Raw genomic sequence first — 126,411 nt, forward strand, 5'->3', positions numbered from 1 at the left:
GTGTCCCTGACAGGAATCGAACCTGGGACCCTTCAGTCCGCAGGCCAATGCTCTATCCACTGAGCCAAACCAGCTAGGGCAAAGATAAAAATTTTGATCCCACAAGGCTGAGGACCAAATCTGAACCTCGGGAAATAACCAAGGTGATCGACTCCAGACTAGCCCTCACATCCTGCTACCTCTGCTCACTTGAGCAACATCTGTAACAGGTAACCAGGATTTGGCTTCATCTTCTTGTGTCTCAACCTCTCTTTTCCTGTTCATCTCCCAGGCATACTTTTTATGCAGAAGTAGATTTAGCTCTATTTTGCTCTCCTGAAGTCAAGAATAATTGTCGTATAACAAGGAAGAGGCTCCAAGCCTTGTCCGGATTTTTTTTTTCTTTTTACTTCATACTACAGAGCAAAAGCATCTTCTTCTAGAGTGGAAACACGGGCTTCTGTTTTTCTGAGGCCAGCAGTTGGCCTGCCCCACCTCCCCACCTGCTCTTGAGGAAAACTCTTCAAGGACACAGGGAAAACCACAGTGCCAGCCGCAGATCAAAGCCGCCGCCATGCAGGGAACGTACAGGAACTGCAAACAGGCAAACCGAAGTGACTCTGGCAGACTCAGTGCCTGTTGTTCTCCTGTTGCAGGTATCAGGTTGCTCTGTGACAAACGCGAACAAACACACACAGGCAAACTGTGTTTGGAGTATGAAGTCTTGTCAACGTTTTCCAAGTGGAAATACGAACAAAAGCATTTTCAGATCTCAAAGGTGGGTGCTGGATAGAGCTGCCGGGACGTCCTCTGACTTTGGAGCAGCGCTCTACGCTAATAAAAACCTGGCCCAGCCAAAACCGGTTTGGCTCAGTGGATAGAGCGTCGGCCTGTGGACTGAAGGGTCCCAGGTTCGATTCCGGTCAAGGGCATGTACCTTGGTTGTGGGCACATCCCCGGTGGGGGGTGTGCGGGAGGCAGCTGATCGATGTTTCTCTCTCATTGATGTTTCTAACTCTCTATCCTTCTCCTTTCCTCTCTGTAAAAAATCAGTAAAATATATTTTAAAAAAACAAACAAACAAAAAAAACCTGGCCCAGTGGCATCATTACAGGGGCTGATTGTCAGGCTACGTGCCAGGGGCCTTCTATACAGGCTGCAGTGCCCTCATCCTTCCTAGTCAACATAACACAGTCCAAACATTGAAGAAAACTTTCTTTCCTATTATCACAGAGACCTCCAATTTATCAGACCATTAGAATATGTCCATCAAGCACCCAGAAAAACAATGACTTGGTCACTGCCCTCAAAGAACCCACCGAGAGCCTAAGATAAAATACCAAGTATTTTCTCCATTATATGGTTCATTAAATTCCTATAACCTAGTGGTGTTGGAGGAGGTGGGAAGGGCACCAGGTGTCTGACTGGGGGGGTCAGACCAAACCTGGGTTCAGCAACCTTGGGTACTTGGGTTCTGGCTAGGGAAGAATTCAGAGCAAGACCCAAACTGTAAGAGAAGACGTATTGGGTACATCACAGCGGCAGAAAAGGTAATTCCTGGAAGAAATGGCCTTAGGAAACACATTATGGAGGTAAAGGAGGGGCCCTTGGAACCTGGGAGTGAGGAAGCTAATGGTAACATGCCTGGGCCAGAGGAGGGGGAGGGAGAGGAGGAGGAGAAGGAGAAGAAGGGAAGGTAAGAGGAGGGGAGGGGAGAGGAGGGCAGGGCAGGGGGAGTGCTCCCCAGAGAGGAGAGCAGCACTGAGTCCTCCTTCCTAAGGCTTTTAAGGCTGGAGATTTTAGGGGCAGTACCAGGGAAAGATCTTAATAGAATATTCAGTAGCTTTCCAGGTGTGTCCATTCAGGGTTCTGGTCTCCACGGATTGATTGGCTGGCTGGGGGGGGAGGGGGGGCATTCTGTTGCTTATCTGGGCCCGGAGCTGAAATACAACTTGAGGCCTAGATGTTATCTCTAGGGAGGAAAGCTCTGGGGGTCCAAATCTCATGACCAGTGATATGCTAAGGGAGGAAGTCACCTAGGCTCCCCCCCCCCCACACACACACCTTACAATTGTCCTTTGCTAGACACCTGGGGCTTCCCACCAGGTGACCTTCTGTACCTGGCCCATCGTCCCTGCTCTGCTCAAGTCTGTCTTACTGCCTACAATTGTGGTGGGAATCGTTACTATTTCCGAAATCACAGAGCCAGTAAGTGACAGAGCCAAGAGGTTGAACCCTGGAGTCTCTAAACTTCGATGGGCACCATTAAGACCAGGGGTTCCAAACCTTAAGCTTGCTGTTCCAGTTTTTCTTGTCAAAGGAGGGGCCCCCATTTCACTCACACCATTGACTTATTTCTCCGCTGACCCAGGAGGAAGAGCCTGGTGCCTCGTGCCAGGACCAGGCTGTTACAAGTGATGGTGCACCAGTTTGGCGGAGGGACCAGGGCGCACGCCCGTGCGAGGGGGCAGGCTGCTCAGCGCCTCGAACCTGGATCCCTCCGAGGCTGGCTCTCAGCTGCCAGGCCAGAGCCCCCCCGCTGCGGCCAGAAACCCACGAGGGGCGCCAGCAGCCAGGGCCCGCACGGCCGCCGCCGACCCCGAGGCCCGGGAGGCGCTGAATGAAGGGACGCGGCTCTGACGGACCGAGGCGCGCGGGCCCCTCCGCTGGCCGCCGGGCTGCCCGCCTCCTGCCCGGCCCCGGCCCCTCGGCGCGCGGGGCTCCAGCCCGAAGGCCGCCCGGCGGGCCGCGCGCAGCCCCGAGGCCGCCGCCTCTGGCTCGGGGCCCGCGCTCGGGCCGGGCCCGCCTCTCGGCGGTTTTCGCTTTCGTTTTCCTGCCGATATAATTGAGGAAAATGAAAGCGGCCGTGGTCCGGGCTGGCGCGACGGCCACCGGGGCGAGGGGCGCGGAGCGCGGCGGCCTCCCGGAGCCCGGAGCCTGGAGCCGGGGCGCAGCCCGCGCCGGGCGAGGTAAGCGCAGCCCCTTCGAGGTCGCCTCGCGGGCTCCTCCTTGCGGACCCGACAGGCGGGGCGCCCGGCAGTCGTCGCCTGCCGCGGGCTGGGAGGGCTCGGAACTCCCAGCCGGGCTGGGAGGCTGCGGGGAGCTCCGACCCACGGGCCGAGGAGCCGGCAGCCCGGGGTCGGGGTGGGACGCGGCGAGGCAAGCCACGGCTCCCCGCACCCGCTCCGGTCTGGTAGAACCCCGAGCCCCCTTCCCCCTCCAGCCCGGGTTTCGAAAAAGGAAGCAGGAGGTGGGAGCCTGTGAAGTGCGGAGCAGAGAGCCTCACCTGAGCCCAGCGGGAGGAAGGAGCGCATCCTTGGCCCTTCTCGCCTGTCAGAGCCCCCCGCTTCCCCACGCGCTGTGTCCCTCGGCCGTTCGCTTTCTGCGCTTCTCAGATCTGGTGCACCGGGGCGTCCCTGCGGGGCCCTCCGAGGGTCTGGCAGTTACCCCCTCCTGGTCATAGGTTTGGAGAGCAGCTGGGCCAGGATGCCGCCCCTCCCCCGGGCCCTGCAGGGACCCCAAACCCAGGGCTGGCATAAATGGCCAAGGATGGAAGCACCCAGGGACCCAGTTTTTCCCAAACCAACGCAGCTTTCCACTGCGTCTGCCCGCCAGAAGGGTGAAAGACAAGTGCCCTGGTCTTTGTCCTTAGTCAAATCTACCGCTCACTCCTGATGTGAAAGAATTGGGCGCCACCTCAAGGCTGTAGAGACAGCCCCTGACCTTGGGGTGTTCCCCATCCCCTGGCAAGAGAAGGTATGTCAGCTAGCTGCGCGCTAGGCCAGTTGTGGGGGGCAGGCAGAGAGATGAGGCACTAGGTGCTGAAAGCAAAGTGACAAGTCTACAGGCACTGACTTACAAAAACGGACAAGAACCCACTTTTTGTAGCCAAGAACCCCCCCTTCTATTCTGCTTTTGTCTCAATAAAAAGGAATTCAGCTTAATTACTTGGATCTGATCATAAGACCCATTACTGAGACAAAACTGGAACGTCCTTAACTTTGAAAATAGCCATCTGAATTTGATGAGATGACTCAATGCCCTAATTTTTAAAACATGGAGTCCCACCCCAGAAGGGCGGTGTTTATTACTTTTAGAAAATACTGTCTTTATCGTGAGCCAGAAAGTCAGATCGCCGCTTTTGTGACTAACCTCCTCTGAGCTGTTCCTTTTCTTCGGAGTCTCCTAAGGCCCCTCTCTCGCTCCCTCCTATTAAACTAAAACTTAACTGTCATGGATGGTTCTCTTTCCTCTCGAGGGGAACCAAAGTGTGCCACCCTAAAATATGCCTTTTGGGATATTGATTTTCCTTTTGGAGAAACGAAAAGTTCACAAAGAGCCTTTGATCCTTTCCAGCCTACATGAATTCCGATAGAAAAGCCTGCTTCCGGAAGCGAAGCCTGGCATACTGACCTCAGTGTGTTCACCTACACATATGAGTCAGTGTGGCAGACTGGGAGAAACCCAGCAAAGCCTGTTTGTTGGACTCCCCTCTGCGTCCCATTGTTTCAGGGGTAGCCCGGCCAGAATTTGTTGACAAGTTTGCTCTTTCTCATTTACCTGTGAATTGGCTACTTTCCCTTTGAAATCCTAGACCCCTGCCTCCCTCCCCCTCGTTTAGAAGGGCATATAAGCCTCAACTGCCCAATGCATCCTCAGTCTTATATTCTTTTTTTTTTTAAAATGTTTTTATTGATTTGTTTTTTAGAGAGGAAGGGAGAGGGAGAGAGAGAACTCTCAATGATGAAAGAATCATCGATTGGCTGCCTCCTGCATGTGCCCTGACCAGGGCCTGAGCCCAGGAGGAGCCTGCGACCTAGGTACATGCCCTTGTCTGGAATTGAACCCAGAACTCTTCAGTCTGCAGGCCAATGCTTTATCCACTGAGCCAAACTGGCTAAGGCAGAAGTTTGTTCATTTTTATTGGCCAATAATGCTCCATCATATGGATTTACAGCATTTTGTTTATTCATTCATCAGTTGATGAACATTTAGGTTGTTTCTACTTTGGGGCTATTATGAATAATGCTTCTATGAGCATTTATGTATAAATTTTTGTGTGAACATATATTTTTCATTTCTCTTGGGTAAAAAATTCTTTTCTAAAAATATATTTTTTTTTATTGATTTCAGAGAGGAAGGGAGAGGGAGAGAGAGATAGAAATATCAGTGACGAGAGATAATCATTAATAGGCTGCCACTGGGGACTGAGCCTGAAACTCGGGCATGTGCCCTGACGGGGAATCAAACAACTGTGACCTCCTGGTTCATAGGTTGACACTCAACTACTGAGCCATGATGGCCAGGCTTGGGTAAAGAATTCATATATATATGAATATATATATATATATATATATATATATATATATATATATATATATAAAAGTTTCCCCCTTTCACTTTCTTTTTCTTAAAAATATATTTTATTGATTTTTTACATAGAGGAAGGGAGAGGGATAGAGAGTTAGAAACATCAATCAGCTGCCTCCTGCACACTCCCTGCTGGGTATGTGCCCCCAACCAAGGTACATGCCCTTGACTGGAATCGAACCCGGGACCCTTGTGTCCACAGGCCGACGTTCAATCCACTGAGCCAAACCAGTTAGGGCTCACTTTCTTTTTAAAAAAATATATTTTTATTGATTTCAGAAAGGAAGAGAGGGGAAGAGAGATAGAAGCATCAATGATGAGAGAGAATCATTGATTGGCTGCCTCCTGCACACCCCTCACTGGGGATAAAGCCAGCAACTTGCACCTGGTCATGTGCCCTGACCAGGAATCAAACCATGACCTCCTGGTTCATAAGTGGATACTCAACTACTGAGTCACGCCAGTCGGGCCCCCTTTCACTTTCTTGATGGTGTTCTTTGAAGCAAATTTTTTTTTTCCAATTTTGTTGAGGTCCAACTGATCAATTTTCTCTTTTTTTTAAAAAAATATTTATTTTTATTGATTTCAGAGGTGAAGGGAGAGGGAGAGAGAGATAAAAGCATCAGTGATGAGAGAGAATGATTGATTGTCTGCCTCCTATAGGCCCCATACTGGGTATTGAGCCTGAAACCTGGGCGTGTGCCCTGACCAGAAATAGAATAGTGACCTCCTAATTCATAGGTTGATGCTGAACCACTGGGTCACACTGACTGGGCTAAGAGCTTTCTAGTTTTAACTCTTACTTTTTAAAAATCCTCACATGAGGATATTTTTTATTTGTTTTTGAGAGAGAGGAAAGGAGAAAGAGAGAGAGAGAGAGAGAGAGAGAGAGAGAGAGAGACATTGATTGGTTGCCTCCTGCATGTGCCCTGACAGGGGCTGGGGAACCTGCAACCCTTCGGTGCACAGGCTGATGTTCTAGCCACTGAGCAACACCAGCCAGGGCACTCTCAGATATTCCTGATCAGTCTCCCCAGAGATTTGTCTATTTTTAAAGAAATGCTTTGGGTTTTGTCAACCCACCTTTATTTTTTTGTCCTCTGTATCCTCTCTTTAATTGGTTCTTCCCTTATATTTATTATTTCACCTTGTTTCCCTGGTTACATGCTGCTTGTAATAGATGCAAACAGTGTAGTAGACACTCATAAAGTTAGATAGGAAAGGCCACTCCTATTTTCTGTAATCCCACTCTATAGGTAACCTTAGTTACCAATTTGGTGTGTTTTTCTGGACTCTTTTTTCTATCCTTACACATTTTTCTACAACTTTCTAAACTATGTAAGGCATGAACCCCTTTCTGTGGTATTCTCACACACACACACCCATTACAATGGAATGGCATAATTTATCAATTTTTTCATTAGTGGGCATTTAGATTGAGAATCTTGTTTTTTTTAAATAGTGGAATATAATTCATTTGTGTTTATTTTGATCACTGATATGTGTGGCCTTCTTTCTACCATCTTGTTTTGCCATTTATTTATTATGGATTCTTCCTTTTTTCTTGTGATTTTTTTTCTGATTCATCAAGGCGTCTTTGTCCCCATTGCTTTTTATTTAGTGACTTTAAATTCTGTATCTTACCAGGAGCCCTCATTAAGTTCTTAAGCATAGACAAACTTATGTTTTCCTACAAATGCCCAAAATTAATCAGAATCTCGAACCTCCTTCCAAACATAAGAAACTTTTTAGCATGTTTTTAATTATCTTCTCCCCCACCTTTCTCCCACAGCCACATACACACACGGGTATCTGCCCAGAAATTATTGAAATAACCTGGAAGCTTCCCATTGTTATTAACTCTTCATGCTTCAAAATACAGTTTCCTTTTTCTATTTTTGAAATCTTTTCTTAACAGTTGCATTAATCTTTAACCGATTGGTGCAATGGCCTATCATACCAGGATAGGAGGGCTTCAACATTTCTTTTAGCGTTTTCATTGGCTTACGGAACATTTGTAGTTATCTGTGTCTCGCGAGTAATGCTTCTCCCGGCCTCTGATTTCTCAAAAGCACACAGTAGAGTCCATGCTATTCTAATCCTCACTTGACCTTTGCTGGCACAAACACGTTCTGAAATGTTTGCAAGTGCTGAAGTCACTTCCTCATATTTTACTGAGTTTCCTTTAACTAGGTTAAGAAGTGCAATGTCGGGCTGTGGAGACTTAACACTAAGTGAAGATTTGTGTCATGGCCCTGCCCCAGGGTCCGAGACTGGCTGCCGGAGTATGAGCATAGCTTTGAAAGTTCACCTGCTGAATATGTTACACTAAAAAGCTTAACATTTTAACATTGCTCTTTATCTTATTTATTAGGTGAGGGTGAAGTTAAATGGGCACTCTGATAGTAAAATAGTGGTGCCAGTAACTTGGATGGTGTTTATCAAAAGCTCTTTAAAGTGTCCATACCTTTTATCCCAGTAATGCTACTTCCAGTAGTCTATCCGAAGATGTGTTTCCCACGTGAGGTTATTTCGGATGGTGCAGAGTAGTTCTAGGTGGAACATACCGCATTGTCTAACCCTGACTCGCGTGGTGAGAAGTTATTGCCCTTTTCCATCTTCTGATCCAGGGAAGGAGAAAGGTCTCAGCTTGGTGCTGGGCTGTCTTTAAAAGCCCTCCAAACCTTCCTCATCTCCCTTTTAATATAAAAGAATGAGCAAAGGGATAGCAGTATCTTAAATGTATTTTCACCACACTGTTTTGTTTTCCTTCGTATTTATTTTTCCAGTCGCCTTCATTTACGACTATGATGCCGGTTTTCCATTTACAACAGTAAATAAGGTTTGCTTTTAAAACACATTTACTTAAGGGAGAATGAGTTGATTTTAAAGAGAAATGTTAAGTATGGTACAGATGACATGTAATTACAGTGAACTAGTAATGGTGATGTATGGATGACTGAAATGTGCCAAACGTGGCCCCAAGGAATAATTACAGCTCCAGACAGATTTTAAATGGGGTGCCCTTATGTGTGGGCTGTTCCTCCCATGTGACTTCTGCTACATAACGTTGCCACTCAGTTTTCCAGCAAGAAGGAATTGGTTAAGTGATTTTGATGCCTTTCTAGGATAGAATACTGCCAACTATTTAAAAAGTATATTTAATGGCACGGAAAGATTATATACTGCTATATAAAACAAAGCTGGTTGCAAAAGAAAATATACACAGTACCTAAAAATTTTTAAAGAAATTATAGATATATAGATACACACACTAAAATTATTGGAAAAAAAGATTGAAAGAAAATATTTCCAAATAAATTGTCTCTGGATGGTTGGGACTACAGGAAATCTTTGTGTTTTTCAATAGTAAACATATGTCACTTTTGTCACCAGAAAAACAATACATACATACATATATCTGCTTTTTAATTAACCTGTTCCAACCCTAACTGGACTACCTGGTATTTTGCAATCTGCAGGCACTCCTGGGTCTTGACATGCTCCTAGGTCCCTGAGGCCTGACTTAAAGCCACCTGGGGTTGGGGGTGGGGGTGGGGATGGGGTTAGGGGTAGGAGGAGCAGTGCCTTTAAGACTTGCCTGTCACCCCTCAGTAGACTCCAAAGTACTTGGTGGGTATATGTTTATACTTTTGCAATAAAACTGGAAGAATGTATATAAAATGCTCTGGAATCATTTGCATTGCCTTTTCTTCTCAACAGACCTATTAGGCAGGACTAAGTCAGGACGCCATGTTTTCAGTAGGTCTGGGTCATTACATAGGAGTGGAGTAGATGCTGAGAGAAGGTCTCCTAGTTTCTCATTTATTATCTTTCTTTGATTTCTGTATTATTTCACTGACCATGAAATTTCAACATGTTGGATATCATTGTGGCTATGCATCAACTGGGTTGGAGATGTGTGTATTTAAATTTGGGCACCTCGTTTCCAAGATTATGAAATCTCTTTGTTTGGAAGAAAAACATGTTCACTGCAAGGCCTAATGCTTGGCAGAAACAATTGCTACCTTTTGCCCGGTAGCAGTTCCCAGGCTGTTACTTCTGAGAGCTTGTTTCTGGAACCCCTGGACTCCTTTGTGGGGATGGGGCTGGCAGGCCCCTGGTAAGAGAGTCCTGGAGTGGTCTATAGTGGTACAGCTTCCTCCTTCTACGGAGGGCGCTGGGCTCTGCCCAGGATAAGCCAGCCATGTCCTGAGCCTGGAAGACGCCTGATATTGCACTCAGGTAGCATCTGCCAGGTTGCAGCAAGACCTTTGACTAGTTGACTCTTCCCCTCCTTCAACGCCTCTCCACTCCGACTGCCATTGCTGTGGTTCAAGCTCTCACACTGCTTGCCTGGATAACACAGTGACCTGCAACTGGTCCCGGCCTCCCCTTCTCCTTACTTATAGTGTGTTTCTTCACAGAAGACAGCGTGTATCGGTCTCTTATTGCTGCTGTAACAAATCAAGGCTTCTCCAGCTTCTAGAGGCATCCTTCGTTCTTTGGCTATGGCTACTTCCTCATCTTTTAAACCCACCAGTCTTTTTCACGTGGCATCCCTCTGGCACTCCTCCTCTGTAATCACATCTCCCTTTGCCTCCCTCTTACGAAGACCCTTGTGGTGACACGGGGCTCACCTGGACACTCCAGGATAATCCTGCCATCTCAAGATGCCTCATTTAATCTTATCTGCTACGTCCCTTTGTAAGGGAGCATATGCACCGCTTCCAGGGATTCAGACATCAACATCTTTGGTGGGGGCATTATCCAGCCAGCCTCATAGTGAATCTTTTAAAAAGACTCCCAACCCCTTCTCCACCAGCCCCCTGCTCCCTCTCTCCCCACTCCACCTCTGGCTTGCAATTCGTGGTCTAGCCTGTGCTTTTTGCCAAGAATGCTTCTCCCCACACTCCATCCCAGGCCTTCCCGAGGCTTCAGACAAGGTCAGGCCTCCCTGGGGTGCTCTCTCAGGGACCTGTGCCATTCCCCCATCACACTTACCACAGGTTAACAGCTTTGCATTTATTTAGGTGATTGTTTGATTCATATGTGCTTCTCCCATGTTATTAAGTATGCTATGCCAGCTGGGGCCAGGTCTGTTTTTGGCCCATCACTGCATCCCAGCGCAGTGCGTGGCTGTGGTAGGTGGTTAGTAAGTATTGGGGAAACCTGGGCACGAATGAATAATAGAACGAATGTCATCACTCTCTATCCCCTTTATCCTGCTTTGTCATCTGCACAGCATTTGTCACCTCTTCTGTCGCCTCCCTCCACCAGAATGGAGGCTCCAGGAGAGCAGGGGCTTTGTGTTTGAGCTCATGCCTCTACTCCCAGGTCCCAGAGTCATGCCTGGTCCAAGACAGGCACTCGACAAAAATTTAGGGAATGACTCATCAGCGGGATGCTCGGACTCTATCGCAGTTTCACATCTGAACCCTCTTTGAAGATGGTTTTATCAAGGTCTTCATTTTCATTATCTAATCTAGCTCAAGAATTGGGCAAATTGGCAGAGATCTAAAATATTCACCTGTTTTTGTGATAATTCAGTGAGTTAATAAATGCAAACCATTTGGCAGAGCCCTGTGTAAGAATTTGCTGAGCCCTGTATAAGAATTTGCTGCTGTTAAGAAATACTTGAGCTCTTCATAGCTGAGAATTTCTAGTGTGTCTGTTGCAGCGCTGAGGTGGGATCCCAAACACAGAACTGAGTGACTTCTCCTGGCTCTTGCACCAGGACGGGACGCAGTCTTGCAGTTGCTTGAGGAAGCTCCCAGGCCTCAGGTGGGCAACTTGAGCCATAACTTCTGCTTTTTCTTGTTTTGCCTGCAGATGGCAGCACGCCCTGGACTTCCCTGCACTGCAGGCAGACCTGGGGCTGGACAGCAGGGAACCGAGAAAATGGACTCCCTTCTCCTGGAGACATGAATGCCAACCACCAGCCATGGGTGAGTTTGGAGCTTGACCAGAGTTTTCCTCTTTTCTGTTCTGCGTTATTTATTTATTTTTAATTTGCACTCGGATGTCGAGTGTGACTCGACACGGTTAGCATTAGAATAAAGGAATCGAGAAAAAAAGCAAGCGAGTGCAAAGGGTTAACATAGGGGTTGGTGTAACCACGCATGTTGGATTTTGAGGTAGTTTGTTTACAAAAACAACAATAACAGTATTACCAGAAATATTACCAGAATGTTGCAGAGGGGATGAGGGGTCAGGGGTCATCCTCTGCACTGGGAGTGTGGTGTCCCGCCCCTTTGTCATCCAGGGCGGAGGGGCCCACCCAGAACAGTTCCCTTTAGTTCAACAAACGTGTGGGAGCTTGTGGTCCTTCGAAGTTCCAGCTGTTTGAAAATTAAAGGGACAATTTCTTTTTTTGTGTAGAAGCAGAATTGCACTCAAAAAGATTACCTACTATGAAGTTAAAATCAAAAGGTACCATATCTAGTTCTTCATAACACTTGAGTTTTCTCAGTTTTGTCTCTTAAAATCTTGTTTTAAAAAGCATTAGAAAGCAGTATGTGTTGGTTCTGAGGTCTCGTGTGAAACAATGTGGAATTAGTTTGGTGGAGGCTTGTGCAAGGACTTTTTTCCAGATGTACTTAGCGGGTGGGCGGGGGAAGTGGAGGCCTGGAGGAGGAACTGGGCGGGAGAGTCCGGGTCACGTGGGGCACGCATCTGCTGTGGGTTCAGCTTCCCCTTGGCCCACCCTCGTGGCCACAGGGCCCTGGCCAGTCGTGGCACGGTTATTGCTTGCTATCTGGGTGCTGTGCCTCACAGTTCAGTACCTCTGTGTCCGGTTTCACTCAGCTTCTGACTCACAAAGCTCTGGTATTGGGCTGTTGGTTTTTAGTAAAAGCAGGTGTGGAAGGACAAATCGGCCCCCGAGGGACGTTGATGGGCACACTCCTAAAAACATTTCCGGGCTGTTTGTTGTGTTTTTTTCTTAAACACCAGTTAACAGTTTTCAGTTTAACTGTGTGTTCCTTCCTGAAGTCTTTACGTGAGGCTAGTGTTTATGATTTATTCTATGCCTCATTTTTAGGGCGTTGCTCTACTTGTCAAGTCTGGGTTGGAGATAGAGATGATTTTTTTTTTTTTCCAACACAGACCAAGCACGAAGAGATAGGAATGACTTGAATTCGTCTCCAACTTATTTCTATCTTTCATTTCCTTCCCTCGGGAAATGGAGGGAATATTTGGGGGCATATTAACTTCAGTCAGCAGGGATTCGTGAGTATTATTTAGTACCTAATGAGTGGAGACACCCTCAGAGAAGAGGCTGTTGCCCTCTAGGGCCACATGTTCTGGTGGGAGAATCAGAATTTGGTTTCTGGGTGGGTCCTGGAAATTTTGGGGAAACACTTTACAAGGTATATGATTGTCTGACCACTATGCGGTACACCTGAAACTAATAGAAAATAATATTGAATGTAAACTGTAATTAAAACATAAAATTAGCCCTGGCTGGTTTGGCTCAGTGGATAGAGCGTCAGCCTGTGGACTGAAGGTTCCCGGGTTCAATTCCAGTCAAGGGCATATGCCCAGGTGTCAGGCTCGATCTCCAGGAGGGGGCATGCAGGAGGCAGCCGATCAATGATTCTCTCTCATCATTGATGTTTCTCTCTCTCTCTCTCTCTCTCTCTCTCTCTCTCTCTCTCTCTCTCCCCCTCCCTCCCTCTCCTTTCCTTTCTAAAATAAAAAATATATATATTAAAAATAAATAAATAAAATTTAACAAAGAAAAGAAATCTAAATTTAAAAAAATCAAAAAAGTGTTTTCTTCCTGTTAACATGCCACATGTGCATGGCAGAGTACCCACTTGTGAGTTCCCAGAAAAGCCCACGGCAGGGAAGACTGTGGGGCCTGCTCCTGGTGGGGCTTTAGTAACTCAGATGGGAGAAAAGAAGGTGGTGGTGGTTCCAGGCACACAGCTCGGCGGGGGGAGGCGGGGGAAGGCGGGGAGGGGTGTCAGGAGGAGGAGCCCAGAGGGATCACACTGAGTAGGTTGGGAAGACCCGGTTTTGGTTTTGGTAGTGGTAGGATATGATTATCAAGCCAAAATAATTTGACTTAAATATCATCAAGAATGGAAATAAAGACTTTTGAACAGGAGGACAAGCTTCCTGTTTAAAGTAGGGACTTTTATCTCCATTTCACACCTGAGAAAAGCAGTGCTTTTATATTGTCTTCTCAAATAATTCTCAAAGGTCACACAGCTGCTGGAGGTTGGATCCGCCAGATCCCAGAGTCCACACACACGCTCGGCCTGTGTTATCTGCGGAGCACAGGCGGGTCTTGGGATCACCAAGGCTTCACCCAGCTCTGACCTTTTGTGACCCTGAGAGTCTATCCAGGACTGCATTGTTTGTCAGCATCACGCCCCGTGCTAACCGGGCCGGGGGAGAGGGGAGACTTTGGGTAAGTCACTCCCCAGTCTCTCCGAGGCCCTGAGAAAGCAGGGCAGGAACCCAGCCAGACCTCCATGGTCTGCACAGCAACAGTCCAGACAAGTCACACACGCGGCAGAGGCTGCCGGGGAGTTTTGGAGCTACAGGTCCCTGGACAAGCCTTCCCTCCGAAGTGGAAGCCGCAGGGCTGATCGCAATCCGGGCAGGATGACAGCGCAGCTGCAGCCACCGCACAAGCTGACTCTTGTTACTGCCCTGATCTTCCAGCACAGGCAGGAGAGTGTGTGTGCTGAACTTTTCCATTCATTCCTTTGTTCATTCCTTCACCGAATATTCCGCAAATAGTTAAGCACCTGCGGGCTTACAGCAACAAACAAAACCCGAGCCCCTGCCTTCATGGAGCTTATGGTCCCATCTGGGAGACAGTGCTTAACAGTGTCAGGGAGCAGTGGGTGCTCCGAGGAGGAGCAAAGCAGGGAGAGGGCACAGAGACAGGGCAGTCCAGGAAGACTTCTCTAAGGAGGAGGTGTTTGAACAGAAACCTGGTGAAGCCAGGGAGCAAGCCATAGGAATGTCTGTTCCAGGCAGAGGGGACAGCAATTCATGGCCCCGAGATGGGGTGGTGTGGGGTGCAAGAAGGAGACCAGTGCATCAGAGAGTCAGGCAGGAGGAGAGTGGGAGGAGCAGAGGCCACAGAGGGAGGAGGCACTGGCCACCCAGCCTTGCAGGCCACCGTAGGAAGATAGGATTGTGTTCTTGCCCGGCCCTAAGGTTTATTTGAGACGTGTTCCTGGCTGCTAGGCCTCTAAATCTGCAGCCTTCCCAGAGAGCCTTTGGATCTACCCAGCGTCCTTCTATACTTAGCCTCTCTTCTGGTGCTGTTAGTCACCAGCAGTTCTGTTGTCTTCGACCAGGAGCCCCCATGCAGAGCCTCGTGGGGAGGGGAGGGGGACCAACTACATTTAGAACTGAAGGTTGACCCGCTTAGAAGTGAAGTACAGTTTGTGTTTAAGATTAGAAAAGATGTACTTGGGTATTATACTAAAATGTTAAAATGTTGGTTGGAGGGGCCCCACCTTGACCATTTTTGTCTCCCCCCTCACCTGCCAGCTGAGGGCCTAAGCTTGACCTTTCGGGTCTCACCTGTAGAATTTGGCCAGCCATGGCATTCCTGCCCGAAGGGAGGGGAAAGGAAAAAAGGACTTCTCATCTCACAGGTCTCTGGTTCTGTGGACAGAGTCTACAGAATGTTCTTAAGGGGATTAGGAATATTCTGCAAATTATGTCCAGGGGGTTGTGTTTTATATTTATATTATGCAGCCCCCCCCCCGACCCCCCCCCACCCCCATTTTTGCTTGCTCTCAAAACACTTTTACATCTGTCCTTGATGTGTATAAAGTAACTCTGGCACAGTGGTTTAGAGCTTGGGAAAACAAGAGCCGGTCCACCTTCACTAACCATGTGACTGGGGCCTGTTCCCCTGACTTCCCTGTTCTTCCAATTTCCTCATCTGCAAATGGAATGGAAACAGTACTTACCTCAAACGCCATTCTGAGGGTAAACGTGCCGATGCACCCAGCGCAGGGCCTGGCTCCGAGTAAAACTTCTTGCATTTATTCCCCTTGAACGGGAAGGAAAGCCGAGACCAGGGAGGTTAAGTGACTTGCTTAAGGTCCTGTGGAGAGTTAGAGGAAAAGCCAGAAATTGAAGCCTTGGCTCAAGGGGTCCTAGGCCAGGGTTTTCCCCCTGGAGTTCATTTTGGTCTCCAGGAGAAAAATGTCAATGTATACAGACAGTTCTATCTGAGTTGAACCCTTTGGCAGCTGCTTTTGACTTTTGTAGGGCTTGGTGGTCAGGGCTTCCTCAGCACACACGACCCTTAGTCCTAGGCAGTAGGAGGCCCCCGGGGAGGGGCTTCGGTGGGGGCTCTTCGGTTTGTGAGAGAGAGAGAGGTTGGGGGTGGGGTGCTTCCAGCACTCCCCACCTTTGCTTGGTGCTGGTCAGATCCTGTACCACCCTTCCCGCTCACCCCCGCCACGGGCCATCACAAAGCCCATACCTGGGGGGTCGGGGGGTTGGGACAGGCTTGCAGGTGGCAGGTGGGCACTCTGAAACTCTCTATCCCAGTGCCAAGCCGGGCCCTCCCTCTGGTGGCTCAGATCCTTTGGATAAAGGGACCTGACTTTTGCCCTTCGGGGCAGGAACACAGATGCCCTTTCCAGCTGCCCTGCTCACCCTGTCACCTGAGGATTGTTGCCACTGGTCTTAGATACACAGTGGTGCCCCCGCTCCTGGCAGGTTAGACTTAAGGACTCCCCCGTGGGTTTTCCCCGGAGATGGACTGCGCTTAGCATGTTGCTGCAGGCAGTACGGGCCAGCGAAGTCCACAGTCAGGTAGGCTGGGTTGGATCCCAGCTCTGCCTCTTTGTGTGTGGGTACATGGGTGGGGGTGTGCTTGAGAAATTATTCAGCCTCTTCAACTCTCAGTTTCTAAATCTGTAAAAAGGGAACAAAAATACCTGCCCCACAGATTGACAGCATGAAATAAATAAGGTGCCCTGTGCGAGCTGCTCAGCATGTGCCTGGCCCGTGGGAGCTATTTTCATCATCCTTGCCATGATTATGAAGCATATCAGTGGACCCCACCAGCGTGTGGGTGGAAACAGCTCTCACGTGCCTCTGCCGTGACGTAGGAGCCCAAATGACTGAGCCAAAGTGCTCAGGCCTCTTTGCTTTATTGCCGTTTGCAGTCATTTCTGTTGTCCAGGGTGGATGATTAAGCTGCTGTTGTGTGATGCCATGCTATTTATTTCCCGGCTTCTTTTCTTTTACTCAATGTTCTTGAAAGAAAAAACTTGTTATATGGCTAAAAGGTAGGAGGGTTTACTATACTAAGAGTTTTGCATGTATTATCTTCTTTAATTCACATAACAACCAAATGAAGAGACAGAGAGGTTAAATGATGCCCAAGGCTGCACGGCTTTCACGCTGCCGACCTGGCCTTCACAGGTCCAAGTCCAGAGCCACCCTCACCCTGTGCTGCCTCCCTCCCCGGGGCAGTGGTTGACCTGGTGGCCTTGAGGCATCAGGTAGTCTGCTCCACCCCCCAGCTCCCTCTCTGGACTGAGCTATGTCACAGAGGGGAACATCTGTCCTTCTTTCTTATTTACTTTTATTTTTTTAGGAGAAAACCACTTTAATTGAAAAATAAAGCAATACTAGTACATCTCAGATAAAACTTTTTAACAACATAAACTGTAAGTTGTTAAAGAAATCGCTTTCCTAGGTGGTACTGTGAAATTTTGGTATCAAACTATCAATACAATTTCCCTCCTTTATCCTGACTCAGAAAAGCGTAACCTATGAACCAGGAGGTCATGGTTTGATTCCCGGTCAGGACACATGCCCAGGTTGCGGGCTTGATCCCCAATAGGGGACATGCAGGAGGCAGGTGATCAATGATTCTCTTTCATCTTTGATGTTTCTATTCTCTCTCTCTCTCTTTCTCCCTTCCTTTCTGAAATCAATAAGAATGTATTTAAAAAAAATAAGAACCTTCTCATGAATTTAAACTGTAAATCTGTAAAGCCTATTCCTATTCCTATCCCTAATACACTGACAAGAGGGGGGATTTTAACATTTCCACACTGAGGAGTTCCCAGATAATAGCAGATGAAGCCAATATAGTTCCTGTCCTACTTTAGAAGCTTCCCAGAGACACCGTGGGCCTCCATGTCAGGGTCTGCAGGGACAGTGGCTTCTCCCTTGGTCTTCTGGCAGTGTCCCCTGGAGGCCAGCCGTCCACCCTCAAGAGTAGTCAGGGCCCCAGTTTCAGAGTCCTGGGGTGGGCACGAGGACAGTGAGGGTCATGTCCTACCGCAGTGTGGGTGCCAGGGCCTTCTGCCGTGCTGACTGTGGTGTCTGGCATCCAGTGCCAGTGTAGCCAGACATCATCCTGCCTGCTGTGCCGCCGAGTTGCCTGACCACAGCTGGCTCCTTCCTCACAGGTCCGCATCCACCTGGCTCTGGGAGCAGAGGAAGTGGTCTGTGGGCCACCTGCGTCCCTGGAGGGGCTGAGTGACCATGTTAGGTCTGGCCTGCAGTCCCTGGGGTGAGAGGTAGGGGTGGATCTGCTCTAGCCACTGCAGCCACTGGGGGGTTATCCAGGGTCCTCGAAGCCAGAAAACTAATATACCCTTTGGTGGTAACTTCATTCAGCAGGCATTGATTGAACACCTACTGTGTGCCTTGAGAGACCATGTGAAGGAGGCCTCAGATGTGAGGCGGAACAGGGCTGGGTCCGGCGGGCAGGGCCGCCAGTGGCCACCAGGGAGCTCCGCTGCTCTCAGGGTTCCAGGCTGGCAGAGGGGCCAGTCTGGCCGTGTTGCTGTTAATCTGAGCAGCTGCCATGACAACCAGGAGATAAATACTGAGGTTAAGCAAAGCCTGGAGCAAGATTAGGTGTCTGGATAGGGTGGGACCTGTACTGTGATTTGGAAAGCCTTAGGCCAGTGGTTGGCAAACTGCGGCTCGCGATCCACATGCGGCTCCTTGGCCCCTAGAGTGTGGCTCTTCCACAAAATATCTGTGCGATTGAAACGCACAGTGCGATTGAAACTTCGTGGCCCAGCCCTAACCGGTTTGGCTCAGTGGATAGAGCGGCGGCCTGTGGACTGAAAGGTCCCAGGTTCGATTCCGGTCAAGGACATGTACCTTGGTTGCAGGCACATCCCCAGCAAGGGGTGTGCAGGAGGCAGCTGATGGATGTTTCTCTCTCATTGATGTTTCTAACTCTCTACCTTCTCCCTTCCTCTCTGTAAAAAAGTCAATAAAATATATTAAAAGGAAGGAAGGAAGGAAGGGAGGGAGGGAGGAAGGGAGGAAGGAAGAAAAAGAAAGAAAGAAAGAAAGAAAGAAAGAAAGAAAGAAAGAAAGAAAGAAAGAAAGAAAGAAAGAAACTAACTTCGTGGCCCATGCGCAGAAGTCGGTTTTTGACTCTCAAAAGAAATTTCAATCGTTGTACTGTTGATATTTGGCTCTGTTGACTAATGAGTTTGCCGACCACTGCCTTAGGTTACCAGAATCTTGTGGGTGGCCTATTCAACATGCTTAATTAGTTTGTTAATTAATTGATTTAGGTCCCACCCTATTCCAGAAAGGATTCAAAGTGACTCCAGCTGCAGGTGTCTTAGAGGGAGGAAGGTGTCCTAAGCTTGCTCTGAGTAAAATGTTGGGGTTTAGACGCTATGTGGGTCCTTTACCAGCTGCCAGCCCAGCAGTGTGCTCCCAGGGCTGGCTGCCTGGGGACACAGCTGTTGCTGCCAAAGCTGATTTGCAGCGTTTCTGTGATCACCTCCTGGCCCCTTTGCAACAAGTGGCCCCGACACCTTCCTGCCTTGAGGCAAATCATGTGACTTAAGAGAAGCAAATTTGACCTCAATTACCAGGTGCAAATATCAGTCACTGAGAGAAACCAGGAGGCCAGTGTCAGGTCGTTTCAGCCTTTGGCGTTAAATATTAAGAGTGCAATATTCAGGGTGTGATAAAGGCTGTCTCTCTCGGTTTATGATTTCCAGTAAACCAGAGGACTTCAAGGAAGGGCCAGGGGCAGGTGAGAGACTCCAGGCCTGGCCCTGCACTGAGCTGGCAGAGCAACTTCTGCAGGAGCGGGAGGGGCAGGAGTCAGGTCAAGGCTTCTCAAGGCTAGTCCTGTTCTACAGCAGAGCCAGGAGCCACGATGCCCCGCCCGGGAGGCAGGGCCACTTTCGGCACGCAGCCAGGCAGCTACGTGTACTCTCGGGGTGGCAGTACGGGAAAAGAAAGACATCTGTCCTCTGTGCTGACCGCTTTGCCTGCTTCCTGCTGGGTGCCACGCCAGCTAGGAGCCCTGGGCACATTCCTCTGTCAGCTGGGCCCTGGGCAGCTGGAAGGGCTGTCACAGCAAGCTGGAGGGGACTTCCAGCCCTGGGGCCTGCAGACACACGGGCGAGATTCCTCAGCATCGGCCACAGGAAGCTGTAGCAGGCAGCAGAATCCACCTTGTCCCAGGAAGGGAACTGAGGTCCTCTCCCGCCCTCCAGTGCCACGAGGGAGATCCTTCTGAGTTTTTCTGAGCACCTAATCCAACAGCAAAGACAGGAGACATACATCAAGTTGAGTCAGAATGCAGCAATAACAGCGCGCATTTGTCTAACAAATATTGAATGAACACTTTGCCTGGCATACAACCGTGAAAAGACAAGGTCCCTGCTCAAATGGAGCTGACAGATAGAAAATAATCAAACAAACACATAAATCAAATGTCAATGCCAGAAAAAAGTACTGTGTAGCAAATTAAAACACACTGAAATATAAGCAAGTGACTGAGTGACCACTTCAAATTGATGGTCAGGGACGGCCTCTAAGGAAGTGGCATGTAAGAGGATATTTGAAAAAGAAGATTGAGGAAAGGGCAGATGAATACCCATAAGGTTACCTGTCCTGAAGTTGTGGCAGGAGAGCAAGGGTGACAGGAGGTAAGGGAGAATGTTCTAGAACATACAGCATGTTTAACTAGATGCTTTTGGATTTGTGACGCTTGTTTTCTTATTTTCTGAACTAGAGGCCCAGTGCATGAAATTTGTGCACAGAAGGGGGGTCTCCTCAGCCCAGCCTGCACCGTCTCCAATCCAGGACCCCTCTGGGGATGTCCGACTGCCGGTTTAGGCCCGATCCAAGGTATGGGGCCTAAACCGGCAGTCGGACATCCCTCTCACAATCCGGGACCACTTGCTCCTAACTGCTCACCTGCCTGCCTGCCTGATCGCCCCTAACTGCCTCCCCTGCCAGCCTTATCACCCCTAACTCCCCCCCCCCCATCAGCCTGGTCACCCCCCCACCAGCCTGGTCACTCCTCATTGCCCCCCCTGCCAGCCTGGTCTCCCCCAACTGTCCCCCTCCCCACCGCCGGCCTGGTTGCCCTGTGCAGCCTGCTGTTCAGTCGTTTGGTCGTCCCTCACTAACCCCCCTGCTGGCCTGGTCGCCCCACGCAGCCTGCTGTTCGGTTGTTCGTCCGGTTGTTTTTGGTCGTGACGGCCCTTGGCTTTTTATATATTAGGATTATGCCCCACACATTCATCCAGTGAGTCTTCATTGAGTGCCAGCAGACTCTGCTGCATGGGGGTGGGACCAAGATGAATATGTCAAGGTCTCTTCTCAAGAGATGTTTAATCTGTTGAGAGAGTTAGGCCAGGACATCAAGACAGTGTGGTAAGTTCTGTGGGTGAGAGAATAAAGAGGGTTAATGGGAGCATGCTGAGGGCTTCCCAACCCCTGTGAGCATTGAGGGGAGGAGACACTGTCCAGTCAGGCTCTCTAAAGGAGATGCCACCTGAAGGATCTTGAAGGATGTGGTCAGGTTAGCCAGACAAAGGAGAGAGAGAGAGGCCTGTGCAGAGGTCTGGAGGAAGGGTACGCAGATGTGATAAGGATGCTGGAGGTGGGACAGAAAGCCAAGAATGCTTTGCTCTGGAGCCTGTACCAGACACTCAGAATAGCTTGTGGAATTAAGACTGATTCCTAAGGGGTCAAGTCCGCAGCAGCCAAAGACTTGGGGAAAGGACACTGAGGTTCATGAGCTCAGAGCACTCTCAGGGCCTCCCTTCCCACCGGGAGTCACTCCATGGGAGGACCAACTCACTCCACGCAGCCATTTCCCTGACCCAGGCACCCAGGTGGGAACATGGACATATTTGAACATCCATGTGAACACATTTGACTACCTGATTTTGGAGGGAACAAGCACTGAGATAAAACCTATTCATCTAGGAGTAACGATAAGGTTTTTTTGCATACCATCTTTGCAAGTCTCACAAGACTGTGACTCGCAAAGACACTGTTATCACACCCCTGGGAATGCATAATTTGATCATAAAGTAACAATCCTGTGTTCATTCCAGCCTGATAGGGAACATACGGCTTTCTCTCATTCTTTCCTCTTAACTTCTCCCCTTCTTTTGCTTCCCTCTCTCATCCTCAACCCCAGAGTCCCTGGTTATTTATTTATTTTTTTACACACTCATTACTCCCTCAAAACTCTCCAATATAGATAACAATACTTGATTACTTGGGAGTCACCTTAACCATTCATGACCTATTAAAACCAGGAAGTAAGCAGTAAGAGTCATCCAGAAAGAGAGTTTGACAGAGGGAGAGAGAAGACCAAAGTCCAGAATTAATTAACAGTTATTGAGGACTTGTCTTGCCTTACTGTGTTGAAGGCACTGTGCTAAGCTCACCACATTCTCTGTTTTGTTTAATCTTCCCCAAAGCTTTCCTATTTGTCCCTCTAGATCTGCTGTCCACCCTCCCCACCTGCCCTGTGCCCTGGAAGGATGCCCTATGGTGCACTGCAGTACTATCTACCTGGCTTCTGGCTTCTGGCTTCTGCCTCAGTTTGGCCAATGGGGAGTACTGTCAGGAAATCAGTGGACACAGACATTTATTTCCCTGGATCCCCATCAGGTCACTTCAAGCTAAGTGCATCCTCTCCTGGAGCCCACAGATCCTTCTAGACACCCATTCCAGCAGCTGCCAACTCTGGGTTCCACTGGGTGCCTGTTTCCATCCTTCGCATCTTCAGCTAGAGGTAGTATCAGCTCCCCATTATGCCTAGCCCTACCATGTTGGTTTCCTTAAATCTTTCCAGTCTGACTATGCCATCCATTTCCTACAAGACCCCGTCAGTATGATAAACCATATGAGGTAAGCACTGTGGTATCCCCATGGTAAGACAAGGAACCTGAGGCTTAGAGAAGTTTACTCACTTGTCCAGGAGCACACAGCTAGTGAGTGGTTGAACTAGGACTGAAATCCAGTGTATGTCAAGTCATTCTATCACATTGCTTCCCACATACTCAAGACCCCTCCCCCCAGACTCCACTAAATATTCACTTGCTCTTATATTTTGTTCCCTAATCCACAACCATTTAAGTGGAGCTAAAATTAAAAGTGGATGCTAAAGGTAGGCTTTCAAGTAAGTAGTGAGAAATGACTAGTGACAGTCTGAGATGGATAAAAGGCATAGAAGCTATTAAAGATATAGACCTCAGCCATAAAAATGAATGAAATCTTACCATTTGCAACAGCATGGATGGACCTGGAGGTTGTTAAACTAAGTGGAATAAGCGAGTCAGAGAAAGACAAATACCATATGACTTCACTTATATGTGGAATCTATAGAACAGAATAAATAAACAAAATTGAAATAGACTCATAGACACAGAGAATAGACTGATGGTAGCCAGAGGGGAGGGGAGGCTGGGGAACTTGGTAAAAAAAGGTGAAGGGATTAAGAAGTACAAATTGGGTCCTGGCCAGGTGGCTCAGTTGGTTGGAGCATCATCCTGTACACCAAGTATGTCAAACTCAAAGGCTAACATGGGCCAAATAAACAAAAGCTTCAATTTTCATAGAAACGTAGGTTTATTTTGATAGAGACATGATGAATACAAAGGGCTGAAATAAATGAGAAATCGTTAACATAAAACAATAGAACAAGTTAATAAAAATTAATTTTTTTCTTGAACATTAACTTATCAGACACTGAATAACTGCACAAATTAATAAGCATAACGCAAATAAACCTATTTTTCTTATTCTCCGAAAGCGAAATATTTCCTGTTGCGCACACCAAACAAGTCAGTAGAAGACAAATGACATGGCACTTGGCTGCTAAGATATTCGCTGCTAGTATTAGTGGAGAGAAATGGTGCGCCTGCACACGTAAGGTGTCTAAGGGAAATGAATGCGACATGATTATAGTAATCAGTCATTAGCAAACGTTGTAGTTCATTATTGATAATTATGTATAACAGGATATTGTAAAAATTAAGTTAGGAAGTTTTTATTAAAACATTTCTTACATACCGTTATACTGGCTGGGTCGCAAAAATATTTGTTGTGGGCTGCATGCAGCCTGTGGTCCGCGAGTTTGACATGCTTGCTGTACACTAAAAAGTTTGCAGGTTTGATTCCATCAGGGCACACACCTAGGTTGCAGGTGTGATCCCTCGTTGGGGCACATAGGGGAACTGATCAGTGTTTCTTGCATCGCTGTTTCTCTCTCCCCCACCCACTCTCTCTTACTTCCTCTCTCTCAAATCAGTAAACGTATCCTCAGGTGAGGATTAAAAAAAAAAGAAGTACAAATTGGTAGTTACAAAATATTCATGGGATATAAAGTACAGCATAGGGAATCTATATAATAAAAGCCTAAGCAGCCGTTACAGTGGAAGGACCAGAATGACCGGTCGCTATGATGCGCACTGACCACCAGGGGCCAGACACTCAACGCAGGAGCTGCCCCTGGTGGTCAGTGCGCTCCCACAGGGGGAGCGCCGCTCAGCCAGAAGCCAGGCTCATGGCTAGCGAGCACAGTGGCGGTGGCGGGAGCCTCTCCTGCCTCTGCGGCAGTGCTAAGGAGCAGTGAGCAGGCGGGTGGTAAGGAGCAAGGGGTTCCGGACCACAGGGAGCAGGCCTAAGCCAGCAGGCGGACATCCCCCAAGAGGTCCAGGACTGCAAGAGGGTGCAGGCTGGGCTGAGGGACGCCATCCCCCGCCCCCAGTGCCAGAATTTTGTGCACTGGGCCTCTAGTATAGTTAATAATAATGTATGGTGGCAGGTGGATATTTGAAATACCAGGGAAATCACTTTCTAAAGTTTATTATTTTCTAACCACTATACTGTATACCCGAAATTAATGCAAAATAATATTGAATATAAATTGTAATGAAGATTTAAAAACATTTTTTTAATGGGCTCAAGAACTTAGAAGCCTTCAGGGTCCATGCTTGCCACGTTTCTGTGCATTCTGAGGGATGGCGGCTTTGACATGACAGTCCTCTGGAGCCTGAAGTAAAGCTCTGAATTTGCCAAAGGCGTTGATTTGGGGCTGCCTAATTCTCCCCGACACTTATCTTTATTCTAATGGCCAGTTTTCATGCTTAGTTTGTGACACCCCAAGCACAGGGAAGAGGTTCTTTTTAGTTCTGAAACTGCTGATTCAGTTTGCATGAGGATATCACTTTTTAAGGAACTTTCAAAAACACCTAAAATTTAATTGTAGCCATAGTTTAGCTAGAGAATCCCTAGGAATTTTCTCCACTTCACAGCATTTACAGAATCTGATGTCACTTGGGGTTGGAGGGAGACTGGAGAGAAGGTCCAGGAGCCACTCAGCAGGCGGAAGGGCCTTTGCCTGGGACTGTACTAAGACAGTAAGCATTTGACTGTCCTCTTGATCGCATCTCTGGCCAGCCCTTCCGTCTTAGCTGAAAGAGACCATAAGAGGGCTGCTTCACATTTGTTTGATTATTGGTAAGGTTGACCCTTTAAAAAAAAAAATTTTTTTTATTGATTTCTGAGAGGAAGAGAGATAGAAACATCAATGATGAGAGAGAATCATTGATTGGCTGCCTCCTGCATGCCCCACACTGAGGATAAACCCGCAACCCAGGCCTGTGCCCTGACCGGGAACGGAACCATGACTCCTGGTTCATAGGTCGACACTCAACCACTGAGCCACACCAGCTGGGCAAGATTGACCCTTTTAAAAATCTTTTACATTTGTATTTATCATGGTAATTCTGTTCACATGTATGTTAGAAACTGTTAGTTGCTTTCTAATATCCATTCCCCTGTCTTTCTAAGTAACAAGTCCGATTTGTAGCTGAGCCCTTTATTATTTTACTCAAAGACTATGTTTCCCAGGCTCCCTTGCAGCTAGGTATGGCCATGTAACTGAATTCTGACCAATGAGATGGAAGTAAAAATATTGTGTGGGACTTCCAAGGAGACCCCTTGAAAGGAGAGAGGTATGCCCTTCTAACCACCCTCCCTTTCTCCATCCTATGTCCTTAAATGAGGGCATGATGACTACAGCTCTAGCAACCAATATGGACCATGAGAGCTGAACCCCAGGGATGGGGCACGATGAGCTGGAAGAAACCTAAGTCCCTAATGACTCTTGGAGCCACCATATCAGCCCTGGACTGACAACCTCTGGGACTTTCTTCTTCTTCTTCTTCTTCTTCTTTTTTGCATTTTAATTTCTTTATTGGTTAAGGTATTACATATTTGTCCTCATCCCCCCATTACCTTCCCAACCCCGCCCCCCACTCATGCCCTCACCCCCCTGTTGTCTGTGTCCACTGGTTAGGCTTATATGCATGCATACAAGTCCTTTGGTTGATCTCTCCCCCTTACCCCCACCCTCCCCTACCTTCCCTCTGAGAGAGAAATACACTTCCATCTTGTTTAAGCCCTGTTGTTTTCTGTTTTATGTAACCTAACCAAATTCTAACCAATACAAAATAAATACTCTAACTGTTGTATGTGTGTTTTTCCTGGAGCTTTTTAAAAAAATTACTGATCTACGTTTTTTACGTATAAAGGTTATTTCATCTCTGTGAATGTTGTGAATATTCTCTCTATTTTTACTTGCCTTTTTGATTTTGTTTATGAGTTTTATTTTTATAGTTTTGTTTTTAAAATAAACGTATTTATTTTAAAGTTGTTAAGTATTTCCAGACTTTTAAAACACTAATTGAACCTGGCTGGCGTGGTTCAATGGTTGAGTGTGGACCTAGGAACCAGGAGGTCACAGTTCGATTCCCGGTCAGGGCACATGTCCAGGTTGCAGGCTCGATCCCCAGTTAGACAGTGCAGGAGGCAGCCAATCAATTATTGTTTCTCATCATTGATGTTTCTATCTCTCTCTCCTTCTCCCTTCCTCTGAAAGCAATAAAAAAAAAAAATACTAGTTGCTTTTGTATTTGAAGTCCTTATCTCTCTTCAGATCAGACAAATATTCACCAATATTTTGCTAGGTTGTTTTTTTTTTAATGATTTCACTGTTTGTATTTGGTGTTTTAGCTCATTGGTGAGTTTGAATCTTCTGTAGGTCATGAGTTTCTATCCCAACTACTCTCCTGAGGTGCAGGACAGGAGGCAGCGTCATCTCTCATTTACGCCACCTGTCCTGGCCTGAGCTCAGCACACATACCCGCTCTGGGGTCACCTACCTGCTACCCAGGATGGTACTCTGGGCTTCTGGAACTTCTGTCTTTGCCACCCTGTGTTCGGCTCTGCTCCAGCTCAATTCTAATTTCTGTTTCCCTAGACAGGCCATTGACCGACTTCCCAACTCTCCTGGGAGCTTTTTGTTATTTTTTTCCTCTGGGAAGGTAATATGAAAAATTTTTAGACTTTTTTTTCCCCCAAATAGACACAAAGCTTTTAAAATTAATATTTTGTTTTCTGATAAGAGAAATAAACCATGTTTATCATCTAAAAAGTTGGAAAATACAGAAAAACACCAAGCAAAAGAAAAATAAAGCCAGAATCTATTACTATCACTTTGTAAACACACATAAAAAAAGTAAAAGCCCTACCAGCCCAAGAAGTGACCTCTAGCAACAGTGGATGTATATTCTTCCCAACTTTTATTCAGAAAACCAGATACAAAAGATATACATATGCATAATTGGATCATGCTGTATACCTTGTTTAGCAACTAGCTTTTTACAAATAGCAATAACTTTGCACCTCTTTCTAACACAGAACAACACCCACTGCATTTTTAAAAGGCTGCATAGTATCCCACTGCATGGATGTACCATTATTTCATTTTCCCTCCTACAAAAGAACATGAGTTTTCTAATGTCATGCTAATACATACGAGGCTACTATAAGCATCCTCATCTTCATTCTTTTATGCATTTGTGCTAGTGTTTTTATAAGATGTTTTAAATGGAGGTTGTTGACTTCAAGAGTGCATACGTAGTAAATTATAAATGCTGCCAGTTGCCTCTTGTCAAAACCTTGTACCAATAAATGCTGTCCTTTTAAGTGGCCTTTTCACCAGCCCATTAGCTCCCCACTGGTTCATTCCTCACTCTGCCACTGAATTGCTTTTATAAATTCAGATCTGATCATGGCTTTTCATGTTTAATGGCTCCTCACTGCCAACAAGATAAGAGTTCAGACACTGAGCTTCATCTAGGATCCTTCTCAGTCATTTGGGGTTCTCTGGGAATTTGAAATGCAGGAGATTTACTGGTATAGGGCAGTAATGCCTGTGAAAGGAAAAGGGAAGGGAGCAGGAGTAGGCATGGAGGGGGCAGTCTTCAGAATGCAACTGAGGTGTAACTCCTGGGACAGGAAAGGGGGAAAGAAGGAGAATTGAGTAGGAAGATTCCCCAACTGTGACGCAGCTTCGAGAATGTCTCCACCAGTCCGATGGGGAGCTCCAGCGTAAGGATTGCCCGTTAGAGGAGTCCCACTTTGGGCAGAAATGGACAGGCCCCAGCACCCCTGCCATAATCTGCCATTGGCTAGGGGCTTCCCAGGAGGCATGTGGCCTTGCCTTGAATGGCAGGGCAGACCCAGAAGCTGAAGGCTCTCACTCCGGGCAGTGGGTTCTCTGAAGGGCACTTGTCCATGGCTAGCATAAACCGCAGTCAGCCTCTTCGTTTCTCTCTCCCTGCTCCCAGACCCTGTGCTCTGGTGCCGCTGGCCTGACTACATGCCATACCCCACACGACCAACTGTCCGTACCACCTCCCATCCCCACCCCTGACCTTTGCTCACTCCGCTGTTTCTGCCTGGAATGCTGCTCCTCCCCAGCTGTACCCATCAGAATCCTAATATGTTTTCAAAGCCCAACTCAAGTGTCACCTCCCTGGGTCACCTTCCCTGATCCCACCGTGCAGAATCAATTGCTCCTTGAGCAGGAGGTGCTATTTGTAGAGGAGTACTTCCCAGGTTGGAGTATTTTTTCCTTATATTTCCCTCAAACCTCAAAACCTACCACAGTGTAGGCACACAGTAAAGGTTGGCTGAAATATTTCCCTGCTCCTCTCAAAGCACCCAAAGGTTGCAGAACTCCAGCCCCTGGCATGGTTGGAAGCACACAGCCAGAGGTCAGCAAATGTTTCTTGAGTTGTCTGGGACCTCATACGCATGGGGCAAGGTAGGCAGAAGAGTGCTGGGGAGAGGGTGTTTACTGTTGTTGGGGATCACCTAGTTTGGTACCAAGTCAGAGTTTTAAAACTGGAGCGCGTCTTCCTGTTTATGTTTTCATCCATGACTTGGAAAGACCCCAAAGGTTTTTTAAAGTCACATTTTAATTGGCTCTGGTCAACAATGGGAACTGGGGGGTGGGGGGAGCTTCCCTTTTTCAATCACATTTTTATGATTTGGGATTTTGCAGTTCTTTATCACTTGTTCTCTTCAAGGGTGTAAGGAGCCTTTAGGATACCTGGAAGGAGCTCTCCAGGTTGGTTGAGTAATCATTTATCATTTGGGTATTCATGGAGTGGGAGGAGTTGGGAGGGATAGAAATAGTTTTTCTCTTCCTCTTTCCCACACTCACCAGTTAAAGATCTTCCCTGGGAGGGGGCCCGTGGGAAGTGGCCGAGGGTTTCCTGGGCGGGCAGAGCAGGGCTGACATCAGGGCTTGGGGTTGAGAGTGGGTGGAGAGACCCAAGAGGAAGAACCTCTGGCCCTCTCCACCCTCACTTAGATGCTTCTTGGCTGATGTCCCTCATCTGAAGGAGACGAGGACTGTGGTGGCCACACCCTCTACTGTCCCTTAGAGCCCTCCAAGCTGTTGGGCCCTTAGGGGAAACCCTGGGGTGTGAGGGCCCTGGGCCTTTGCCTTCTCCATTAGGGCGGTCAGTGCGAGTGGAAGCAGGGAGTTCCAGGCTGAGGCCTTGGCTTGGACAGTGGTTAGGAATTCTCAGAGGCTTTGTAGTGTCAGGAAATCTGCCATAGACCCTGTCACTGGTGCACAGGCTGATCTTCAGGGGCTGTGAGCCTATCCTTGCCCCTCAAGTGGTATCAAACTGCATTTGGTGGAGGCCTAGCTCCCACCAGATTTTTCTTTTACCTGAAAAGTCTGTGATCCAAACCACTGCTTTAACCCAAAGAATAGCCTTTCTAATAAAGAAGGAGATTTTTGTTTGTTTGTTTGTTTGTTTGTTTTTATTGATTTCAGAGAGAAAGGGAGAGGAAGAGAGAGATGGAAACATCAATGATGAGAGAGAATCATTGATCAGCTGCCTCTTGCACGCCCCCTACTGGGGATCGAGCCTGCAACCCTGGCATGTGCCCCTGACTGGAATCGAACCCGGACCCTTCAGTCGGCAGGCTGACGCTCTATCCACTGAGCAAAACCAGCCAGGAAGGGGATGTTTTTCTACAGGAGATGGATCCTGCTGGATTGCCAGCACTGAGTGATGGAGACCCCCAGGGGATTCTAGAAAGAAGCCCAGGTCATCATCTTCACACTGTGATTGTCCCCCAGGAACTTTGTGTTTCTCTTGTAACCAGAGCTTCTGGTTTAGGGACCACGTTGACCCAGTTGGCACAGATCCAGAGAGCTGAAACCCCTGAGAGCTGGACCAAGTAGTCTGATGCCCACTCCAAAGAGAACAACTCCGAGACAGAGCAGACCCCGCAGGTGGGTGGAGGGGTAGAAGTGAGCTGTGTTGACCCTGGTAGACATGGAATATCTATGGGAATAGAATATTCCTAGGCCTTTAAATGAGTTCCAGCATAGTCGTTCCCCTAAATACCAAGTTCTGGGTATGTTCTGGTCTCTATTTCAGGAAAACAGTTCTGATGTTTCCAGAAACTGTCAGGAGTATATGGTGCACAGCAGTGGACAACGAAGGAAAAGAAAATCAGAAAAGGGAGAAGGTGCATAAAAAGAAACTTCTCAAATTAGAGTAAAATATTGAACTTGATTACTAAAGCACTGAACTTGAATGAGACAGCCTCGGATTGTGACGACCCCTCTACTATTGTTTTAAGTGCTGGCCACGGTTTTAAGTTGGGAACCATGTCTGTTGAGACTTCCCAAGGGTTACATAAATGGTTTGAATGGTTATATCTTTTTTTTAAACAACAGTTTCTGAAAACACTAAAAAAAAGTCCCATTTATTTAACAGTCTGATGCCTGAGCCAGCCCCGGGAGTCCCTGGGAGGCCTTGCAGAATCACTTCCTCCTGCTTGCAGCGGGGGCAGGGCCCTGGCTTGGTCTGGAAGCTCAGAAAGAGTCTGGGAGGAAGAGCTGTGCGTTGGGGAGGAGCCCTCAGATGGCTCCTGCTAAGGACAGCTGCATCTCGTCACCAGCGGAGAGCAGGGCCACAGGATGCAGCAGACCTGGGTCTTCTGAGGGCTCAGCCCTCTCCGGAGGGAGTATGTGCTCCAGGCAGGCTCTTCCAATTTGAGATGAGAAGTGATAGTAAAAACAGGGCTCCTGGGCCCCAGTCATGGTGGGGATCTCCCCTCTTTCTTAAGGTCTTAGCATCCTCGGTGGCTTGAGGGTTTCTCAAACCCGAGAGGCTGGGCTTCATCGGAGATGTGCCTATATCTCTTTTGACGCATCCTAATCAGCAACCCTGGTCTCCTCTCCAGGAGCCTCAGAAAAGCCACCTGGACAGAAAAGCTGGCCTTCTGCACCAGTGGGATTGGTTTCAAGGGTAGAAAGCACGAGGGCCCTGTGGCTTCAAGGTCATCCTCCCCTCAGGTTTTAGCGGGACCTCTGTTTTGCCATTAGGAATATATTTTCAGTTAAGTGTTCTCCTTCCCCAGGTGTTATTTTGGAAATGCAGTTAGCTAAAGATGCATTACTCATCGTGTAAATAGACTTTGTCATACTGATACTCTACATTTAAAGAGGGCGCAGTCCAGTGATTCTTAGCCTTTTTGAAGTCACACACTCCTTCTAGAATCTAAAAGACTAGATGGACCCATTACCAGGAAAATGCCCAAACATCCAGAATTTGACACATGGTTTGTAGATTTCAAGGACCCCTTTGACCCTACCCTGGAGTTTGGAGTTCTTCTGGTGAGAGGATGGTCAGTGGGCAAAGGTGGTGGTGAGGGGTGGGGAACAGGGACAGACCAGGAACCTGGGTGCTGCTAGAGATCACTTTGTGGTTTTCCCCAAGGCCAGTAATGTGAACCTATCAGAAATGAATGTCTGTCACTGGCCGTAGGCGCTGCCCTCCCTAGGGAGAAGGTGTGCTGTCCGTGGTGATGCTGGGGACTTGTGCGCCACATCTCTGAGCTCCCAGGCTGTGTGCCCTGTATCTCCAGGCTGTGTGCCCTGTATCTCCAGGCTGTGTGCCCTGTATCTCCAAGAAGCTGGATGGGGAGAGAGCTGCCCTGGGCGCGCTGGAGCTGGCTTTCTGCTGGAGGAGGCAGAAGACAACGGGGGTTGGAGTCCTCTTGGCCAGGTGACAGGGCTAGCAGCCTGCCACCTCCCCGGCTCCCAGAAGAAGTGGTGGGGGCTTGGTCACTCCAAACTGCATGTTCATAACCCGGAGCCTGTGAGCTCTCATTTTCTTTGGGGAAGTCATTTTAAGAGGCAGCTGTGATTCCCTGGGTATTGTTCTGCAACTGGGGGAAACATGGGGAAAGTTTTTGGATCTAGACTTAGTCCAACAGCATCATAGGGGATTTTGGAAGCGAAGCAGCACAGTGAAACAAGCATAGTGATCCGCCGCAGTCCCGTGCTTGCTCTGTGAAGCTCCTCCCGTCAGTGGTGACTCAGGGCGGGGCGGCGGGGTTTCCCCTTTTCAGCCAGCTGGACCAGTGCAAACGCTTCTCTTTGCAGGCTCTGACACAGAGGAGCAGGAGCAGGGCCTCGACGGGGGGGAGTCTGCAGGTTTGCAGCTGGACCCAATGTAACACACATGATAAGAGGTGGTCCTTCTCTTGACCCATCAGCCAGGGCCTTTCTCCCCCACAGATCTATCCCCAGCATCTGGCACAGCACCCCATCCAAACTGGCACCAGACATGCCTGTTGAACTGATCAGAGGCTGACCTCTCACCTACATCACGTTATAGGACAAAGCCCAGGCTTTTCGTGTCACACTCAGGCAGGCATGCCGTGGTGAGCAGATGCCATCCTTCTCTGACTCACCATCAAACTTTCTCCTTCCCCTCTTTGTGCTTTTAATATGAATGGGTTTTGTTGTTATTTCTATGTTCACTAGATTACTTTTGTTGTTGTTTTTACTGATTTCAGAGAGGGAGAGAGAGAGAGAAACACCAAGGATGAGAGAGAAACATTGATTGGCTGCCTCCTGCACGGATCTAGATGTGCCCTGACCAGAATCGAATCCTGACCTCCTAGTTTATAGGTTGATGCTCAACCACTGAGCCACGCCGGCTGGGCTGTTCACTGGATTTCTTGATGTTAAAATAAAGATTTCTTAAACAGGATACAGAAGACACTAGTCATAGATGAAAATATAGGTAAGTTGACCTCTTAAACTTTTGTTCATTGAAAGTATCATTAAGAGAGTGAAAGGCGCCCTGGCCGGGTGGCTTCGTTGGTTGGAGCATTGTCCTGTGCATCAAAAAGTTCCAGGTTTAATTCCCGGTCAGGACACATCCCCAGGGTGTGTGTTTGATCCCTGGTTGAGGGTGCATACAGGAGGCAACTGAACAATGTTTTTCGCTTTAGTGTTTCTCTCCCACATCGATGTATCTCCCTCTCTCTTCCTAAAATCTAGGGGTGGAGGCGGGAATAAAAGGCAAGCCATGGGCTGAGATTGTCAGGAACATACATGACAGAGGGCTTGTATCTACAATGTTCAAAGAACTCTTACAAGTTAATGAGAAAAAGACAGACAAAATAAGCAAGTGTCTTGAACAGGAACATCCTCAAAGTGGATATCTAAATAGCCAATAAGGACATTACACCTTATGAAATGCCACCATAAACCCACCCAAAGGACTAAAACGTTCAAGATTGATAATACCAAATATTGGCAGACCCTTATACATTGCAGGTAGGAGTGTAAGTTGGTATAAACTCTTTGGAAAACTGTTTCGCAATATCTACTAAAGCTAATATTCTACCCATTGCATAAGCCATCAGTTCCACTTCTCAGCATGAACTCAAGAGGAATGAGTGCAGATGCCCACCAGTGTGTGCAGTATTTTTATTTGTAGAAGTGGAAACAGCCCAAATGTCCATCAGTAGAACAGATAAGTAAATCATGTCATATCCATGCAATGGAATATACCACAGCAGTTTTAAAGAGGAACAAAATCATGGCGACACCTAACAACATTGATGAATCTCACAGAGATGTGAAGTGAAAGAAGCCAGATGCCAAAAAAAGTACATATTATTTGATTCTATGTTCCCAGAGGATAGGACCACCCCTTTTCTCTCTGAAATCTCAGTGCCCAGCACAGTTCCTACCGCGCTCAGCGGGCCCCCAGTTGATGTTTGTTGACAGACTGAGTGAAGTAAGACATGGCCTTGACTCCTCAAGGTGTTTTCAGAGTAACGCTCGTGTGTGCTAGAATGGAATCAGCCTGGGAGACAGCTAACAAAGGATCCCAGTTCACTGTGAAACGAAGCAGAAAATGCATGCTGTAAAGAGAAGCAGAAGCGAAGCCCTTTTACCAGAAAGGGGCTGCGGGTTCCAGAAGAGGCATTCGCAGGTCTTGGGGATGAGGAGGGCTTCCTGAAAGGGATCCTATTGAGCTGAACTTTGAAAGGTGGTTGAGATGACAACAGGCAGAAAAGGCCTGAGAAGGTCGTCCCAGGCTCAGGCAATGGCATAACCAGGTGATTCTCAAGCTTTGGTGCATGCCTGAATCACCTGGTGAGAACACAGGTGGCTGGGCCCCACCCCAGGGCCTCTGCCTGATTCAGTGGGTCTGGGGTAGGGCCTGAGGATCTACATTTCTAACAAGTCCCAGGTGGTGCTATGCTGCTGATCTGGGGACCACACTTTGAGAGCCACTGGCTTAAGCCAACACCAGCTGGTCCAGGCAGTGGCATCTCATCTGGAGCCATAATGTAAGATAAGAGAAGTGCAAGATGGGATCAGGGTGGACAGATAGAGTGGGCCATGGCCTGGAGGCCTTTGGCTGCTGCCTGAGGGGTGTACACCTAATTCCGTATACTTCATTTAGGGCCACATGTGTAATAACTGGTCTCTGGATGCCTCACTCCAGCGTTTGGGCACCCTCAGCCTGAAGCGTCAGGCTATGCCGATGTGCTGGTGATAAACGCATGCTGAGTTTGGTCTTGTACAGACAAGTCCTGCACGCAGCACACCTGCAGAGGAAGACACGGTTTCCCCTGAAAGACCTTATTTTAACAGGACATCAGGATGATTGTAGCCATACGACTCGTGCGCACCGTGGGCATGGCAGGGGGAAGAAGACTCCTGATCAACCGTTCAGGCAAAAGCAGCAGTTTTACTCCCAATAAGAGGTAATTGCTCTGAATTCTTCTGTCTTGCCGCCAGAGCCCTCCGATTCCCCAGGACAAGGAAGTTATACCACACGCCCAGTCCATTGCTGTCGCCAGGGAGACACCTAGGTCCAGGAGATTTCCCCGAATGGTCTCTGTTTGGCTAAGGAAGGGAGTTTGTCACCTGGGTGTGCTTTGGGAGGGAGGCACAGTGTGACTGCTGCAGGCGTAGAGTCCCACCCCTCCCCTGGCCCAGTCTGGTCAGGACACTGGCCCTTTCCCTCATGACACAGACACAAAAGGCAGATCCATCTGCCATCCTGCAGACTGCCTTCCAGGGACACCCCCAGTAAGCTACGCTTACTAAATACCTACTCTCTGCAAAATAAGCTGCTGGGTGGGGTAGAGACACAGCTGAACCAGCCACGGGCCTGCCCTCTAGAAACCTGAAAGTCAGGATGGAGGAGGGTGGACAGAGGCCATTCTTGGTCATCCAAACGCTCCTTCATGATCCCTTGTTCCCTCCTCTGCAGCCCTGGCTTAGGTCTAGCTGCCTCCTCTCCCTCACTCGGCAATGCTGGCAGCTAGAGGCTCTCACTCAGCAGGATCTTAGGGTGACAGATGAGGAAGTCAGGATGCTTGTGGTCTGGTGAAGAGCCTTCCTGTCCCTTAGCTGCAGATAGGTCAGTCCTGAGCAGGCACCCTCAGCCCACTACGTCTGCTGCTGGGACCGTGACCATCAATTCCGGGCTGAAGAAACCCAAGTCCACTCGCTGGCTGGGCTCCACATTGGTAGAGGGAGCCAGGGCCCAGCCTTTGCATCAGCCTGTCCCAGACCAGCCGATCCACAGGCCTTGGGGGTGGGGGGCCACACCCGCTGCATGCATGATGGTCCCCAGAAGATGACGTGGGCTCAGGAGGCTGCTGGTCTCTTGGAGTTCTGCCTGCCTTTTTTTTTTTTAATGGTATGTAAGAAAAGTTTTAATAAAAATTTCATAACTTAATTTTTACAATATTCTGTTATACATAATTTTTTTATTTTCTTTATTGATTAAGGTATTACATATGTGTTCTTATCCCCCTCTTGTCCCCACACCCCCCTCTGCCTGCCTTTCTCTTAGAGACATGGGAACTGGCTTACTACCCCCCCCCCCCCCCCCCCCCCCGCCTCCCGTACGTATTTGCAAGAGAATCACCTAGAAGAGAGCAGGGGGGAAGAAATCAGAACCGGGTTTAGACCTTGCTCTGCCACGCCTCATCTGTGGACTTAGGGCAAGGTACCTAGCCTTTCTGTTTCCTCATCTGTAGAATGGAGATAAGGACCTTGCTTACTTCATACACTAGTATTGTCCAGAGGCACAGAGGGTAGTAGACAAAATTCCTGTCTCTTAACTGCCCTGAAGCCTAGCAGGGGCGCTGGACAAGCACCCACACAGTGTGATGTGTATCATATCAGAGGCGTGTTTGGGTGCAGTAGTGAGAAGAGTGGAGGCAAACTAACTATCTAACAAGGGGAAACTGCAGGGCTTCCTGCCCGGGCTGTGGGGCGTGTGGCCAGGCAAAAGCAGCTATTCAGAGCTTTGGACTCTGCTGTTTGCTGAACACCGGACACTGTGTTAAGTATTTTACTCATGTTTTATTTAGTCCTCACAACAAGCCCGTGAGATAAGTGTTATCATCCCCATTTCACAGATAAGCAAACTAAGGCTCAGAAAGGGTCGTGCATTGACCTGGCATAGTATTTATTGAGCACCTACTATGTGCTAAGTGTTGCAGATATAACAGTAAACAAAACAGACCCAAGTCCCTCCCTCGTGGAGCTTACATTCCATGAAGTCACTTGCCCAAGATGAGTCTGGAATGTTCCAGAGATGAGATTCAAACCCAAGTCTGGTGGCCTCCTGGGCTTATGCTTTTCCCACCTTACCTCCGAATTCACTGCCCCTCAGGACTTTGCTCCTCTGGGGGCCATAGACTGTCTGAGAATTCAGGAGCAGCGCTGGGTCAGGGATAGGAGAGGAGCTGCTACTTCTGTACCAGTAAAGCCCTGTGTTTCCCCAAAGAAAGGCTGAATGCCGGACCACTCAGATTTTTCCCCCAGGGAGGGATGGAGGGCGGAGCTTCCTCAAGGGGATTTCAAGGGAGGATAGGGAGTGACACCCTTTTCCTGGCTGAGGTGGGGAATCCCTTTGGATTTCACTGGGTTTAGGGGAGGGGCCTACTGTTTTTCTTCTGCTCAAGCCCCCTAGGGAGGAAAACAGGACCGGGGTAAATCAAAGGATTGAATCAGCCTCTGCTTCTGAGTGACCTCTGGGCTCAGCTCTGCACTGCCCGCAGCCTCAGGCTGCCTCTTGATCTTAGGAGACCTGGGGCACTCCCACTGGGCAATGGCATTTTCTTTTAACCCAAGGAAACAATCAGAGATTTGTAAACCTCCTCCACTAAGAAAAAAAGATACAGGATTTTTTGTTTTTAGCATTTACTCATAGTAGCAGTCACTTGGAAGCAATCTATTTAGCCAATATTTAATTGAGTTTTAAATAAAGTATGGTAAAAGTATGCATTCAATGGAATACCATACAGCCATTGAAAACCACCATGCAGGAGAAAATTAAATGACATGAGAAGAATGCTCACAACAGTTTAGTCAAAATTCATGACTAAAACAATATACACAAATCACAATGTACAACAGGATCATGTTTTTAAACAATCTATAATAATAAAAGCATAATATGCTAATTAGACCAGAGGTCCTTCTGGACGAAGCCAGGGCTGCGAGGGAAGCCCGGGTCCCGGGTGTCAGAGGGAAGCCAGTGCCGGCAGCCAGGGGAAGGAAGGCCTATTCTTTCACGAATTTCGTGCACCGGGCCTCTACTATGTCTATACGTGTACATAGAGAGCGTCTAGAAGGAGCGTCTAAAAGACTTTTATCATATTTTAGACGTGTACACAGAGAGCGTCTAGAAGGGTGCATAGCAAATGTGGACAGTAGTGTTCTCTGGGCAGCAGAATTGTCAGTGACTGGTTTTCTTCTTTTTTCAATATTTTGTAGTTCTTGCAGTGAGCATGTTTTTTTTTTTTTTTTTTTTAATCATGAAGAAAAAAATCCCAATAATGTATTTTAGAGACAGAAGAGGGAGGGAATGGCATCTTTTGGCTTTGTATTTAGATGACCCCGGGCCCCACCCAGCCTGGGGAGATTCGAAAGCCCCAGAGTATTTGGGCAGGGGCCAACTTGAGGAGAATTAGCTGGGCATTGTCGTCCAGGTCTTGTCTTAATGTCATCTCCCAGAGAGACCACCAGATCATATAACCTGGCTGAAGGAGGCCCCTCCCACATTTTTTTCTCTTTCACCCCATTTTATTGTCACTTGTCTGCAGCCGAAGTGACCAGCCTACTCATCTGTTTCCTTGGTGATTATTTGTCTCCTCCACAGAAGGTAAGCTCATGAGAGCAGCGCCCTGATGTCTTACTCCCTCTGACTTACCATCTGGAGCAGGGGCCCGAGTGAGATCTTGGTTTGTAAGGAACGGAGCAGCCCCCATGTGGACATTGATCCTAAGGCTACACGTGACAGTGGGAACCTGGGGATAACTTCATGGGAGTCTAGACATAGGCCCATAGCCAGCTCATGGGGCCAGAACTGCGTGAAGCTTTGCTACCTGTAGCACCTGCTCCAGGTCGGTAACAATGGCTGCTATTTACAGGTGTTGTGGAAGTGCCAGCTTTGTGATTTACATTTTACAACTGAGTGGAGGGAATTTATCTTATCATCCATTTCCCCTTTGCTTCTGGCGCCTCTGCAGCGGCCAGCCCACTCTGTCCTCCAGCTCCTCTCTTTTGAACCCGTTCCAATCAGGTTCTCATCCCAACCATTCATTCCACTGAGTCTGCCCTTGACCAGGATCACCTGTGACTCCAAGATGCTAAATCCAATTATTAATGCTCTGTTTTTGTGTGACCTGACCTATCACAGTGGATTGCTCCGTCTCCTTGAAGCCTTTTCTCCTATTGTACTTGTTGCTCTTTCTTGGTGTCCCTGGCCGAGCGATTGAATGGGGCTCAGTCCTTGGACAGCTTCTCTGTTGACAGTCACGCCCTTGGTGACATCCTACTATAAAAAGCTACCTACTGAGCGCTTAAAAATCTTCATTTCCACCCTGGACCCTCCCCTCCCCCCTTCTGAACTCAGGACTCAAATATCTGCCTGCCTACGGGCCTCTCCACTTGAACATCAAAAAGGCATCTCATACTTAACATGTCTGAAACTAAGTTCCCTATCTTCCCCCAAACCTGCTCCACCCCGGGCTTCTGCAGTTTAGTGACGGCAACTCCATCCTCCTATTTCCTCAGGCCAAACACCTCCTGGACTCCTTTATTTCATACCCCACTCCCAATCCTGTTGGCTCTACTTTCTGGAATCTGACCCTCTCCTAGTACCTCCATGCTACCTCTCAGGTCCAAGCCGCCATCACTTCTTGCCATGATTTCTGCCTGTGTTCTACCTGTCCTCCCCAATTCATTCTTTAACAGTGTCCAGATCACTTGTTAAAATGTGAATCACATCATGTCACTTCTCTGTGTAAAACTTCCCAGTGGCACCCATCTGAGTCAAAGCTCAAGTTTATACGGGGCCTTCTTTTGATTCTCTGCACACTCTGGAACCTCTCACTACCTCTGTGATTCCCTGTCTTTCTTCCCCTTTACTCACTCACAACTCTGGCCACACCACCCTCCCCACTGAGATTTACCATGTCAGGCAGGCTCTCACCTCTGAGCATTTGCACATTCTGTTCCTTCCATCTATAAAGGCTCATTCTCAATAATTCTCAGGGTTTATGTCCTAATTTCTTTCAGGTCTTTATTCATAATCCACTTTCTCAGATGTCTGGGCTTCCCTGGCCACACTATTTAGAATGTCGGCACCTCTTCCTACCTCCTGCTCCAACGCTCCCTTTCCGCCCTCCCCTGCTTTATTTTTCCTCCAGAGCATTTACCTCTTCAGACTGCTATATAGTTTATTTATGTATGTATTTGGTTTTTGGTCTCTCCTAATAGACTGCAAGCGCCATGAGGGCAGGAGGTTTTGTCTTGTTTTGTCTACTGCTATACCCCCAGAACCCAAGGACAGTGCCTGGCATATAGTGGGTGCTCAATAAATATCTGATACATGGCTATATGAATAAAAATGTATGAAACAGCCACTTACTGTTTATACAAGGCCTCGAGACGAGATGGAAAGAGTACAGGTTCCTGCCAGTGTGGGAACATTAACAGGCTACTGAGAAAGAAATGCCCCAAGAAGAGAATACCCCTGTGTGGAAGTCCTGGTGCCTGTGTCTGCTCTGGGCCACCGTGTAGCCAGCTCAGACCTCAGTGGCTTCTGAACTCGCCACAGAGGCGCATACATCACTCACTTTCCATCCAGGCTTGCTTTGCCCAAAGGCCCACCCAGTGTTCTGCCTCAGTCATTTACTCTCCCCCTCCTTTTTTTTTTTTTTTTTTTTTGTCCAGGTGCCAGTTTGCAGCCTATTGGAGGAAAACAGCATCAAGGTAAGAGAACAATGAGACTGTGTATAGTTCGGGACTTCTCAACTTCAAAGCCTTGGAAGGGACTCAGGGAAGACCAGAGTGCTGAAGTGTTGGCAACTGGATCAAGTGAAGGTCCAGGGGACTTGTGTTGACTTCCTGAATAGAGTGTGGGCACCAGGGACGGTGAGGACAGCTCGTATGGAGGGTGAATCAGCAGGGGTGGCTGTGAGGTCGGGAGAGCCGGAAGGACAGTGCCTCCCTTGGGAAAACATGACATTTTCCACCAAACCAGGTGTGGGCCACGGCCTGGTCCTCCTGCTCTGCCTCCCTCCAGGCCTCGCCCCTCACTTGCTCTCTCTCTGGAGGGTCTGCCCTGCCTGCTGAAGTCAGGACAGGCCTGGGCAGAGTGTCTGGGGCGCGCATGCGTGTGTGTGTGTGTGTGTGTGTGTGTGTCTGTGTGTGTGTGTATGTGTATGTTTAAGCATCTTGGTTTGGTTCTAGATCTAGAGGAATATGCTAGGATGTTTCCAGTTTAGAGATTTTCTCAGTCTGTTAAATCACAGACCAAATTTCAAAAACTGAAAGTGCTCAGCAAGTAACGGATGTGAGGGAATGTGCACTGAAGGGGGGAATGTGCTGATGTGATTGGAAAGGGGCTGCTTTTAAAAATGTGTATATAGCCTTTGACCAAGCAATTTCGTTTTCTGGAGTTGACCTTGGAAAACAATCACATTTGTGCAAACGTATGTGTACAAAGATATTTATAACTGCATTGTTTGTGATAGAAAAAAAAAAAAAAGGAAACATCGGAAAGCCCAACAAAACGGAATGAATCATTTAAAATCTGGCACATTGCCCTGGCTGTGTGACCCAGTTGGTTGAGTGTCATCCTGTGCACCAAAAGGTCACTGGTTCGATTCCCAGTCAGGGCACTTGCCCAGGTTGCAGGTTCAATCCCCAGTCAGGATGCATATGGGAGGCACCCTATCAATGTTTCTCTTTCACATCAATGTTTCTCTCTCTCTCTCTCTTTCTCTCTCTCTCTCTCTCTCTCTCTCTCTCTCTCTCTCTCTCTCTCTCTCCCCCCCCCCCCCGACTCTAAAAATCAATAAAAACATTTAAAAAAAAAAATTCTGGCCCATCTACATAAGGGCATGTCATGCAGCAGGATGACCTAGGTATATATTTATTGACAAGAAGGATGTTTGCATATATTCCTAAGTAAAAAATAAAATGGGAGAAGCTTATGAAACATGTCAGGAAAGTGGCTTTGGCCTCTGCCTGGAGAGTGGCAGTCCAGAGCAGGCTCTTGAACAGCATGGGACTCGGGCCAGGGATTACTGCTCTCCCTAAGCCGCAGCTTCTTGCCTGGAAAAGGGCACAACACCTGCCTCACAGAGTTGTGAGGCTTTGACGGGATTAACAGGGCTAAAGCCCCCAGCACAGGGTCTGGGCACGCGCTGAGTGCTCCGCAGTTGGATACCCAGATGAACCTTGTCCCAATAGTATATTTACCTGTGTCTAAGCCTGGAAACATTCTGGAAATCTATGAACAAATAGTGGTTTTATTTGGCTGTCGGAGTTATGGGTGATTTTCCATATTTTCTTATTTTTCTACAAGGAATACTTACTACTTATATAATGGTGATGTAATAAAAAAAAAGGAAGTAACAATTGAAAAGGTTAAATAAATAAAAATGAAAAACTGCAGTGCTTTTGGCAGGCAGGCCAGCTGAGCAGCCCCCGGGGCAGAGCTCTGGACGACTGAGGTAGAGGCGGGAGGAGGGGAATAGGAAAGGCGGTGGGTGAAGGAAAAGAAGGAAAAACAGGGTGAGGCCTGAGGGCTGGTGCCCACGTGGTGCACCTCAGAGGTAAGGCTCAAGGCCCTGCAAGCAAGTTACTCACTTTTGTCCCTCATGGGGGAGCCCCTGGTAGGAGATATGGTGACTCAAGGCCCACCTGTCCGGTTAGATGACACAGAGCGTGTGCAGTCACCTTCCGCCGCTGTGACAGCCTGCCTCCAGCAGGTCCTGGGAGGCGCCTGAGGCTCCAGCCCTGGGCTGGGGTCCTCTCCCACCTTTAGAAACCCAGCCTCTTGCCCATGTCCAGAGTTGTTTTGGGGAGCAAAATTATGCATGTTCAGAGGCTGAGATTATCTTGGCTGAAGTTTATTTAACACAGGTTCACTGAGGGAATTACACAAACCAATAGCATACAGGTTAATGTCTCTTAATAAGCCAATAAAAATAACATACTCCAAAGCAATGATGGATTAATTGCTCTCTTGTTCCAGGCAATGGGAGATAAAAGGGGAAAAGTCTGAGTTTAATTGAGGTGTACCTTTATGCTTAGCCGACTGAGAGCTGATGTCCAGCTGCCAGAGTAAAAAGTAAAAGTCCCTCGTTGCTAGGGCATGTTGCTAGGGGATGATGGCACCAGTTTGAAGGGCAAGGCCATCTCCTCTCGTGCTGCTGCATGTTCACACTGCCAGTAAGAGTCACCTTTACAGAGGGAGGTGCTTGTGCCCCAGAGGTCTTCAGAGAGGTTTTTAAGTCAGCAGAGCGTCGCCTTGCCCAGACTGAAACTCAGATATTCCTCACAAACTCGCAGTATGTATAGTCTGAATGTCCACTTGCCATAGCAGTTCTTCCACGTGGTCTATGGGTGAGCCCCCAGGCAGGGCTTCTGAGCAGCAGAGCTACTGAGTGCTTATCAGCGACAACAAACAAGGACATCCTGACACAACTGACTTCATTCTTACATCAAAACCACTTTACTTCTAAAAGCAACTTTTTGGGGTCTTTGCCATAAACAGGTGAATTAAAACAACTTCAGTTGAGTCATAAACAAGTGGATTTGAAATTGTATGAAACAATACACACCCTTAAAAGGATGATTAGCTCCTCTCTTCTTTGGCAGCCTGGTCTCCCGTACCCAACAGCAGCATGTACAACCTGCTGACAAAGAGAGCCAGGGACCACCCAAGGGCTGCTGTGTGGGCTCCTACCCCCACCCCACCCCACCCCACCCACTGCCTTACTGGCCAGTAACGTCAGGAGAAATTCTTACACGTTAACAAGGTTTATGCCTGACTATGACGATTGAGCATTCTTGGGGCATGGATCATCCACATAAGTGAATTTTCAAAATAAATTTAATTATATCACATTCCAATTTTTGTTGTATTAATTTTAACTAATTTCTGTTTTATCAAATGTATTAAAATAATTCATGCATATGGTTTAAATATCAATAATGCAGAAAGCCCTTGCTGGTATGCTCAGTGGTTAGAGTGTTGACCTGCACACGGAAGGGTCAAGGGCTCGATTTCCAGTCAAGGGTATGTACCTGGGTTGCAGGTGTGGGAGGCAACCAATCTATGTGTCTCTCTCACATCAATGTTTCTCTCTCTCTCTCTCTTTTTCTCCCTCTCCCTCTCTTTCTCCCTCCCTCCCTCCTTCCACTCTTTCTAAAAATCAAAGAAAAAAAATCCTCCCGTGAATATTAACAAACAAAACAAGTAGTGCAGAGAGGCTCATAATTAAAATCCCCTCCCCACCTTTTTCAGTCCCACATTCTCTAGAGGTAGCCTCTTTCCACCCTCTTATTAGTTTCTATTTCTGTTTATATTGTTATTTCTTGGTTCACCAGTTTTAGACATCCGTTGACTCGTAGATGAGATGCACTTTCCTACAGAACTCCTCCAATCTCCACTCCACATCCTTCCAATAGGAATATCACATGAGTTTTGGTTAAACCAGTAGTGAATGTACATAGTCTTCACTGTCGAACTAAATAGCATGTTATGTGTGCTTGTGTTCTGGAAAAAATGTTATGTTCTTTGATAATTCTCTATTTTATCTGTTGGACCTACCGGATTAACCTTCTAATTTTGAAAAACATTTTTTCTCTTATTTACCCTCCCTTTGCCTTTTGGGTTTATTTCTTTGGGAAATCTTATTTGACTTTATCCTCCAGCCCTTCTGTTGATTTTTTTAAAAAAAATTTTTGCTTTCTTATTTGGTTTTTTAAAGAATGATTATCTTTTTTCAAAATATATTTTTATTGATTTCAGAGAGGAAAGGAGAGAAAGAGAGAGATAGAAACATCAATGATGAGAATCAATGATTGGCTGCCTCCTGCACGCCCCACACTGAGGATCAAACCTACAACCTGGTCATGTGCCCTGACAGGAATGGAACTGTGACACCTGGTTCATAGGTCGACACTCAACCACTGAGCCATGCTGGCCGGGCTGCTTTCTTATTTTTAATATGCAATGCTCATTCTTGTTTTCTAACTGTTCCTTTTCCATAATATTACATTCTTATTATATGGATATACTATTCCCCTCTTATCCCTCTGAAGATATTATTTATTTATTTTTGTCCCTTGTTTTGTTTTAATAGTCTTCTATTCTCTATATTGTCTTTGTTTCCACTTGTCTTTTTGTCTCTCACTTTCTCTCTCTCTCTCTCTCTCTCTCTCTCTCTCTCTCTCTCTCTCTTTCTCTCTCTCATTGGAAGCTTTCCTCAAACGGCAAATGTCCCGGCTGGCTGCTGATATCTATGAAAGAAGCAATAAAAAGCTGAGTTAAACTGTGTTTGTGGAAAACTTATCAACTGGGGCTTCCCTGTAGGAAGCAGGCCAGTCTTTTCATTAACAAACCTTAAATGTCAGACTCGTTTCTCTAGAGCACTATTGATATTTGAGGCCAAATAATTCCTTTGAGTCAGGGGCTCTTGTGCATTACAGAATGTTTAGCAGCATCACCAGATGCCAGTAGCAACACCCCTCCCAGAACTGTGATAATCAAGATTGTCTATAACCTTTGCCAAATGTCCCCTGGGGCGTGGGGAGGGGGGGTTGGGGGGAGGGCGGGGCGTGCAAATCTGCCCATTGAGAACTATTCTGGAGTCATTCAGGTTCTCAAGAAAAGCTTCTAACTCTTTGTTCCACTTACTAATTACTGCATGACCCCAGAACCTAGGAGCATAAACAGCCATTTCATTGTGCTGCAAGTCAGAAATTTGGAAAAGGCACCCACCCTCCTCTGCTCCACAATGTCTGGGGGCCCAGGCTGGGATGGCGGGAATGGCTGTGGGGGGCCCAGATGGCTGGGGTAGACCAGTTTGAGCTGAAGGATCCTCCTCCAGGATGGTTCTTCACTTGGCAGGGAGCGCTGGAAGGCTGGGTGTGGTGGTCAGAAAGATGACACATGGCCGCTCTAGCACACAGCCTGGCAGTTGGACCTCTTGGGTGGCAGCTCAGGGCTCCAGGGTGAACGTCGCAGCCAGCAGTGCGTGGAAGTGCATGGCCTGCTGTGGCCTGGCCTGGGAAGCCACATAGCATCGCTTCCACTGCAGTCACAAGCCTGCCCAGCTTCAGAGAGGGAGACAGAGACCCACCTTCCAATGGAAGAAATGTCCCAAAAAATGTGTGGCCGTGTTTTAAACTCACCATACTCTAGCACGGGGTGACCTATGCCTGGGCAGGGAGGGGTGTGAAGCGGGGGGGATATGGAGTCCCACTTTTCATGTTCAGACTTTGCCCCCATCCTCCTGTTTCATCCTTGTGTTCATCCGCCCCTTCTGCCTGAGTCTCTCGCTCACTGTCTTCAGTCTCCTGCTGTGTGGGGCGGAGTATGGGGGGGACCTGGGAGGATTCCTACCACTTTTCCTGGCTCCTTACCCCACCCCCGCCCATACCTGACCCCACCACCATAATACCTGATCTCCCCAAGCTCTGAGCTCTGCCAGGGTCCTGGGGTGAAGCGGCTGCCTCAGGTCAGTACTCCCCTCTGCAGGCCCATAAGAGACTCGCTTCCTCCACGTCAGACATCATTCCTCATCTGCTTTACTGAACTCTCGTCCACTGGTGTCTCCTTGGCCATTCTCTCTGCTCTGGAGGTTTGTTCCATTTTATTTCTTGACTGGCATTTAAAGGCACTTCAGGAGAGGAAGGCAATCGGGACGTGTGAATAGCCTGCCCTGTTTGCCTGGGAGCCCTGCTGTACTTCCTTTGGATGGAGGTATTTCTAAAGCGTGTCACAGTCTCCCCTGCCCTGTTAAAGCTCTGTGAAGTAGTACAGTGACCACGTTCAATCTTTTTAAAAAATAACTCAGTCATCTTTATGAACATACATGTTTGTTTACCTTGGCATTATTAAGCTGAGTAGAGCTGTTTGTCCCTCCATATGATGGGGACCCCGGTCACTGTGATAAAATTCCTTAAACCTTCTCTCGTGGTCATCTCTGTCTCTGGCTGCCCCTTGTCCTATTTATTTGTGGCGAGGGTGCTGCACCACAGAACATTAACGGCTGCATTACTCCTTTTAAATGGTTAAACCAGATGACTGTACTGGGATCCCCCCACTGCCCTGCCCCGCCCACTTTCTACCCCTCCCCACACCTCCCAGCATTTGACCTTGTGGACTGCAGCAACCAGGCTCCCTGTCCTCATGCTTCCAGCTGGGTTTGGTCAGTTGAAGACGCTGCAGGAGATTTCAGAGTAATATTGGGGTGCTTTCTTCCCCAGCTCCCTCCCTTGTCAGGCCCCAGGTCAGCAGGGTCTCACCCTAAAGCCACAACTCCTCCAGCAGCCTTCTGCCACAGCTCTCTGCAGGCTCTAGTGACCACTTCTTACCCTCCCTCAGGCCCACCGCTCCCCTCTGCTGCTGGCTCCTCCCCTTTTCTCTAATCCTCTCACCCCTGTTCCCAGTCCTTCCTAGAGCTCTCCTCTGTCACCTGTGGTGTGTGCCTGTTTTCTACTGGGCCTCTGGCCGTACTGAAACATTTTCTGATTTGCATCTAAAACAACAATAGTCCCGAGTGAGGCTGAGAGCTCCTCCTAGGAGTCCTTTGCAGGAGCTTTGTGACATTTCTGGGCTACTCCGGGTGGGGGTGGGGGGTGGGATGGTGCTTTAAGTTCACTTTCTAGTTTTTAACTATCCTATATAATAAAGAGCTAATATGTTAATTAGACCAGAAGGCCGGACAACCTTCTGGAACAACCTTCCAGAACGACCTTCTGGAATGACCAGTGGGTGGGGCCCTGAGGCAGCTGAGGCTGTGAGGGCCGAGCCCCTTGCACGAATTTCGTGCATTGGGCCTCAAGTAATACACAATAGAGGGTAATGGACTAGTGACTTCTCTGTATGGGAAATATTACTTACTGGAGTGTTTTGAGAAGGAAAAGAAGCATGTGAGTAATAGGAAACCAGGAGAGAGAATTTATGATGACTTTTAGAAAACATATAACAGACTGGAAAATATCAGCAGTTTTAATTATCCTCCCTGGATAACAGATCCTTACTGGGTCTTAAGGTAAAGTGGGTGTTTGGGGGACATCCAGGCTGTTTCTGGGTGGGACCCCCACCACCACCACCAGATGTGACAGTAGTTGTCTCTCAGGTCAGACCCACCAGCCAGGCCTATGTGCTTCCAGGTCAGCAGCTTCTTCGATGCTTTTGCTCTGAGGAGCATCGTGTGCTCGTCTGCCCACTGGGATGAGGATAAACGCGCCCAGAGAGGCCCACAGCACACCTCACACGGAGGAGCCCCGGACCCCCCGCCCTGCGGCCTCCTCTGAGCTCCGCCTGCGTGCTCCCTGCGCTCCTGCCTCTACCAGCCTCCGTGTTGCTGAATTTGTGCACCCCTTTGAAGCACATGTTGTAAACCTCTAGGGAAAAAATAGAATCAAAATTTCTTTCTGGCCACACGTTTCCTGAAGCACAGAAAGGAAATATTTCATAAACGCTTCTTAAAACAGACAACAGGAAGGGGCCGTGCCACTCTGGCTGGCAGGGGCTGCCATTGTCATATTTCACAGACAAGGGAGGTGACGTCCCCGCCAGGGCAGCCCTAGCACAGCCCTCAGGGCCCGGCCTCCCTGGCCCACTGCAGATCAACCCTCCTGTGCTGGGGGAAAGGCCTGGGGGCCCACCCCCATTTCACAGGGAGGAGACTGAAGCCAGGGAAGTGGAGGCTGGCAACTTGGGTGGAGAGGCCCTCTTACACCACTACCACCCCCCTCGCTTCCTTATTCCTGATTCTTTTATTTCCAGGGATTTTTTTTTTTGTGTGTGTGTGTGTGTGTGTGTGTGTGTGTTGTTTTATTTTTTAAATTTTATTATTATTTTTTTAATTTCAGAGAGGAAGGGAGAGGGAGAGAGAGAAACAAACATCAATGATGAAAAAGAACCATTGATCGGCTGCCTCCCGCATGTCCCCCACTGGGATCGAGCCCGCAACCCAGGCATGTGCCCTGACCGGGAATTGAACCGTGACCTCCTGGTTCATAGGTCGAAGCTCAACCACTGAGCCACGCCGGCCAGGCTGTATGTGTTTTTAATTTGGGGAATGGAGGCTGGGCAGTTGGAGACGGTGTGTTAGTTTTTAATGTGTGATGGCTTCCCTCAAGGGATGTAGGCTTTATCAGTTTAGCTTGCCTTCTTCCAGCCCACACCACTCTGTGAGCCCCGCGAGGCCCCGCTGCGTCCCTCCCAGCAGAGGTGCACGAGACCCAGACCCCGTCCTGTTCACGCTTGCCCTGTAGACGCGATGCCGGGAGGCAGACACGCAGGGACATGGCCAGAAGAGCCAGCCCGCAGCCTGCTGGTGGTGGGCCCTGGAGCGCTGGGGGAAGCTTCTGGGGCCTCTCCCAGGGCCCCTCCCACAGCAGAAAGTTCATGGACGCTGAGCTTCGGGGAGGACGGAGGGGGCCCAGGTGGGCAGAACACCTGTGTAGTGTGTAAGCCCATGTCCTGTCTTGTCCTGTCCAAGCTGCCTGTAGCTTGGCCAGACTATGCTAGAGCTTGGCCATTGCTAAGGTGGCTGCCACTAACCACACGAAGAGAAGGAATATTCTCAGCCCAGGCACTTGAGCCAAAACCAATGTGGTCCACAGCAAGCTTTCAAGTTCCTCATCTGGACCCAGAGGCCAGGGAGTTTGGGCATCATGTGGAACCCAGAGTTGGCTATTACCCACAAACATAGACACCCCGAGTGGGTCCTGCACCCGCCCCTCCCCCCAGGTGTCAGAGCCTCAGCAGCGCCTTGGCCCTAGTAGCAGTGCCTGGGAAGCCCAGCTGCCACCTCTCTGTAAATGACCCTGTAGCAGCTGCGCTGAGTGAGCCACTGCCCTGGGGCAGGTGGGGTGGGGCGGGGCCCACCTTGTTCCCATTATACACCAAACTGATGCAACCAGCTTTCAGCAGACACCGTCAGGGAAGAAACACGTAACAGCAGCATGCTACAGCGTTTCCTCTTTCCATGCAGGAGGCTTGCCCACACCAGCAAAGACGGACCTCTTACCCCATCCCCACCCCCCCAATACCTCATTCCACCGAGCTGGGCGTGCCTTCGTCAGAACCATTGCAGGTGAGTGCATCTGCTCTGCTCAAGGGCTTACACCAGTGGCTCTCAAGCCTGGCTGCACATCACAATCATCTAGTCCAGTGGTCGGCAAACTCATTAGTCAACAGGGCCAAATATCAACAGTACAACGATTGAAATTTCTTTTGAGAGCCAAATTTTTTAAACTTAAACTTCTTCTAACGCCACTTCTTCAAATTAGACTCGCCCGGGCCGTGGTATTTTGTGGAAGAGCCACACTCAAGGGGCCAAAGAGCCGCATGTGGCTCGCGAGCCACAGTTTGCCGACCACGGGTCTAGGATATTAAAAAGTACTGATGCCTGCGCCGATCCTCACCCCACAGATACTAACTGAATTGATCTGAGTTGTGTGGGTTTTTTTTTAAGTCTTTATTGAAGGATAACATACATTAAAAGAAAAAAGGAAAAAAAAAAGCACAAACCATAAGTGCGAAGCACCATGGATTTTCACAGAGTGAACTTACCTCAAGCAGCCAGCAACCGGATCAAAAACAGACCATCACCAGAATCCGCTTGTGCTCTAAAGGGTGTTTGCCATTCTCCCTCCTAATAGGGTTTAGGGCAGTGATGGGCAACCTTTTGAGCTTGGTGTGTCAAACTTCGCCAAAAAACTGAGCATAACTCGGGGAGTGTGTCACTTTGAGGAAAAAACATTATTTCGCAAATGTTTCATCCTCGGCATGTCGGCCGCGTGTCATCAGAAATGGCTACGCGTGTCAGTGCTGACATGCGTATCATAGGTTCGCCATCACTGGTTTAGGGTATAAGTTAGTTTCACCTGCTTTTGAGCTTTCCATTCTATGAATGGAATCATACAGTGTATATGCGTTTGTGCCTCTGTCTTCTTCCACTCAACAGTGTGAGAATCATCCAAGCTGTTGCTTATACGTGTAGCTGGTTCATTCCCATTGCCATAGTGTAGCCACCCCTATGGGCATTCCTCAGTTTACCTGTCCATTCTACTGCTGGTGGATATTTGGGTGTTTGGATTGTTGTTTGCAGCCTGGGTTTATTTTGACTCCTGCTGCTCTGAGCATTCCGGCGGTGTCTGTGGGAGCACATTCGTGTGCATTTCTGTTGGATACGTACGTAAAAGTGAAGTTGCTGGACAAGTATGGATACGAACGTGTTTAGCTTGAGTACCTTATGCCAAATAGTTTTCCAAAGTGACTGTACCAATTTACACTCCCTCCAGCAATGTATGACAGTTCTGGCTCCTTCACATCCTTGCCAACATTTGCTGTTTTCTGTCTTGTGTGAGCCATTCGGGTGGGTGTGTAATGGTATCACAATGTGGTTTTCATTTGCATTTCCCTGATGACTAACGCCATATAGTCAAGCACTTTTTCATGTGTTTATTAGCCATTTGGGTCCCCTCTTTGCAAAGTGTCTGTTGAAGTATTTGGACATGAGTATTTTTAAGAAACTCCTTAGGTGGCTGTAATGTGCATCCAAGGTTGAAAAGCCTTGAACTAAACCACACCTCAGTATCTGCTGCTCTGTTTCTCGGTGTCCTGCCCTTGAACTTGGAGTATTTTGGATCTGAGGGGACCTCATGGACCTGCAGAAAGATAACATTCACCCCACCCCCACCCCACCCACCCGACCCCACCCTGTCACACACACACCAAGCCTACCAGGAAGAAGCAAGAGATTGGAGCTGGAATTAGGCAGTTGAGAGTCATTGGGAATGTGGCCTCCACTTCAGAAGGGTCCAGGGAAGGCCGTGGTGTCCACAGCTGCCACAGACATTTCCTGACCACAAAAATGACCCCGTGCTGGTCCCCCCCAAGCCCCAGGCAGTCATGTGGAGGACGTGGAGGGGCCCCATGCCAGGGACTTCCCAGTTTCTAGGCCAGTGTGAATGGACACAGCTCGTGTGGGGGTTGTGGTCAGGCTGGGCACAGTGGAGCCTGTATTCGGGGGCCTGGGTGGGGCTGAAGGAGGCCTGCTGTCTGCGGGCGAAAGGGCAGCCAGGGGGGCTCTCCCACCAGAGTCTAGGCCTGGCCAGCCCTTGTGTTCTGTCGGGTTTGCGTACAGGTCCCAGGTGCTGTTTTCCTCACCTGTGCTGGTCTCCTCTATCCTCTGCTCCCCCCCTGGGGGCCCTGCTCCAGGATCTTTCCTGCCCGCCCCACCCCTACTTGACCCTCTCGATTCTGAGCTCCTGCGGCACTTGGAGTGAGAGCATCCCACGCGGCTCCTGACTGCACACTTCTTTGTCCTGAGTCCCCTTCCTGGCACCCTTGTGTCTGGATTTGTCTGTGTCCCCCGCAGTGAGCAAAGTGGCATTTGGTAACTCAGTGACATCCTCCGACTTGGGAAGGAGGATACATTAAAAATACAAACCATACACGGAGTCAGCACTTTCCTTCCCTCAGACTTGAGCTGTGCACGTGTCAAGCAGAGCTGCCCTGTGTGGGCTCTGAGGGGCACGTGTGCTGCCCGCCTGGTGGGCGAGGGGCCTGTGCACGGAGTCTTGGGCCAGCAGCTGGAGGTAGGATGCTGGTGCCTGACTGGGAGCACAGAAAGGCCCCTCAGGCAGAGGCGTCAGCACCCTGATGGAGGCCACCACAGGGCCCAGGGTGGGGGTGGAGCGAGCTTGTCAGTGCCCGTCCCGTGTGCTCTTTGAAAAGAGCAGGGTCCACCTTCTGTTGACTGAAGTCCTGCCAGCTATGTGACCTGAGAGGAGGGGCAAGGAGGCACGTGGGCAAAGTTGACATTTTGGAGACCGCTGAGCACAGAGCCAACTCTGGGCTCTCGATTGCACCAAGTCCCATGGATTCAGGCCCTTCTGGGAAATTGCTCTGGACATAGAACATTTCACGTCTGACAGCCTAAGTGCAGACATGATTGCACTTTGATTGGCCCAAAGGGTAGCCAGACCAACCAGCACCCACAGGCTGTCTGAAGCCTAGAATGACAGCAGGAAGGATACTCTCTCCGTCGGTGTATGAGAGTTCCAGGTGCTCACATCCTTGTCAACAACGGGCACTTCCTGTTTGTTTTTTTCATATTGGCCATCCGAGTCTCACAGAAAGAGAGACCCCTCTCCTTCTACCGAGCCTGCATCCTAGGATCGCCCCTTTCTCCAGGGCCCCCAGCCAGCAATCATGGCCTCCAGTTCTCTCAAACCTGGGTCTTCAAACTCCCCTTCCCACGGGCTCCTGTGGTGCAGCCTTGGACGTGCTCTTGTCGCCACTGTCTGTGTAAGCTTCCCTCCAGCCCCTGGGCCGTGGAGAACAGCCGTGCTGTCTGTCTCTCACGGCCGACATTCTGGAAGGAGACATCTCTCTTATTCAGCAAGTATTCGTTTTAACCTGCCGGTGCTGGGCACAGTGGGGTCCTACGGTGAGCAAGATCACTGGCCCTGCCCTCATGAAGTTTATAAGCAAATAGGGAAGACAGACATAAACAGACAAATGCTTACGTAATGGCAGTTGTTGCCACAGCCCAGTTCCTTTCTGCACTTGCATACCTTGAGATCCCTTGAGGCCAGCTCACATGCCACCTCATCAGTGCTGCCTTTTCCAACACTGCACCCACACTCAGGGTTAGGTGTAACTGTTCCTAACAGAGGCTGAAATCCGAGGGCAGAGACCAGGCCACGCTCATCTCGGAGCCTCCCGCCTGGCACAGAGCCTGGCACATCAGAGGAGCTCAGTTAGATGGATGCAAGTCCCTTCCCCTCTCTGAAATCAATAAAAACATATTTTTAAAAAAATTATGCAGAGAATAAGTACAAAAAGGAGAAGATGGGAGAAAGGTCCATATTGTCAAGAAATAAAGGACAAAGGATTTGATTCAGACAGAACTGGGTTAAAAAATAAATAGTTTGATTCAGCCAGTGTTGCTCAGTGATGAGTGTTGACCCATGAACCAAGAGGTCGCCGGTTTGATTCCCAGTCAGGGTGCATGCCCAGGTTGTGCGCTCGATCCCCAGTTGGGGTGCGTGCAGGAGACAGCTGATCAATGTTTCTTTCTAGCCCTCTCCCTTCCTCTCTCTCTAAAATTCAATAAAAACATATTTTAAAAATGTGTTTAAGTAGTTTGGATTAGGGAAGTGCAAGTCAAAACCACAATGAGATACTTCTTCACACCCTTTAGGATAGCTGTTATCAAAAAAACAGAAAATAACAAGTGTTGGCAAGGATGTGGAGAAATTAGACCTTGTGCATGGCTGGTGGGAATCTGAAATGATACAGTCACTATGACTATAGTTCCTTAAAAAATACACATAGGATGATCATATGACCCAGCAATTCTAATTCTGGGTATTGAAAGCAGGGACTCAAAAAGATGCTTGTAGCCTTAACTGATTTGGCTCAGTGGATAGAGTGTTGGCCTGCAGACTGAAAGGTCAAAGCAAGGTTCAAATCCGGTCAAGGGCATGTACCTGGGTTGCGGGCACATCCCCAGTAGGAGGTGTGCAGGAGGCAGCTGATAGATGTTTCTCTCTCATCGATGTTTCTAACTATCTATCCCTCTCCCTTCCTCTCTGTAAAAAAATCAATAAAATATATTTTTTTAAAAAGATGCTTGTACACCCATTCTCATATCTACATTATTCACAGTAAAAAGGTAGAAACAATCTAAATGTCCATTGACAGGTGAATGGAATACATACACACAATGGAATATTATTCAACCTTAAAAAGGAATGGAATTCTGCCACATGCTACCACATGGATGAACCTTGAAAACATTATGCCAAGAAGTGAAATAAGCCAGACACAAAAGGACAAATATTGTTTGATTCCACTCATGTCAGGTACCTAGAGTAGTCAAATTCGTAGAGACAGAAATTGGAATGGGGATTGCCAGAGACTGGCGGTATCAGGGAGTGGGGAATTAGTTTTAGAAGTTCAGAGTTTATGTTGGGAATGATCTAGTAAAAGTTCTAGAGCTGCATGGTAGTGATCGCGGCATAACAATATGAGCATAAAACTTAATGCCATTGAATCGCACACCTAAAATTTTTTTAAATGGTAAATTTTATGTTATGCGTATTTTACCATGATTTAAAAAAAAAGGTAATTTGTGTATATTATGGATATTTTAGAAACTATTGGTAAGCAGAAAGGGAAAAATTGCAAGTCATTCATTGTCTTACCAGCTAGAGACAGCCACTGTTATAATGTCAGGGTATCTTTCCATTCATTCCCTATTCTCTTAAAAAAAGAAGTGTGTGTCTGTCTGTCTGTCTGTCTTTGGAGAATACATTGGACCTGTAGGAAGTCTTCCTCACTCTGTCTCTCGACTGTCCCACCAAGGCTGCTTCCTCCCCTTGAGCCATCCAGAGCAAGTCTATCCGGGTTCTGGACATCAGTCCTTTGAACAACTTCTCACACCTGATTTCACTGCTCTGCACCTCTAGGGCTGCACTTCTCTGAAAATGCCCATTTCCCCCTTGTGTCTGAAAATGTGGTACCAGCATGGGTCCGGTAACAGTCGGAAGGTATGCAGGGAACAGTGAGTGCCTGTCTCAGATACCACACCTCTGAGATACGTCCACGTGGGCACAGGGGCGCTCGTGGACAATGTGGTCATTGTTGTGTCTCCTGGGAAGGTACCTCACAACTAAGCCCCTAAGTCTGTTGGTCCAGGTTGCACTTGACCCAGGTCCCCGGGCCTTGCCTTGGTGTCTCTTGGAACCGGTGCTGGGCCTCACATTATCCCTGACCGTGACTGACTCTGGCTCCTAGAGCCAGCTCTGCAGCCTGTCAGGAGCCGGTGACCTCATGCCCCAAGAGCAGACCCGCCCTCTCCTCTGTGAGGGAGTTTGGAGAGCAGAGAGGGCCCCACAGCCTCTGACCCTGCTCCCTGGGAGGAGCCGCCATTTCCTTTCTTCCTCCCAGGAGAAGGGAGCCTCCTCCATCCCAGGCACCTCTCTGCCCTGCGCAGCAGTAAGTCAACAGGAATGAGCCAAGCTGTCAGATATGGGGGCTCCTTCCATCACGTGGGCTCTGCAGGCCCTGGGGGTTGCTCTGCCTCCTCCACTGCCATCGGGCCTGGCCCAGAGCCATGCCACAGCTGTCACACCCTGTGGAAGTGACCCCCCGACCCTCACATTTGGGTCCAACTACAGCCTCTTCCCCCCCTCCCCACCCCCCCCCACCCCCGCCCCATGCCACCTGATCCAGGAGTCAGGGCATGGCCAGATTTACCGACAGCAAGAGGCCACAGCCACTCAGGTGACTAAAGTTCATGCCTGTACCCACTGATTAGAAATGGAGGGGGCCTTCATTTGCCTCCGGATCCAGCCAAAGACACAAGACCCTTCTCTCTTGGCTTTGAGGCCTCCACAGAAGGGTTTATTTAAGGACCTTTACAGCCCAGTCCTGAGATTATCTTTTTATTGCAACTTTGATTAATGATTTATCAAAAACTGATACTAGAAACACTGAAGAACAAATTTGCCCTAGAGATTAGGAAAGGTCTACATCTGCCAGGCTTGGGTACCTGCCCACCTGCTCCCTCAAAGGTTAGACTAGGACAAAGGTACACACACACACACACACACACACACACACACACACAGAAAAAAACAGGTATAAATGCCCTTACATTCTTTTAGAAATTAGGCTATAGATGATAAAGAAACGAGGCAAGGGAGAAGAGCCAAAGGACCTCTGAGTAGAAGTTTTCTTTCTTATTTTGTTTCTAGTAATACCTATTAGGAATTAACAGCTTAAAGGGGAATTTGGAGTGTGGGGAGGAGAGGAGCTGTGTGAAGACTATTCCTCCTACAGACCTCCAGTCCAGAGAACTGACATCTGAGAGGTGTCCGCTGATGGCAGGGAAGGGGCAAGCGTGCCAGTCTCACCAGCACTTACTGCGGGAAGAGCCTTGGAGGGGACTGGGCTGTGCTCGGGCTGTTCTGAAGGCCCTGAGGCTGTGACCCGCCAGAGCAGGGTCCACAGGTTGCAGGAGAGTCACCTAAGGACACAAACCTGCCTCCTCCCCTGCAGGAGAGTCTGCCAGTTCCCGCCCCTGAGAGCCCCAGGGAGCAGGGTGCTGGCTGGAACACTTTTCTCTTCCTCTCAGCTCTTCTGAGGTGGGAGTAAGAGCTGGCAGAGAGGCTTCTAGATGGAAACTGGAAAATGAAACTGGAGATCACAGCCTGGAAACCCCAAGTGCTGGGGTTCCTTTTCCACAGGGAGTCCCCTGAGGGAGAAGGGAGGGGGGCATGTTTAGTGAAGGCCATGAGGGTGTGCCCTGAACGGCCTGCCAGTGGTGCATCGCCCGCCTCGCTGGCAGCCTGCAGGTGGGGAGGCGCCGGTGGGGAGGGCCCCGGCGGCACCAGCTTCCTCTAAGGCCGCCTGGCTTGCTGTCACCCCTAGAAGGGTTTCCTCTCTGGCGAAAGCTAATGTCACACTTTAGGTTGAAAAACTCTTCTCAGAGGTGCTTTAGGAAGGGCCCTGGCTCTCGGTTAATGTGAAAGCGGTTCATCTGAAAATGTTTCTCAGAATTAAGTGTTTCATACCAGCAGCTTCTTGCCCTACCAGCTGCCTTCACCCCCTGGGCCTGCCAGGCTCCCTCACATGCACATGCAGGACTTTGGCAGGGCATGGAGGTGCTTGGGTTTAGCTGGGGCTCAAAAATAAACAGCTCCAGCCCTCTCTCCTCCAGTCTCCGCAGCACACACGTGAGCCAGCTCACCAGGCAGAAACACCACAGCAGCTGCCAGCAGAAACACTCGGGGCAACTTGGACACCAGCGGAGAACTTTCATGGAAGCCATTTCAGAAGGGGCTGGAATGCAGGAGAGAGGACAGTGGGGAAGGCACCAAGAACTATCCCTACCCCTAACCCCACACCATCCCTCCTTCTTCAGGGAACGCTGCCCTAACCCCCAGCCCCATGCATTCCTTAGACCCGTGGTCGGCAAACTGCGGCTCGAGAGCCACATGCGGCTCTTTGGCCCCTTGAGTGTGGCTCTTCCACAAAATACCACGGCCTGGGCAAGTCTATTTTGAAGAAGTGGCGTTAGAAGAAGTTTAAGTTTAAAAAATTTGGCTCTCAAAAGAAATGTCAATCGTTGTACTGCTGATATTTGGCTCTGTTGACTAATGGGTTTGCCGACCACTGCCTTAGACGAAGACCTTGACAGTGCACTTTCACAGCACCCTGTGGTTTTCAGCTGTCTGTGTGATTACTGGCCTAATGTCTGTCTCCATCACTGGAACGAACCCTGTGAGGCCCGGCACCTGGTCTGTGTTGTTCCCTCCTGCATCCATTTTGGGACGCCCTATATGCATGGGGGAGTCCTGAAGAGCCCGAGAGAAGGACAGCGCTCCAGCAAGGGCGTTCCTCAGGGTCCAGACCCCACTCCGGGCCCTCAGACCACCTTCAGTTGAGGATGCTGTGACAGGTGCCCCAGCCCTGCTGCCCACAGCCCAGGGACCCCAGCCGGTGGAATACTTTGTCCTGGTGTGCACGGGGCGGGGAGGGGGGGTGTCCTGTGGCACATTCTCTGTGGTCCGGGCTTTGCTCCCCTATCTGACAGATGGGCTCACGTAGCCTCTTCCAGACAGGCCGGGCCACTTAGCTCCCTGGGCTGCCCAGAAAAGAAAGGCCACGTTAGCCTGTGGGCCAGGAGACAGGCTGAGGCGTGGGGGGCATGATAGTAATGAGCAGGACAGTGAAGGATGCCGGTGGATGGTCCTCTGGGAGTAGACGTGGACAGGGAAAGCAGCCCCGACTTTAGACCGCACACCACCCTTTAGTCTCCTCACCTTCTTACCTGGAAATGGCATTTGTTCTGGCGCGTGTGCCTTGAAAGGCGATGTAACAGAAGAGACTAGGGCGGAGTTTGGAGTTGGGCTCTCTAGGATCAAATCCTAGCTGTTCATTCGCAGGCTACGTGGACTCCGAGACAATTACTGAGTCTCCCTTTGCCTCATTTTTTCTCTTCTGTGACATGGGAACGATTATAGCAGATTCCGTGAGTTGATTCCTGTTCCTGATGTGTGGTGAGGGCTCAGTCATCGTTTGTTATTATTGCCATAACCGGGCTTGTGAGGAGCCAGCAAGATGGCAAATGTGAACACAGTTGCAGAATCGAACGCACCAAACAAACATGAGGAAAGAGTATTGTTTTGGAAATACCGAAGGCACCGCTTCCCTCCCACATTTGGGGTGGGGGCAACATTTAATTAACTTACTCAAGGTTAAGCTGGAAGATACACCAAAAGGCGATGAAAAACTGAAATCGTCGACCGTTTGAGCTGTAGGCTGCACCGAAGCAGTGCGGCTGGTGCAGATGGTGAGGGCCTGAGCAGGCCCACTTCCTCCCTGCGTGCCGCGAGCCTTCCTCATACCAGCCGCTTCCCAAGGCTGCAGGAAGTGAGGTCAGGAACACTCAGGGTGTGACCGGGGAGGCCTGGGCAGGGGTCGGCAGCCGCAGGGTGGGAACAGAGGTCCTTGCTGGGTCCTGAGGCCGCCTGTGCAGGAACCCTGCCCTCTCTCCCTGCCCAGGCCTGCCCAGGCTTCTCTCTCTCGAGGTTGCAAGGTATTGCACAAAAGGCCTGGTCCCAGCTTGCCAAGAGGCAGGCTGGAGAGGAGAGCCGAATCTTTTCTCAAAGGAAATGCAGTTGTGGTTTTGAGACGTTCGTTTCACATCTGTGGTTGGCGTTTCCCAGGGTTCTCAGAGGTGAACGCAGGGTCAGCTGGATGTCGCCAAATAAGGTTCACCAGTGACCTTAGCAACAGGCTTGCTGCCCATTGGCTGCCGCTGTTGCCGCCTGCCAATGCCGCCTCCTGGAGAGCAGCACTGAAGCTGGGTAGAAGCTCCACACGTGCAGGGATCCAGCTGCGCCCCGTCGCAAATCACTGCCGTTTGAGGCAGCCAGTTAGGTAGAGAGCTCTGGGCAAAGGTGTCAGGGGAGCAGGACTGCCTGGCTGCCCAAGTTTCAAAGTTCATGTGGCCAGTACCCCGCTGACCGAGTCCTCACAGAGCACCAGATCAGCTCCCTCAGCTTGGTGGCCTGGTCCCAGCTTGCCAAGATGAGCTGCCCTCCTGCTCCCCCAAGTCCTGGCTGTCCACCTCGGAACTCCGTGGTTCCCATTTCATAGTTCTGCTCATTCCTCCTTTGACAGGCACTCTGCTAAGCTCCTTCTACACATTATCTCTTTTAACTCTTTCAACAGCCCTGGGGGTCAGTTAGCCCATTCTACAGATGGGGAAACTGAGGCCAAAGAAAGTCAGGTAACTGGTCTACAGTTATACCAGAAAGTAGGGAAGCCACAATTTACACACGATTTAAACACTATATATATATATATTATTGATTTCAGAGAGGAAGGGAGAGGGAGAGAGAGAGATAGAAACATCAATGATGGAAGAGAATCATTGATTGGGTGGGTGCCTCCTGCACGGCCCACACTGGGGATTGAGCCCACAACCCGGGCATGTGCCCTGATCTCTTGGTTCATAGGTCAACCACTGAGGTCACACAGGCTGGGCCAGATCCCACCCTATTAACTGGATGTAATATAGTGCCAGTTACTCAGTGTCTCTGTGCCTCGGTGTCTTTGCCTGTGACATGGGGATGTTAATACCTACCTCACAGGTTTGGGGAGAGGATTGCACGGAGTAACTTATGTACAGGAACCTAGTGCAAAGTGGCGGTTTGCCCAGTAGCACACCTCAGCACGGGTGGGCCTGGTGCCTGCTGGGCATGCTCCCCAGGCAGCCTGCATGTTCCTGTCCCACAGAGTGTGCCGCTGAAACACTGAGGTCTGTGGACCAGACTTCTCTGTGGCCTTTGTATTTGGTTTCCACTTCCTCATTCTCAACCTCTTCTCACCCCCACCCCCATCCAACTTCATCACTGAGGGACGGAGGCCAAAGAGGAGCCAGCTGCTGAGGAGTCCTAACCTATGGGTGCCAGAGGAGGGAGAGGGCGGCTGGGCCACAGGGAAGGGATGAGGTTCTGAGGACAGAGGGTGGGCCAGTCAGGCTGTAGGGGCAGGCATGTCCCATTTTCTCTACTCCAGACAATGCTGGTGTGTTACAGCACTCCTTCCCTGAGAAACATTTTCATAATTAAAAAATACATAAGTGGCCCTGGCCCGTTTGCTAAATGGTTAGAGTGTCGGCCCACAAATTGAAGGGTCTCTGGTTTGATTCCTGGTCAACAGTACATATCTCGGTTGCAGGTTTGATCTCCAGCCCCGGTAGGAGTGTGTGCAGGAGGCAACCAGTTGATGTGTTTCTCTCACATGGATGTTTCTCTCTCTCTCTCTCTCTCCCTCTCTCTCTCTCTCTATCTCTCTTCCCCACTTCTTCCTTCCTTCCACTCTCTCTAAGGATCAATGGAAAAAATATCCCTGGTGAGGATTTAAAAAAAAAAAATAGTACATAAGTGATCTGGTAAAGATGAAAATACATATACCCTATAACCCAGCAGCCCCACTCCTCAGAATGTTCCCTAACCAAACTCTTACCCCTGCGCACCAGATACCCACATGGCACAGCACCAGGAGGAGGCCAGATGCTTGCTCATCACCACCGGAGAATACAAATGCCATGTGCAATGTTTCTGCAGTGAAGACGAATGGACCACAGCGACTTGCAGTACTGTAATATGGTACAGAAATACTGCCATAATGAGGACTCTCATCAACGTTATGGAACACCAAAGAAGATGTACATAATCCCTTTCAGGAAAAGTTTAACAGCTGGCAATCCTGGACTCTATTGTGTAAGGATACATGTGGAAGAGGCAAAATATAAACAACAGGAATTATCACAAAAGTCATTTTAGCCGTGACCGCAGGGAGGGCTGGGGTTGTGATTGGGAGGAGTGCACAGGGGCTCACAGCAGGCGTTGTTTTATCTCTGGACCTGGTGGTGGTTATACGCATCTTTGCTGCATATCTTGTACTTATTAAACCGGGTATGTGTTCTGTGCGTTTTTCTGCAAGTACTGTTTCACAGTAAGAAGCGCATTCTGTCAGGCCGGCGCTGGCCCGTGTGTGCGTGGGCAGGGCAGCAGCAGGAGCCCGTTTTCTGAGCAGCACTCGGGACTGTCACACTGTTTGCTGAACCACAGCTGTCACTGTAGCCCGTGGAGCCTTGGAGGGAACGGAAGACAAGGACTGGTATGAATTTAGGGTCGGAGGGCATCCTCTGACATGTCAGTACAAGCGGCGGAGGTCCATCAGTGTTTGCGGGAACGGGGCTGGAAGACACCGTGGTCAAGGCCTGTCTGGACTTGAAGGGATCTGGAGGGGCAGAGGACACATGCCGATGACTGGGCCTGAGACCCCGCCCCCTGTGGCCCCCCTAGAACATGGATTCAGCTGGCGTTCCCATCCCAGGACTCCGCTACAGAGATGTCTGTTTGTGTTGATTATCTGCATTATGCCCGGCCCCTTCAGGATAAATAAAAAAAAGGAAAATAAAAGTCTTCAGCAGTGGCTGGGACAGGGTGCATAATACGGAGTCTCAGGCCACAGGATGAGGCTTCCCTGACTCTGTCCCTAGGGGAGAGGCGTTTTCTAAGGTTGCAAGCTTGTTTTATTCACCCTTGTTTCCCTAGCCTGCAATAAGCCATGGAGGACAGTTAATAAGCGTTTGCTATTGAGCAAGTGTGCAGATTGTGCTGTAGGGAGTAAGGCCTCATCAGGTCTTGGAGAGGCAGCCTGCCGGGCTCCCTGCTTCTCTGGTTCATCTCCAGAGAGCGGTCTTCCTCAGGGGGTGCCCAGGGCTATTGCGCCCTGCAGCCCATCAGGTGCTGAAGATGACCCTCGGTTTCCTTCTCCAAGCTAAACTCACCAGTCTCCACGATTGTCTTATAGCCCTCAGCATTCTGGTTATCCAGTCTGGAGAGGCAACAAAAGCATCCAGGTGTGTTCCGAACAGACAGAACCGCGGATGTAGATGGAAAATTAGGGTTCTGTGCTTTGGCAGTCAGTGTATCCGAGTTGCAATGGTGATAGCTTCTGGCAGGGCCTCCAACACCAGAAGAAGGCTTCTGATCATCTTCCTTTGGTGTTTTCACAGCCTTTACACAGATACTTTTAAATATATATATATTTTAGGACCTATGTAATACTTTCAACAATGAAGATTTTAAAAAGAACACATAAAAATGTAAATAAAATAGGATCTTTTTATTGATTTTAGAGAAAGGAAGGGAGGAGAGAGCGAGAGAGAGTGTAACATCCATGTGAGAGAAAAACATCGATCTGCTGCCTCCTGCATGCACCCCAACCGGAGATTGAGCCTAGAACCCAGGAACGTGCTCTGACTGGGAATTGAACCGGCAACCCTTCAGTGCACAGGACAATGACCAACCAAGTGAGGGACACCGGCCAGGGCAACACAAATACTTTTCTTACATAAAACTCCACGAGGTAACCTTGTCACCAGTGTTATATTTCTCTTCAGCTCTCCTGGAGACTCCCTGAGAACTGGCTTGGGGTAGGCACCCCATAGATGTCAGTTCACATTATTTACTTTGTTGTTTTATTATTTGAATGAACAATCATAAATTCAGGGTCATTAACTGAGCATGTACTCTGTGTCAGGCACTGCCTGGTGCTGGAGTATAGCAGTGAACAGAATAGGCCTGTTCCTGCTCCCCAGAGCCCCCAGGCGGTCTGGGAAGACTTGTTGATTAAATAATAAACGCTGGTTAAATTCATTGTGAGCAACACCGCTACCACCAGACATTCCCTGGGTGTTCCCTGTATGTTCAACTCAGAACACACTGTCCTTGTCCTCCAGTGCTGGAAGGTGGGAGTTGAAGACACCACCCTGAGAATGAAAAAAACACGGGACTTGGACTGAACTGACGTACAGATCAAGTCCTAGAGGTGCCACAAACTCACTGTATGACCTTGGGTGAGTTAACTTGACCTCTCTGAGCCTCAGTTATCAGTGAAATGGGTATAACAATACATCCCTCAGAGGCAAGAGAGGATCAATTAGGGTCACCACATTGCACACCTCCAGGGGGTACTGCTCAGTTGCTGGTTACCTGAAGTTAAATGAGAGCACTTAAACGGCTCTGTGACCTGAAGTTAACAATAAATGGTGGCTATTGTTATGCACAAGTAGAGGGAAACAGGGGTCACCGCAGGCCAGCAGGCTGCACAGGATTTGGCCAGGCTTTGTTCTTCAAGGAAGGGCAGGGCTCTGAGAAGTGCAGGCTGATGCAGGCAAATGCCAGGCTGATAAGGGAGGTGGTGGTCTTAACCTCAAGGCCTAAGTAAGGAGTTCTCTAGGAACAGAGAAGCCGCTGGGAGCTGAGCATGGGGCAGGGATGGAGGAGATGAAGGTGAATACTTTATCGAGCTGCCAAGGATCCTAGAGAATGTCTTGTCCAGCATCCGGTCTCACAGGCCAACAGAGGCCAGGGAGGGAGAGGAGGAGTCTCCAAGGTCCTGTGGCAAGGACCAGGGCCAGGACCCCCGCCCGTGCAGAACCAGCTCAAATGACTCCACAAGCCCAGGTTGTGGCCCCACAAAAGGAAGTCCCTGGTACTTTTCATTTATACAATATTTTTTTCTGATGGTAAAAGTAATTATAGCATTATGGAGCATTTTTAAATTATAGAAATATAAGGAAGGAAATATAATCGCCTAACCCCACCACCTAAGGCAATCCCCGTTAGTATTCTTATGTATTTCTTCCAGAAGGTATTGCAGACAAAGTTAAACATCCTATATTTATTAGATTGGAGTTGTATTGTGCATAGTTTCATGTTCCACCTTTTCCCTGAAAAACTGGGAGTGTTCTGTGAACAAAGGGGCTATTTTAATGCAAAAGAAACTCTAGAAATCTTTTTCTTAGCAAAAAAAAAAAAAAAAAAAGGTGCAAAGCTTCAGTCTGTGGTGGTTGGGAGGACTTCCTGCAGGCTGCAGGGTGGCTCCGACTCACGTCCGCTGTGAGCTCTGAGGCAGCGGCTTAGAAAGTCAGGTCTTTCTCTTCTCTCCTGGCCAGGCTGCAGCTCGTGCCTGCCGGCAGGACAGATGAGTCTGCACTCACCCTACGTTTGCCGACCCGGGATATGTAATCACTCACTCCATCCAAAGGCATGGGGGGTTGTGACCGCTACTGTTTATTAACAACAGCATCGCAATCTGTGCAGCACAATGTTTTCTCGGGTGTTATTTCACCCAAGACACACACCCTGTGAGGCAGGTAAGACAAAGCTGTTATGCTCGTTGTACAGATGGAGAAACTAAGGCTACAAGAAGTCTAGTGGCTTCTTCGAAGCTACACAGCTAATAAGGGACAGAGCAGGCAGATTTGACTGACCTCCAATTTAGTGATTTGTCCTCTCACCTTTTTTCCCCTCTAGTCCTAGTATTTCCTGAGGTCAACTGGATCCCCTTAGTGAGGCCAGGGACTGACAGTGCTGTGTGATGGAGGTGTGGGAAGGACGAAGAACCCTGCCCTGGGAGTTTTAAGCCGAGCGCTGCAGGCCCTGGCTGGCTGTGCTGAGTGGCCTGACCTCAGGGCAGCTCCTCCAGCAGGACTCAGAGCCAGCACCCTCGCAGGTTTGGAGAGTGGGCTCTGGGAGGCTGCCGTTTCCTACAGACACGTCCAGCAGAGCACTGTTCTTGACCTGCCCTGGGCTCCAGAATCTCAGTGCCTCCCAGGACAAAACGGCCTCTCACGGAGGGATGGTGGGGCTCTGTGAGACCCACTCTAACCAAGGGATGTGGGGCAGCTGCATCCCCTGGGTGGTTTCTCGGTATTGCTGCTGTACCATAAACTACGTGGCTTAAAACACAGATTTATTATCTTACAGTTCTGTAGGTCAGAAATCCAAAATGGGTCATAATGGACTAACGTCACCGTGTCAGCAGAACTGCATTCCTTTTGGAGGCTCGAGTAGAGAATCTGCTTCATTGCCCTTTCCCGCTGTAGAGGTTGCCTGCATGCCTTGGCTTGTGGCGCCTTCCTCCATCTTCACAACCAGCAAGTCAAGGCTAGTCGAGTCTTTTACACAGTTCTATCTCTCTGGTTCTGATTCTTCTGGACTCAGACAGATAATCCAGGATAATCTTTTTTTAAGATTACCTGATTGATTCCATCTGCAATTTTAATTCCCAGTTGCCACCTAACATAACATGTTCACAGAGTCTATGCATTAGGATGTGGACATTTCTTTTTTTATATTGTTGACACCATTACAGATGTCCCCATCCCCCCCTTTTGCCCCATCACCCCTCCCCCTTTGCTTCTCTCCCCCCAGCCTCCACCCCTCCCCCCTTCCCTCTGGCCATCATCACACTGTTGTCTGTATCTATGGCTTATATATATATTCTTTGGCTAATCACTTCACCTTCTTTCATCCAGCGCCCCCCCCCCAATACACACACACACACACACACACACACAGCTGTCAGTCTGTTCCATGTATTCATGTCTCTGTTTCTATTTTGTTCATCAGCTTATTTTGTTCACTAGATTGGATGTGGACATATTTATCCCACCACGGACCACTACTCTGCCTACTCTTCTGCGTTATCCAAGGGACTCATCCTCAGGCATAGACAGGGTGTGGGGCCAGACCACAATCAGGATATGCCAGCCACTGTCAGAGAGGTCCTTTCTGCCCAGGCCCCCTCCCACCTGCCTGCTCCTGACTCAGCTCATCCTGTCCTGGCCTCCTCTTCTCCCATCTGCTGCTCCCAGTTGGAGGCAGAGAGGAGCTGGGCAGGAAGCACCAGGAGGTGTGGACAAGGAGGAGGGAGGTGTAAGGCTGGTTGCACCCGGGCTGCAGGAGGCCTTGGGAGGCTGAGCACTTCCCACCTGGAGACCCTACACTTTCCAAGGACGGGCTAGCAGTGGTTCTCAACCTTCCTAATGCCACGACCCTTTAATACAGTTCCTCATGTTGTGGTGACCCCCAACCATAAAATTATTTTCGTTGCTACTTCAGAACTGTAATTTTGCTACTGTTATGAATCGTAATGTAAATATCTGTGTTTTCCGATGGTCTTAGGCTCTACAGCAGCGACCCACAGGTTGAGAACCGCTAGCAGGGTCGCCTAAGACCATCGGAAAACACAGATATTTACATTACGATTCATAACAGTAGCAAAATTACAGTTCTGAAGTAGCAACGAAAATAATTTTATGGTTGGGGGTCACCACAACATGAGGAACTGTATGAAAGGGTCACGGCATTAGGAAGGTTGAGAACCACTGGGCTAGAGCCTAACCTCTGAGGACTCGACACAGAATCTTAAGGGTCGCTTCAAGGCTAGAGGGGCAGGCAGCCAAGTATTGGAGTCCCTCCACCTCTGCATGCCCGGTTGCCCTTGACAATTAGATTTCAATTGGCCCCTTCCTTCAGGTGATGACTCTTTGTCTGCCTTATTCATTCCCTTCCTCCTCTCTTTGCCTGGACGGCATGGTGAGGGCCTAGGGGAATCTAAGGCCCAGCAAGAGGGCCTGTGGGCAGCAAGGGAGGGAGAGGCTGGACAAGGCCTTTGGCCCTCCAGGTAGGGTGACCAACTTGCCCCAGGTTTGTCCAGGACTTTCTCAGTTTTAGCACTGAAGGTTCCACATCCCAGGAGACACCTCGGTCCTGAGCGAGGGCCTTTGCACCTCCTAATCTACTCTAAATTGCCTCTGCAGCCTGGACAGCTGGCCCTTTGGACTCTGGGATGCCAACCCCTGCACAGTATCCGGGCACAGAGAAACCTGGGGCTGAGGAAGGGCCCCAAGCCAGGGCCCGGGAAGTAGACTCCTGCTTGCCGTGTTCTCAGCAGAGGCATCACTTGCAGAGCCACGCCTGTGTCTGCCTGGGACCGAGCTCCTAGGCATGTGCACAGGGCTGAAAAACTATATTTGCACCCGAGTCTCTAAAAATTTAACAGCCTGATTACTTCTGGATGGTGTACTACAGGTGGCTTTAATTAATGTTTCTATTTACTCATCTGTATTTCTTACTCTGTACAATTGAACCATGCTCCTTTTATTTGTGTAGATTTTTAATAAAAGAAAGTAGCTAACGACCCAGCCTTCCATCTCCAGTAGTCCTGCTGAGGGAGACAGGCGGGTTGTGCTTGCTGTATGTCGTGCGACACAGCGGCCCTTGTTCTGGGATCTTTGGCCCTGGCTGCTGGTTGGACGTGGCCCATTCCACCCGAGGCTCTATCGCAGGAGCAGAGCTAGTTACCTCTCTCTGCCCTCCCTGCCTCTCAGTCTGCTCCCTGCACCCCTGAGTCCAGCCTAGGTCGTCCCCAGGGAAGGACTCAGAGAAGCCAGGTGGGCAGTGGGCAGAGCAGGTGAACAGATGCTGACTGCAGGGTTTTGCAAGAGATGCTCCCGAGCGCCGGGCCTGCCTGAGCACTGTGAGGAGATGCAGGAGATGACTGCTTGCCCCAGGGGAGTTTTCAGTCTGGCTGGGGAGATTGGGCACCTCCACGTGGGGAGTAGCAGACAGCAAGGGGACAGGCACTGGATGGTGAGGCTTTGCCTGTGTGGGTTGTCACATAAGGGAGGGCCTCAGGGCCACAATGCATGTGTCTTAGTATGGCCAGAGACCAAAACGGGGGTCCTTCTGAGTGACCTGAGGCAGGTCCCCCAAGAGGGGCCAGATGGGCACCTGGGCTGGGAACTCTGGCTGCTGCCAGTTCATGACAGATGGGTGGTGATGAACAGTCACCAGGCTGTTCTGAGTCTTGGAAAGTTGCACATCCCTTCAGGCCCTCCCCTCGGCCCCACCCCACCCACTCCCCCACCTCCAGGGAATGCCAGACTCCCACATCTACAAGCCCAGCCCTCACCCTGGTTCTCAGCACCCTCACATCCAGCTCCTCTCCCCACCCTGGCAAGCCAAGAAGGAGCACTGGGAGAGGAGTCCTTCGTCTGAGCAGTGGCAGCCACCTTCACCTCCCACAGCCAAGGTCAGCCGCCCCCACCCAGTCCACCAGTGCACCAGTGTGGCCGATGTGACCGGGCTCCTTGATGTGTTCTTCATTTTAGAAAAGTAATAGCTCTTCTGGCATAATGACTTCCTCCCTATCCACCCCAGATCCCCAAACACCACCACTGTGTCCACACGGTCCCTTCTTTCCCAAAGAAGCCTAGCACACCATGCTCCCCACCCCCACCCCAGGACTCAGGTGGCCTTGGCCACGTACTTCACTCCTGAATGGAGATCCTGGCCTATCCTCTCACCTCTCTGAGCAAAGGTGTGGCTGAGGAGTTGAATGCTGTGGAAGAGCTCGTTGGTCCTGCCCTAATTCCGATGGAGAGTCTGATGAGAAGAGGTGGCAGAACTGAACACCCTGCAGCCACCTGGTTTCTAAGGAAAAGCAGAGGGCAGAAACCAAGAAGGAACCCAGGCCAACAAGGCATTTGGCCAGAAATAGAAGTGAGGGCCCCACCCGCTGCCTCTCAGCTGGGTCTGGAGGGCAGGGCGGGGCAAGTCTTCTGAAGAAAGCCTGCCAGTGAGTCTGAGCGCCCACCTGATGTGGGGCAGCAACCAGCCAGCTGTCAGGAGTGCTGTTTTCTCAGGGACCAAGAAGCCAGGATTTGACTCACGACAGCCACAGAGTGGCCCCAACCACATGACTGGGAGTTAGGATGCACCACAAATGGTTCTGGCTGGTACAGTCACCAGAGTCCAGACCTCTGAGGACCCCAGGACCCCACAAGGGTCTGGTTTTGAGCGGAACGGGAGCACTCTGGCCACATTGCTCAGACAGGCAAGCTGAAAAGTCCTCTTGGATTCCTGGAGCTGAGATAAGGGCTAACAGGCCAGAGTTCCCTGGAGCCGGTTCACATTCAGACTTGTGTGGCTGAGCCGCCCCCTGCACGGAGGCCAAGTCACAAGCGGTCTGCGTGCCGCCCTCCTGGGGCCCAGCTCCTGGAAACTGCAGGTGGCCTCCAGGGCATAGGCGGGGCATCCCCCTCCTTGAGAACCAAGACAAACCCTACCCCATGGGGCCCTGGGGCCTGTGGCTGCAGAGCAGTCCCCTGGGGGCGGGCGGGGGGAGGTCACGAGTTCTGAAGGCAGGGGCGGGTCCTGCACAGCGTCCAGAGCAGCGGTGGCTTTTGCTACCTTCTCTCGGTGTCTCCGAAGGCTTTCTTGGCATGAGGTGCTAGTGCCCTGTTCCCGGGCAAGCTCTGCCAATCTTCCTCCCCAGGCCTCAGTTTCCTCCTCTGATACTGTGGAAGCAGTCTGGGTTCTGGGCACAGACTGCTGTGGGGTGGAATCCAGGCCCCATACAGATTAGCTGAGTCATCTTAGGCAAACGCCTTATGCCAGTTGAGCTTTGGTTGGTCCGTGAAGCAGGGGCTGTGGTGGGTGCCCGTGTCATGGTGCGTAGGGGGTGCTTGGCACCTTGTCACGGTGAGCACTCGAGGACTATGTTATCATTACCCGGCCAGACTTTGAGGTCCTTTCCATTCTGCCTCTTTCTGAGCTCGTGGAGCTAGATAAGGGATGGTGAGCATGTCCTTGCTTTATTGCCTTCAGTATTTCCCCAGTTGAAATTAAACTGCATAGACTCTTTAGGCCCACCTCACCATGGAGCCTGCAGAAGTGGGGACTTCTCCAACTCGCCACCCCCAGAAAATCATCAGAAAGGGGTCTCTGGGGAGCTGCCTGGAGTTAAGAAAACCCTGTGGCCAACCAGCTATTCCCTTGTGCTGCCTGAGACTTGGCCTCACCAGGGAGTCCTGGCTGACAAAGACAAGTCTCCCTCTTCCCAGAACTTTCACTCCTGGAAAAGAGAGTTCACCAGCTCCCCACTCTCCCTCCCCAGGCTCCTGCCCCTGTGACCGGCCACTGGTACAAGTGGGGAAAGGTTAGTGCAGTGCTCTGATGAATTTCAGGCATCCTCACAGTGGAGAGTTCGTCATGTCCAAGTTAAGAAAGGGCATTGCATCTGAAAGAGACAAAGCTTCCTGGATGCTCCAGCAGGGCTCCTCGATCGATCCCCACTGATACAGGGATTTGGGGGTCTGTGCAAACTGCGAAGGACCAAATGGTTCCAGAGAATGACAGCCTGGGTATGACCAGCTCTGATAGCCAGGGGGCGTCACTCCCAGAGGAAAGGACTCCACCCCAACCAGGCCCTGGACTTTTCCGAGGACTTCAGTTCTGTCTCAGTCCCCATCTGAGAAAGCTCTTATCCTGCATGTGGTGCGCTAAGAGATGTTGAAAACCAATACACTAAGAAGGGATAGTTTGCATCGGTATTCCCTGAAGATCTCCTGCCACCCTGAGCCTCTGTATAGCAGCTAGCATATTAGCCTGTAGCTTTCTTCCTCTTGCCAAGTGAGCGGAATGAATAAACCAGCCCAATTAAAATGACACCTTTGGAGTAAGGCAAGGAAACCCTGTAAGTACCCAGAAACGCCTTTGAATATCTGTAGACTTGGCAGGAGTTCTAGCTGGTATGACTGAGCCTCACTTTGCCAGATTACCCCATTGAAAAGTGGTTCTTGATGACAATGATATCATCACAACCCCTAAAAAACAGACTTCAATGGCTTTCTAGCTCCCTCAGCCAAGAGCCTCCACCTTCACTCAGTGCTTAGACTGAAACTCTTGGAATGACCCACAAAAGCATTGGCAGGTCCTTAGAATGACCTTCAATGATTATGCCCAAGTTTGGCTCGGATTAAACTGATGTTGTTCCACTGATGGGGCACCTTTTAACTAATGAGTTAGTGTCAGCTGCCATCACCCTTAGGTGAGCAGGCAGACTTGACTGTTTCTCCTGTTAGGGATAGGCTGAAGTCCTTGGTGGGGTGTGGTGGGACAGCTCACGGTCCTGACCCTACCCACACGCCTCCTCCGTGCCTGGTCCCGAGGACCCAGTTCCAGTATTATGAGGAGGGGGTACAGGATATTCTAAGGAGTTGGTCCCAGTTGTTTAGGACTCCTGGGATAAGAAGAGCTGGAGGCGCTCAGGACTCCAGCTTGGCTCTGGAGATTGGGTGAGGAGAGGAATTCCTCTCCAATTTTGGTAACTTTTTTTTGGTGATGAACTTTGGCATATTAGAACTTGAGATTTCTACAGGTACCTGGGACTTCAGCATACCCACTTCAACATACTCTCTGTCAGGGATGAAGTTGAAGGACAGAGAAGTCAGAAGCAGTTCCTGTTTGCTCTGGGTTGCATTCCTTCCCTTCCATCCCTCCTCAGTCCACTCTCCCTGGCTTCACACCGCCCCCAGCCATCCTTATCTGGAAAAGCCACCCACTAGAAGTCTTTGCCAAGCCCCCTTTTAGAAGCCACAGGGGGCTAGTCACCCCAATCCATTTTTCCTCAGTAAGGGCTGGGCTCTGGCGGAGCTGGCAAGGTCATTTTACCCATCCCTCTTCCCATAGGTGAAGCTATTCTTGAAAAACCCAGGTGGACCTTCTGATGGGCAGGGCTTGAGATTGGGGTCTATCCAGGCACCTACATGCGGAATACACCACCACCACCACCCCCCCCCCCCCCAAGCAGGAGGCCATCTGTCACTCACCCTGCATGTCCAAGGTCAGAGAACAATATTTCTTGAGCTTGGCTGAGCATGTCCAACTGACCTTTGCCCATGTTCCAATTTCCTCATCATTCTTTCACTCAGCCTTCCCTTCCCCACCAAGGGCCCACATTCCTTCCAGAGAGCTGGGTCAAAAGAGGGGATCACAGTGCAAGTGGGTTCTAGGACTAAGTATAGGGAAGATGTGTCTACAAGGTTGGTTTCCCTGAGCAACCCCCTCCCTGCCAAGGCCTCATTCCCTAGATCCGTGGTCGGCAAACTGCGGCTTGCGAGCCACATGCGGCTCTTTGGCCCCTTGAGTGTGGCTCTGCCACAAAATACCACGGCCTGGGCGAGTCTATTTTGAAGAAGTGGCGTTAGAAGAAGTTTAAGTTTAAAAAATGTGGCTCTCAAAAGAAATTTCAATCGTTGTACTGTTGATATTTGGCTTTGTTGACTAATGAGTTTGCCGACCATTGCCCTAGCCTAGATGATGCTAATGATGCTGGCAGGCTTCTCTTGACCAGACTGCCTACTGCTGGGTACTGTTTATGCCAGAGACTGGGGAGGGAGAGGAGAAAAGCCCATATCCAGACCTCTCACCCTCAGATATTCCTGTGACTTGGGCCTTATCTGGAGGGTGCTTTGGCATGTGTCAGTGGTTCCCAACCTGTGGTTTTCAGAAACACTGTTCGGACCAATATACCCCTTCCAAGAGTTTCTGTGTGCATTAGCCCAGACAGACCCTGAAAAGACGTGGAGGAGGGAAACCTGCTTCATGTAAGGTCATCCAAGGTTTTCCTAACACATTTGTGCATGGACCCATTTCACAGTACAATGCAGGGCTGGTATTCAGCACTGATAGTTACTGTTAGCTGGCAAGAGTAAAATACTCTTGATTTGGCAGGTAAGTAGCCCCAAGCCCCTGTCCCCAGTGTTCTCTCAACACCTCACCCCACCCCTCAGATCTGTCCCCAATCCAGTTTCTACCTGTATTGTCCAATATAGTAGATACTTGTCACAAGTGGCTACTTAAATTTTAACTAATAAAGTTTAAAATTCGGTTCCTCCATTGCACCGGCCACATTTCAAGTACTCAGTTGGCACATGTGCCTCTGCCACTGCTACTATCCATGTCCATCACTGCAGAAGTCGGGCAGCAACGCCCGGCACAGCAGGCCTCGGGAGCCTTTTCTGAGCTGCCGTCTGTTCCGATTGCCCATGACTGCGCTGCACCAGTTGTTCGCTTTGGGGAATAGTACCGGAGTGCACTTGCATTTGAGTTCAGCGGGACATACAGCCTACGGCACATTCCTCAGAACTCAAAACCCAACACTCCCCAGAAACCCAAATTCAACTCACAGCCCTGGCTCTAAAGCCAAGCCTCGACTGTATTTACATGAGTATGTCCCTGTGCCATAGCTGTCCCCTCCTGCCATCTTCTGAGAGAACACAATTGAAAGGATCCTACAATAGGTGCATGTCACCTCACCCCATAGTCAAGCTCAGGCAGGATGCCAAGAATGAGGCCATCCGAATGTCTCTCCAGAAAGTAAACTCATCTACAATTTATCTATAAATAAAAGGCCACACCCCTTAGAACAATTCACTTTTTATAAAAATACAATGTACATATTTACACACATGTACATATTATGGTCATATATGACTTAGTGGTTAGAAAGCTTTTCCAATTTTAAAAGTCATACCAAGGTGCTCACACATCCCCCCCTGGGCCTGCTGAGAGCTGCCGCAGCCCGCCTGAGGGGCAGGTGGGCGCAGGACAAGGCACTGTATAAATAAATGCAAAGGCTGAGAACCTGTGGGAAACGTTAGTGTACATCTCTGACCAGAAACGTGGCAAGATCCACAAGAAAAAGTGCCATGCTTTTCCCCCAGCCCCTCAGCCCAAGCAGGGAGGCAGGACTCCTCTGAGGCTGAGGGGCCACTGTCCCGCAGGACCACGTTTTTCCTTCACATTTCACTGACTTTGGAACAGTGCCCAGGGCTCAGCTGGGAAAGGAGACGCTCTTTGGAAACAGGATTCACTTAGTGCAATTGTCTCTTAGTGCAGAGCCAGCCCTGGGGTGGTGCTGTGCTTTTCTGAGGTCACTGGTCCGCTCCCTCAGTGACAGCAAAACCCTCTCGAGGCAGCTGGGTTCAGAGGGAAAACCTGGAGGGCTGACTTCTGTCTGAGACCTCCACCTGACACCAATCTCAGAACCCCATTTTCCCAGGAGGCAGGGCCAGCTTAATCCCACAGACCCTGTCCTGCCAGGCCCTGAGAAGCCACCATCCCAGTGAGGGTGGCCCCATCCCCACTCTTTGCATGTCCAAGAGTCTTGCTTCTCTGCACCACAGCCACCGTGATGCCGGGTCCTGCTCGCCTAGGAGAGCAAAAGATAGCCGGGGACCCAGCTATGGCGCACAAGGAATGGCCTGGATGGAGGGCAGCCGGACTGGGGGCAGCAGGCTGTCCAGCCAGATGTTGTCCGTGTTCTTCAGGTCTGTGAAGACGCGGTGTAGGCTCAGTCCGATATCCCCTAGGAGATGTGAAGAAGGTTGTATGAGGACAGGGGGGTGGGAGGAGGTGTGTTCCCCTCTAACCTCCTCCCTGAAGACCACAGATACAGCAGCATCTCATGTCCATCCCATGGCCGCAACACCCCTCATCTTTAGGCAAACTTAAAGGCATGTGTGCGACAGCCAATTTGCAAGCTGTCTGTACCCTGGTGAGTTCAAGAAGGATGCTTTACCTCTGCTGCTCCCTACCCCCAAGCCTTCCCCTCCCTCAGCCCCCCCTGCCCATGGTTCTCCCTTCTCCCTCAGGGGCTTCTTACCCCCAAGGCTGTCTGGCTCCTCCTTGCAGCTGAAGTCTCCATAGACAGAGGTGGACTGGGCCCCAGGTTCATTGAGCAGGTACCCCTTCCCATCCACATTTGTCGGCTGCCACTCCGACTGCTCCTGCTCCAAGAGCTGGGGACAGAGGAACAAGAGGCCATCAGCTCACTTCCAGTGCAGACTCACCCAACGGCCCTGCTCTAACGAGCCAAAGCTTCCCAGCCAGGATCACACCCTTGGCCGCTTTCTCGGACAGGCGCAGATGAGGAGGTCACTTAGGACAGGGGCCTGGGAGGTGAGGGTCTGCCTTGGACTCACACTCCTACATCAACCTCTGGCACCGAAGCTCCTAGACTTTCCTTTCAACTGGGTAAGGACAGGACAACTGGGAGTATGGCTTAAAGCAATGGCTAGCATAATAAATCAAGAACAGATGACTATAAAAGCCAGAGATAAGAAACTACGCCATGTAGTTTGTGTGCTGATGGAACAGAGCCTGCATACAACTGCAAAAACTCTTCTGTATTCACTTTTAAAACTAAAACAGAAAAAAAAAAAAAACACCAACTCTAGAGGATAATTAGCTAAAGAAAAGAAAAAAGCCGCCATATTATAAATCCCCACGGCTGAGTATTGAAACCTGATGCGCATTTCTCAGGCTAGCAGGGCTGGGGCATGTTGGGGCGGAGGATGCGGGCCAGGGACCTGGTCCTGATGGTGGCTGACTCAGAGCTATCTGGGGCCCTGAGGCTGCTCCAGGACAGTCTGTTGGAAACCAGGCATCCCTCCTGTCCTCACTTCCACAGTGTTTTTTCCTCCAAGGAGGGCAGTGGTCCCCACCGTATGGAGATGGCACTATGCAAGCAGCCAGGTCATAGCAGTAGCTGCCTTACCCCGCCCCCCCCCCCCCCCCCCCCCCGCACAATCTGGACGCTCTCATTGGTTCTCTCTCTCCTTACTGAGTAGCAGCTACTTCAAAAGAGTGCCCAGGGAGGAAGGGGCTCTACCTTCATGATGTCCTCAGGTAACTTCCCTTCCTCGTCCTCATCTGTTGTGGCTGTGGATGGGGAAGAGCAGAGAGGTTAGCTGGCAGTCAGCCAGGCTCCCCTGCCCCTACACACACACACACACACACACACACACACACACACACACACACACCTCCCAGTAAGCATTTGCCTAGCCTGCCATGGAGATTCCAGAACAGGACACTGTCCTCCTGACTCAGCCTCCCAAACCCTGAAGCCACACCTCTTCCTACTCCCTCGCTTCCTTCCTCACCCTCGGAGACTGGGCTGCAGAGGAGCCAGGAGAACCAGCAACCTGAGATCAAAATGCAGCCTCTGGCCCCCTTCCTCCTCTCTCCAGCCGGCCGCAGTCCGCTCTGGAGTTCTGAGCATCTTTCCCCCGCCCCCAGGAAGCCCCTCCCAAGACCCAAACAGTCAGGCAGGCAAGCGAGGCCCCAGAAGCACGAACCTTCAGAGGTGGAGGGCATGGGCGACACCTGGAATTTGTACAGGTCGCTGGTGCTGTCGGGCATAATTTCCAGTGGGATGTGCCAGTCGGGAAGAGTGCTAGTGACGGCACATGGTGACAGTGCTTTAGGACAGCAGAAAGCGCAGGTCAGAGCTGTGTGCTTTCTTAGTTTGCACAACACCCAGCATCCCCTACCCCGTGGCCTGCTCCAACAGGCCACCCAAAAGCACGTTGCCTCCCAGATCCAAGAGAAAGAGCTCCGCCCGACCCCCTCCGACCTGTATGGTCCCTGCCAGGCCCCGTCCACCTCACCTGGAGTAAGGGCCCGCTCAATCTCCAAGTCCTGCCCCATGAAGCCCTGTGTCGTGTAGCTGCTGTGGTCATCAGGCAGGGTGGAGCTGCTGAGGCCATCGGAGAGGGTATCAGGGCTGGAGTCCCCATATGACTGCAGAGGGAGAAAAGCTTAGACCAGGCTGCCGTGGCGCTTCTTCCACTGCCCAGCCTGACTCACAGGTGGCCAAAGACTGGCTGCCTAGGACCACACTCACCTTCCTCTTGGCCTTGCTCTTAGCATCTCGGCTGGACTTGGACTTTCTCTCTGTGGAGGAGATAAGCTCTAAGCCTTGGTACAGGCACACCAGCCCCCGTTGCCTTCCTCCCTCTCTCCCTGCCTCAGGGCTTGAGGACCCAGAGTCCTTGGATACCTTTCCTCTGGTTCTTGATGAGGGGTGGGAGCATCCGGTACACCCGCACAGCTGAGCTGCCTTTGTTCCTGCTCTGGTCCTTTACCTCCTCAATGTCTGGCAGGGAGTTCATGGCACAGCGAAAGTTGGCCTTCCATGTCTTGGGATCTGGCTCCTTTTCCCCGACTTTGTACCGGCCTAGTGGGCAGGAGAGTGAAGAGGATGGTCAGGGCCATAGGTGGGGATCCTCAGCTGCCTGCTGGCCTGGGAGGAGGAAGGCAAGAGTTTCCCAAGCTCTCATGCTGCCAGAGATCCTCACTGGTCAAACCAGCAGGTATTCCTGCGTGACACTCTGCTGGCCCTAGACCCTGGGGTTTCTCAAATGCCCAGGCTTGTACAAACACATCCAGCAAGCCTCACGGAAGGGCCCAGCTGGAAGCACGAGAGCGCTCACATACCCGAAAGTGCTCTTTGTCCTGGACCATGCCCGGACTCCCTACTTGAGCTGTCAGCATCCAGAGGGTAGGGGCTGGGGCTTATCTGCTATTTCCAAACATGGGAGTGGGTAAAGAGTGGGCATCAAAGAACAGTTACTGATAGGTGTGCTTACTGGTCTGAGGTGGGCCAAGAGCCCCATCCCTCTGGGACAGGAGGCCACCAACAAGATGGGCCTTTAGCCAAGGACCTCAAGAAAAGAAGGCCTGGGTCTCTTTTAATATCTTGGCTCATAGTTGCTTTTGCCAGGGAGAACTTTAATCCAGCCGCAAACTCCTTGAAACCATGGCCCCTCTCCAAAGAAATGCAGGTCTGCCCTCTGCCCCCACCCTCAATTCTATATGCCATCACAGGGAGCTCAGAAAGCCCAGTTAGAGCCGCTGTGTTAACAGAAGTGCCTCCCCCTAGCCCCTCCCTGGCTCCTCCTGGGCAAGTGTCACATACCTGTGTGAATGGCCCAGCTCCGGAACAGACAGGCGTCCTTGTTGATGTCCCAGCCATGCTTGGCAGCGTGCTTCCATGGGATCTGGAAGATCATCTCCTCCTGAACAGCACACACACATGTAGAGAAGGTTGTGTCAGCTCAGAGGCTACAGGCTTTTAGTCTGAGTCTGCCCAGCCACCCAGGTCTGGGAAAAGGCTGACTTCCCCTTTTTACCCTGACAGCTGGCTTGGGCTGACCCATCCTGAGACTGGCTTAAACAGGCTGCTGCATCACTCTGGATCTCTCAGAAGGGGCTGTGGGTTCAGATGAGCTGTGGCACCATCAGCTCAGCAAAAACCTCCCTCTGCCTGTTACAGATGTGCTGGGTGGGATGCTTCTCTGGCTGGTCAGCATCAACATGGAAATGAGAACTCTGTCCATTAGATGGGGCTGCTCAGGACACCTTAGGGCCACTGGCTCCTACACTGGGGGTTCCGGCCGAACACCTGAGGAAGCCCTGGGCCAGACGTGGATGCTGACTACCTGTGTGGCCCTGGCCCTGGCACTCTAACTCTGTCCCTCACTGTTTTCTATGAAACAAGAAAACGCAGTGGCAAATGTAAAGCCCTAAGGTCTCACTGTTCTCGTTACTGGTGGCTTAACAGTATGGCTTTCTGAGTCAGCTTGCTCAGGTTCAGGTCTTGGCATCCAAGTCATTATCTTATCTCTCAGTGCCTCCTTTTCTTTATCTAAAAATGGAGATATTAAAGGCTCTACCTCACAGGGCTATTTTGAGGGTTAAATGACACAATGTAAGTAACGTACTTAGCATGCTGCCACACTCACTTGTAGTGAGTGAACAGTATGCAATAGCTATTATTATGAATACTGTTATTATTAGGTCTACAAAGCCTGTGTGATGCCCTTTATTCACCAGCAAGAGGTTTCTTGGGCCTGGGCAACTGGTGCAAGGTTAACTCTTGGGTCGCCTGGTGGGCCAGTCACCTTCCTACTGGCAGCGCCATTTGTCTGACTAGAGCCCTGCTGGGTGGATTTTTATGGGTCTCCCTCAGGAGAGATCAGAACTCCAGCTCTTCAGATGCTGGGAGAGTCTAGCTGCTGGAAACTGTCAGTGACCTCGGCTAGGCGCCCTGTCCTTACCTCAAGAAGGAAGGAAGGCAGAAGTCAGGCAAGTGAGGCCCGGGGCTGGGCCTTGCACACTCCCTGCATGCAGGACCCGCTGGGAAACACATCTGCCCCCTCCCTATCACTTCCCTTTTTGAGCTGCATCTGGAGCTTTGGTCCCCCAAGGAACATGGGTCAACATGTGGCAGAAAAACCCAAAGAGTTACACTCACTTTATTAATCCAGATCAGCCCTGGGATTTGGTTGGAATTAATCTGCATCTCTAGCCAGGGTCTCATGCGCATCCGAGTGATGGGCATGTTGGCTGTAAAGAGAAGACAGAAGGCTCTTGTTTAAGTCTGTTTGAGCAGCCCCTGGGCACTCCTTTGCTGCACCCCAGATCATTCAGTTACCTTCCCCGGCCCTCAACCAGGTAGCAGGTAAAACAATCATGGGGGAGGGGGGTTATACTGAAATAAAACTGCCCTCCAAATCTTTTTAGGCAACACCACTTCTGCCCCTTCCCTCCTGGGCAGTCCTGGGAAGACGGGTGATAGTTGCAGGATTTATGTGCAGGAAAAAGAGACAAAATACACGGGTATCTTCATTCCAAAACTTTTCTTCCCAAACTCAGACCCTTTGGGAAGGGAGGGGCTTCTTTTGCTTGATGCCAAGAAATATTCCCTACTTGAGATAAAGCTGTGCACTTTCCCTAATGGGCGAGCAGGCACCCTGCACCGGAGACATCCTCTCCCCCACCCTCGCCCACAACAGTGCAGCGGCCGCGAGGCGCAACCCAGCCTGGCTCCTGTCCTCGGCGGCGAAATGAACCAAACAAACACCTGTGACGCCTCCTCCCGCTGCTTCAGCAGGTTCTCCAGCCGCCCAGGGAAGCAAGCCCCAACCCTGCCACCTGCACCGCCAGCCTGAAACCTGGGGTCTGGGCGCGAGGCACAGAGCACCCAGGCACGGACGGACACTCGAGACCCCGGCACGGCTCGTGGGTGCGCGCTACGAACAGACCCCGCTAACCAGAGGCCCCCGGATGGCTCCGCGCACACAGATCTGCGAAAGCGGCCGGGCGCCCGCAACCTCGCGCGCGGCCCGCCCTCCCTGCGCAGCAGCCCGCCGTCCCTCCTGCGCCCTCCCGAGTCCGCGCGGGAGCCCAGGCAACGCCGCACGCGCGCGACTCTCCCGCCTGGGGTTTTCAGCCCCCACTTCCTGGTGCCCCGCGCGTCTTTGTTCGATGCCACCCGTCGTCCCGTCCCCCCCCCCCCCTCACCCCCCCCCACTCCCCCACTCCCCCGCGGCGAAGGCAGGCTCACCTCTGCAGCGGGCGCGAATGGGCGGCGGTATCCGAGGGTCCCGAAGCGGTGAGCGGGATCCCGGGTGGGAGCAGGGAGAAGGCAGAGGATGCCCGGGTCGCGGGGCCACGGGCACGGCTGGCCTCGGCTGGGCACGGCTCCCGCTGGCCTCGGCTCGGCTGAGCTCGGACGCACGTCCTACCTCGACGAAGGAGTGGCGCGATCTGCCGGGGCAGCGGCGCCGGCCCGCAATCTAAACACTTAGCGGGATTCCCCCAGCCCAGGCCCGGCCCCGCCTCCTAGGGCGCCGCGAGCGCGCCGATTGGCCAGCGCCGCCCCATCATTTCGGGGAAATCAGGCTGTTGTAGAGCTAGCGGCGAAGGGGAAGTACAGGGCGGCTGCTCCTCCCCACCCCCGCCGCCGCCGCCCGCCGGCCTCCTCGCTACCCCCCACCCCAGCTCTTCCCCGAGATAGGCTGTCCAGGAAAGCCGACCGCTCCTGGCCCGCACTTACTCCCTGGCCCGCGTTCTCCCAGCCTGCTCGCTCCAGAGGCCGCCTCCTCACCCTCCTCTTCGGGGGGTGAAGACGTCTGTGCACGGAACGCAGGTGAGGCGGTCACCGGGCACTTGCCTCCTCCTTCGGAGTGGACACCGGGATTAAATTCCTGAAGACCGGCTGGTTCCTCAAGCCCGCTGATGGGATGTCAGAAAGGGAGGGTTTCATTGCCCGCTTCTTAGAGAGGTGACCCACCGCCAGGCCACTCACCTGCCCCGTAGACGTAAAGGGAAGCCTGGTCTGCCTGGGCGGCTGCCTGGGCAGTTGGGCGAATCTCAGTCTGGCCACTGACGGCGCAGCCTGCCAGAGGAGTCGGGACCTCAATTTCCTCAACCTCAAAATAATAGCCCCACCTCGCCCGCCCGTTTACAGCGACAGAGAGATATCTGCAAAGCACCATGCCCCAGTTGGGCAGCAGATGCTCTGTGGTTTGCGAAATCCCCGGCTAGAGTCTAATAGTGACCAGGGAGACACTTCTCCCCCTTCTCTGTCTACATCCTTGGGACTGCCCCACAGCTGGCCTCAGGGAAAGAGTAAATAAAGAAGGGTTTCATAGAAGCCAGGAGTGTTAAATTGGGGGGCGGGGGGGGGGAAGGGGGTAGCCTTGGTCCCTCCTAGCACTACAGCCTTAGGCCACCTCCACAGCCTTAGGGTGGCCCTTGCGTGGGAGCTCCTCAGGGGCAGCACTGGCGTTGTCTCTGTGTCCTCAAGGCTTGGCCCAGAGAGGTTCTGGGCACATTTCTTAGGGCTGGCTAAGGCCATGGGTCCAGCCAAAGTGTTGGGGAGCCCAGGACCCAGGCCATTTGGGAAGGGTACCTAGTTAACTTTTGTGCTTACAACTTAGACCTTGCCTTACCTGTGTACTCCTAGAGGCTGGGCTGTGTTCATTTTTCCATTCAGAGCTCTGGCCCAGCGGACTCCTTCCTTCACCTCCCCAAAGCTGCTGACTCAGTAAATTGCTCTTCCTGGCGAGGCTGGTTGTGTCAGGCCCTTCACCCCAGCTCTCCCTCCACAGCAGCACCCTCTTGCAATGATGCAGGCTACACTGGACACATGAATGCAGTATTCCACCTGTCAGTCACTCTACTTCTTCCCACAGAGGAAATGGATGAGTTAAGCCAATTCTGGTGGTGGGTGCAGAAGCTGGAAGAGGCAGGAGGGACTGTGAGGATTGAGCCTAGCTGGGTGTTAAGCAAAATGGGAGACCAAGACCTTCTGAGCAAGAGCAGAAACAGCTGGCTCCTAAGCTCTGAGGTCTGTTCTCTGTGCAGCAAATGGATGGTCCCTAAGAACCTGACATCGCCGCTGGAAAACTCAGAATGAGATTACGGAGAGGAAGTTTGCATCTCACGTGGTCTGAGAAATTGACCAAAATGACCCTGTGAAGGCAACAGGAGACTGTAAAAAGTGCTTTAAAACAAGAACTTTATATTAATTCACAGGTAATCATCCATATGTGTACATGTATATATAATGAGCATCTTTCCATGTTGTGCAATGTACTTCTGCAATATCATTTTCAATGGGTACATATTATTCTATCGTAAGGATAAATGAAATTTTACCCAATTAATCCCCAATTGTAGGACATTTAGGTTATTTCCATTTTTTCATAATGCAAGCAACACTGCGTAGCTAAATCTTTGCACACATCAATAATTTTTTGCTTAGGAGAAATTCCCCAGTGTTAGGATTTACCAATGAAATTGTCATTTACATCTCTGAAGTGTTCTTTGATTTTTTTTTTTAAACTTTTAATTTTAGGGATTCTATTGTATCTTGAAGCCGCTAAGGATTGGGAGTGCTCTACTCCACATAGGTGAAATAAAGCTACACCTGTTGAAGTACAATTTTTATTGTAACTGCTCTTGATGAATCCCATTCTAAGATGTATCACATATTCCCTGTAATGCCAAGCAGAACGCAGAGCCTTCCCTAGGTTTTTCTTAGTAATTCAGGGCTGGCCCTTTCCCCTCTCTGACTCAAAATACTCATCCTCTGTGATTCCAGGCATCCCCTCCGGACAGGTGATGTCCAAACCCACTTCCCTACAATCCAATCCACAGGTTCACACACAAACAAGAGGAACTCCTGGCCTCCCCTTCCATACTGCCCCCGCAGCTTTCTCTTGTCCTACTTCCAGCTCCCTCCCTGGTGAAGTCTTCCCTATCCTCCAATCCCCCTTTGCCTCACATGGTCCTCTGGGTCTTCCTTTCTTGAACCAAGTCATATCTTCACATTCCAGGACCAGCCCGTGTTGTCACAGCCTCCCCGGTGGCCTGCCCCTCCAGGTGCCTCTGCACTAGGGTCATCTCCCTAACTTTGATGACCTCCCTAATATTCAGGTCCACCCTGGAACCCTCTGAGTACTCCCAGACTCCTCAGCCCCACATTCAGATCGATGCTCACTCTGGGATCCCAAGGGTCTCATTCCAACCTTCTCTCCCACAGCTCCCCTACACTTGGCAGTAACAAGAGGGTGGTGGAAAAGAACACAATTTAAATCCAAAAGCCTGGGTTCTTGTCTCTTTGCTATTTGCTGTGTGATCTTAGGCAAGTCACTGTCCCTCACTGGGCCGCAGTGTTCTCATGTGTAAAACAGAGATACTCTAGTCCCGTGGTCGGCAAACTGCAGCTCGCGAGCCACATGCGGCTCTTTGGCCCCTTGAGTGTGGCTCTTCCACAAAATACCACGGCCTGGGCGAGTCTATTTTGAAGAAGTGGCGTTAGAAGAAGTTTAAGTTTAAAAAATTTGGCTCTCAAAAGAAATTTCAATCGTTGTACTGTTGATATTTGGCTCTGTTGACTAATGAATTTGCCGACCACTGCTCTAGTCCATCTCTTAATTGTTGTGAAGATGAAATGCAGTAGACTGTCAAACTCCTTCCTAAACTATAAAACATTAGACAAATGACATGTATTAATAGAAATGCGTGAACCTTTCACTGCACTTCCATTCTGTGAGCACATGCTGTGTTTTCCCCTTCATGTCTTTGTTCCTTCCATTTGCTCTTCAACCCTGACTTCCTGGGATACTTAACAACTCACTCCCACCCCCCAATTTCAGTTCTCCCATCTCACTACCCCTCCCCCCACTTCAATTTCAGTCTCTATTTTAGGGCCCAGAGCAAATGCCTGGTCTATGAAATGCCCCCAAAGCAGCCAGCTAGAAGTCATTCCCCTCCTCAGGATCTCCTCACCCTTAACTTTCATGTTGCCTTTTCTCCGCTTATCACATTCTGGGTGGTGACCTTCTGGGGAACTTTGCATTTTTCCACAAGAGACCTGAGTTCCTCACACCTACAGCGGGAGTTAGCTGGGGCTTAGCTCTGGAGCAGGTGCCTCCCATCTATACTGTCATTCTCTGAGGGTCAATTTATTGGGTGATTTTTATGTATAAGGCCCTGTGGTTTTCTAGGCTGGCAAGAGGAGCTGACTGGCTGGCAATCAGGATGCTGGAGGCAGACCAGCCAGTTTAAGCTCAGTGTTTTAGCATCTACCTATGAACTGGAGGTCATGGTTCAATTCTGGGTTAGGGCAAATGCCCAGGATTGGGGTTTGGATGGGGAGGGGAAAGGCCTGTGGGAGGCAGCCAATCAGTGATTCTCTCTCATCATTGATGTTTCTGTCTCTCCCTCTCCCTTCCTTTCTCAAGTCAATAAAAAAAATATATATTTTTTTAAAAGATGCAGGAGGCAAGATCACCCTTGTGGGAGCCTCTTCCCTGATGGACCAAATTCTGTCCTCAGCCTCTTAGAACACACTGTTGCCGCCTCCGTGGGTCCAGTTAGTCCTGAGATGCAGGACCATTGAGGCTTTAACTCGGTTTTTGAGAGAGGGGCCGCCCTGGGCCCTTGCTGGGCCTGCTACCAGAGAAGAGGCCACATACCCCAAAGCAAAGGAACCCACAACGGGCATTCCAGCTTCCAGGTCCGAGGGAGGGCTCTCTTAGATGCTCAGCGTTCCTCCCAGCAGACCTGGGAGGCAGGCAGCCCCAAACTGTGAGGCTGTGAAGTGCAGAGCACAAGGCAAACATAAAGTCCTCTGAGCATCCTAAGCCTTAAGCGATAGAATCCAGGCGGCTTCACTCTTCCTGGAAGGAGCCTAGTTAGCGAGAAAGGAAGAAGTTTCTTAATTCATTCAACAAATACAAATCGCACTCCTTCTCTGGGTCAACTCCAGGTTTGGCCCTGAGGATATGCTGAGGCACGAGACTACCCCTTTTTTCTCACAGCTCTGGCAGAAGTGCTGCATGACACAGCAGAATAAACGTCGTGCAGTTATAAAATTCCTAAATGCGGAGTGGGAGGTTGCAGCTGGCTGGGAAAGCACTGGGGGGTCCTGCAGCGCCGTGGGCTGTTCCGGAACCCCGGAGGGGGAATAGAGTGTCAGTGTGGGCTGCCGCTGATGCCCTGTGCAGTTTCATTTCTCATAAACACTGCGATGGGAGGAAAGAGGCCTCGGCTCCCCATCCGCCCGTGGAGGCCCCGGGGAGGCGGGGTGGGGGAAGGCGGACTCGGCCCCAGCGGCGCCCGGAGCTGGACCAGAGCAGCACCCTCCCCCCTCCCCTCCCCGCCCCCCCCGCCCCGCGCGAATGGGTCCTGCAGCGCGGACTGCGCTCACTGTCGTTTGTCCAGAGCGCTCCTGGCAGGCTTCTTAGCCTCTATGTGGGCATCCGTACCCCTACTTCGCCCTGGGGAATCCGCATTCTGGTGTGCAATCCCTCGCCCCTTCTTTCTCCCCCCTGCGCCCTCCGAGCTGGGTGTGTGTGTATTTGCAGGGGAGGGGACCCAAGCTCTACGGGCCAACTTCCACATTCCTGCTCAGCCCGGGCTGGGGGTGACTTAGGGTGAGCGGCCGGCTCCGGTCTGGCTGGCTTCCTGGAAAGGGAGGGATGGCGGGAGAAAAGGAAAGCCTCCCCGCCGCGCCGCTCGGTGGAGGCCTGGGACCGCCCCTCCCCCTCTAGTGGCGGCCCCGCCCAGGCCGGGCGGCTCACCTGCGGGCGCCCCGGCCACTTCCTCCTCTTCCCCTGCCCAGCCTCCCGCTGCGAACCTGGGCTTTGCAGCCAGCTCCGCAGCTACCGGCTGTGTGACCTCGGGCAAGGTACTCAACTTCTCTGTGCACATTGTCTACCCCCCCGCCCCCCCTCCCACCGCAAGATGAAGCCTGTAACACTTCGGGTGCAGGGCCCTTGGTAAATGCCCCCTGCTCCTTATTGCCCCCTCCGCCCCACCCTTTGCCTCCCGGGCCGGCGGACACACGGTAGGCGCACGGTAATGGCGCCGCCGCCGCGGCTGCAGGAGAAGGCGGCGTGGCGTCCCCCCGCGGGGCACGCCGCCATCCGCGCAGCCAGCGCCACTCGGTTAGACTCGCAGCCCTGCCGGCGGGAGTCGGCGCCGAGCCGCGCCCCGACACTCGAGCTGGCTCCCTCCTCCGCCGGGCGCGGGCGGGGCAGCAGCGGGGGAGGGCCGGCCGGCCCCCCGACTCCGCTCCGCCCCGAGCCCGTTCCGCGGGGCCGCGCCGGGGGGCGGAGCCTGGGTTTCGGTTTCTTGCAAACGCCGCGGCGACAGGGAAATCGAGGAGTTTCCGGGAACCGCGCCGGGAGTGCTGAGGTTCGCTCGGCGGGCAGCGGGCGGCGTCCAGTGCCGCGGGCCCGTGACCCTCTGGAAGTTCCAGCGGGAGCTGGGGGAAAACCGGCCCCGGAAAAGCCCCACCCTGATGCACCTGCCCCCAGCCCGCTCCCGGCTGGTGTTCTTGAGGAAGGGGACATGGGGGTAGGTGAGGGGGCTGACGAGGCAGGGGCTGCGGGGACTGCGCAGGCAGGCAGAGCCTAAGGAATGGGGAGGCCCCCTCAAACCACTGAAGTCCCCAGTTTTACCACCCACTGTCACATCCAGGTTCATTGTCTTCATAGCTCTTATCATTGCTGAAATGATCCCATTTATATCCTTTATTAGTTGGGGGATTTCCCCTACATGACTTGGAGCTCCTTAAGGCACTGGCCCTGCCTGCCCAGTCCAGCTTGCTGGGTCCCCGTGGCCTAGAACCCAGCTAACCACTAGGAGAATCTCAGTGAGGAAAGAAATGGAGCTGGAGGCATCTAGAGTGGGCCTTGTCTGGCCTTCTGGCCCGCTCCCCGGGGACCTCTGGGCCCCCTCCTGGCCCTCCAGCCCAGTCAGGTCCTGTGGATACCCTCAGTTGAAGGAGGCCTCAGCCCCTTTGGGGGGATTCCTCTGGCTCCAGATGGAGTAGTTTGGGCCATGAGCGGACTGTAGTCATCACAAAGGAATGCTGCCTGTGGGGGTCAGCCACTTCCTCCCCTCCCCAGGGTTTGCAGCTCAAGCCAGAGATGTTTGTGGGTTGAGCCTGGATGGGAGCCAGAGAGGCGGGGAGTTTGGAATGATGAGGCAGAGTCCAGGACCCTCCCTGACCTCTTCAGAATAAAGCAATAGCTGGGGTCAAGGTGGGCAGTGTCACCTGCAGGCCCATGTCTCCTAAATTCTTGCTTTCAAGACACCAAATTTGTGATGGGAGTCTTCTTCCTGATAGCCCTGAGACCGTGGCTCTTAGAAAAAGACAAACAAGGAGAACGTCTCCAGTCCAGAAGAGCTGAGGGTGGGGTAAGTAGCAGTAGTAGCCACTCTGGAAGCAACCAGCTAACCAGTGGAGGGGTAGGCAGACAAGACAGACCCTCAAGCATCTCTTGTCCAGGCCAGCATTGACTTCCCCTGGCCCAGGCTCAGAATCAGGTGGCTGGCGTGGGAGAGAGCCAGGGAAACTCCAAATTCTGCAAGAGTCGAGTCTGTGCTGCGAGCACAGTCCCTGGTGACCTTGGTGACTCAGCCTGGGAATCCCAATTCCAAGGGCTGCCCTGGAATCAGGCTCAGGACAATGAGGGGTTACCCTTGAGGGGCCTAGTGACCATGACGGCAAGTTCAGTGAGGCCCCAGACCAAATAGATTATTGTCCCCCTCCTCCTCCCGTGGCCCAAGGCCTGACCCACTGATGTTGGTTCCCTGCCTAGTCCAACTAATGTCCTTGACACAAAGCCTAATCGTGATCCAAGCCCATCTGTTTGACTTGGGAGAGGACCTGGTTTTCCGAGTGTCTGTGTTGGGCTCCATTTGAAGTCACATTTCAGAAACAGTAGATGTAGCTTAAGCTAGAAAAATATCAACAGGAATACGACTTTGTAGCTTGGACTCAGCAAGAGCTGAGTTATAGGTACATTCATGGAAGGAAAGCAGGGCAAGAGGCAGGAGAAAAACAGGTTGAGAACCGCTGCTGTAGAGCCTAAGACCATCGGAAAACACAGATATTTACATTACGATTCATTAACAGTCGCAAAATTACAGTTATGAAGTAGCAACGAAAATAATTTTATGGTTGGGGGTCACCACAACATGAGGAGCTGTATTAAAGGGTCGCGGCATCAAAAAAGGTTGAGAACACTGGCCTAGGGGGTACTCTATCATGAGTACTGTACTCTGGCTGGGCAGAGCAGGTGCCCTGTGAACCAGTGTGACATGGATGATGGATGGATGGATGGATTCAGATTGCCTCAGCAGTATGCACATTTTCCCTGAGATGGTCTTGGCAACAGGACCGTTTCCACAGAAACACGTGGATGCCCCAAAAGGAGAGAAGGAGGGAGGGGCATGGCTTCCCTGAGCAGCACTGCGATCATTTCTGCTGGTTCTGTCCCCCCAAGGGGACCTCTGCTCTCTTTCCCATTGCCTTGTTTACATATGTGGCCCCTCTAAGTCCCTCAGAGAGACTGGGAATCCAGTGAGAGAGCTAGCCAGCTAGAGAACAAGGGAAAGGGGCTGTTAGTATCAGGTGGGTGTTCTCTTCCTCTCCTAAAAGGTATTTTAAATAGGACCTGAGCCAGGTGTGAGAGGGCTCAGTTCTTTCTCTGCATGCATAAGTCTTCAGGAAAATATCTGTCCCCTGACTGACTGATAGGAGGGTTAAGGGCCGACAGTGACCCACCTGCCTCCATGGTCCGGGAGAAAGCATGACTGACTGTCCTCCGGCTTGGCAGGTGACAAGCCACAGTGCGTGTGTTACCATGTCAGATAGCCAATGTGAAATGCTGCTCTGGGGGTATTTCAGAAGACTGAGTCCATATTAGGGGGCAAAATGGACCAGGGTGGGTTGGGAGGAGCTCTGAGCGAGGGGACTGGTCACCCCAGGAATCAAAAGCCATTCTCCCTTCTTTGAGAACCTTTGTGAATGTTGGAGGGGGGTTCCCACAGCCTCATGGGCTGGAGCACACATGGATTAATTGGCTTTTAGTAGAGCAGTTACTCCAGAAGTCGAAAGACTTGGGGGCATCTGCCGATCACAGAACGTTGCTCAGCCCGGCCCACACCAGCCGTGTGGGGCACGTAGACGTGAGCCGCCACAGTCCCCACCACTCATGTGGATGTGAGCTCTCTGAGAGCAGAGTATGTGACTGCTACACTCACAGCCACCTCCCTGCCATCTAGCACGCTTCTCAAAAACTGTAGACACTTAGTGCGCTCTGACAGAATGACATGTGTGTGTCATACCTGGAGTGCGAGGCAAAGGGGCGGAGATCCTGGGTGTGAGGACAGCGGCAGTTTATCTCAGCCAGTGTTCACAGATGGCTACTCTGAGGACCAAGTATTCAGCAGGGTCAGGGAGGCAAAGTTTAGTAGGCTAGCAGTGGGAAAGGACATTCCTGGATGTGGAAAGAGACCAAGGAACAGCCTGGAGGCTCAAAAGTGCACACAAAGCCCAGCCGGCGTGGCTCAGTGGCTGAGCGTCAACCTACGAACCAGGTCACGGTTTGATTCCCAGAGCACATGCCCTGGTTGTGGGCTCGATCCCCAGTAGGGGGCGTGCAGGAAGCAGCTGATCCATGGTTCTCATCATTGATGTTTCTCTCTCCCTCTCCCTTCCTCTCTGAAATCAATAAAAATATACATATATTTTTTAAAATTTATTTTTTATTGATTTTTTACAGAGAGGAAGGGAGAAGGATAGAGAGTTAGAAACATCGATGAGAGAGAAACATCAATCAGCTGCCTCCTGCACACCCCCTACTGGGGATGTGCCCGCAACCAAGGTACATGCCCCTGACCGGAATCGAACCTGGGACCCTTGAGTCCGCAGGCCGACGCTCTATCCACTGAGCCAAACAGGTCAGGGCAAAATATATATATTTTAAAAAGTGCACACAGATCCTGCTTGTGGTGTGGCTGCCCCAGGAGCTGAGGCTGGACCAGCCAATGGGGGACACATTGTGAAGAAATTTGAATGCTGTACTCAGGAATCTGGACTTTATCCTGCCAAACAGGGAGCTCCTCAGGGCACGACCCATGGTTCCTCCCCTTCTGGAGAGCCAGGGTCTGTCATCAGAAGTTTGTTGAAGTAAATTCTAGGGCAGACCCTGTGAGGGTAACTGGGAGTCCTACCTGTGCTTTAGAACTTTCCGTGGCTGCCAGGAAGATGAGATATGTGGCATACCGGGGAGGAACGAGGGTGAGGCAAAGAGTCTCCTAGGCTACAAAACCCGAGGAGACACTCTCAGGGGCCAGCTCTGCACTAGTACTTGCATGACCCTCACAGTGAGCACCTCCTTAAATTTTGCACCCTAGGCACTTCCTCGGCTTACCCTAGTCTGGGACCCTGCTGCATCCTGGAAGCAGGGTGATGGGCAGCTCAAGTGATTCAGGTGGATTAGGACTGTGGCCATAGGGGATGGGGAGAAGTGGGCCTACTTGAGAGCAGGATCGGAAGACAGAATTTGGGGATGGCCAGGATGTGGGATGGGTTGGAGCAGGACCTTTCTGAGGCCCTCTCTAGGTTCCCCATTCTGGGAGCAGTGTAGGGATACAGACCCCAACCCTGCCAAAGGGGCCTGTATGCCTGCAGCCAAGGCCAAGGCAAACCTCTGAGCCTTGGCTTTGACTTCCATCCTAGGTTATGAGTCTGGGGACTCAAGGACATTGAGCTAAAGAGAATAGGGCAGGAGGTAGAGAGGTTACACAGCCTACCCCAGGAATGCCCAGGTCACTGGTGACTCCAGCTAGAACATGAAACATACATCAAGACTGCTCTACCATGCCCTTTGGACACTAGGTGTGTGGACACAGCATCAGGGATGGCTGGATAAGGGTGCCCCCATTTCTGGATGGGGCATGTCTATCAGTTCATCATCCCTCTTCTGTCCTGCAGGACCAGAGTCCATCTCAGGTCCACCTGTGTTCCCAGGGTTTAGCTCCTGTAGCTTCAGACTCCTGGAAGCTCTGACCCTGTGGCAGCAGCGCCCCCTGCTGGCTAATACACACACCCTCCCCCTCTTGGGGGGAATCTAGGGGAGGGAGAAGGGCTCAAAGGGCGGGGCCAGGAACTGAGACTGGACTTTGGTTAAGGCAGATAGGCAGGTGCCACCTGGTAAAAAGCACCTGTTTCCTGGTCAGTATCCTTTGAACAGGCGGCAGAGAGCAGGGACCCAAGCAAAGGCAGGCAGAGATGGGTTTTCTAAAGTGACTGCTAAGGGAGGCCAAACGAGGACCCTGTTCTCTCCCCTCCCATGGTGGCCAGGAAGGCCTGCATCCTAGGCTGAGCACACTCCTCAGGTGGGCTCAGGCGCCTCCTGGATTCCCCCAGAGCAAGCCCCCTGGGGCCCACAGAGGATTTGGCCTGGGCCTGAAGGCCAGGGGATAGGCCTGTGAAGGCGCAGTGCCCTAGGCACTCTGAAAGGGGGGAGAGTCATCCCTAGACAGAATTCCTGCCCCAGCTATCCAATCCAGGCTGAGGATGGAGGCAAAGCTCATCTGGACTCACTCCCCTCCTGAGCCCCGGGCTGTGCCTCGGGGCACAGGGACCAGTTTGGAGTGCTGGTTGAGATGGACAGAGGAGTGAGAGGACTCCGCGTGTGCTGCCTCGGTCCCTTACTTCCAAGCCAAGACGTCCATAAACAGGGCCACATTCTGGGCAGCCACTTCCCAGAAATTTCTGCCACAATAAAAGTGACTTTTCCTGATAAGCCCTGCCCAGAGTTGGCCCTGCCATCTGGAGTCCCCACCTCAGATAAGAGGCTCTGGGAGTGTGTTTACATCATGACTCTTAGTTACAGTGAAGGCTGAGGCCTCATTGGCTCCTGGGAGCCGGGCAGGGGTCTTGACCTCAGGGAAGCTTCTCTCCCAGGCCAAAGCAGGGTGGGTGCCCACTGCTCTCTTCGGGGCTCAGGAGGGCTGAGTGCTCAGGAAAGCCGCTCCTCTCCACGCCCCAGGGGTGGCCCTGGATTCACCAGGGCAATGCAAGCTCCTCACAGGGACTCCTCAGACGGCTTCCCAAGCACGCTCTCAGGGAGGGGTGAGGCCTACGGGAAAGTACCGGAAGAGAAGAAACTGGCGCTGTGTGTTAAACTGTCTGTGCAGCCCGAGGTGCCATACTCAGCCAGCTGGCCTGGTGCCACATGGCCTGAGATAGGGCAGGAGCCAAGGGAACAACAAGCTGTCACCAGTTTCTGGGAGGGACCACTGTGCTGAGGATGGTGGGATGGGAAAATCAACTTGCAGACACCAGGATGTGCAGGTCCAAAGGGTCTCATTTCCGGACAAGCAGGCCCTGTGCAGGTTCTTCGGGCTGTGCCTGCCAGCCGTTCCCTTGCCTTGTGTGCATTCTCTGAGGGCCTACCAGCCCCAGCAACCAAGGGAAGGCTGTCCCTTGGGTGGGAACCCATGCCAGAGCCAGGGACATGGCAACTCTGTCACAAGGTCCTAAAACACTTCTAGAGAAATGGATTCCTTTTAGGCTTCTCTGCAAATTTTCTTTTGTCATATTTCTGTATGTGTGTCTTTACTCTCCCTCTTCTCGCCCAGGGGATGCTTTAAAAAAAATTTGATTTTGGAAAGAGAAGAACATTGATGAAAGAGAGAGAGAAACATCAATCGACTGCCTCCGGCACACCACTGGGGATTGAGTCTGTAATCTGGGCATATGTCCTGACTGGGAATCAGACCAGCAACCTCTCGGTGCATGGGATGATGCTCAACCTACTGAGCAATACCAGCCAGGGCCCAGGGATGCTTTTTGGCCATTGGTACTTGACAAATTCAGAACGCAAATATTTACTCTGTGGCCAGGTGCCAGGCACAGAAGTAGATGCTGTGGGCACAGACATTCAACAAGAATTTATTGAGCCTGTGCTATGTGCCAGGAACTGCTCTGCACACTAGGGATATAGAAATAAAGAAGACAATGCCCTGGCTGGTTTGGCTCAGTGGATAGAGCATCGGCCTGCGGACTGAAGGGTCCCAGGTTCGATTCCTGTGAAGGACATGTACCTTGGTTACGGGCACATCCCCAGTGGGGAGTGTGCAGGAGGCAGCTGATCGATGTTTCTCTCTCATCGATGTTTCTAACTCTCTATCCCTCTCCCTTCCTCTCTGTAAAAAATCAATAAAATATATATATTTTTAAAAAAGAAATAAAGAAGACAAAGTCCCTGTTTTCATGAAACATATTCTAGTGGACGCAGGCAATAAACAACAAGGAAAGTGTTGTTTTGTGATAACTATTCTGCAGAGAAATAAAATATTGTAGCACGGTGTCAGAGAGAGCATGGAGGCAGCCACTCCAGATTTGGTGTGCAAGGAATGTCTGTCTGAAGTGGTGACATTTTAACTTTCTAAATGACAGAAGAGTCAGCAATGTGCAGAACAGGGCAAAGAGTACTCCAGGCAGAGGGAAGAGCTTGTGCAAAGGCCTTAGGAACAGAAGCTGGTGTGTTTGAGGAAAAGGATCATTATGGCTGCAGCACAGTGGGCAAGGGGTGGAGGATGATAGAAGATGGGACCAGAAGACAATTAGGGATCAGATAGTGAGCATTTGGGACCCATTGTCAGGGACTTGGGTTTTACTATGCCAAGGGAACGGAGAGCCTTTGAAGGACGTTATACGTGGAGGTGAAGTGAGGCAGTGTGCATTTTTAAATGCTCACTGGCTGCTGTTTATAGACTGAAGTGTAGGCCAGTCCAAGCGTCCAATGGTGGAGCAAGGGTGTAATGGGCACCATAATGAGAAGGTATCTTAAGACCAACAAATGAACAAACAGCTCCACAGATTATAACAATTTGTTATAGGGGAATTTACTTACAGGACGATTGCTTTGGAGCAGAAAAGACAGCCCAGCAGTCTGCTCAGATTATTCTCTGCTGGTATTACTTTTTACAGTATATCTTGAGTGCTAATGATTGACAAGACAAAGAGACAAAGATTGCAGTAGTGCCAGGGGCCATCCCTCCTGGTGGTCTTATGATAGATGATTGTTTATAATCCATACTATTCCCAGTTTGATATTTATCTTGATTGCCATGCCATTCATCTATTACTAAAAACAAATTTATGGCTACATTTTAAGGAACACGGATAATCATCAACTAGAAAGCTTTAATATGTTTACTAAGAACAGTGAGGTTGGTCAAAGATCACAGCATGAAACCTAAAAAAGTGGAATGAAATCTGGGACACAGAAATGGAGTTAGTTTTGTTCACATGTACATCTATACACCAAGACTTTCTGCCAGTGTGGAAGCAAGAAGACCCTGTGAGGCCAGAGCAGGAGCATGGTCCAGGAGAGGTGAGCCAGCGTGGCGGTGATATCAATGGGAAGAACAGGGAATGGATCCAGGCAGAATCTGGAGGGAAAGCCAAACAGAGATGAATAAAATGTGGTGGCTGTGGATTGGGAGAAAACATTTGCAAATTATATATCTAATAAAGGACTTGTATATAGAATATATAAAGAATGCTTACAACTCAATAATAAAACAACACAGTTTTTTAAATGGCCAGAAGATTCATATGGATATTTTACCAAAGAAAATATACAGATATACAGGCAAATAAGCAGCTCAAAAGTTGCTCAACGTTGTTAGTCATCATGACATGCAAATTAAAACTGCAATAAGCCCTAGCTGTTTTGGCTCAGTGGATAGAGCGTCGGCCTGTGGACTGAAAGGTCCCAGGTTCGATTCCAGTCAAGGGCACATGCCCGGGTTGTGGGCTCGATCTTCAGTGGGGGGTTGGGGGGGGCGTGCAGGAGGCAGCCGATCCATGATTCTCTCTCATCATGCATATTTCTATCTCTCCCTCTTCCTTCCTTTCTGAAATTAATAAAAATATATATTTTTTAAAAAAACTGCAATGAAATTTCACTACACATCCTCTTGGAAGGCTAAATGAAGAAGACTGTGCCAAATGTTGGCAATGGTGTGGAGCCACTGGAATGCTACTCAGCTGTTGGCAAGAATGTACATGATACAACTATTTTGGAAAACATTTTGGCAGTTTCCTTAAAAAATTATATAATACTAGAGGCCCGGTGCACGAAATTCATGCACTTGGCGGGGGGGAGGAGGGAGTCCCTCAGCCTGGCCTGCACCCTCTAGCAGTCCAGGAGCCCTGGGAGGATATGGGCCTAAGCCGTCAGTCGGACATACTTAGCATTGCCACGGAGGCAGGAGAGGCTCCCACCACTGCCACTGCTCACCAGCCGTGAACCCAGCTTCTGGTTGAGCAGTGCTCCCCCTGTGGGAGCACACTGACCACCAGGGGGCAGCTCCTGCGTTGAGTGTCTGCCCTTTGGTGGTCAGCAGGCATCATAGTGACCAGTCATTCCACCATTCAGTCATTTGCATATTAGCCTTATATTATGTAGGATATGCTGTAGAACCATAAGAAATGCAAAAAAATCACTGTTAACTCATTCTCGAATTGCCCCCACTTAAAATCAAATTGCCCCCCCCCCCTTGGGAACCACTGGGCTTGACGCTTTTCCTCTCTGAGCTTCATTTCTGAATACATACACATATACCATGGGAATTGTAATCTCTTCTCCGCCTATCTCACTGGGTTTTCATGAGGAGGTTCTGAGCTAATAAACCTAGAAATGTTTCATCAAATAAGTGATGTCTAAAACGGGAAGGGGTTGTTATTTTTAAGCCCACGGGTACCCTCGCAGGTAGCAGGTGCTGATTAGAGGAGGAGGGCTTGATTGCTTCCTGGGACTGTAGCTATGGAAGCTTTGCAGAGGGTTCCGCAGGTCTCAGAGGGGCGGGCTCTGGCCAGCAGCCCTGTAGTGGTGGTCGTCCCTGGAGGCACTGGCGGGGGCGGGGCGGCAGGGAGTTAGGGGGGTGCTGGGGGTGCCACAAGGCTGAAGGGGGAGTAACTGTCAAACCTTCCCGCTTGGCACCATTCATTAAATTGTATATGGCTGTGTCGCAGCTGTACATGCTCAGGGCGGGGCTCCAATCTCCTGGAGCCGGGTGGGGGCCAGGCCAGGGCGGAGCCAGGCGGGCTAGGAGGGCGGGTTTAGCCGAGCCCCCAGTGAGGACGGCGCTGCTGCTGTCGAGGAGTGGGGGTGGGATGGGGGGGTGGAGGGTGCGGGTAGGGGAAGGGTCTGACTCTGGGGGGCTGCTCAGGCCTGCCTCCACCCAGGTCTGCAGTTGTAGGGAAGAGAGGCATGCCCGGCCCCAGCAGAGGGGGCCCAGCAGCGGTGGGCCGCGGGCCCTGAGTGCCTCGGGGGCACTGACGGGTGGTCGGGTGGTCGCAGGCGTGCTATTGTTGTGGGCGCCCCTGGCGGGGGTGGCGGGGGTGGTGGGGGAAGAGATCGGGAGTCGAAGGTGCGGGCTGCAGCTACTCCTGAGGCTGGGTCTTCTCCCGTCTGGTCAGCCTTCCCGTCCCCCGGGGGGTGCAGGGGCTGGGGTAGGGTGTGCGTCCGCCCCCTGGGGGTGCGGGAGCTGGGGTAGGGTGTCTGTGCAGGGGGATTGGAAGAGCTCCCCTTGGCTGCTTCCTCTTCCTTTTTTGCAGTCCGGGCTCCTGTCAGGCGCTCTCCTCAGACCCCCTCCCCCCAACTTGTCTCCAGCCGCCTGCCCCCGGCTGCGCCCGCATCAATATGCAAATTGGCCATTATGGGACACCGTAATGGCAATTAGCATGTTACCTCTTTATATGTATAGATATATGTGCCATACATATATATGTATATATATATATATACACACACACATACACACACACATATGGCTCATATATAATATATAAAGTTATATACAATATATATAAAATTGTGTATGTGTATATATATGGCATAAATATGTATAAACATTTTTTCATTCCATACATAGTTTTTCCATTCCAAGGTATTTATCCAAAACAAATGGAAGTATGTGTCCACACACAAAGATTTGTACTTGAATGTTCATATGTTCATAGCAGCTTAATTCGTAATAAGCAAAAACTGGAAATAACAAAAATGACCATCAACAAGAGAATGAATAAATAGATTGTAGCATAATCTATACAATGGAATACCACTTGGCAATAAAAAGGAATGAACTAGGTAACATGGAGTAAACATATTACACTTTGTCTCTTCCACTAATTGCAGCAATAAAACCTGGACAGGATGCATGGAGGACTCTGAACAGAGTAAATAGTAGCAGGTGAACTGGGGAAGAAAATCAGTGTTTGGAGTACCATTGAACGGGGGTGGGGTGTGGGGGGGTGAGAGCCCCATTTTCCCTCCAGCGCTCTCTGGGCTGGACTTAAAGCAGTCTGAAATCTGAACGTGGGCAACAGGGCACAGACGGTGGAAACTCTAGGAGAAGCCGTTTAGTTCTGGTTTGAAAATTGGGAAAGAAACTCCTAATGCTTTCCTCTCCTCATACATTTTCTTCATTTTCTTGTGCTCCAGCCCCCACCCCCAACATTCCTGCTGCAGTGATATTTGAGGCTTGCAGGCACCTAAAACTCTAAGGGAGGGAGTTTGACTGGAGGCGTCCCAGGGTTTGGGACAAACCCCATTGCTGGCTCTTGCCCTTGCTCTCTTGGCTCTCCATCCTTTTGCCACTTGGCCCTGAAAGAGGGCACAGTTGCAGGAAGTGCACTGCAGAGCAAAGGAACTAAAACTCCAGCTTTTTGACCAAAAAGAGCAGCCCCAGGGAACCCAGAACTACTAGGGAGATTGTGGAGGAGGAGGAACTCGGGAAACCAACTTAATAAAGTCGTTCATGAACTCCTGAACTTAACTCCAAGCTGAGTATACATGGATTTGGTCCTAAGCAGCATACCAAGTACTTAGAATTGAACTAAAGGATAAACCATGCCCAGCCAGCATGGCTCAGTGGTTGAGCATTGACCAATGAGTCAGGAAGTCACAGTCCTATTCCCACTTAGGGCATATGCTTGGGTTGTGGGTGTGGGCTCAATCCCCAGTGTGGGGCATGCAGGAGACAGCTGATTGGTGTTTCTCTCTCATCCATGTTTCTAAGTCTCCCTCTCCCTTCCTCTCTGTAAAATAAATTTTTAAAAAAAGGATAAGCCACTACCCTATTCTCAGACTGAGCACTGGATGGTGTACACATGGGACAGATATAAACAGTACTGCAAAGGCTTCCAAAATGGAATTAACATTGAAACCACAATCCACAGACGGCTGGTCAGAACTTGGGGCTGAATCCAATAGACAATTCCCTGCTAAAATATAAATATCAACATTCTTCATAGTATTCAAATAAGACCAAGTCTCAAAATTCAAAATGTCCAGGATTCAAAACAAAATTACTTGGCATACAAAGATCCACGAGCCCTAGCCAGTTTTGCTCAGTGGATAGAGCATCAGCCTGCGGACTGAAGGGTCCCGGGTTTGATTCTGGTCAAGGGCACATACCAGGGTTGCAGGATCCTCCCTGGTCAGGGCGCTTGCAGGAGGCAACCAATTGGTGTGTTTCTCTCACATTGATGTTTCTGTCTTTCCTTCTCTCTTCCACTCTCTCTAAAAATCAATGGAAAAATATCCTCAGGTGAGGATTAAAAAACAACAACAAAAAACAAAGATCTAGGAGAATATCAACTTACATGGCAATAAACTATCCAAAGAGGACAATAGTGAGATGTTGGAATTAAGTGACAGACTTTAAGGTACTATAATGAAAATGTTCCAAGAAATAAGGATAAACACTCTTGAAATGAATGGAAAAAGGTCTCAACAAAGAAAAAGAAGATATAAAAACAAAGAAATAAAAATTGTATAACTTAAAATATAAGACCCAAAATTTAGATACTCACTATATAAGCTCAAGAACAGAATAGGAAATAGGACATAGAAAAGAGTCAGTAAGTAAACTTGGAAATAGGCCAATATAAATGGTCCAATCTAAATAACAGTGAGAAAAGTATTTTTTTTAATGAATAGAGCCTCGCCCTGGCTGGTGTGCTCAATGGTTAGAGAAACGGCTGACGCACAGAAGGATCTCGGGTTTGATTCTTGGTCAAGGGCATGTACTGGAGTTGCAGGTTAGATTCCTGCACTGGTTGGGGTGTGTCTCTCTCCCATCAATGTCTCTCTTCTCTCTCTCCCACCCTCCCTCCCCCCTTCCTTTCCACTCTCTCTAAAAACCAATGGAAAAAATATCCTCAGTGAGGAGTAACAAAAATAAATAAATAAATAAAGCCTCAAAAAGAATACCAGAAGGTTTAGCATTCATGTCATTGGAGTTTCATTTGTTTATTAGTTTAATAAACAAATTAACAGATTAGTTTCATTATGATACATGGGGTCATGGATTTCTTTGGTTTATCCTGTTTGGGTCTTGCTGAGCTTTAAAAAAAATAAGATTTTATATTTATACTAGAGGCCTGTTGCATAAAGATTTCTGCAATAAGCCTTCCTTCCCCAGGATGCCGGCACCGGTTTTCCTCCGGCACCCGGGACCCAGGCCTTTGCTCTGGCCACAGCGGAGAAGCCAAGCCTCGAGGCTTCTCTGCTCCGGCTGCAGCGGAGAAACCAAGTCTCTTCAGTCTTCAGTCTTCAGTTGTCTTCGGTCTTCAGTCTTCACTCCATGCCTGCATATGCAAATTAACCCACCATTTTTGTTGGGCTAATTTGCATACTCACTCCTGATTGGCTGGTGGGCGTTGCAGAGGTACAGTCAATTTGTACATTTCTCTTTTATTGGTGTAGATTTAGAGAGAGAAGAAGAGAGAGGGAGAGAGGGAGGGAAACATCAATCAAATGCCTCCTGCACACCCCCTACCAGGGATTGAGCCAACTTGGGCATGTGCCCTGACTGGGAATCAAACCAGTGACCTTTGGTGCACAGGACGAAGTCCAACTGAGCCACACCAGCCAGGCCTTGCTGAGATTTTTAAAAAATCTTTTTCTCACTGTTATTCGGATTGGTGCTGGGAAAACTGAATAACTTCACATAGAAAAATTAAATTGGAACCCTATCTTATGTCTGTAATCTAAACAAAAACAAAATCGTAACAGCAGAGAGTAACATGGTAGTTACCAGGGGTTGGGGAGTGTGCGAATGGGAGAGATGTTGTTTAAGTTACAAACTTAAGCAACTAGTGGATAAGTCCTAGAGATCTAATACTTAATATAGTAATTATAGACAACAAAACCATATTATAAACATTAATTGCTAGAAGTGTTAGCAAATGCTACTGTGCAATCATATTGCAATATAAATGTATCAAAGCAATATGTTGTATACCTTAAATGTATCCAATGTGTATATCAATTATAACTCAATAAAGATAATAAAATAAAAACTTACTATAGTACCACAGTAATCAAAACAGTGTGGTATTGCCCAGCTGGTGTGGCTCAGTGGTTGAGCATCGTCCTATGAACCAGGAGGTCATGGTTCGATTCCCGGTCAGGGCACATGCCTGGGTTGCGGGCTCCATCCCCAGTGTGGAGCAGCCAAACAGTGATTCTCTCTCATCATTGATGTTTCTATTTCTCCCTCTCATTTATTCTCTGAAATCAATAGTAAAATATTTTTTTAAATGTTATGAGCAAATATAGGAGACTATCTTTGTGACCTTGGGTTGAACGAAGATTTAGCTGTGACTCCAAAAGCATAATACATGAAGCACTGACTAACTCAACTTCAAATGTAAAACTTTTGCTTTTCAAAGACATCATCAAGAAAACAGAAAGTCAAGCCAGAGACTTGACAATATTTACAAATCCTGTATTGGAAAAAGGACATAGCTAAAATGCATAAAGAAGTTAGGAGACAGGGGAAAACAACAACAAATAAATGAGAAATGAGAGAATGAGCAGAAAACAAAATATAAAATGGCAGACTGAAACCATAATATATCAATAATTACATTTATGCAAATGTTTTGTATTATTAGTCATTAGGAAAATGCAATTCAAACTATGATGAGGTACCACTACACATCTATTAGAATGGTTAAAATAAAACCATTGGCAAGGCTAAGTGCTGGTGAGGGGACAGAGCAGCTGGACTCTTCATACTTTGCAGATGGAAATACAAAAATGATACAGCCACTTTGGAAAACAATTCGGCAGTTTCCTTATAGAGTTAAACATACACTTATTATATGATCCAGCCGTCCTAGTTCTAGGTATTTATCATAGAGAAATGAAGACGTGTTCACACAATACCTGTGCACAATGTTTATAGCAGTTCATTCATAATTGTCAACTACTGGGAACCACTCAAATATCCAACAAGTGAATGGATAAACAAACCCATACCTCCATGCAATGGTATACTACACAGAAAAAAAAGAGAAAGACACACACAATTTAGATGAATTTCTAAGTCATTATGCTGAGTAAAGAAGCTGGTCTCAAAAAGCTACAGGCTACCTGATTCCATTAATATGACATTCTCGAAAAGACAAACTGTCGATGGAGATCTGATCAGTAGTTCCCAGGGGGTCGGGGTAGAGGTAGGTGGGATTACAAAAGCATTGATAACACCAGGGAATTTTTTGTTCTGTATTCTGATTGTGGCGGTGGTTATACAAATCTATTCCTGTGTTAAAATGCATAGAACTGTTCACCAAAAAAGTTTTTTTTAATTGTATGTTGTGGGGAAGCATGGGGCGTGGTTGGAATGTCTGTAAGGAGGGTTCTCCAAAAGGTCGATGCCTCTGAGGGGATCTTGCAGAAGGCGGCAGCCCCTACCTTGACTTCTCCAAACAAGTCCGATCCCCCCGGGTGTTTTGCTAGAATGTCTTTGTTTAGTCTTTAAAGACCCGACCTTGCTTAAAGGACGCATGTATTTTCTCAAGGATACTTACCCTGCGGATAGTATCTAATAGTTAATTTTAGTTCAAGCTGTTGTACCAATGAAAGCCTAAGGAGGCAGGCGAACAGGGCTACTTGTCACGACAGCCAAATGGTGCCTTAGCCCTCTCTTTCACAGAAACGTGTGTTAGAGTAATCATTCATCTGTCGCTCGGGGTCTGCCGGTCAGCCCCAGCAGTATGTTAATTTAAAAATAAAATAAATCAAATAAGGAATGCACTATTAATACGTGCAACAATATGGATAAATCTCAAAATAATTCTGCTGAGTTCAAGATACCAGGTTGAGGATGATCCCATTTTTATAAAATTCTAGAAAATGCAGACGAATGTATAGTGGCATGAAACTGATCTGTACGTGGCGGCTGATGTGGCTCAGTAGCTGAGCGTCGACCCATGAACCAGGAGGTCATGGTTCAATTCCTGATCAGGGCACATGCCCGGGTTGTGGGCTCGACCCCCAGTAGGGGACATGCAAGAGGCAGCTAGCTGATCAATAATTCTCTCTCATCGTTGATGTTTCTATCTCTCCCTCTCCCTTCCTCTCTCCTAAATCAATGAAAAAAATACAAAAACTGATCCGTGATTGCCTGGGGGTGGGGAGGTGAGAAGGAGTGGAGGAAGGAATTGCTAAGTGACCGGAGGAAGCTTTCAGGTGGTTGACCTGTTCACTATCTTGACTGTGGTGATGGTTTCACATGGGCATAATGGTCCAAACTTACTGAATTGTACACATTCAGCCCAGTTTCTCCTGTATTAACTAAGCCTCAGTAAGGCTGCAAAATACAATAGAGTGGCTGTCCTCCAGGAACACAGGATGCAGTTTTGTAACCCAGAGTTGCAGGAACAGAAGCTGGGGCAGCCCCTTGCCCAGCTAAGTCTCTTGTGGTTGGTCACAACTTGCACTATTTCACTTTTGCATCCACAACCTGAGCGACAAAAAGAGAGGGCCAACTTATGATAAAGCTGAGCCTTTGAGGAAATGTCTCACTCTGTCCAGAATGCCCTCCCAGTACCTAATCTTTTGTATCCTTCATACTGTATCCTAACCCACCATTCACAAGCTGTGTGACCTTGAGCAAGTAACTGGACCTCTCTAATCCTCACTTGCCTTTCCTTATCCGTGTAACACAGATAATCAAAGCGCCCACATGGTGGGGTTGGTGTGAGGAGTGAATGACATCAAGTCGATAAAGCAACAACATATCCCCATCACAGAGGGTACTTCTGGGAGGATTTTGTGTTTTTTTTTATCTTTATGAATGTGTATATATTTTTATATTATGCACATAACACTTATGATGCTCGAGAGAGAGAAAGAAAAAAACTCTGTGTCAGAATACCACAGTCCTAAGTAAGCTTGGGTATCTTCCCATCCCACTTGCTTCCTAGGCCAAGAGAGCCCCATTTCAGTTTACAGATAAGGACGCAGGAGACAAAAGAGCTCATTGATGGCAGAGCTGGGACTTCTAACTCCGAGCCCAATGCTTGGACAACAAGGGCAGATTTGGGGGACCGAGGTCAGAGGAGAACCAGAGAAATCGTCACTTGGGGGCTGGAGGTTGGAGAGTAGGGGAGGTAGTTGAGTGAGAAACTGTTTTAGGAGCCGTATAGCATGCTGCTCTCTAGGGTCAGGATAAAGAGGCAGGAGGGAATGAACGAGGCACATTCATTACACGTATTCATCCCTCCATCCATTCATTCTGGCATCTGATACCAACACTGTGCTAGGATCTGAGGGATGAGTAAGACAGGCCCCTTTACCCCACAGAGCTAACACTGCTCTGGGCCTGAGAGATAAGGACATAAAAAGGGATGTTTCTTACCATTCTAATTCTGTCAGTGCCTATTGGCCAGTCACCCTTGTCCCTTGGGTTTGTTCTTGCTGCCTATTGGTCTAGTGCAGTGATGGCGAACCTATGACACGCGTGTCAGCACTGACACGCGTAGCCATTTCTGATGAGGCGGCTGCATGCCGAGGATGAAACATTTGCTGCTCCTGAGGATGAAACATTTGCGAAATAATGTTTTTTCCTTAAAGTGACACACTACCCGAGTTATGCTCAGTTTTTTGGCGAAGTTTGACACACCAAGCTCAAAAGGTTGCCCATCACTGGTCTAGTGCTTAGGGTGGGGAACAAGAATCTGTGAGGGATGTAGTGGTCAAGAGAAGGACTTGAGACCAAGGATGGTTAATCTCTTAATACTCTAGGCCTTCCAATCTCAGGATCCCACCTGACCTCTCTCCTCCTCCTTTTTTTTTTTTTTTTAAGAAACAGAGGAAGTCAGACCCAACATTTATTTTAATTGATTGAATGATTGATTGATTGATTGATATTTTTAATATATTTTTGTTTCAGAGAAGAAGGGAGAGGGAGAGAGAAATAGAAACATCAATGATGAGAATCATTGATTGTCTGCCTCCTGCATGCCCCCCACCCGGGCTCAAGCCCACAACCCAGGCATGCGCCCTTGACTGGAATCGAACCTCGGACCCCTCAGTCCGCAGGCGGACGCTCTATCCACTGAATTAAACCAGCTAGGGCCTGACCTCTCTCCTTGGCTGGACTCAGGACATGTTGAGAGTCACCTAGGTAGACAGCCCCTCCCCCTGAAATGTAATGGCTCCTGTGCAAAATATAGAACTCGGCCTAAGAATATGACTTTGCCCACACTTAATGTATGGGCTGTTGGAGGATGATGCTGGGAAGGCTAGTGATTTGTCTCTGAAATGGGGATGGTAGATTCTAGAACTAACATCTGTCAACCACCAGAGGGCGGTGTTGGGGTATGTCAACACCCCAGAAAACTACCTCAGCCAGAGGATGATCAACAGGGCTTATCTTCTTTCAGCCCAGGCTTCTGTGACAGACCTCGTTTGTTTTTATGATATGTCTTGAGCCCCCTAAACTCTTAGAACCACTGTGTGTGCAGGGGCTTTCAATGGCAGCCTTGCAGACAGTCACAGAACCCTGCTTTAGTAAGAATTCTTGGGAAATGCCTGGACCAGCCAGGAGAGGGAGGTAGGGAGCTGAGATCTTGCGTCCACCGGTGAACAATGAATGAGTTGAGGTCACAAAAGGGCTACAGAACTTGCTCTGTATTAGAAATGAACTGTAATTGGGTGAGGAGGAATGAGGAGTTGGCAAAATGGCAAAAGGTTGGAGACAAGGAGAATGAAAAAGGGTGGAGATTAACCAGTGTCATCCCAATAAATTCAATTGAAAAAAAAAGGGGGGGGGGGAGGAGGAAAATTGGAAAATCCATCACAGTTGGGTGGCCATAGGACTTGAAAGAACAGGAACCCCAGAGCTAAGTTTGAGGTCCTTCTGCAGTCTGGGTGGCTGGTCAGCTTTGCTATGTGGGCAGGATTCAGTGGGAAGGGTTGCATTCTGTCGGGCGCAGAACAGGAGCAGCACTCCCGTAGAATGTTCTGGATGAACCAACTCCACAGAGAGCAGGAGCAGGGGCCCAGGGGTGGTCATGCGAACACAGGCCCCTGGATCTTACATACACCTTGACAAAGGCTTTGGACTTGCACATGGGCAAATGGGAGTTGGAGTCTTCTCAGGCAGGTCTCGGGAGCCTGGGGACCCCAGTATACATCTGAGTTACAGGAGAGGGCTCCAGGTGGGGGAGAGGAGGTGGAGGGAAGGAGGCAGAGCCCTCAAGTCCAGGGAGCCCCACCACCTTCCGAGAGAATGAAATTCTAAGTGGGGGAGGGCTTTTCCTACAGAAAGTGGAATTCAGATATGGATCCCGAAGGGAGAGGAGAAGCTGCGCAGAGTGGGAGGAGGCAGAGCAGGTGCCCATGACAAGCTCTGGGTCCTGCCTCCTCCAGACCATCCCTCACCCTTCACCCCATATCACGCAGAGACCCAAGTTTAAGCCACCAGCCCTAGAGCAATAGCTTTCTAATTGATTTCCCTGATTAAACGTTAGCATCCTTTCTTTGCTTTAAAGCTTCAGTGACTTCCTATTACTAGGAGAAATGCAAAATCCTCTCTGTGGACTTCATGGACACTCCCTTTTCCCCCTAGCCCCATCTTCTGCCTGCCCACTAGTATGTTCCAGCCATCGCTGTCTTCCTGCTGCTCATCGACCACACCAAGTTCATTCCCATGTCAGGCCTTTCACTTGCTAATTCCTTCTGGTAAACTCTCTCTCCCCCCAGCCTTTCACTTAGCTGGCTCCTTTCCATCATTTAGCTAAAAAATGTCACCTTCTCAGAGGGGACTTCCCTGACTCCCCAGCACCTCCCTCCCTAATCTCGCTCTGTCACATCAGTCCCTATCCTTGCTGCTATCTGAAATGGCCTTTGCATCTCCGGTGACTCTTCCCCCACTATGATGTAAGCGCCTTGAGGTCAAGACCTGGCCTGTCATCTTCACTACATACCCTGAGTGCCTGGCACATAGAGGTGCTCAATAAATATATATTTTAAATATATATATATTTTTTATTTCAGAGGGGAAGGGAGAGGGAGAGAGAGAAACATCAATGATGAGAGAGAATCATTGATCGGCTGCCTCTTGTATGCCCCTTACTGGGGGATTGAGCCCGCAACCAGGCATGCGCCCTTGACCAGAATCATGCATGTTGAACCTGGGACCCCTCGGTCCGCAGACCAACGCTCTATCCGCTGAGCCAAACCAGCTACGGCAATAAATGTTTTTTGAAAGAATAAATGTTCAATCAACTCTATTCAGCAGGTTTGATCATCGCTTCCAATTTATAGAAAGGGAAACTGAGGCCTAGAGGGTTAATTGACTTGCCCAAAGTATAGGTGCTAGACGCAGAACTTGAACTCAGGCTGCCTGACCTTTGTGCTTCATGACACAGTGGGTTATTTTACCTCTACCTTTGTTCTTTCCTGGATAGTACTTAGCACAATTTATAGTGGTTTTGTTTGCTTGTTGTCTGGTCCCTGTGCTGGCTGTGATGTTGCTAGAGCAGGGCTGTGTCCTGCCCCTGACCTGTTGCCAGGGCTTAGAACAGTGCCTAGCGCATTGTAGGTGCCCAGTGAGTGTTTGATGGGTGAATGGATAAACAGCTGACGGAACAGACAAGGGAGGGCTGAACGTGGAGGCACATGAGTGCACCAGCAGTGGTCAGAGTCCAATGCCCCAGCCCAGCGGTCCCTGGGCAAAGGGATCAGCTGAGAAGTCGCCTCTTGCTGTTGCAGGAAAGCTTCTTTTGTGGTAGATGATGGTGGCCTCACTCGCTCTTATAGTGAGAGTCACTTGCTCCATGAACCTTCAAACTTGGGGTCATTCCCCGACCAAGGGCCTGGGTTTGGCCGTTGCTCTGACCACAGCTGAAGGCACGGCCTGTCTAGGGTGACACCCAGGGTTCCGGTGGATCTCTGTGAGAAGCCTCCCTTCCACTCATTACATCATGTCAGCACCTTTTTCAGCTTCTGAGAAACAGGAAAAACCATGTGGTGGGGTTTGAAAGGATGATGAGAGACATGATCATATTTCTTTTGTTTGGGCATGGAGGGCTGGGGTTCCTGTTTGCTCTACTCTAACTCATCCCCTTTGCCCTAAAGCCAGAATTTTGGAGGATGGGGACTGTGTGGAAAATATGCTTTAGGGGCAAAGAAAAAGGGGGGATAAGAGTTTTTAATTATTATTATGAAACATATACATACAAAAGAAAATATACCCTACATGTGTAGTTTAAAACATAACAAAATAAAAATTCACGTGATCACCATCCCATCCCCATGAAAATATTTCTTCCATAGCATCACACTGCCTCCCACCAGAGGTAACACTACCATGATGTTTGTAATTAATAATTTTTTTTGCTATTCTTTAAAGTTTTATTATATACGTAAATATTCTCAAGTTATATATGATTTTATTTTGCCTCATTTTGAACTCTTTATAAATGGAATCGCGTTGGATGTGTTTAAGACTCACTTTTACTGCTCAGCAAAATGTTTTCGGACTCATGCGTGTTGATCCATACAGCTGTACATTCGCTTACTCTCTCTCCTGTATCTACCTTACTATATAATCCAGTGAGCGAATAAACCACAGTTTATGAATCTATTTTATATTTATGGAAATTTTTTTTTCAGTTTTAGCTATTAAAAACAATATTGCAAAAAGGGCATGAGGTAAATACTGAGGAAATATGAATAAGGTATAGACTGTAATAATAATAATAATATATCCGTATTGGTTCATTAATGTGACAAAGGTACCTACCACACAAATGTAAGATGTACTAATAGGGAGAATTGGGTGCGGACTGTATGGGGACTCTCTGTATTTTCTTCACAATTTTTTGTAAATCTAAAATTATTCTAAAATAAAAAGGTTATTTAAATTTTTTTTCAATTACAGTTTACATTCAATATTATGAAAAGGGTTCCTTTTTAAAAACCAATGCTGTGCCCTAACCGGTTTGGCTCAGTGGATAGAGCATCGTCCTGCGGATTGAGGGGTCCCAGGTTCGATTCCAGACAAGGGCATGTACCTTGGTTGCGGGCACATCCCCAGTGGGAGGTGTGCAGGAGGCAGCTGATCGATGTTTCTCTCTCATCGATGTTTCTAACTCTCTGTCCCTCTCCCTTCCTCTCTGTAAAAAAATCAATAAAATATATATTTTAAAAATAAATAAAAACCAATGCTGTTAGGAACATCTTTGCTTACATTTCCTGATACACATGTGCAAGAATTTCTTTGAAATGCACTCCAGATTGGAATTCTGGGTTACAGAGTACACGCATCTTCCATTTTACTAGGCACTTCATGTCAAAAGTACCAATTCACTGTCCCTCGCACAACATATAAGAATTCCTTTGACTTCACTTCCGGGGCAAAATTTGTAATATCTGACTTTTTCATTTTTGCCTGTCTGGTGGGTGTGAAATGTTATCTCACTGTGGTTTAATTTTGCATTTCCGTGACTACTAACAAGGTTGAACATCTCCTTGTATATGTTTATTGGCCATCTGTGTTTCCTGTTCTAAGAAATGCTTATTCATGTCATTTACCATTTAAAAAAATTTCTAGTGGGTTATTTATCTTTTTCCTATTGATTAGGAGGACTTTGTTACACATTCTAGAAACTACTCCTTTGTCATTTATAGTGATATATATTTGTTCTCACTTGCGGCTTGTCTTTTCATTCTCCTTATAGTAAACTTGATGGGTGTTAAATTTGGGCGATTTATTTATAAAACCTTTCCATTTGGCTGGAGAGCTCCTGTTTGCTTCTTCAGATTCGCTTCCAACCCTTATTTAGCCTTGCCTGTGTCCTGGGAGGGGAGGCAGACCTGTCTGGAATAGGTTAATGACTTTTTTGGTCATGGACTCCTCATTGGATTTGGCCATGAGCAGTGCTGACAGGCAAAGGTAAGTGAAGTCAGGGTATTTGTCCTCCCAGCTCTCTCCTCGCAAGGTTGCTGCAGGCTGGCCGTGCCCCTTACTAAAGTTTCTGGCTCCTACCAGTGGCCCTTTCTGCACTCTGAGTCTTAGTAGCTATTCCCTGTCCTGTTATAGCTCCTATTAGCCCTAGGAGACTGCATTTTTCCTCTTGGTTTCTCTACACCAGGCGTCCTCAAACTACAGCCCGCAGGCCACATGCGGGTGTTTTTGCCGTTTTGTTTTTCTACTTCAAAATAAGATATGTGCAGTGTGCATAGGAATTTGTTCATAGTTTTTTTTAAACTATAGTCCGGCCCTCCAACAGTCTGAGGGACAGTGAACTGGCCCCCTGTTTAAAAAGTTTGAGGACCCCTGCTCTACATCCTATTCTCACTTTTATAATGGCCCCTTTGTTAAATAATAAACTCTCCTCAAATTACCCAATATGAATATTCCAGCTGTTTCCAGCTGGATATGCTCACCCCAAGCTCATATATATGTTTTTCTTTTTTAATTGGTCTATCTCTACCCCATGGATTTCTCAACCTTGGCACTATTGACATTTAATTTAATTTATGTTTTTGTTTTGTTTTATTAATCCTCACCCAAGGATATTTTTCCATTGATATTTTTAGAGTGGAAGGGAAGGGGAGAAAGAGAGAGAGAAACATCGATGTGAGAGAGACACATGCCTCCTGCTCATGCCCCAACCAGGGCTGGGGATCAAACCTGCAACTGAATTATGTGCCCTTGACCGGGAATCAAACCCGGGGCACTTCAGTCCACAGGCCAATGCTCTATCCACTGAGCCAAACCAGCTAGGGCATGCTATTGACATTTTAAATGGGATAATTTTTTGTTATGGAGCTCTGTATTGTTTAGTATCATCTCTGTCCTCTACCCACTGATGACAATAGCATCCCCTCCCTACTCTTCAGTTGTGACAACTAAAACTTGCCAAATGTTTCCCGGGAGAGGGGGGAGTCCTCCTCTGTTGAGAACCACTGCTCTACCCCCATGTCAATACCACACTGACCTAATTACTAAAGCTTGATATCTAGTAGCACACATTCTCCCAATTTGATCTTCTTTAGGATTGTGTTGTCCATTCGTGGGTTCACATTTTTCCATGTACATTTTTTTTCTTTTTTAAAATATATCTTTATTGATTTCAGAGAGGAAGGGAAAGGGAGAGAGAACAGCATGCCCCCTACTGGGGATCCAGCCCACAACCTGGGCATCGAACCATGACCTCCTAGTTCATAGGTCAACTCTCAACCACTGAGTCATGACAGCCAGGCCCATGTACATTTTAGTAAGCACCATGATCATTGAGGTTTTGATATGAGTTACATTAAACTTATAGATCAGATTCCAAATTATAGTATTGGTTTTCCTATCCATGGACATAGTATAGTAGGTCTCTACATATGTTAAAGTTCTTTGTAATGTCTTTCAATAAAGTTAAAAATTTTTCCCCATTATTTTCTTAGATTTATTTTTTCTGTGGCACCTTATTTTTTGTAAGTATTATAAATATCTTTAAAATTACATTGCTGTTTGTTGGTGATGTATGTAACTGACTTTGTATATGATCCAGCAACTTGCTAAACTGTTTCCTTTTAATCATTTGACTGGCTCTACATTCTCTTGGGTTTTATTTTTGTCATATTTTATCATCTGCGTGAATATGCATTACATTTATGCATATATATGAATTTTGTTTCTTCCGTTACAATCCTCATATTAATTAGTCCTACATATACCTTATTGGAAAGCCAGGCCCTTAAGTCACAGTGTTTAATAGAAATGGAGTTAATATCCAGGGCCACCACTAGCCTGTGCAAATAGGAAAAAGAAGCCTCTTCCTCAAGACACTACTTCCATCTGGGAAATTGTCATAAGACATATTGAAAGTTACAATGTCTAGCACTGGCTAGTTTGGCTTTCTGAGGCGACCTGGGCTATGACAATGTGGAATGACATATTACAATTGTACCGGAAGCCCGATGCACGAAATTCATGCAGGAGTAGGCCTTCCTTCCCCGGGCTGCCGGCACCGGCTTCCCTCTGGCCACAGGCAGGTACCCGGGACTGAGCTTCCCTCACAGCCCCAACTTCGTCTGGAAGGACCTCCGGTCTAATTAGCATATTATGCTTTTATTATTATAGATTGCTCACATCTTTAAAATAACAGGAACCTATCGCTGAGGATAAGTAGGTTGGCAATAACTTCTAGCATTCAGTGGCTTTTCCATTTCTTAAGCTTTTAACTCTGTTTATTTTTGGATGAAGGGCAGATGGAGAGAAACACAATGGAAGATAAAGTGGTGGGATGTGTGAGAACCATGTTAATTATAAGGATTGCAGGATACAGTAACTCTTCTGACAGCACTGGAGACTTTACCAAAGACAATGAGTCGCTCAGGGTCATCTAATCCCAAGTTCAGGTGTGCTCTGAGAGTTAGAAGACTTCTGTGGAAACTCTAAAGGAGGCCCTGTCTCCTGCAGCCACAGGGCAGACTGAGCTGAAAATTTGGCAGAGTCTGACCATGTGCAGGTCTTTGTAGAGCTTCAGAGGAGAATAGTTGTGTTAAATCTGGAAAGGGTGGGACCACAAAACCTGGGTTAGGAGCATCTGAGTACAAAAACCCGAGAAGAGGGTATAGGGGGGATAAAGAGTGATGGAAGGAGACTTGACTTGGGGTGGTGAACACAATACAATATACAGATGATGCATTCTAAAATTGTACACCTGAAAGCTATATAATTTTATTAACCAATGTCACCCTGATAAATTAAATAAAAACTATAACACTTGAGCAGTAAGATTCTAGTAGCAATCAGGGAACCTTGATTTTTAAGGCATAGGGACCTATAGTGGTGGTTAGTACATTAAAGTGTTCCTAGAGGCAGAGAGATGGCTCATCCATCAACATGCTATTCAGTGTCTATGTAGTTAGATAGAATCAAGAGCTTGTGGGTAGAGGCCTGACATCAGCCACCACAACAGAAAATCAGGCCCTTCCCCCACTTCCCAGATCTGACACAGTTCATAAGTCCAGGAGGACCCTACAGCACCTCTGCATATACATGCAGTAAACTTTCTTCAGTTCTTTACTAAAGAGACCTAGAGCCATCATCAGAACAACCATGCACTGGCCTAGCTGGTTTGGCTCAGTGGATAGAGCATCAGCCTGCGGACTGAAGGGTCCCAGGTTTGATTCCGGTCAAGGGCACATGCCTGGGTTGTGGACTCAATCCTCAGTAGAAGGCAGCCGATCAATGATTCTCTCTCATCATTGATGTTTCTATCTCTCTCTCCCTCTCCCTCTCTGAAATCAATAAAAAATATATTTAAAGAAACCAAAACAATAACCATGCACTGGTAAAGGGAATTCCCAGACTTTCAAAGATTGATATATATGAGGGCTAACACCTAGAAAACCTAAATGCCACCCTGACTTTATGGTTAGAATGGAACTTGTATAGGATAAGTAATCAAATGGAGCTGTGGCATAAATCGTTTTTATATCCTGTGATTATTTTCCTAGTTCTTTACTGGATAAATAGGAGAAATATTCCTAGCACCTGGGAGAACTTTCACATGGGTTCTGGGGTCTATGAAGTTAGGGCCAGGTGGAAGGGCTTGAAGCGATCCCAACCCTGATCAAGACAGTACATCAAAGGCAATACACACCACGATACTGTGTTCCTGGGCGGTTGCCACCACCACAGCTTGAACACGCAGGAGTGCTGGTCCCTCTCGCACTCCCGTTCAGCTCACCTTCCTGGTCTCTGCAAAAGCCAGGACAGTCAATCCAGGCCATGGCAGACTAGCTAGTACAGACTAGCCCTCTAGTTAAGAACAATCAGGACAGCTTGTCAAATAGTTTTAAAAATCTGCTTGAAAGAATCAGAGAACTAAAATGGCAATGAAGGCTTAAGAGACTAAGTTCTTAGAAGGAAAGCATAGAAGCAAGCCTGACAGTTGGCACAGCTTTTCACCTTGAGGCATTTACAGATTGGAAAGCTGTGATCTGGAGGTTGAGAAGCTGAGCAACTGAGAAGCTGAGAGAAAAGCTGTGGTTGGGGACTGTGGATACAGCAAGTTTTTAGGCAGTCTCATGGGTATAGAGGAACAAAAATGGGAATTCGGGGATCCCAACTAGGAGGGGTTTCTGTAAATACTGCTAGGCTTCCCATCAGGACTCCTGATGAGTTATACTCTAAGTTAAGAACCAAAATAGGCCAGTCTTTTAAAAGCAAACCCAGCTTTCCAGCAGCTGTATCTCAGACTAAATTAAGATTATCTGTTCTTACCCTAATTGCATGCCAGAAGTAAGTAAAGCGTTTCTGGAGGAAGATAACACCATGCTGTATAAAACTATAACTATGTAATTCCTTCTTGCATTCTTTCTGAGATGGTTTTTCTCCTTCCAGGAGTACGATTTATCAAAGTCCTTTTAGTGAGAGCTAAACATTAATAATTAATGTTAAAAACATTGACAATGTTTTTAACTTAGTTTTAAAAATGGGCAAAAGACATGAACAGATACCTCCCCAAAGAATATATACAGATAGCAAATAAGCATATTAAAAGCTGCTCCACATCATATGTCATTATGGAACTGCAAATTAAAACAAGGAGATATTGCTCACTACACACCTACTAGAATGGCCAAAATCCAAAACACTGACAACACCAAGTGTTGGCAAGGAGGTAGAGCAATAGGAACTCTCATGCATTGCTGGTGAGAATGCCAAATGGTAGAGCCACTTTGGAAGACAGTTTGGTTTGTCAGTTTCTTAGAAAAATGAAACATACCCTTAACATTTCAACAATAAATAAGCTGATAACTTATATTCACACAAAAACCTGCACATGGATGTTTATAACGCCTTTATTTATAATTGCCAAAACATGGAAACAGCCATGATGTCCTTTAGCAGGTGAGTTGACAAATAAATTGTGATACATCCACAATAGAATATTATTCAGTGTTAGAAAGAAATGAGCTAGCAAGCCGTGAAAATGGAGGAATCTTCAATGCATATTACTAAGTGAAGGAACCAACATGAAAAGGCTACATTCTGCATGATTCCAATGATATGATATTTGGAGAAGGCAAAACTATGAAGATAGTAAAAACATTAGTGGTGTCCAGGCAGGAGGGGGAGGTAGGAATAAATAGGTGGAACACAGAGGGGTTTTAGGTCAGCGAAACTATTCTGTATGATACTATAATGACAGAGACATGTCATTATATATTTACCAAAACCCATAGAATGTACAACACTAGGAGTGAACCCTAATGTGAACTGTGGACCTTGGGTGATAATGACTTGTCAGTGTAGGTCCATGGATTATAACACATGTACCACCTTAATGCAGAGTGTTGATCATGAGGGAGGCTGTGTGTGTATCGGCAGGAGGTATCTGGGAAATCTCTGTACTTTCTGCTCAGTTTTGCGTGAACCTAAAACTGCTCTAAAAATAAAGTCTATTTTAAAAAATATATTTCATTGATTTTTTTACAGAGAGGAAGGGAGAGGGATAGAGAGTTAGAAACATCAATGAGAGAAACATCGATCAGCTGCCTCCTGCACACCCCCTACTGGGGATGTGCCCGCACCCAAGGTACATGCCCTTGACTGGAATCAAACCTGGGACCCTTCAGTCCGCAGGCCAACGCTCTATCCACTGAGCCAAACAGGTCAGGGCTGAAGTCTATTTTTTTAAAAAAATGCTTTTAGTTCATCTTTACTTTTAAAAGAAATGTTCACTCTTCACAGAATGCTAAGTTAGCCATTTCCCTGCCTCAGCCTTGAGATAACATTCTGCTGTCACCAGTCTTCTGTGTTTTGCTGTTGAGGCCTCAGCTGACAGTCTTATTGCATTTCCTTTGTAGGCAATCTATCTTTTCTTTCTGGCTGCTCTTAAGATCATTTTCTATGGCCCACAAGGGAGTGAAGCTGCTGGGTCTAGGGTTGGGCACTTACCAGGGTGCCATGGGGTGTACCTGCCCTGCCTCAGAGGTCCTGGCCAAGGCTACTTTGTGTGACTGTTCGTGCTGCACTATGTCAGAAAGCCCTGGGCCTCCCGAGCTGGTTTTCCACACCTGTTTCATTTAAAAATATATATTTTTATTGCTTTCAGAGAGGAAGGGAAAGGGAGAGAGAGATAGAAACAGCAATGAAGAGAGAGAATCATTGATTGGCTGCCTCCTGCACATCCCCCACTGGGGATTGAGTCCGCAACCCGGGTATGGGTCCTGACAGGGAATCGAACAGTGATCTCCTGGTTCATAGGCCGGTGCTCAATCACTGAGCCATGCTGGCCGGGCAGCACTTTGTTTTCAGATGTACAACCTGCTCTTTCTAACTTCTGTGTGTTCCTAAAATAGAGAAGAAGGAGACATGTGACCTGTCTGCTCCTCATGCAGGTGGACACCTGTATCATCCCCAAGTGCCCGAGGAAATGCTTCCTTTTAGTGTATATTATGGATGGAATTGTATTCTCCCCAAATTCATGTGTTGAAGCCCTAGCCCTCAGTACCTCATAACGTTGACTGTATTTGGAAATAGGGCTTTTAAAGAGGTAAGTGACAATGTGGTCTCTAGGGTGGGCCCTTATCCAATCTGACTGGTATCCTTATGAGAAGGGGAGATTAATCCACATAGAGAGATTCCAGGGATGCGCACACACAGAGGGAAGACCATGTGAGGACACAATGAGGAGGCAGCCATTTGTCAGCCAAGGAGAGAAGTGAAGAGGAAACCAACCCTGCCAGAACCGTGAGAAAATAAAGCTCTGTTGTTAAAGCCACGCAACCTGTGGGTTTGTCATGGCAGATTACCAAGTGAATGCAGTGTTAACTGAACTTCAACCCCGCTAGATTGTCAGCAAAGCAGAACTGGACTGGGCTGGGGGAAGTTGGTTCTCTGAAGGCCCTGCAGGAAGCTTTGCAGTTATACAATAGAGGTGAGGGCTGGGGTCTCCCCGCGTGAAAGTGGCCAAGTCAGACGGCTCCATCTCAGTGTTTGTTCAGATTTCAGAGGCACCTGAGCCATTTCCTCCTGGTGCCTGCTTGCCAGGGCCTGGGCTGACCTTGTCTAGGAGCAAATCTTGCATTGTGGTGAGAGGAAGGAAGGGAATGGAGCCATTTCCAGGCTCTGAGCATGGATTCCTCTGCTCAGAGGTAGCTAGTCCCATGGAATTTTTTGGCTTCTGCACTTGACTCTGGGAAAAATTGTTTGGAGGGAGATTGCTTCACAAGCACCTGCTCAGGTTGGCTGAGCATCGTAAGATGGAAACATCCTGGATTGCAGAGCCAGCATGTGAACAGCTGCTCTGAAGGGTTGCCCAGGACCACACCACAGTAGACTCTGTGTGACTAAGAAACAAACTTTGGTTGTGTCCCCCACCTCTAGAATTCAGAGGTAATCTGTTACTGCAGCATCACCTGGACTATTCAGACTGATACATGTACAGAGATGTATACGATGTACCTGGAAACACTGCAATATAAAAACAAGAACTCCGATAGAGAAATATTCAAAGTAATGCAGGACATTGAGAAGGGAGCAACTAATACTGCTAGGCTAGGCAGGGAAGGAATCAAGAAGGAAGCATTTGAGCTGGACTGTGAGAGCTCAGGGAGAGGAGTGAATGAAAACATCCAGGGGATAATTCCAGGTTCCCTGTGTGGGGCAAGACTGATGTACTGAGTCAGTGTGGGCAAAGGCACACAGGTGTGAAAATTCTTGGGGTGTTCCGGGAAGAATCAGACCTAGCACTTCCTCTAAATGTCTCCCCAATGAATGTTTTCTGCATAGAACATTTCTTCATGGAACATATATACCTTTCAATACATTGCTTGTCTACCAGTATTTATATATGGAAATATTATATGTATGTCCCCAAACTTGATGCATTTTTAACAAATTGATGGGAGGGAATTCAGCAGAGAAAATTTGTAGGTTCACTCTAAATATAATTGGGAACATAGAAAAGTTCATGGAAGACAATTAGAAAGGCTCTGAAGGTCAACTAAGGGGACGTGTAGCATGTTATACAGACAAAGCAGCCATGTTAAGGGGGTAGTGATCGGAGAGTACTGCTTTAAATATTTTACATCCTTATTTTATCACAACTTACAGAATAAATAAATAAATTACCCCCCCTCCAATTTTACAACCTAACATGTTAGCACCCATGCAGGCCCTCCCTCCACACGTAGCCTGTTCTCACACAGTCTGTGCTCACTTCAAGAATAAGACAAAGGCCAGCAACAAAGTGAACCAGAGTTGTTATTTTTGTTTTATTGGAACACAGCCTGACATGAAATAAATAGTAATTTTCCACATTCTTAATGATTTTATAAATAATATTAAGTTAACAGACATTTTACAGAATGTTGCATTAAATAAGATAAAAAGTATATATCCATTTTGGCTGGAGCAAACTGGAAGAAAATACTTCCCTGATTCCTGTATCTGAAATATAGCTAGAACATTTTGTCTTGGTGCTTTCTGCCTAGGTGAGGTAGTGAAGCAGCAGTTTGCCTGAAATGCTTGCTTCTTTGCCTTATAAGCTTAATTACACTGAAGAGGAAGTCCCTGCCCTTGATTGGCCCTCATTCTCATGGCAATAAAACATCCTTTATCGCTACAGTAAGCCAGTTGAGTCTCAACTTTCCATTGTCCACTCAGTGTTTATCACGCCAAGAAATACTTGCAGGTAGTCTAGGAACTTTTTTACTCTCAATCGTTCCCCTTCACACTTTTTCTGTGAAAAAGAACAGACAAGAGGTATTGTAGAAACCTGTCAATTCCTGTAAAAATAGCCCCAGCCAGACAAATATGCTTAAGTTTCCACTAAATGTTTTTCACTTACTTTTTCGCCATCTATGTAGTCTTTTATTGAAGACAAGTTTTGGAAGAGTTTTTCCACGGCATTCCCTTCTGCAGTTTGGTTCCTCAATGTGTCTATCCCCTGAAAGACTTCTTTAATGCATAGTTGGTACTAAATGAGGAAGATTTAAAATATATAAGTAATCAAATCAAGATCTAAAACATTGGTCCAAAAAGTTAGACTTTGTTTTGTGGTGTTTACATGAGTTTCCTTTTCCAACGAGTTTTTCACTTGTTCTTTTTCTAGGTGGGACCAACTCATATTGGGATGTAATTTCTAAAAGTAGGTGAGGTTTACTTAATTACTGAGGAGTTTTGCAGATGATATAAAGTACTTAACCAAAAATACAATGTTTAAGAAGAATAATGATTGACCTCATATCAGGGTTTCCTTTCATAGTTCTAGCTGGTAATTTTGTTCTATTCAGACTAATGAAGTAATATATTTTACATTTTAGTATGACCATGACATACTCCAAATGCATACAATTCTGTTACATGTCATGATCACTTTAAAATGTGGAAGTGACTGTTAATATAGAGCATTCATTGTATATTGTAATGTGTACTGACCAAGATTCTAAAAGTATTACCCTAAGTTGCTAATACTTTCAAAAAGACATTAAGGTGAGGAAAGCAGTAGATTGTCAGAGTTGAATGGAGATGAGGAGGCACCTCTTACCTGACAACATCCCCAAAGGGCCTTGTTTAATGGATTCTACTTGTTATAAAGTCATTCCTACTATTTATAAGTACACACATTCACATCACATGCGTAAAAACAAAACATAGAACGTAAGTAGTTCCTATGATAACTATTGTTTTATAGCCTAAAATATGCAATTCACTTATTCATGCTATCGTAATTTAACTTACATTTTTATGTCCTGGAGTAGGAATCATCAGGTTCTGAAAAGGAAAGGAAATACATTCATTTGTAAAGCACTCCAGCTTTCATCACTCAATAAAATGATTGTGAAGTGGCTACCCGTCATCTATTGCTAACATGCATAATTTCATTAACAGATCTTTAAAAATTAACCGCACGAATGATTACCGATGCCTTTTAAAGGCTATAGGACTCAAAAAGAAAATTACCCCTTCGCCGATCAGCAGAGTCCGATGAGTGGAGAGCAGGGTCAAGGTCTCTGCCACCAGTCTCTTCAAGGGACTTTCTAAGGCAATGGCACCGCTGTCGGCAGCCCCGAGAGCCAGGAAAGTCAAAAGCAGAAGCCTTCTCATGGCTCTGAAATGTTCAGCTATTGCCTTTGGCAAAGAAAGTGAATAGTACAAGGTTGTATCCCCAACCAATTTATTCTCTCTCTTTGAGGAAATGAATAATTTCCAACAATCAGATAGAGACTGTCTAATAATGGCATGTTGTGAAACCAAATGTTTCCAATGCCTTGTGTCTTAAAAAAAACACAAGTTTACTTTTATCTTTTAATAATAAAAATCCCTGTTTTTTCCCCTTCAAAAACATTTTCTAGTACAAAAGAAAATCTCTGGGTTGATACATCACTGCCCCACATTTGCATTTCTTAAACACAGATGATTGAATTTCCTCTTAAAAGATATTCATAAAAAAAGAGAAGTATGGCATAAACCACGAAATAGAATTTTAGGCTAAAATACACAAATATTGGGAACTTTCTTTGCCCCTGAGGTCTATTGAATTCTATCACAGTTGTTGCTAGATTGACTTGCCTTACACAAAATTGAAAATACTGGTGGGAAGATGGTGATTAGGGCAGAGATCATCAAAACGGAGCTGGCTCAAGTTGTGTTCACTGGGGTGCTGGTGGAGATCCTTTGTGTTGCCAGTGACCAAACACCAAACCCACACTGGTTGAAGCCAAACAGGGAATTTATTAGCTCGTATAACCAAATGGTCCACTGTGGAGGCACCTTTATGTTTTGCTTGCCTCAGTGGCTCTTCTTGACTCCCTTCTCGGACAGCTCTCCCAGGGTGGTCCCAAGACGATGTCAGAACTCCTGGATCTATGTGAATCGTGTTCTTGAGAAGCAGGAGAAAGCATATGGTGCTTTTCTGATTGCTCAATCGAAAGTCCTAGCATTCAGCCTTCTTGTGACAAGGGAGCACATACATGCTCACCCTTGGACGGTGGCCAGGGGTATGGGATATAATGATTGTCTCTCTCTGGAATTGGAGGTGGGCTTCATCCCACCCAAATGGCACACTTAAGAAATTGGGGGTCCTTGGTAGTAGTAAGGGGGCTATGGATGCTGGGAAGTTGACCAGTGAGTATCCATCACAACCACATAATATACGGGCATGGCCTCTCCTTCACGTCCGACAAGGGTGGGGATGTCCTTTCGCACCCTGGGTGGGCCAGGTCTGATCAGAGGACTCAGCTTTTGTGCTCCTTAGGCTCAGACCTGTAATCCCAGAAGGGAGCTAATGAGGCCTCCTACTCAACCACACACTTCCTTCCTCCCAGGCCTGAGCACACATAATGGAGCTGTAAGCCACTTGCTTTCAATGGAGGTTTTCAGTCAGTGTCCCAGAGTGGGCCTGTGTTGGTGCCTGGAAGCCTGACTTTAGAACGATCTTGAGCATCTAGGGCAGATGGTATCAAACACAAATGGCTATGTAGAACCCTTTCCCAAAGCTGGATAGAGTTCTGTAGGAGAAACAGAGGCAGCTGTGGGGTAGACATGCCTTTTACATGCATATAATTAGAGCTCTGCCCAGGTAGGTTAAAAGTGGTGTCGGACTTCGGGGGCACCTTTCTGTGGCATGTCTGGTTTTGTTTGTGCTGAAGTTTGGTACTCTGGGTTAGACACGTCTGATTTGAACACTTGAAAGGCCTTGGGGCTATGGTAAACTGCAGCAGGTATGACCTCTCTACAGGTGGCAGGTGCTGCACAGCTCCAGCTGATTGTTGCCATGTGACACCCATGGCCTTATGTTGCCAGATCATCAACTTTTTCAAACAAAGCCAGAAATCCTTATTATTACGAATAATCTCTTGATTTTTAAATGTTGGCAAGTCATATTTTCAAAAACCATAAAGTGTGTCATTTTGCAGCCTCTGATTTACAATATAGCTGTAGATCCCTAATGGAGGGCTAGTTGTTGTTATTATTATTATTTTGTTAATCCTCACGCACGGATATTTTCCATTGATTTTTAAAAATATATTTTTATTGATTTCAGAGAGGAAGGGAGAGGGAGAGAGAGAAACAACAATGATGTGAGAGAATCATTGACCGGCTGCCTCCTGCACGCTCACACTGTGGATTAAGCCTGCAACCCGGGCATGTGCCCTGACCGGAAATTGAATCCTGATTCATAGGTCGATGCTCAACCACTGAGCCATGCCAGTCGGGCTCCATTGATTTTTATAGAGAGTGGCAGGGAGGAGGAAAGACAATCAGGACATGAACGAAAGGCAACCCAACAATGTTTCTCCCTCACATCAATGTTTCTCTCTCTCTCTCTCTCTCTCTCTCTCTCTCTCTCTCTCTCTCTCTCTCTCTCATCAATAAACATGTCCTTGGGTGAAGATTAAAAAAATAACATTGCACGTTGAAAAAAATTTAATAATTGTTTTTTACTATTATTATTATGAAAGAGACTTTGTATCCCATAAATGTCATAGACTTGGGACCTTTGCCTTCACCACTTGACTGTGGGCTCCTTGAGAATAAGGATTTTATTTGATTGATCTCTTCATTCCCAAGGACCAGCCTATTGTAGGCACTCAATTAATGCTTGTTGAATAAATAACTGAATGAATAAGCAGGTACTTGGTTGTATTAGTTGAACAAATTAATATGAATACTGTAGAAATTCAAGGAGTCTGAAGGTCTCCTAATGCAAAGATAGAGCAAAACTTTAAGGTTAAGCTAGAGACCAAGCCAATATGAACTACCGTGGCATTTTTTAAAATCCACATTATTTTAGGAGAACAGAAAGAAATGAACAACCAGTATGCAGAATTAAGAATTATGAGTAATTATATCATTTAGAAAAAAGATGTTGGTGCTGAAAAGGTATATTAATGAGTAACATCCATCCTTTTGCCCTAAAACCTTCCAAATTGGCAACTCGTTTTTAAAAATTGATACCTGTGGTTTTTACTAACTGTGTAGTCACTTAAGGTCAAATGACTTTTCTATGAACTGATTTTAATCAACCTACTTGGCATGATGCCACAAAATTTTCTTGGTGACTAAATGTAAAATGATAGTATCTCTTTCTTCTTTTTATCTTAATCTAACCTCCATCTTTTCAATCCTCAAGCATATGTTTAAAATAAATTTTTATTGAATAAATAACATTATAGGAAAATAACAGAACTTCTTCCTCTTGGCCTAGCAACTATCAGTTTTTTGATGACTTCTTCCAACCTTTACTAACACATAGATAGCTTTACAAAGTTGTAAACCAATAATATATGCAATCTGTGTTTATCTTTTTTGCTTAATTCTTCATGTATCTATTTGTTTATTTTAAAGGTTACCTGCTATTAGATGAGAATGATGTATCATAATTTACTTCACCATTTGGGTTATTTCCAGCATTTCATAATTTTATCATTTCTAAGATACTATATAATTTCTAAATATTTCCTTATGCTAAGGAACGTGTGTAATGATTTTTTAGCTTCTGTGACATTTTACCAGATCACCCCTCTGAAAATATTCAATGCACAAAAAATAAATCTCTTATATTTTAACAGTGTTTTGCAACTTATAAAGTACTTTCTAAAAAGTTCATTGTATCATTTCTAAAATATTTCCTTATGTTAAGGAAATTGTGTAATAATTTTTTAGCTTTTATTACATTTTATAAGATCACCCCTCTGAAAATATTCATTGCACAAAAAATAAATCTCTTATATTTTTACAGTGTTTTTAAACTTATAAAGCACTTTCAAAAAGTAACTTTGTTTAATCCTGATATCAGCACGTGGGATAGATTTATTTCCCTGGAGTCTCTTTCGTGTTTAATGATTTTGCTAATGGAATGAGTGAAATGAACCTAGAAGGAAGGTATGATGCCAGAAGTGGTGATAATCAAAGAGATTGACAAATATGTTGGTAAACCTAAATAAATAATGCTGGTTAAAAACAATTTATTTATGGGGTTTCAAGACAATGAGGAACAGACACTAAACAATGATCATGTAGGAGATAGAGAGTGATCAGAATTGGTGCATTTTATGGTCTTGTATTGTTTGGGAAGATGCTAAAGATACTAACTTTGGACTTCAAAATAGGCATGTAAAATTTTTAAAAAATATATTTTATTGATTTTTTACAGAGATGAAGGAAGATGGATAGAGAGCTAGAAACACTGATGAGAGAGAAACATCTATCAGCTGCCTCCTGCACACCCCCTACTGGGGATGTGCCCAAAACCAAGGTACATGCCCTTGACCGGAATCGAACCTGGGCCCTTTCAGTCTGCAGGCTGATGCTCTATCCACTAAGCCAAACCGGTTTCAGCTAGGCATGTAAAATTTTTAAGAGTAACCACTAAAATAACAGATATTGAATGTATAAGTCCCAAACATGGGAATAAAGGAAGCTTAATCAATCCAGAAACTAGGAAAGGAGAAAAAGAAGTAAAGAAAAAGCACAGAAAAAGATATGAGAAATATATCCAAATTTATCAGAATGACAGTAATTGAAAAATAGATTAAACTCACCTATTGAAAGAAAGATACTATAAAATTATATTAAAAATCATTTCAGCTATTTTCAACAGATACACTTGATGAAAAATGACATTAAAAGGTTGAAAATCGCCCTAACCAGTTTGGCTCAGTGGATAGAGCGTCAGCCTGCAGACTGAAGGGTCCCAGGTTCAATTCCGGTCAAGGGCATGTACCTTGGTTGTGGTCAAGGGCATGTACCTGGGGATGTGCAGGAGGCAGCTGATCGATGTTTCTCTCTCATGGATGTTTCTAACTCTCTATCCCTGTCCATTCCTCTCTATAAAAAATCAATAAAATATATTTAAAAAAAATAAAAGGTTGAAAATCATGCCAGGCCAGTGTTGCTCAGTGGTTGAGCATCGACCTATGAACCAGGAGGGGCATATGGCCAGGTTTCGGGCTCAATCCCCTATGTGGGGCATGCAGGAGGCAGCTGATCAATGATTCTCTCTCATCATTGATGTTTCTATCTTTCTCTCCCTCTCCCTCTTCCTTCCTCTCTGAAATCAATAAAAAATATTTATTTTTAAAAAGGTTGAAAATCAAGGGATAAAAAAATAGACTGATCAAATACTAATAAAAATAAAGCTGATGTAGCAATACCAACACTAGAAAAATAATTTCTATGAGAAAGTACTATAAGGATAAAGAGATTCACTAGTCGGTATAAGATAATATCTCATGGTAGTTTAATTTCCATTTCATTGAGTATGATATAAGTGAAACCAAACATTTTTCAATAGTAGTTTACTGAGAACTGGGAACTTGACTGGTTTGCCTTTTAGTTATTTTTATTTTAAGGATTAATCATTTTTATTGCAAATCTTTTCCACCTTCCTCCTAGAGTTACCTTAGTTTTAGAGTTTCCTATTGTTACAAAGTTGAAAATTTCTGTAATGGAATTTACCTTCTCATATCCATTTTTCCCCCTTTAATCATAACTTTTTTTCTGAAGTATTTTAAATGACAGAAGGCATGACACTCTCATTAACACTTCCATATGTACCTCAAAAAAATGATCATTTTCTTACATAGCAAAATATTATCACGTCTAATATAATGAAATCAATAATTCTTTTTAGAATTTAATTTGTAGTCTACATTCAGAAAAAGTTTCCCCATGTATCCTCCAAATTCCCTTCATCTCTCTATGTCCAGATCAGGATCAACTCCAGGACCACGTGCTGAATATGGGTGACATGCAACTCAAGTCTTTTCATTTGCAACAGTCCTTAAAAAAAAAAAAAAAAAAGCCTTTTAAAATCTCCTTGTTTTAATGACAAAGGGAACCAGGGCTAGTGTTTTGCAGCACATCCAGGTTTATCTTTTCCATCCTTATGTGTTATTAGCTTAATCCTTAATTCCTATGAACTAGAAGTTAAATTTAAAGGTGTGATTAAAGTTTAACCTTTAAAAAAAAACCTGCATAAGAGGTGATGTTGGATACTTCATATTAAGATTTCAGGAGGAGACAATGTCTGGTTGCCCCAGTCATCGCTAATTTCTTGTGTTACTTTGAGTATAAAATTCTGCTTTAAAAGTGAGGGTAATTACATTTCTGGATTTTTCTTTTATTGTTTTCAGAAATATCTAGCTCTTCATCAACCTAGAACTTAAGAGTGGTAAGTAAAATATAGATTTGTTTTCTTCCTCTTACTGGCATCCAACTATTTATCTTCAAGGATGGGGAGGGCCAAATAAGGCCCTCGAAATCATTTGGTCTGGCCCTGCCAAGGCATTAGGGGTGAGTTAATTAAATGTTTGACCAAATACAGCAGGCTAATTCTTAATTTTATAATTTTGTATGGCCCTCGAATGATGTTATAAATATCCAAATGTCCATTGGCAGGAAAAAAGGTTCCCCACCCCTGAAAATTGGTGGGGAGCTGGCGGGGGGAAGAAAAGTGGTCTTGGTTATTACACATCTGTTTACATTTGTCAAAACTCATGGAACCGTATGCTGGAAAGAGTGAATTTTACTGT

At 48.4% G+C, this 126,411-nt stretch overlaps 3 protein-coding genes across 9 annotated transcripts; 1 reads left to right on the forward strand and 2 right to left on the reverse strand.

Annotated features, from left to right (window-relative positions):
- The first annotated feature begins 2,445 nt into the window (after positions 1–2,445).
- LOC307098988 (uncharacterized protein) lies at positions 2,446–67,946 on the forward strand. 5 transcript variants are annotated; one of them, XM_079770191.1, is made up of 6 exons: positions 2,446–2,948; positions 11,182–11,297; positions 34,940–35,052; positions 40,550–40,588; positions 49,846–49,947; positions 67,567–67,946. In XM_079770191.1, the coding sequence occupies exons 1-6, from the start codon at positions 2,834–2,836 to the stop codon at positions 67,640–67,642; spliced, it is 561 nt and encodes a 186-aa protein (XP_079626317.1). In that variant the 5' UTR covers positions 2,446–2,833; the 3' UTR covers positions 67,643–67,946. The 5 variants fall into 5 exon arrangements, with proteins under 5 accessions (XP_079626317.1, XP_079626316.1, XP_079626319.1 ...); XM_079770190.1 differs by lacking the exon at positions 67,567–67,946 and adding an exon at positions 61,423–66,167; XM_079770193.1 differs by lacking the exon at positions 34,940–35,052.
- Positions 67,947–73,995: 6,049 nt separating this feature from the next.
- IRF1 (interferon regulatory factor 1) lies at positions 73,996–81,030 on the reverse strand. 3 transcript variants are annotated; one of them, XM_079772192.1, is made up of 10 exons: positions 80,787–81,030; positions 79,695–79,786; positions 78,357–78,456; positions 77,439–77,615; positions 77,283–77,332; positions 77,047–77,179; positions 76,735–76,857; positions 76,266–76,315; positions 75,258–75,393; positions 73,996–74,960 (listed from the first exon to the last, which is right to left on the reverse strand). In XM_079772192.1, exons 2-10 carry the CDS (start codon positions 79,779–79,781, stop codon positions 74,836–74,838), a joined length of 981 nt encoding a protein of 326 aa, XP_079628318.1. In that variant the 5' UTR covers positions 79,782–79,786; positions 80,787–81,030; the 3' UTR covers positions 73,996–74,835. The 3 variants fall into 3 exon arrangements, with proteins under 3 accessions (XP_079628318.1, XP_079628320.1, XP_079628319.1); XM_079772194.1 differs by lacking the exon at positions 79,695–79,786; XM_079772193.1 differs by lacking the exon at positions 80,787–81,030 and having other exon boundaries at positions 79,695–80,677.
- A 37,484-nt stretch (positions 81,031–118,514) lies between these two features.
- On the reverse strand, positions 118,515–119,980 carry IL5 (interleukin 5; the record flags this gene model as incomplete). The annotated part of the gene is made up of 4 exons (XM_079772459.1): positions 118,515–118,613; positions 118,722–118,850; positions 119,615–119,647; positions 119,837–119,980. 4 exons carry the CDS (start codon positions 119,978–119,980, stop codon positions 118,515–118,517), a joined length of 405 nt encoding a protein of 134 aa, XP_079628585.1.
- Positions 119,981–126,411: the final 6,431 nt, after the last annotated feature.

Source organism: Cnephaeus nilssonii, assembly GCF_951640355.1.
Source record: "Cnephaeus nilssonii genome assembly, chromosome: 5".
Taxonomy (NCBI): Eukaryota; Metazoa; Chordata; class Mammalia; order Chiroptera; family Vespertilionidae; genus Cnephaeus; species Cnephaeus nilssonii.

Coding starts and splice junctions, on each gene's coding strand:
- LOC307098988 (XM_079770190.1), top strand. CDS start 2,834: ATGAAAGCGGCCGTGGTCCGGGCTGGCGCGACGGCCACCGGGGCGAGG. Junction 35,053..40,549: donor AGTTTTACTCCCAATAAGAG/GTAATTGCTCTG, acceptor TTTTTTGTCCAG/GTGCCAGTTTGCAGCCTATT. Junction 40,589..49,845: donor TGGAGGAAAACAGCATCAAG/GTAAGAGAACAA, acceptor CTTTCCATGCAG/GAGGCTTGCCCACACCAGCA.
- IRF1 (XM_079772192.1), bottom strand. CDS start 79,781: ATGCCCATCACTCGGATGCGCATGAGACCCTGGCTAGAGATGCAGATT. Junction 78,457..79,694: donor GGCTGATCTGGATTAATAAA/GTGAGTGTAACT, acceptor TGTGCTGTTCAG/GAGGAGATGATCTTCCAGAT. Junction 76,316..76,734: donor CATGCCCTCCACCTCTGAAG/GTTCGTGCTTCT, acceptor CCCCATCCACAG/CCACAACAGATGAGGACGAG.